This window comes from Mus caroli, unplaced genomic scaffold (genome assembly GCF_978045245.1).
Source record: "Mus caroli unplaced genomic scaffold, Mus_caroli_1 scaffold_8, whole genome shotgun sequence".
Taxonomy (NCBI): Eukaryota; Metazoa; Chordata; class Mammalia; order Rodentia; family Muridae; genus Mus; species Mus caroli.
Window position 1 is genome coordinate 118,138,091 of NW_028227263.1, and position 110,913 is coordinate 118,249,003.

General features: G+C 41.7%; 1 protein-coding gene and 3 pseudogenes across 2 annotated transcripts; 2 read left to right on the forward strand and 2 right to left on the reverse strand.

Moving 5' to 3' along the window:
- Window positions 1–14,835: 14,835 nt before the first annotated feature.
- On the reverse strand, window positions 14,836–43,823 carry LOC147003363 (cytochrome P450 2A5-like; annotated as a pseudogene).
- LOC147003364 (cytochrome P450 2A12-like) lies at window positions 27,214–33,138 on the forward strand (annotated as a pseudogene). The gene is made up of 8 exons (XR_015047987.1): window positions 27,214–27,435; window positions 27,728–27,890; window positions 28,961–29,110; window positions 29,322–29,701; window positions 30,378–30,513; window positions 30,961–31,148; window positions 31,662–31,803; window positions 32,767–33,138. The product of XR_015047987.1 is annotated as a cytochrome P450 2A12-like (transcript).
- LOC147003365 (apoptosis inhibitor 5 pseudogene) lies at window positions 41,587–42,917 on the forward strand (annotated as a pseudogene).
- A 28,190-nt stretch (window positions 43,824–72,013) lies between the features above and the next one.
- On the reverse strand, window positions 72,014–80,074 carry LOC147003366 (cytochrome P450 2A12). The gene is made up of 9 exons (XM_085842005.1): window positions 79,852–80,074; window positions 79,393–79,555; window positions 78,217–78,366; window positions 77,839–77,999; window positions 76,437–76,613; window positions 74,877–75,015; window positions 74,246–74,433; window positions 73,591–73,732; window positions 72,014–72,383 (listed from the first exon to the last, which is right to left on the reverse strand). The coding sequence occupies exons 1-9, from the start codon at window positions 80,026–80,028 to the stop codon at window positions 72,199–72,201; spliced, it is 1,482 nt and encodes a 493-aa protein (XP_085698131.1). The 5' UTR covers window positions 80,029–80,074; the 3' UTR covers window positions 72,014–72,198.
- Window positions 80,075–110,913: the final 30,839 nt, after the last annotated feature.

Sequence of the window (110,913 nt, forward strand, 5' to 3'; positions counted from 1 at the left end):
TGAAGACTGCAACAGTGTACTTACATATAATAAAAGAGTAAATCTTAAAAAAGAAAAAGAGTATTTGCGTTTGGGCTGATGCAAGGATTGAGGTAAACAGCAGAGGAATGTGACTTTTCTTTTTTCTTGGTAATCCTGATAAGTCCCCAGACCCAGTGACTCCGGGAACTTTTTATTTTTTATTTTATTTATTTCTTTTCTTTTTCTTTTTCTTTTTTTTTTTTTTTTTGACTCTGGGAACTTTATTGCTTTGTTTGATTACTACCCGATGAAATATTTATTCCTTATTCCAAACAGCAATTAAATTGATTTTTGCAGAATACTGATATTTGGCCTATTGCATGTGCAAATTTTCCAGGAAAAATAGGTAATCATAATCCAAAAGACAAGTTGTTAAAATTTGTCTCTATGCATGCTTTTTTATTTCCTGTAAATTTACACATGCTGCACATAGAAAATGTGCTTACTGTATTTACAGATGGCTCATCTAATGTGAAAGCAGCATATGTGATTGGATCACATGTTTATTCTCTTGAGTTTCTTCCCACTTCAGCACAGATTATTAAATTATGAGCTGTAGCAACTGTTTTTGAAATGTTGAAAAATCAAGCTTTTAATTTGTATACTGATAGCCAATATATAGCTTATGGTTTAAAATTGCTTGAAACTGTTTCCTTTTTAGATACTGCTAATTCTCAAAATTTGCAATTATTTATGCAAATACAACTTAATTTAAGAGAACACACTGTTCCTTACTTTATAGGACATTTAAAAGCCTTATACTGGATTTCCCGGACTCCTTTTTGAGGGCAGTGCCACAGCAGATTTGCATACCAGGTCGATTATAGGCTTTACACAGGAACAATTATCTAAACATTCTCATTCTTTACATCATCAAAATAGTAATAGCTTGAAACAACAATTTGATATTTTTAGAAAATGTGCATGTCAAATTGGAAAGACTTGCCCTGAATGTCCTCAATTTTTTCCTGTATCACACACTGGTATTAATCTTTGAGAACTTGCACCTAATCAATTATGGTAAATGGATGTTGCTCATATTTCTGATTTTGGAAAATTAAAATATGTACTGTGCTATTACACCTTTTTAGGCATTCTAGTTGTAACTGCTTTAACAGGAGACACAACTAAAAATGTAATTACTCGCACTTCTGGTCCATGCCAGCACCGGGGCACCTTAGGCACGGAGTCTGAAGACACCCCCAAGGTCTCCACAGGACCCTCCATGGGATCTTAAGATCTCTGGTGAGTGGAACACAACTTCTGCTCCAATCCAATCGCGCCAGACCCGAGACTGCATTAATTAGGGAAGCAGAAAACCCGGCCTGACCAGGGTCACAAGTCCCTTCTGGTCCGCACCAGCACCTTGGGCGCGGAGTCTGTGGACACCCCCAAGGTCCCCATAGGACTCTCCACGGGATCTTAGGACCTCTGGTGAGTGGATCACAACTTCTGCCAGGAGGCAGGTTCGAACACCAGATATCTGGGCACCTTCCCTGCAAGAGGAGAGCTTACCTGCAGAGAGTACTCTGAACACTGAAACTCAGGAGAGAGCTAGAATCCCAGCTCTGCTGATAGAGGCTAACAGAATCACCCGAGGAACAAGCTCTAACCAGAGACAACTATAACAACTAACTCCAGAGATTATCAGATGGCAAAAGGCAAATTTAAGAATCTTACTAACAGAAACCAAGACCACTCACCATCATCAGAACGCAGCACTCCCACCCCACCCAGTCCTGGGCACCCCAACACACCCGAAAAGATAGTCCCGGATTTAAAAGCATATCTCATGATGATGGTAGAGGACATCAAGAAGGACTTTAATAACTCACTTAAAGAAATACAGGAGAACATTGCTAAACAGGTAGAAGACCTTAAAGAGGAAGCACAAAAATCCCTTAAAGAATTGCAGGAAACCACAACCAAACAGGTGATGGAGTTGAATAAAACCATCCAAGACCTAAAAAGGGAAGTAGACACAATAAAGAATTCACAAAGTGAGGCAACGCTGGAGATAGAAACACTAGGAAAGAAATCTGTAACCATAGAAGCGAGCATCAGCAACAGAATACAAGAGATGGAAAAGAGAATCTCAGGTGCAGAAGATTCCATAGAGAACATCGGCACAACAATCAAAGAAAATACAAAATGCAAAAAGATCCTCACTCAAAACATCCAGGAAATCCAGGACACAACGAGAAGACCAAACCTATGGATAATAGTAGTAGATGAGAATGAAGATTTTCAACTTAAAGGGCCAGCAAATATCTTCAACAAAATTATAGAAAAAAACTTTCCAAACCTAAAGAAAGAGATGCCCATGAACATACAAGAAGTCTACAGAACTCCAAATAGACTGGACCAGAAAAGAAATTCCTCCTGACACATAATAACCAGAACAACAAATGCACTAAATAAAGATAGAATATTAAAAGCAGTAAGGGAAAAAGGTCAAGTAACATATAAAGGCAGGCCTATCAGAATTCCACCAGACTTTTGACCAGAAACTATGAAAGCCAGAAGATCCTGGACAGAGGTTATACAGACCCTAAGAGAACACAAATTCCAGCCCAGGCTACTATACCCAGCCAAACTCTCAATTATCATAGATGGAGAAACCAAACTATTCCATGACAAAACCAAATTCACACATTATCTTTCCACGAATCCAGCCCTTCAAAGGATAATAACAGAAAAAAAAAAAAAAACCAATACAAGGATGGAAACCACGCCCTAGAAAAAGCAAGAAAGTAATCCCTCAACAAACCACAAAGAAGACAGCCACAAGAACAGAATGCCAACTCTAACAACAAAAATAATAGGAAGCAACAATTACTTTTTCTTAATATCTATTAATATCAATGGCTTCAATTCCCCAATGAAAAGACATAGACTAACAGACTGGCTACACAAACAGGATCCAACATTCTGCTGCTTACAGGAAACCCATCTCAGCGAAAAAGACAAACACTACCTCAGAGTGAAAGGCTGGAAAACAATTTTCCAAGCAAATGGTCCAAAGAAACAAGTTGAAGTAGCCATTCTAATATTGAATAAAATTGACTTCCAACCCAAAGTTATCAAAAAAGACAAGGAGGGACACTTCATACTCATCAAAGGTAAAATCCTCTAAGAGGAACTCTCAATTTTGAATATCTATGCTTCAAATGCAAGGGCAGCCACATTCATTAAAGAAACTTTAGTAAAGCTCAAAGCACACATTGCACCTCACACAATAATAGTGGGAGACTTCAATACCCCACTTTCATCAATGGAAAGATCCTGGAAACAGAAACTAAACAGGGACACAGTGAAACTAACAGAAGTTATGAAACAAATGGACTTAACAGATATCTACAGATCATTTTATCCTAAAACAAAAGGATATATCTTCTGGTACCTTCTCCAAAACTGAGCATATAATTGGTCACAAAACAGGCCTCAACAGATACAAAAATATTGAAATTGTCCCATGCATCCTATCAGACCACTATGGACTAAGGCTGATCTTCAATAACAACATAAATAATGGAAAGCCAACATTCACGTGGAAACTGAACAACACTCTTCTCAATGATACCTGGTCAAGGAAGGAATAAAGAAAGAAATGAAAGACTTTTTAGAATTTAATGAAAATGAAGCCACAACATACCCAAACTTATGGGACACAATGAAAGCATTTCTAAGAGGGAAACTCATAGCTCTGAGTGCCTCTAAAAAGAAACTAGAGAGAGCACACACTAGCAGCTTGACAACACACCTAAAAGCTCTAGAAAAAATGGAAGCAAATTCACCCAAGAGGAGTAGACAACAGGAAATAATCAAACTCATGGGCGAAATCAACCAAGTGGAAACAAGAAGAACTATTGAAAGAATCAACCAAATGAGGAGCTGGTTCTTTGAGAAAGTCAACAATATAGATAAACCCTTAGCTAGACTCACTAGAGGGCACAGGGACAGCATCCTAATTAACAAATTCAGAAATGAAAAGGGAGACATAACAACAGACCCTGAAGAAATCCAAAACACCATCAGATCCTTCTACAAATGGCTATACTCAACAAAATTGGAATACCTGGATGAAATAAACAAATTTCTAGACAGATACCAGGTACCAAAGTTAAATCAGGATCAAGTTAATGATCTAAACAGTCCCATATCCCCTAAAGAAATAGAAGCACTCATTAATAGTCTCTGTACCATAGCCTATTTACATGAAAACTAATAGCTTTTCTGTTGATTCTCAAAGTCACCTCCCCACACTAGGAGGGCAGAACTTGGCTTAATTGTTGCTAATTTGCAACTGAATAGAGTACCCGGACTTCCCCACAGAAAACCTTAATGCTGTTGCTTTTCAACTTTCAGCTTTGTATTTCAAGCAGGTGGGTTACCTTCTGTCCATTCTCACCTTCAGCAAGCACAGATGGCAGAAATTCATCAATATGAAGAGATGCATTGAGTGTATATTGTGGCTTTGGTCTGTTGGGGGGAAAGGTGTGCAATGAGGGCCATCAGCAAAGGACAGGCACTGGGCCAATGACTTATTTCAATCTAAGACTGAGGCATGTGCCAAGAGGCCATGATTTGTTCATAATAACACCATAGAGCCGTGTTTGTGCAAATAAACACAAACAAGCTGCACATGTTCTCCAGGACAGATAAGAATAATTTCATTGAGACTGCAGTCCTAAGATAGGCACAATCACCAGCCACCATAATTCCCAGGCAGGACCATGGAGCATAAGTGAATTTTATGCCCCAATCCAGCTAATTTTTATTATATAATTAGGAAGGAATTGTAGCCTCGCCCAGCCTTGAGCAGGCTGGCTCAGGCTGTTCTGCCACTGTGAACAAGCCCACCTAGGGTGGAGTTTTCTGACCTGGATAGGTCTATTCTTCTGTCACCTCTGGGATTTCCTCCTAGATGCCACTACCTGCTGAGAGGCTGAACCTGTTCTCCTGACACTATCCTGATGAAATGAGATCCTGGCATGGTGGGGGATGGGATTCCCCCCACCCCCATATAAGCTCAGACTCTTCAGTAAACTTTGAACTGTCTGATCAATATCTTTGTCTAGGTCTCATTATTTCTCTTGCCATTTTCTCCCATGCAGCCCCAGCCTCCCTTTCAGGAACCTGGTTTGTGTAGCTGTAGGCGGCTACAGAGTGGTGCCTCATATCTATAGCTATGCATTCTTTTTCATCCCAGGAAAATACAAAACATCAAATTCTATTGTGATCCATAACACCAATCTTTAACATTCCTACTTGTTCTGAGATCTAAGTTCAGGTGATTATCTGTGAAGTTTGTCTGTATTAGTCAACTATAAATAGCCATCACACCATCCAATGTCTTAAATACTGGGGTTGATCTCATAACCAGTTCTTGGATATTTTCTCTTCCAATGCAGCCTTCGATTGGAGCCAGTCTGCTTGTGGATCAACCAATAGGACTCCTCTTCCTATCAACTTCCACAGTGTTGTCACATAGTGCATTAGGGGACAAAACTGTGCAGTGAAGCAATTGCATAATCAGGACCAAAGTCCAGCCCTCCATCCCAGGAAATATAAAGGCAAATATCTAGTTGTCAATATCTTCCTGTCTCTCTCTCTCTGCCACCACAGTGTACACAGAAGTCTCTTTTTCGTGGCTATGTTGGCCTGCCCAAGAATTATGATCTTAATGTCCGTTTGGAAGAAGGAATGATGCCCTCAGGATCCTCTTTGCTCTCAATTGACAATTAGATGCAGCTGGACATGGGAAACCTGTACAACTGCCTTAGAAATGTACTACCAGGCAGGGAGATGGGTGGAGTGAGATAGGTGTGGAAATCTGCTAATTTTAGCTGAAAATTTGTAGGAGAAACTTGATTGGCATGGATCTACAAAGGGTACAGTGGGGACAACAGTATGTGAAGGCACTTGGCCAGGTACATGATGGCCTTTGATTCCAGAATCCCGATTCATTCTTGGCTGATCTTTCTGGTGATGGTGCAGAACACTGTGTCCTGTAATTGTCACGTGCAAGTTAATTGCCTCCTAGTCCCCTCTCTGTCTCTGGCCTGCTTTAGAATTTTTGTGTGCCTGCTTTCTCCATGATCTTTCCATATTAGAGTACATGTCATCTGTTAAGGCCTAGATAACTGCTTCCTTTCTAGCTAGCCATTTTATTCTGCTACTAATGTTACAAAAAAAAAAAAAACCAAAAAAACAAACAAACAAACAAAAAAACCCAAAAACCCCAACCCCTTTATCATAGGCTATTACTACTGTTACTAGGAAACTTTCTCATGCCGGAGTCAACTGCATATTCTGTTATGTTCTGTGCTTTGGTGTTCTTGAACACCAATCACAATAGAGATCAGTTAGAAATACTTTGTTAGTTAGTCACAATAAGGTTGGACAGGAACTAACCACCTGGCAGCACTTCCTGCACCTGTGTATGATAAGCTGCCTCCTGGGGTGGACTCCAACATAAGAGAGACACCTGCATAAATATAAGAAGCTATTTGGAATAAGACTTCCATTTTGAGTAAAGGGTGAATAAAGTTTAAGTTCCCAAGACCTCCCTGGGAATTGACTTCCTACTTGACAACAAGAGACATGTAGGTGGGTAGCTGACATTCTGGTTGGCAAGTTAAGATATGAATATTAGGCAAGGCAAGTCCCCCACCACTTTTGAATACCCCAACCAACAGGAGCAGGATAAATGCACAAAAAAGACATGTTCCTAAGGAAGTCCTCTAACTCTAAATCCTGATTAGTAGAATAACTTAACACAGATGTTTGTGAATTTCAGGCGATTGTGAATTTCAGGCTTAAAATCTCTGTAAGACACTGGCTCAGGTAGCAATCAGCTTCTGCGTCTGGTTTGCAGCACTGATGTACTAGTTCTGCGAAAAATGCTCAATAAACTATCCCTGTCAGATTGGTGTTTGTGTGGGTTGTGGGGACTCCTAGACCCCAGCATCATATTCCACTGGATGTCTCTTCTTCCTGGTGCCTCACCATCTCTCAGAAACTAATTTTAAGAGTTCCACTGTGCCCTTCCATCAGCACCAGCTCTGGGTCAACTTCGGCACGAACTAAGCAGATGGTCCCATGGTCCCCAGAGGACTCTTCACGAGATCTTAGGATCACTGGTGAGTGGAACACAACACCACTTCCAATCCAATCTAGCTGGGCCTGAGCCAGAAGCAGGAAAGTAGAAAACCTGCCTGACCAGGGACTCATGTCCCTTCTAGTCGGCACCAACTCCAGGTCACATGGGCATGAGCTTGATGGACAGTCCCACAGTCTCCAGAGGACTCTCCACACAAACTTAGGATCACTGGTGAGTGGAACACAACATCGGTTCCAAACCAATTGTGACGGACCTGTGACAGCAGGAACAAGGACACAGGAGCCCTGTATGACCAATGGCTTGGGTTCCTTCTGATCGGTGCTGGTATACCTTGGTTTCAAAAGCACCAGACAGCCCCATGGTCCCCAAAGAAGACACCATTTCCAGGCGCTGTAACACACCCAGGATCTTAGGATAACAGGATAAAAGGATAATAGGAGCTTGGTCACCCCAGGATCTCAGAGGAAGCTTAACTGCCAAGAACTATGACACACACAGAATCTCAGGTTCACAGGAGCCCAGAATCCAAGGATCACAGAAAAAGCTAGACTCTGAGGAGTCCTGAATCAACCGGGATTATAGGAAGGACAGGCTCCAATCAGATAGATTGAGGGCAGCAAGCACCTGAGATAATCAGATGGCAGGAGGCAAGCATAAGAACAGAAGCAACAGAAACCAAGGTTACTTGGCATATCAGAACCAAACTCTCCCACCATAGCAAGTCCTGGATGCACCATCACACCAGAAAAGCAAGGTATGGATCTAAAGTCACTTCTCATGATGATGATGGAGGACTTTAAGAAGGCAATAAATAACTGCGTTAAAGAAATACAGGAAAACACAGGTAAACAGCTAGAAGCCCTTAAAGAGGAAGTACAAAAATCCCTCAGAGAGTTACAGGAAAACACTACCAAACAGGTGATGAAATTGAACAAAACCATCCAGGCTCTAAAAATGGAAGTAGAAACAATAAAGTAATCACAAAGGGAGACAACTCTGGAGATAGAAATCCTAGGAAAGAAATCAGGAACCATAGATGCAAGCATCAGTGGAATACACGAGATGGAAGTGAGAATCTCAGGTGCAGAAGACTCCATAGAAAACAAGGACACAACAATCAAAGAAAATGCAAAATGCAAAAAGATCCTAACTCAAAACATCCAGGAAATCCAGGACACAATGAGAAGACCAAACCTAAGGATAATAAGTATAGATAAAAATGAAGACTTTCAACTTAAAGGGCCAGTAAATATTTTCAACAAAATTATGGAAGAAAACTTCCCTAACCTAAAGAAAGAGATGTCCATGAACATAAAAGAAGCCTACAGAACTCCAAATGGACTGGGACAGAAAAGAAATTCCTCCTGACACATAATAATCAGAACAACAAATGTACTAAATAAGGATAGGATACTAAAACCGGCAAGGGAAAAGGTCAAGTAACATATAAAGGCAGACCTATCAGAATTACACTAGACTTCTCACCAGAGACTATAAAAGTCAGTAGATCCTGGACAGAGGTTATAGAGACCCTAAGAGAACACAAATGCCAGCCCAGGCTACTATACCTGGCGAAACTCTCAATTACCATAGATGGAGAAAACAAACTATTCCATGACAAAACCAAATTTACATAATATCTTTCCAAGAATCCAGCCCTTCAGAGGATAATAAGGGGAAAACACCAACACAAGGAGGGAAACTATGCCCTAGAAAAAGCACGAAAGTAATCCTTCAACAAACATAAAAGAAGACAGCCGAAAGAACAGAATCCCAACTCTAACAAGAAAAATAACAGGAAGTAACAATTACTTTCCCTTAAAATCTCTTAATATCAATGGACTCAATTACCCAAATAAAAACACATAGACTAAGAGGCTGACTATATAAACAGGACCCAACATTTTGCTGCTTACCTGAAACCCACCTCAGGGACAAAGACAGACACTACCTCAGAGTAAAGACTGGAAAACAATTTTCCAAGCAAATGGCCCAAAGAAACAAGCTGGAGTAGCCATTCTAATATCGAATAAAATTGACTTCCAACCCAAAGTTATCAAAAAAGAAAAGGAAGGGGACTTCATACTCATCAAAAATAAAATCTACCAAGATGAGTTTCTTAGTTGTGAATATCTATGCTCCAAATGCAAGGGCATCCACATTCATTAAAGAAACCTTAGTAAAGCTCAAAGCACACATTGTACCTCACACAATAATAGTGGGAGACTTCAATACCCTACTTTCATCAATGGACAGATCCTGGAAACAGAAACTAAACAGAGACACAGTGAAACTAACAGAAGTTATGAAACAAACGTATTTAACAGATATCTACAGAACATTTTACCCTAAAACAAAAGGATATACCTTCTTCACAGCACCTCATGGTACCTTCTCCAAAATTGACCATATGATTGGTCACAAAACAGGCCTCAGCAGATACAAAAACACTGAAATTATACCATGTATCCTATCAGATTACCACTATTAATACTGATCTTCAATAACAACATAAATAATAGCCAACATTGACATGGAAGCTGAACAACACTCTACACAATGATACCTTGGTCAAGGTAGAAATAAAGAAAGAAATTAAAGACTTTTTATGAAAACGAGGCCACACAAACCGAAACTTATGAGACACAATAAAAGCAATCCTAAGAGGAAAACTCATAGATCTGAGTGTCTCCAAATAGAAACTAGAGAGAGCACACACTAGCAGCTTGACAGCACACCTAAAAGATCTAGAACAAAAAAGCAGGAAATAATGAAACTTAGAGCTGAAATCAACCAAGTTGAAACAAAAAGAACTATACAAAGAATCAACCAAACCAGGAGCGGTTTTTTGAAAAAAAAAATTAACAAGATAGATAAACCCTTACCAGACTCACTAGAGGGCACATCCTAATTAACAAGATCATAAATGAAAAGGGAGACATAACAACAGAACCTGAGGAAATCCAAAACATCATCAGATCCTACTACAAAAGGCTATACTCAACAAAACTGGAAAACCTGGATGAAATGGACAAATATCAAGACAGATACTAGCTACCAAAGTTAAATCAGGATCAGGTTAATGACCTAAACAGTCCTATATCCCCTAAAGAAATAGAAGCAGTCATTAATAGTCTCCCAACCTAAAAAAGCCCAGGACCAGATGGGTTTAGTGTAGAGTTCTATTAGATCTTCAAAGAAGACCTAATTCCAAGTCTCCACAAACTGTTCCACAAAATAGAAGAAGAAGGTACTCTACCCAATTCATTCTATGAAGCCATAATTACTCTGATACATAACCACATAAAGACCCAACAAAGATAGAAAACTTCAGACCAATTTACCTTATGAATATAGATGGAAAAATACTCAATAAAATCCTCGCGAACCAAATCCAAGAACACATCAAAAAGATCATCCGTCCTGACCAAATAGGTTTCATTCCAGGGATGCAGGGATGGTTTAATATACAGAAATCCATCAATGTAATCCACTATATAAACAAACTCAAAGACAAAAACTACATGATCATCTCATTAGATGCTGAGGAAGCATTTGACAAAATCCAACACCCATTCATGATAAAAGTCTTGGAAAGACCAGGCATTCAAGGCCCATACCTAAACATAATGAAAGCAATCTACAGCAAACCAGTAGCCAACATCAATGTAAATGGAGAGAAGCTGGAAGCAATTCCACTAAAATCAGGCACTAGACAAGGCTGCCCACTTTCTCCCTACCTTTTCAATATAGTACTCGAAGTCCTAGCCAGAGCAATTAGACAACAAAAGGAGATCAAAGGGATACAAATTGGAAAGGAAGAAGTAAAATATCATAATGCAGATGATATGATAGTATATATAAGAGACCCTAAAAATTCCACCAGAGAACTCCTAAACCTGATAAACAGCTTCAGTGCAGTAGGTGGATATAAAATTAACTCAAACCAACCAATGGCCTTTCTCTACACAAAGGATAAACAGGCTGAGAAAGAATTTAGGGAAACAACACCCTTCTCAATAGTCACAAATAACAAAAAATACCTTGGTATGACTCTAACTACGGAAGTGAAAGATATGTATGATAAGAACTTCAAGTCTCTCAAGAAAGAAATCAAAGAAGATCAGAAGATGGAAAGATCTCCCATGCTCATGGATTGGCAGGATCAATATAGTAAAAATGGCTATCTTGCCAAAAGCAATCTACAGATTCAATACTATCCCCATTGATATTCCAACTCAATTCTTCAAGGAATTAGAAAGGGCAATTTGCAAATTCATTGAGAATAACAAAAAAATCTGGGATAGCAAAAACTCTTCTCAAGGATAAAAGAATCTCTGGTGGAATCACCATGCCTGACCTCAAGCTGTACTACAGAGCAATTGTGACTAAAAACTGCATAAGACTGGTACAGTGACAGACAGGTAGATCAATGGAATAGAATTGAAGACCCAGAAATGAACTCACAAACCTATGGTCACTTGATCTTTGACAAGGGAGGTAAAACCATTCTGTGGATAAAGACAGTGTTTTCAACAAATGGTGCTGGCACAACTGGCGGTTATCATGTAGAAGAATGCTAATTGATCCATTCTCATCTCCTTGTACTAATTTCAAGTCTAAATGGATCAAGGAACTCCCCATAGAGCAGAGACTCTGAAACTTATAGAGGAGAAAGTGTGGGAAAGCCTCGAAGATATGGGCACAGGGGAAAAAATTCCTGAACAGAACAGCAATGGCTTGTGCTGCAAGAACGATAAATGTGACCTCATAAAATTCCAAAGTTTCTGTAAGGCAAAAGACATTGTCAATAAGACAAAAAGGCCACCAACAGATTGGGAAAGGATCTTTATCAATCCTAAATCTGATAGGGAACCAATATCCAATATATACAAAGAACTCAAGAAGATGGACTCCAGAAAATCATATAACCCTATTAAAAAAAGGGGTTCAGAGCTAAACAAAGAATTCTCAACTGAGGAATACTGAATGGCTGAGAAGCACCTGAAAAAGTGTTCAACATCCTTAATCATCAGGGAGATGCAAATCAAAATAACCCTGAGATTCCACCTCACACCAGCCAGAATGGCTATGATCAAAAATTCAGGTGACAGCAGATGCTGGCGAGGATGTGGAGAAAGAGGAACACTCCTCCATTGTTGGTTGGGTTGCAAACTGGTACATCCACTCTTGAAATCAGTCTGGAGGTTCCTCAGAAAATTGAACATAGTATTCCTGGAAGATCCAGCAATTCCTTTCCAGGGCATATACCCAGAAGTTGTTCCAACTTGTAATAAGGACACATGCTCCACTATGTTCATAGCAGCCTTATTTTTAATAGCCAGAAGCTGTAAAGAACCCAGATGTCCCTCAACTGAGGAATGGATTCAGAAAATGTGGTACATTTATACAATGGAGTACTACTCAGCAAGTAAAAGCAATGAATTCATGAAATTCTTATCAAATGGATGCATCTGGAGGATATAATCCTGAGTGAGGTAATCCAATCACAAAAGAACACACACATGGTATGCACTCACTGATAAATGAATATTAGCCCAGAAACTTAGAATATCCAAGATACCATTTGCAAAACACATGAAACTCAAGAAAAAGAAGACCAAAGTGTGGATACTTTCTTTCTTTTGAGAATGGGGAACAAAATACCCATGGAAGGAGTTACAGAGACAAAGTTCGGAGCTAAGACAGAAGGAAAGACCACCCAGAGACTGCCCTACGTGGGGATCCATCCCATATACACCAAACCCAGACACTATTGCATATGCCAGAAAGATTTTGCTTACAGGACCCTGACATAGCTCTCTTTTGTGAGTATATGCCAGTGCCTGGCAAATACAGAAGTGGATGCTTTCTGTCATCTATTGGATGGAACACAGGGCCCCTAATGAAGAAGGTAGAGAAAGTACATAAGGACCTAAAGGGGCCTGCAACCCTATAGGTGAAACAATATGAACTAAACAGGACCCCCCCCCCCCCCCAGAGCATATGTAGCATATGTAGCAGAGGATGACCTAGTCAGCCATCAGTGGGGGGAGAGGCCCTTGGTATTGGGAAGATCATATGCCCCAGTACAGGGGAATGCCAGGGCCATGAAGCAGGAGTGGGTAGGTTGGGGAGCAGGGTAGAGGGAGGGTATGGGGGCTTTGGGGATAGCATTTGAAATGTAAATGAAGAAAATATCTAATAAAAATTGTAATTTTCCAACTAAAAAATAAAATGCAGAGATACAATTATGATTATATAAATATGTGTTCATAATTAAGTAAACAGTATTTCTTAGAGATTGCATCCAATATCTTTGGATTTCTCTGTCATGTGCCTGAAGAGTTCTAAAAATGCCATTATAAATAAAATGTTTGATTCCAAAGAAAGAGACATTGTTTTAACTCTTATCTCTTATAAATCCAGTTTCTAGGATAAGAATCACATAAAATGTTATCTCAATTTAGAAGTATCATTTGAGGCCTAGTTTCCTTGGCTGGTTCATGTCATGTGCCATTGTTTAAAATGACTCCAACCCTGAGTTACCAGTTTTAAGCTAATTTTCTTGTTACCAATGTTACACCTTTTTAATCATACCCAATAACTTATAAGCCAATACTCTATAACCAAGGTAGGCAGAGCATATTTATACCTTAAAGACCAGTCAGAAACCAAATGAAGCAGCTACATGAATCTTATACATTTAGGCCAATCAAAGCATTTTATTTTTTTATTTTTATTTTTTTAATTAGGTCTTTTTTTCATTTACATTTCCAGTGCTATCCCAAAAGTCCTCCATACCCTCCTGCTACACCACTCTGCTACCTACCCAATCCCACTTCTTGGCCCTGGCATTCCCCTGTACTGAGGCATGTAAAGTTTGCTCGACCAATGGGCATCTCTTTCCACTGATAGCCGACTAGGCCATCTTCTGATACATATGCAGCTAGAGACAAGAGCTCCGGGGGTGGGGGTGGGGGTACTGGTTAGTTCATAAATGTTGTTCCACCTATAGCTCCTTGGGCACTTTCTCTAGCTCCTCCATTGGGGGCCCTGTGATCCATCCAATACTGTGTATGCTAGGCCCCAGCATAGTCTCACAAGAGACAGATATATCAGGGTCCTTTCAGCAAAATCTTGCTAGTATGTGCAAAGGTGTCAGCATTTGGAGGCTGATTATGGGATGGATCCCTGGATATGGCAGTCTCGAGATGGTCCATCCTTTCATCACAGCTCCAAACTTTGTCTCTGTAACTCCTTCCATGGGTGTTTTGTTACCAATTCTAAGAAGGGGCACAGTGTCCACACTTTGGTCTTTTTTCTTCTTGAATTTCATGCGTTTAGCAAATTGTATCTTATATCTTGGGTATCCTAAGTTTCTGGGCTAATATCCACTTATCAGTAAGTACATATTGTGTGAGTTCCTTTGTGATTGTGTTACCTCACTCAGGATGATGCCCTCCAGGTCCATTCATTGCCTAGGCTGAGAAGAACAGGGATGGGTATAGGTATCCAAGAACTTCATAGTGGAGAAACTAAGACAGGATGGAGGCCAGGGAACATTGTATGGCATTGTAGATCATTTTCACTACATGCAAATCATGCATTGGTGAAGCTCCTTCCTGGGACCTGTATGAATCACACCAGAATTATATGGAAAGGAGATTTAGCTGGTGACCTGGGGAGCAGGAAGTAGCCCCTTTGAAGTGCAGATGAGCAACACACCAGCCCACTGGTACCCACCAGCTGAGGCTTGTCTAGATAAAGCAGGGAGTAGCTAGTTATCTGAGAGTCCAATTTTTTGAGAGAGGTAGGGGATATTGTGGCAGACAGGTTTAGATGCAAGATGCAAGCTTAGAATCTATATCCATGTCACTCTCCCCTTAACCCCTGCTTTCCTGTTCCTTGAAGCCTTCCTTACCCTCAATATCTGGGTGCTTCATGAGCAACAGGAAGCCATAGCGCAGGGTGGTGCTGATGGTCTCTGTGCCAGCAAAGAAGAGATTTAGTGTAGTCAGCACCAAGTTCTTCATGTAGAACTCAGTATTGGGGTTCTTCTTCTCCTGCAGGGAGGGGAATATTCAGGTCAAATCCACTCCTTACACTCTTGGTACCCTTCTAGTTTTTCTCCAGCTTGAACTCACTCTTCTTTGGCTCAGACCTAAGGTGGAGAAGGGGAACCCTGGCTATTCTCTTGGTTTCAGACCTTTGGAAGTGACCCAGTGCCCTAAGTGTTCTTCTGTCATTCATCACTTAGCTGGTGTTTGATTGCTAGTGACCAACTGAGTTGTCAATTTTTAAACGGTAGAAATATTTAGGAAAGTAAGGCTGGAGAGAGACTGAGAAACAATGGTACAGACGTCATGTTGGAGGAAGTCAGAGAAAAGTAGAGATGGTGTTTCTGAGATAGATAACAGAGCTCTTTAAAAATTACTTTTATGTGTACCGAGTGTTCTACCTGCATGGGTGTCAGAGTGGTATCAGTAACCACGGAGGCCAGAATAGGGCATCAGATCTACTGGGACTGTAGTTACATGGTTATGAGCTGCCATGTAGATGCTGGGATTGAATGCCCCCCCTGGAACTCTGGGAGAGCAGCCAGCACTCTTATCCACTGAGCCATCTTTCCAGCCCTTAGACACAATGAGTGTTAGGCAACAAGATCCCATCTCTTCATTATGAACCTTAATATTTTCTAGAGGAATCTCATCCCTCAGTCCTTTTCACTCAGGCTGCATAAAGTTCCATCTCAGCTGGGTACCACATGCTGATAATCCAAGACATCAGAAAGCAGGCCTGAGAGGACCACCACAGAGTTGAGACTTGCCTGGCCTACACAGCAAGTTTCAGGCCAACTAGGGATACATAACAAGGACTTATCACAAAACACCACCGTAACCCTCGCTTCTGTTCTGCACAGGTGAGAGAAGGCCACAGGAAAGCTAGGTCACCTGTTCCACAGATGTGAATGACAAGGACAGGCAATGTTAAGGGGTATGTTACACCCATGCATCAGCCTGAGACAATGAGGTAGGATACTTGGCCCTCCTGCTGTGATGCAAGACAAGTCGCCTATATTCTCAGAGCTGCAGCCTCCTCATTTGTAAGATGGGAGTCATAGCACAACCTCACCCAAGAAGTGTGAGTACTAAATAAGTGGATTTCACTAAACCTTTAATACACTGGCTGAGATCTCAGTCTGTCCATCCTCCTGAGACTGAGCAGTGGACAGAACAGTGGTGCTGAGTGGTAATGTATGAGGTTTATACTGAGGGACTGATCTGAGTGGTCCACTGTTCCCCCCTCCCCCAAGTGTGATTTCATCTTGCTTGCTTGGCTTTGAACCTCCTGCCACGCTCCCTAGCTTCTGGGCTTACCTCCAGCATTTGGATGAGGAAGGAGTCGATGAAGTCCCTTTGGGAATTGGGATCCAGCGTGTGCTGATTGTGTTCCACTTTCTTGGTTATGAAGTCCTCCAGGCCCTGCAGCTCCTTAAAGGCCTGTTGCTGGGGCCCTGGCAGGTGTTTCCTCACAGAAGAGAACATCTCATAGAGCTGAGGGTAGAAAAGGGAGGAAAAACCAAGGAAGCTGTCGGCATAAAATCCAAGAGGTGGCCTCTGTCTTCAGGCAAGGGACTTCTCTGTCATTTGTCCTGGAGTTTAGATAACCAGGTGGTGCAAGGTGGCAACATAGTTTAAGTGTGATGGCTATTATCCAATATTTTAAGTGAGGTGGATTTGGTTGCATATGTGGGTTTGGGGTTCTTGAGTGTGGCTGCATTGGATGACATCAGTTGCTGGGTTGAAGTTACATCTGTAGATCCTTAAGTATTTGGGTGACTTTAGCTGGAGGCAGCTGTTCATATACTAGCAGGATTTGGACTGGTGAAGGTTAACAGGTTTTCCAGTATTAAACCAGTCCTGGATAGTCACATTAGCTGAATTTTACACTCAATCTAGGTGTCCAAAAACAACGTAATAAAGGAGGAAATGTGTGGAAGTTTCCCAGCATCATTCAAAAAAGTGACAGGAAATATCTATCTATCTATCTATCTATCTATCTATCTATCTATCTATCTAAAATCACTGAACTATTTTTCCTCCATTAAAAATAATGTTATGGAATTTCCAGGAAAGTAGGTACAATGGGAGATCATCACATCAAAGAAGTCTAAATCAGCATTAGATATCGTGTGTATGTGTTCCTTCAATCTGTGGTACTGATGTCAAATCACATGTGTACATATGTATGTACATATATGAACATGGATATCACTTGAAAATAAAACAGTCTTATAGACAAACAGGACTAACAGGAGGAGGTGTGAGAAAGGGAAGGTAGGGGTGTGAGGGTGACTATCTATGCTCAATACACAATATACACTCATCCAAATTATTTTTTAATTTCTATTTTAAGCAGTGCTGACATTCATGTGTTCACCTGCTCTGTCATTCAAATGGCTTCACAGATGGCCCTACTTAGGTGTGTGAATGAGCTGTGTTGGAAGACCCTTACTTAGGTATTTGGTGGACACTCTGTGTAGAAATTTTGCTTAGAGCCGCAGATGTTTGGGTAGTTCCATGGCTGAGTAAGGGGTACTCATCTACGTACTCCAGTGGGCTAGCTCGGATATCTTTGCAGATGGCACATGCTATGAGTGAGCTGGGTTCTGCAGCACCAGATGCCCAGAAACTGAAGAGGGGAGGAATATTCAGCGGACCTGTCCCATGGTGATCTTGTGTTAGAAATTAAAATGAATTGTGGTGGTAACATGTACCCAGCTGAAAGAGCTGAGTGGCTCTCTCTCTCTCTCTCTCTCTCTCTCTCTCTCTCTCTCTCTCTCTCTCTGTGTGTGTGTGTGTGTGAGAGAGAGAGAGAGAGAGAGAAAGAGAGAGAGAGAGAGAGAGAGAGAGAGAGAGAGAGAGAGAGAGGTGGGGGGAGAGGGGGAGGGAGAGGGAGAGGGAGAGAGGGAGAGGGAGAGAGGGAGAGGAAGAGAGGGAGGGAGAGGAAGAGAGGGAGAGGGAGGGAGAGAGAGAGAGGGAGGGGGAGGGATAGGGAGGGGGAAGGAATAAGAGGGAGGGGAGGGGGATGGAGAAGGAGAGCGAGAGGGAGAGGGAGAGAGGGAGGGGGAGGGAGAGGGAGACAGACTCAGGGTTTTGGATTCAGGCTCAGCTGTTGAGAGTGTCTGTGTATTGACATTTGTTCTTGAGCAACCTGTAGGGATAGTTTGAAGGTACTTGCTGGAAGCACTTTGGGAGTGAGCTGGCAGCAGAGGTAGGGGGCGTGGTAGGACAAGGTTGAAACAGGTTACCTGCCCCATGGAGGTAGCAGTGAACTGGAAGCTTCCAAGCATCATTCTAAGCAGTGACAGGAACTCTTTGTCCTCATAGTCAAAGCGGTCCCCGAAGACGATTGAGCTAATGACATTGGAGACTGTTCAGCTAAGGTAGAAGGTGGTGTCAATGAAAGCACGTACGGGTGGGGAGAAGGAGGAGAAAGGAGAGGGAGACATTGGAACTAGGCACAAAGCATTGCCTAGGTGTTAGCATCAGATACTTTGAATCAGAGAATTAAAAAAGGGCACTGGCTACAGTGCTGAACCAAAACCCCAGATACTAGATTGCACAGTGGGTACCAGCATGCTCTTCCTTGTTTGTTTCTATCCGGGGACACGGTATGGTGCTGCTTTGGCTGTCTATCCCTTGATAGGTCCTGAGAACTTGTGGTGCTCTGCTTATCGTTCGTCTTCCAAAATGAATCGATGGGAAGGCCCACCTCCTCTTGGATGTGCTCCTTAATGCCACGCTTGCCCACGCTGAAGTTCCCCAGCGTGGCAATAGAGAAGTGTCTTAGCTGTTTGGCTCGCTCCCTGCTGCTGAAGGCTATGCCTGGGAAGGTGAGTGAGAAGCCAGAAGTCAGAGAAAAGGAGCGTGGCTGGCCACTGAACTCTTGCGCTGTTCCCCTAACAGGAGGGCAAGAAGGAGAAAGATGCACACAGATCATTAGAAATGCAAATGCAAAACACAAGAAGGCACCAAGAAAACTACAGATAAAAGAGAGCGAGTAACGGGACAGTAAGAAGAGGAAGTTTACTTCAAATCTTTGCTCTCACCCAATAAGCTTTAAAGTTCTGGGGAGCAGCTGTTGCTCCAGAACATTCAGAGGCACTATCTCTTTAATATTTTGGGTTTTAGTTATGCTATAAAGTTGTGGTACAGAAAATCTAGAACAAAAAATTGATTTGCTTCAAAATTATATTTTCAAAAGCTTCCAGTAGATATTAATTGCCTAAGACCTCACCTTAAGGTCTTAAAGTGACTTAAACCTTTGTTAGATGTTATCTTGAGAGACACTAATTAACCAGTAAAGAACAAAAGGCTTTCCAGGAAATAAAGAAAGCTTTTATAATTGTTATCAATTATAATCAATGGTAATTAAATATTAGCTGCTTATTTTAGTTATGGTTATTAAATGTGCCCACAGCAATTCTTTGGCAAGAGAAACATTATTGTAAAATCATCTTTCTTTACTTCCTGGCTGACTGTTGGCCTACACGGAGGGCCAGTTGGTCAGCTGCTGGCTGCTGTGGGGTGGGGCTGCTTTCCCTGAGCAGTGATGGCGTGGGACGGTGCCAAGAAGTGGGCGCCTTTGTAATGGACTCAGCAGCGGGCCTGAGGAGGCCTTAGCTCCAGTTGCGTGCCATGGCCCCCATGGCACCCGCTGGGGGTGGCCGTATTTTTCCTGCTGGGGCTCAGGGTGCTCTGCTGCCTCTGCTCAGGCTTCCTGGCCGGCCGCTTCAGCCTCTTTGGCCTGGGCGGGCCCGTGGTGGGGAGGCCGAGGTGGTGTTCACCTCAAAGCAAAGTTTTGACATCCTATTAAGGTTGCTGTGGTGCTAATTAAGAATTGTAAGACAAATTCGTATATTTTGGAAAAAAAAATAACAAAAATTGTGTCTTAAAAACCTGACAAAGTGTCTGTTCCTTGTTCCAAACAGCAATTAATTTGGTTATTACAAAATATTGATATTTGGCCTATTGCATACCATCATTTTAAATAAAATTGATAATCACTATTCTAAAGATAAGTTAAAAATTGTTTTTCTGCTTGCTTTTGTACCTTTTATAAATTCATGCATTCATGCATCCCGTTTACTGTGTTTAAAAACAGCCCTTCTATGGGAATAAATGTATATGTGAATTGGATCACACGCTTATTCTTTTGAGTTTCCTCCTCCTTCAGCACAGATAATTAAATTGTGTGCTATAGATGGTGTTTTAAAATGTTGAATAATCAAGCTTTAATTTGTATATTTATCAATATATATCTTAGATTTTACAATTGCTTAAAATTGTTCATCCTTCAGATACTATAAATTCTCAAATTTGCAATTGTTTATGCATATACAACTCATAAGAGAAATTGCTGTTCTTTTTAGAAGACTGTTTTTGCACATTTAAAAATTTGTGCTAGATTGCCTGGACAAGACCTTAAGGCAAGGCCATGCTAGATTTATATCCTAGGCAGATTACAAGCCTTACATAAGAATAATTGGCCATATAATCTCATTCTTTATATAATCAAAACAGTAATGGCTTAAGATAATATTTTGGTATTTTTAGAGAATGTGCATGTCAAATTGTAAAAAAAAAAAAGTTCTTAGTGTCCTCAGTTCCTACCTGTTTCCACATAATGCTATTAATTCTTGAGGACTTAATCAGTTGCTGCAAATGGATGTAACTCATTATGCGGAATTTAGAAAATTAAAATATATACATCTTTGTATTTACACTTGTTCAGGATTTCTTTTTGCTTCTCTACATACGGGAGAGGCCTCTAGAAATGTAATTGATCATTGTTTACAAGCCTTTAATGCTATTTTACTTCATTTTGTAAGGAATTTGGTATCAAGCATAAAACTGGAATTCCTTATAACCCTATGGGACAAGGAATTGTTGAATGTGATCATCGCACTTTGCAAAAATGGCTTTTAAAGACAAAACAGGGGCAGTTATTACCCCCCCCCCCCAAGTCACCAAAAGCACATCTTGCTTTTGTCTTGTTCGTTTTACTTTATTTTGCAAACTGATGTTAAAGGTCAGTCTGCAGCAGATCGCCACTGGCATCCAGTTACTTCCAGTTCTTATGCCATGGTTAAATGGTGGGACTCATTAACTAATACGTGGAATGTTCCAGACACCATCTTAATCTGGGGAAGAGGTTCTGTCTGTGTTTTTTCACAAAAAGAAGACGGAGCACTATGGCTGCCTCAAAGACTGGTTCGTCAAGTGGACACAGATCCTGAATCTTCTAGTAAGTATGATTCTAACCTCATTGATGGCTAAAAATTCTTTTTAGCCAAAAAAGTTAATTTGGGGTACAGCCTCCACTTTCAGAGAACTTTTGGCTTCTCTGCTAATTCTCAAAGCCAGCTCCCCCACACCGGGAGGTCAGAGTCTGATCTTGAACATTGCTAATTTGCAACTGAATAAAGTACCTGGACTTCCACAAAGAAGCTTTTATTCTGTTGCTTTTCAACTATCTCAATTTTGTTTTTCAAGCAGGTCAGTCTCTCCTTTTACAGCCTGATTTCAGCAAGCATGCAGCCTTGCCTCCAGCAAGTGCAGGTGGCAGAAATTCGTCAATATGAAGAAGCATATTAAGTATATATTGTGGCTTTGGTCTGATCTGGGAATAAGGTGTGCTATGAGGGCCAGACAGTCAATGACGGGCAACCAGGTTTTGGGGCCATATCAATCTAAGACAGAGGTACATGCCAAGAGGCCGTGGTTTGTTAATAATACACCACAGAGCCATGTTTGTGTAAAATAAACAAACAAGCTGCACGTATGCTCCTTGATGGATAAGAATGGCTCCGGAAAATCTGAGATTTCCTAAGCCAGGAGCGGGCACCAGCCACCATAACTCCCAGGCAGGACTATGGAGCATAAATAAAGTTTGTGTCTTGGTCCAGCAATTTTTATTATATAATCAGGGGTGGGGGGAAATTGTAGCCTCCCCCAGCCTGAAGCAGGCTGATACAGACCTTATTGCCACTGAGGTGGGGCCACCTGCAGTGCAGCTTTCTGACTTGGCTAGCTTCATTTGAAGTGTCAACTGTCCTGAGATTCTGCTCCCTGAGGAGAGGCTGAACCTGTCTTCTTGAGACATTCCTGAATAAACAACAGCCTGGTGACCAAGTGCTGACAGCGTGGTGGTATGGCAACAAAGCACCAAGGATGGACTGGTTAGGGGGAGGGGGCGGATGGGCCTTCCCCCTTATAAGCACAGTCTCTTAGTATACCCTCGGACCTTGATCAGAGAAAAATTTGCCTTGGCTTCATTATTCTTTTCTCACAGTCTGTCTCTTTGAGCCCCAGTCAGCCTTCTGGAAATACCCGGTTTATGTCGGCCGTGGGCTGGCTTACTACAGCATATATGTTCAGAACTAAGAGTGCATCTTGGTAGATTTTACCTTTGATGAGTATGAAGTGTCCTTCTTTGTCTTTTTTTAATAACTTGAGGTTGAAAGTCAATTTTATTCGATATTAGGATGGCTACTCCAGGTTGTTGCTTGGGACCTTTTGCTTGGAAAATTGTTTTCCAGCCTTTTACTCTGAGGTAGTGTCTGTCTTTGTCCCTGAGGTGAGTTTCCTATATGCAGCAAAATGTTGCATCCTGTTTATGTAGCCAGTCTGTTAGTCTATGTCATTTTATTGGGGAATTGAGTCCATAGATATTAAGAAATATTAAGGAAAAATAATTGTTGTTTCCTGTTCTTGTTAGAGTTGGGATTCTGTTCATGTGACTGTCTTCTTTTAGGTTTGTTGAAGGATTACTTTCTTCCTTTTTCAAGGGTATAATTTTCCTCCTTGTGTTGGAGTCTTCCCTTTATTATCCTTTGAATGGCTAGATTCATGGAAAGATATTGTGTAAATTTGGTTTTGTCCTGAAATAGTTTGGTTTCTCCATCTATGGTAATTGAGAGTTTTGCTGGGTATAGTAGCCTGGACTGGCATTTGTGTTCTCTTAGGGTCTGTATGACATCTGTTCAGGATCTTCTGGGTTTCATAGTCTCTGGTGAGAAGTCTGGTGTAATTCTCATAGGTCTGCCTTTATATGTTACTTAACCTTTTCCCTTGCTGCTTTTAGTATTCTATCTTTATTTAGTGCATTTTTTGTTCTGATTATTATGTGTAAGGAGGAATTTCTTTTCTGGCCCAGTCTACTTGGAGTCCTGTAGGCTTCTTTTATGTTCATGGGTATCTCTTTCTTTAGGTTAGGGAAGTTTTCTCCTATAATTTTGTTGAAGATAATTACTGGTCCTTTAAGTTGAAAATCTTCGTTCTCATCTATACCTATTATCCCTAGGTTTGGTCTTCTCATTGTGTCCTGGATTTCCTGGATGTTTTGAGTTAGAATCTTTTTGTATTATGCATTTTCTTTGAGTGTTGTGTCCATGTTTTTTATGAAATGTTCTGCACCTGAGATTCTCTCATCCATCTCTTGTATTATGTTGGAAATGCTTGCATCTATGGCTCATGATTTCTTTCCTAGGATTTCTATCTCCAAAGTTATCTACCTTTGTGAATTCTTTATTGTTTCTACTTCCGTTTTTAGATCCTGGATGGTTTTGTTCAATTCCATTGAAAGACCCCCGGAGGGCAGACACTCACTCAAGCCTCGGGACAGCCGCGCACCCAAGAAGACACTGAGACCGAACTTAAGATGTAGAGGGTAAGATTTAATACAGCAACGACAAGAAAGCACATAAAAAGCACATATACCAGAGCTCTGGGGTCGAAACTCATACACCCAGCATGGTGTAGAGGAGAATCGAGCCCGGCCCAAATTTTTACAGGCTTTTATAGGAAAAAGCCAGGGGAAAAGTACAAGTTTTACGTCACCAAGTGGTCGTGTCCTATATTTTTGGCAATGTACCCGATCTATTGGAACATTCTGGGGTAGTACCAGGAGGCCCCTATCTCAAAAATGTTCTTGGAACAGTCCTCAGTTAGGAGGGGTAGGACTAGGTTTGTTCCAGGAGACCCTTATCTAAAAATGTTCCTGGAACAGTTTTCAATTGGGAGGGGGTCGGACTCTGGGGTAAAGAGTTCAGGAATGTACTCTGAGGTAAAAAGTTCAGGAGTGTTCCGGGAACAGTCCCTAGATGGGAGGGGTAAGAGGACTCTGAGCTGAAGAGTTCATGGAGAGTTCAGGTGTCCAGTAATTTTCCTCTTTCACCATCACCTGTTTGATTGTGTTTTCCTACAATTCTTTAAGTGTTTTTTGTGTTTTCTCTTTAAGAGCTTCTCCTGTTTAGCTGTGTTCTCCTGTATTTCTTTAAGGGAGTTACTAATGTCCTTCTTAAAATCCTCTACCAGCATCATGAGATATGATTTAAAATCCAAATCTTGCTTTTCCAGTGTGTTAGGGTTTCCAGGACTCGCTGTGGTGGGAGTACTGGGTTCTGATGATGCTAAATAGTCTTGGGTTCTGTTGGTTAGATTCTTGCATTTGCCTTTTGCCATTTGGTAATCTCTGGTGTTAGATATTCTTGCTGTGTCTGCCTGGAGCTTGTTCCTCCTGTGAGTCTGTAAGCCTGTGTCAGCACTCCTCGGAGACTGGCTCTCTCCTAGCAAGACCAGTGCACAGAGGGCTGCAGAAGAGCCCCACCTCCTGGCTGCAGATGTAGGCCCATAAGACCTGTCCCAGCTGCTCTGCTGCTTCTGCAGCCTGTGCACTTCTGAATGGACCCGCCTTAGAGAGACACCAGAGAGAAGATGGAGATCACCCCTGAGTCCTGGGGTCAGAGTACTCCAGTTAGTGCACTTAACCACTGAGCCAAATACGCTTATCTGATCTTACTACCTCCTCTGAGCCCAGTGACAAGTACTTGCCAAATTTCTATAAGAGACACCAAGAGCTCTCCACAGTGGTATAACTCTGAATGGACCACTATCAAAGGTGTCCCAGCAACCCACAGTGAGCCCTTTCTAGGATCAAGTGGAAGTCAATCTCAACTCGTATCTGATGCTTGCATACAAAGCTGCTAGGACCATCCTCAGGAATCACATGGTGCCACATCCTCAGGCCCCACCTGATGCCACCCTTATACTTAATGAAAGCAACTGCCAAGCCCCTTTGGCACCAGAAGTAGAAAGCTAAGTTTTACTCATTCAATACCAACTTCTTTCCTACTATAGTGTCTACCTATGTCGCTGATTTCCTGGGTCTATCTGATATCATAACTGCCAGTAGATCTCTCTGCCCACTTATGATGACGTTCTCAACACTCATCTGCCTCTAGCCTTGGTCCTCATGTATCTCCCAGGGAAGGCAGTGCCAGATAATGGAGTAATCATAATGAAGTCACCATTGAAACAGCCCAGTTGGCACTAAGACCCAAATGACCAAGCACACATTAACTTAACCTTCCCAGAATACAACATGTTCACCACAAGGTTGTTGTCCTTATCAGACCTTAAATAACTGAGTTTGGTGGTACAGTTCAGCAGGTAAGACCCACCAAGCTTGATGTTCACAGTTAAATGCTAAAGTCCACATGATCAAAAAAGAGAATCAAGTCCCTAGAAGTTTTGTTTTGACCTCCACTTATACACAGTGGCACATGCACATGTAATGTATACACACACACACACACACACACACACACACACACACACACACACACACACAAATAAATAAATAAATAAATACATAAATACATAAATAAATGTTGGATTTTTTTGGTTTTGATTTTGAGACAGGATTTCTCTTTGTAACAAGCGCTGGCTATGCTAGACTTGCTTTGTAGACCAGACTGGCCATGAACTCAGAGATCCACCAGCCTCTGCCTCCTGAATGCTTGGATTAAAGGTATGTGACACCACACACAGAAATGTTGAACTTTTTTTTAAAGAAATTCAGTAAAATAAGATCAGCATGGTTATTTGCTCCTCCTCTTCTCATAGCTTCAGTATTCCAGGGTCAGCCTATGCTCTCCATACTGGAGTTGACCTAAATTTCTGTCATAAATCTTTCCTTTGCCTACTAAGAGCAGGCCCTGAAAAACCAAGAAATGCTGCTTTAAAACATCTTATGCACCTTCAAAGGGAACTGTCACTTCACAAGCACCCACTGTGCACAGCTTGTATGGCAATTAAGATACAGGATGCCCACAGACTTGGGTTAGGGAGCTTGACCCAAAGGTCTTTCACCAATGTGCTCCATGCCTGACCTGTGTCCTGTGGGAAACATGGATACTAATTACAGAAGTGACTGGTATCCCAGTGAGCTACCATAAGGGTCTTAATGGGAACTCAGTAGGAGTCTTTGCCAATTAGAAGCCTTCTGACAGCTGGGGATTCCCAATATTGGTAGTTCAAGCTGTTATTTCACAAAAGTTCTATAAGTCCTTCACTAACGTTCTAGGTTATTCTCCTCTAGTCTGTGAAAATATCTGATAAAATATAGCTGTGGTGTTCTACCCTTTTCCAAGCCATGCATAGGCAGGAAAAGGTGCTCACCCTAACCTGAAGTTGAGGCTCCTTTTAGAAATCTGTGCACCCATCAGTGGTGGCACATGCCTTTAATCCCAGTGCTCAGCAGGCAGAGGCAGGGGGATTTCTGTGAGTTCAGGGCCAACCTGGTCTATAGAGTGAGTCCTAGGATAGCCAGAGCTACACAGAGAAACTCTGTCTGTAAGAGAAAGAAAGAAGAAAGGAAGGAAGGGAGGAAGGAAGGAAGGGAGGGAGGGAGGGAGGAAAGGAGGGAGGGAGGGAGGGAGGGAGGAAGGGAGGGATATAGTGGGAAGGGGTGACAAGGAGGGAGGCAATGAGCCTCTTTGACTCTATCATATCCATGGGGCACCACAACCCAGCAAGGCTTTAAGTATTTCAAATTAAGCCTAGCATCCAGAGGTCTTCCTCTTTGCCCATGTTGTGGGTGTTGCAACACAGACAGATTCCATGTAAGGAGATAGGTTTGGAATCCAAAAGACTCAACTAAGTAAATAGAAGCAAAGGCCATCTTCTGCCCCTTCTGTCCCTGGGAGTATAAAGGCAGTATCTCAGCCTCGGCTATCAGCCTGTCACTCCTCACTGGCCACCATGCTGGGCTCAGGGCTGCTCCTGGTAGCCATACTGGCCTTCCTGTGTGTCATGGTCTTGGTGTCTATCTGGCAGCAGAAAATCAGGGGGAAGTTGCCCCCAGGACCCATTCCTTTGCCTTTCATTGGAAATTATCTGCAACTGAATAGAAAAGATGTCTACAGCTCCATCAAACAGGTATCACTGGATGAGGGGATGGATGAGACATAGCACACAGACAAGAGTCTATGTGATTTCAGATGTTTTGTGTCAGAAAATTCACAGAATAATCCAAAGTCTCTCACTAGTGGGGTTTAGAAGGTCCTGGAGCTATTTCAAGTCTTTGGTTTGTTGTTTGTTTGTTTGTTTGTTTGCTTGCTTGTTTGTTTGTTTTCAAGCATTTGTTTGTAGTATATCACATAATCTGACCTCTGTACTGGTCCAGGTAAGTGAATAAGTCCTCTAACAGCCCCCATTTATCCCACATCAGCTCCAAGAGCACTATGGCCCTGTGTTCACCATCCACCTTGGGCCTCGCCGGGTTGTGGTGCTTTATGGATATGATGCAGTCAAAGAGGCTTTGGAGGACCAAGCTGAGGAGTTCAGTGGACGAGGCGAAGTGGCCACCTTTAATACACTCTTCAAAGGCTATGGTGAGGAGGATCTGAAATCTGTGATTGTAGACAGACTTTTGCTAGTTTGTGAGTTCTTCTTTCTTCCACCCTTCACCCTCTTCACCCTTTTAACCTCCTAACACTAGGTAGGAGAGAAAAAGAGAGAGAGGTGAACATGAACAAAATTATTGTTAGACTACTTCCTGCTGATTAGGAGTGATGAGTTCCTTAAGGCAAGTTTAATCTTCACAGTCAGGATATCTAATTTCTTCTTGCTCTTGTTTCTTTGCACAGACTACTTAACGAACCACAACCAGCAGCAACCAACCAACAACCAAAACCCTCCTCTTGGGGCCCTAGCATTTATATAACCTCTGAAGAGTCCCCAGAATTCTAAGTGCTTCCTCCCTTCTGCTTGTTCTTCTTCCATGGCTTCCACCCAGTCTCCTCAGTCCCATTGTCTTTCCTCAAGGTCTCTAGCCCAGTAAATCTAAACCCCACCTATGTCTCTTCCCCTAACTATTGGCTGCTGGCATTTTTATTTACCAATCAGAATTTACTAGGGCAGAGTCCTTCAGGCTAAGTGCAGATTTCAAATCTTAGAGACTAGCACATAGCATTACAATAAACAGTAAAAGACAAAACCTCAACACCCGGGTATGTTTTTATGTAGACAGTTCTTGCTTCAATGGGGATTTGCTGTTTTCAGAAAATGCTAAATATTGGTTGATTTAGCCATTTCAGGGACCCAGAGCAGCTAACCAGCATCTAGAGGAGTGATGGAATTGGTCCAGCTAAAATATTGAGGACTAGTCTCTCTGCCTTCTGAGTCTCTCTGCTTCTTCCAGTTTGTAACTTTCTGTTTCCTTGCCTGTCTGATTTTTTCCAACTTTTTTTTTTTTTTTTTAGTTTAGCAGATTTTCTTTTATTAGGTATTTTCTTCATTTACATTTCCAATGCAGGATCTGTGTTTGTATATTCTGTGTTCTTCCCATCACTATCCATCTTTGTCTCTTTTCTTTTCTCTTAGAAGCCTTTTCCAGTGTGGACCTGGTCCTTCCTCAGCCTCAATCTACTTCTCTCCAACCCTCATGTTCTTATCTTTACAGGTGTGGTATTCAGCAATGGGGAACGAGCCAAACAACTCAGACGCTTCTCCATAGCCACACTGAGAGATTTCGGTGTGGGCAAGCGTGGTGTGGAGGAGCGCATCCAGGAGGAGGCAGGCTGTTTGATCAAGATGTTGCAGGGCACTTGTGGTAAGCAAGAGACCCTTAAGTGTTTGGGCAAGGGAAGGAACATCCCCTGCATCAAGAGGGCTGTGGAGAAGGAGGGTGGGGAAGACCACCTACCAAACCATCCCCAAAATCTGGTGCTGAGAGTTTGGTGCCTCACTCCAATGCCCATACCATCTTCTAACTCTTCTCCCTCATAATTCCAATGTCTTCCCAACAATGTCACTCATCTCAGGAGCCCCCATTGACCCCACCATCTACCTGAGCAAAACAGTCTCCAATGTCATTAGCTCCATTGTCTTCGGGGACCGCTTCAACTATGAGGACAAAGAGTTCCTGTCACTGCTGCAGATGTTGAGTCAAATGAACCAATTTGCTGCTTCACCCACAGGGCAGATAACAGACTCCAGCTCTGCCAATTGCCCTTGCAATATCCCACATTGGCCATACCCACAAAGGGCAAGGACCACCCCAAATCTCATACCCACAAACATAAGCTCCCCTCAAAACCAGCCTTTACCCTCAGACAATTAACATTTACATCAGAACCCATGGGAGCTATCCAGTACTCAGAACATAATGATATCTGGATACCTCAAATAGCCTGAGAACAAAGCCCTCTGCTTGGCTCTCTTCCCTGTGCAGGTTTCCCCAGTTTAGTCTCTAACAAATCTTCTGTATGGTCCTCCAAATACATGTCCAGAAATGGTGCCTGTTGGGTCAATCTCCTCCATGAGGAATTTAATCCACAGTTGATGGCTGTTGAGAGAAGAGGAAATCATATTCCTTAGTGGTGTGGCTACTAGTAAATTAGTCTTTCTCAAGTAAAGAAACCTTCACCCATACTCATGCAGCCAAGCCTAGTTATAAGCAATTGCCCACCCCCCCAAAAAAACAAAAAAAATAAAATGGGAAAATAGGAAGAAGGCTTATTAAGGATAAGAAAGAGTTCCACAAAGTGGAAAAAAGAAGATAACAGAGGGGAATATGGTTAAAGTGCATTTCACATATATGTCTAAAAAATGAGGACTCAAGGTTCAGTGGGTGTGGAAGGGAATTCATCTGGGAGGGGGAGAGGTGTGAATATATTCACAGTAAAATAAATGAAATTCTCAAAGAATTAATAAAAATATTTATAAAAGAATGACTAGAAAGTTTTAGAAAATTAAAATCCTTAATATTCCCCAAGAGGATGACAAACTGATAGATTTGTGTTCTCTCTCTCTCTCTCTCTCTCTCTCTCTCTCTCTCTCTCTCTCTCTCTCTCTCTCTCTCTCTCCCCCTCCAAGAGAAAAATGTTAATTCAGAGTTTCACATGAAGAACCTAGTGATGACATCATTGAACCTCTTCTTTGCTGGGTCTGAGACAGTCTGCTCTTTACTACGCTATGGTTTCCTGCTACTAATGAAGCATCCAGATGTGGAGAGTACGGCTGGCTGTGTGGCAGGGAAGAAATTGGGAAACCCAGATGTTCCAACTTTTTCCAACCTGACCTTGACCCTCACTTTTCCCAAGTCCCTGGATGCTCAGATATGCCCTGCTATGCAGAAACAAGAGCATATTAAATGCATAAACAGAGTTCTCACTAACTGTTAAAATATTAGACATTCCCAAATTGATTTCCCACTGGCTGCCAGATCCTTACTCTCTGGTCCCTAGCCTGACTCCTCCTTCTCCTCCCCACCATGATTCTGTCATGAAAAGGATAAAATGACCCTGCCCAACATTTAGGTATGGAAATATGTTTTCAATGGCCTATATGCATGTCACTTACAGAGACATGTACTACATACAGTGTTACACATGTGAACTATTGCACCTGCTTTGAGGCCCCTGGACTTTAAAAAACACCCCAACTCCCCTTGTCTTCCAGCCAAGGTCCATGAGGAGATTGACTGAGTGATTGGCAGGAACCGACAGCCCCAATATGAGGACCATATGAAGATGCCCTACACCCAGGCTGTGATCAATGAGATCCACAGATCTTCTATCTTTGCTCCTTTGGGCATTCCTCGAAAGATTACCAAGGATACTTCCTTCCGTGGCTTCTTCCTCCCCAAGGTACAGCCATAGCCATCAGGAGGGGCCTTTAGCCCACTTCCTGATGCCTTAGGGCCCCTTTCCATCTACAGTTATCTAACTCCACTCTATTCCCCCAACTACTATGTCAGCCTCACCAGGGTCCTCTGATTAGATAGATTATTGTCACCTCTCCTAGACTTAGTGTCTCTGGAGATTTATCCACATGTCTCCAACTTCTTGTCCCATTGCTTTGAATTCCAAGTTCTATCTGCTCCTCTGTCTTGCTACCTTCCAATATCTCAACTCCTGGGCTGGAGGCAAAGGCCTGGTGTCACTCTAGCAGCCTGTCTCAGAACATGAACCCAATGGAGCTCATATCTCCTACTCCTGGTGGCACACATCACATCTCCTCAAAACTCATACTCCATAATATCCCTTACTCAGGAGACCCCCAACTCTGTGCCTTTCAGATCTCTTCATTTAGAACCTAACACCTTCTGTGGTCCTTTCTCCATTTGTCCATCTTCTTAAACTCCATCTTCCCTCTTCCAGGGCACCGAAGTGTTCCCTATACTGAGTTCTCTGATGACAGATCCAAAGTTCTTCTCTAGCCCCAAAGACTTCAACCCGCAGCACTTCCTGGATGTCAAGGGACAGTTGAAGAAGATCCCTGCTTTACTGCCCTTTTCCATTGGTAAGAAAACACTGGGTTACCAGACCACTGCTCACACCAACAGGGGTAGCTCATGTCAGCTCCCCTCTCTGTGATACAGACTAGCATCAAGCCAACCAGTTGCATCCACTGGACCTCCCAAGGGTCAGACCTCCTGGATGCCTATCAAAGGATCAGTGGGATCAGTGATCTCTTTCAGAGATCAGGGGGGCAGTTTTTAATGCAGTTTTAAATGATTTTTTGTTTCCTTTTTAAAAAAAATAATTTATTTAATGTGCTTTGGTGTAAAGTTGTCGGATACCTTGGAACTGGAGTTACAGACACTCATGAGCTGCCATATGGGTGCTGGGAATTGAACCTGTGTCCTTTGGAAGAGCAGACAGTGCTCTTAACTACTGACCCATCTCTCTAGCCATATATTCAGACTCTTTAAAAGAGGACAACAGCCAAGTGGTGGTGGTACATGCCTTTAATCCCAGCACTGGAAAAGAAGAAGCAGGTAGATCTGTGAGTTCAACACCAACCTGGGTCTGTGTAAGTTAACAGGACAGCAAAGACTACTCAGAGAAAACTCTGACTTAAAAAAACTAAAAATAAATAAATAAATAAATAATAGATAGATGATAGATCGAAAGATAGATAGATGCATATGTACATACATGTGTACTTAGATACATAGATGATAGATAATTAGATGAATAAATGAGTGAGGCCAAAGCAGAGCATTCACATTGGAAATATAATTGGTAATTGGTAGAGGAAACATCTTGACTTCTCATTGTTCCAGCCTCCCATGGGTTACCCCACTTTGTGTGTAGGGATATTGGGGTTCTGAGAGACTTAGGATCCTTTCCTAATGATCCCTCACACTCCAGTGTAGAAACCCCTTCTCCCTAAGAGAACATGGATGCCCACTGGGTACTGAGGCAAGGCATCAGTGAGAGCTGTCTCCATGCCTGTGCTCATTCCCTCTCTCCTCTTCAGGGAAGCGATCCTGTTTGGGATACAGCCTGGGTAAGATGGAGCTGTTCCTGTTCTTCACCATCATCTTGCAGAACTTCCATTTCAAGTTCCCAAGGAAACTAGAAGATATCAACAAGTCTCCCAAACCAGAAGGGTTTACCAGGATCATACCAAAGTACACCATGAGCTTCGTGCCCATCTGATTCTGGGTTGAGCCAAGGTGGGTCAAGAGGGAGGGAGAGACGGAAGTGGTGCCAGAAGAAAGGTGGAGTGAAGAGAGAAGATGAAGACCGCGGGGTTAAGAAGGGGCCACCTGCATGGAAGAAATAGAAAAGACTACTCACCTTGGTAAAATTGTAACAGTAATAATAATAAAAAAAGAAACACACAGTGGGCAGCAGTAATAACAGCTGTCACTCATCCAGCAAGGGTCACTCACCTCTGCAAAACTGTCCCATCCTTCTCTCATTCAGTACTCGAAACAAGAGCAGTGTGTTCCCAAGCCCAGTGTACAGGTGGCAAAGATGAAGCTTACAAATTTGAATCTAAACTGAGGTTTAAAAGACTCAGGTTAGCTAAGTCTGAGGCATGGCACTCTATCCCCAGCATTCAGAGGCAGGAAACATGAAACTCTAGGAGGCCAGCCAGGATTACACAATGAGAACTTATCTCAAAAAAGCAGCAAGAGCACAAAAACAACATCGTTTAAATTGCATTCTCATAGACCATAAGAGTCTAGCACATACTTAAACACAGATTTGTATCCACAGCCATTTGGTCAGGTTTTTCGTTCCTTTTGTTTTGTTTACCGATTGTGTTTTTCTTTTTGTTTTGTACATCACTGTTAGGAATATTTAACTTGCATTTACTTAGTAGTGTGGGTGGTAGAGCATGCCATGGGTCACATGTGGAAACAAAAGGACAATTTTTGGAAGTGTAGTCTCCCCTTCAATACTTGGATCCCAGAACTCAAATTCAGGTGGTCAACATTGACAGCAAGCACTTTTACCCACCGTCTTAGGGTTTCTATTCCTGCACAAACATGATGACCAAGAAGCACGTTGGGGAGGAAAGGGTTTATTCGGCTTACACTTCCATGCTGTTGTTCATCACCAAAGGAAGTCAGGACTGGAACTCAAGCAGGTCAGGAAGCAGGAGCTGAGCAGAGGCCATGGAGGTATGTTCTTTACTGGCTTGCTTCCCCTGGCTTGCTCAGCCTGCTCTCTTATAGAACCCAAGACTACCAGCTCCGAGATGGTCCCATCCACAAGGGGCCTTTCCCCCTTGATCACTAATTGAGAAAATGCCTTACAGTTGGATCTCATGGAAGCATTTCCTCAACTGAAGCTCCTTTCTCTGTGATAACTCCAGCTGTGTCAAGTTGACACAAAACTAGCCATAAAATCCACTGAGACATCTAACTGCCCATTTAGGCAGGTTAAGCAGTTTCTTCCTTCCTTCCTTCCTTCCTTCCTTCCTTCCTTCCTTCCTTCCTTCCTTCCTTCCTTCCTTCCTTCGTTTGTTCCTTCCTTCCTTCCTTCCTTCCTTTGTTTGTTACTTCCTTCCTCTCTTTCAAGATGGTATATATATATATATATATATATATATATATATATATATCTGGGGCATATATATATACATATATACATATATATACATATATACATATATATACATATATATACACATATATACATATATATACGTATATATATATGTGTATATATATATATATATATATATATATATAGTAGCTTCCTACAGACACTCCAGAAGAGAGCATCAGATCTCATATGGTTGTGAGTCACCATGTGGTTGCTGAGAGTTGAACTCAGGACCTCTGGAAGAGCAGAGGTCTTAACTGCTCTTAACTGCTGAGCCATCTTTCCAGCTCTCTTTCTCTCATATATGTATATGTATATGTATATGTATATGTATATGTATATGTATATGTATGTATATATATAGTCTATCTGCAAGAAATCACAAGACCATATTACAGATGGTTGTGAGCCACCATGTGGTTGCTGGGAATTGAACTCAAGACCTCTAGAAGAGCAGCCCGTGCCCTTAAAAGCTGAGCCATCTCTCCAGCCCCCTAGACAGTTTCTTAATGTCACCCTTTCCTCAAATGAAACAACAAGGACTTGGGGTATTATTATATACCCAGAATAACCCTGTCTGACGTGTTTTTCCATAGCCCTGGCAGGCAACTGATCTGGCTCCAACACATACTTTCCAACAGTCTTGGTTTCTCCTATACACCTTAGTCACCTGAACACCTGTTGTGCCTCACCCCCTGTGAAAGGTAAGGCCACTGTGTCTGACTTAGTCTGAGAGATAAAAATCACTTGGACAGAAATCCAGGAGAACATTAAATTATCATAGATCAGCAAGGATGTGTGTGTTCATGCATAGAGTGCACATGGCTGTGTGATTGCCCATATGCCCATGTACTCTGCATGAGTTTCATGGGTCTCTGGGGCACAGTTAAAGGGCACAGATAAAAGTCTTTGAATCTCCTGCCTGCTCCCACATGATTCAGTGTAAAACCTATACATCGGACTGGGATCCTTTTCTTCATAAACTAAATGCTGCATATAGGAATGAAGAGATATCATATTAAAGAGATTGCCACTTGTGATAGCTATTCTTGGCTGTCAACTTGACCATATCAGGAATTAACTAACGCCTAAGGACTGGGCACACCTATGAGGAATTTTTCTTGACTGAATCATTTGAAATGAGAAAACACATTCTAAATTCAGATCTTTGGAGGTGAAAAGGTTTATCTTAAATCTAGGCCATGCCTTCTATGGCTGCCTATATAAACAACATGGAAGAAGGAAGCTCTTGCTCTTTGGCTGTTTGGCAGGTCTCATTCTCACTGGCAGGTCTATTCCTTCACTGGCATTAGAAACTACTTCTCTGGGATTCCAGCACATGTAGAAGACGACCTGAGACATCCAGCCTCATAAACTAAACAACTAGTGTATTTGTGGACCCTTTGATGGAAGACAACCATTGTTGGATTTGCTGAACCACAGCTTCTAATCCAATCATATATTATATATACACACACATATATCATACATATAGAATAGATGTTTGTATTTATATATTATACATCTAATTTATATATTTATGTTACACATATAATATAATATAATATAATATAAGTAACATAATAGAGAGAGTGTGTTGTGTCATTCATTCTATCAGTTCTGTTTCTCTAGAGCAGTGGGTCTCAACCTTCCTAATGCTGGAACCCTTCATACTGTGGTGAAGCCCAACCACAAGATTATTTCATTACTACTTCATAACTGTATTTTTTCTAGTTATGAATCACAATGTGAATATCTGATATACAAGAAATCTAATGTGTGACCCCTATAGGACTTGTGGTCCACAGGTTGAGAACCACTGCCTAGCGAACCCTGAGTAATACATAAATGGTTCTAGAGTAACAGAAGTATAAGGATAGATTTTTAAATATCTGGAACAAGCTTTTAACTTGCCAACACCTATAGTTACCGAAGTCTCTCATAGAAGCTTGGAAAATACAGAGAGCCCAAGATGTGTGCTATTTAACAAACTCTGAAGACAAATGTATTTGATTATCCTAATTCACCTATTGTGAGATGCAAGGAATCTAGTTATTCTGTACATAAAACTTTTGACAATTTGTGGGAAAGTAAGGAAATGATGATGTGGATTGGTTGCTTCTAGGATCTCTGGATAAATTGACAAAGGGGGAAAAAACAAGCTCTGTGATAAAATTTCTAACATCTCGGAACACTGTGAAGGGAAACAACTAAGTTATAATATTGACCAGCTCCAGGTGCACATAACCAGTCTAAAGGATTCTGAGTGCAGTCTGGAAAAGGATCTTCTCACCAGCCAGCCCTCACCAGCCCACCCCAGAGGTCAAGATGCAGGAAACCATATCAAAGCCCTCTTTATAAATTTGGCTGAATGACAATGAAATTTCAAGCCACAGCCTTGAGTGCATAGGCGGTTAAAGAAAAGACATTTATTTAGTAGAGAATGGGATCCTGTAACTTGGGATGGAGCAGGATGGGAGGATCCCCTTGAGGCTGAACCCTCAGATTCTCAAGGGCTTATCTCACTCAAGGAAAGAGTCTTTCTACCCTCAGCATAAGATGCACCCCTATCCACACCCCCTCCTTCTGATTGAAGAAATTAATCCTCCATTGTCTTCATTGACTTTCCCTGAAGGAAATCCCAGGCAAGACACACTGATGGCCTTCAGGACCCACCAATAACTACCTCAAACCCCATAACCAGACTTAAAGCAAATCAGGCTTCTAGATGGGAGGTAGAAAGGTGTGCCACGTGACTAAAGAGAATAATGAATTTGCTAATTCATTCAAGCAGAAGTCTGGGAAATCTATGTAGGAATGAATTTCAAGGGTGTGGAATCAGTATTTAAGGGTGTGGAAGAAAGATAAAACTGGATAAGCTTGATCTATTGATAATGCTATGGCATTCGAATACACTGGGAAAGATGAAAAACTTAGAGTCAATTCAAACTTAGATTAAATGAGTTTGTTTTTACAAACGACAACAGCATTAAAGCCAACAGCATGCTGTGCAGAAGTGGAAATAGGTAGACTTTATAAAGGCACACATCAGAAAGCTGTGTGGCATCCACAGCTGAGCAGGAAACTGTTTTACTTCCTTCAGGTTTTTTTCTTTCCCACTATATAGTAAGAAAAAGACCCTTTTGTCCTTTTCCCATTGCATAAGCATAAGCATATGCAGGGTTTACAGAAGCAAAGACAGTGTTAATAATTCACAGTCCATTGTATCTTATCTCACCTGCAGGCCATTAGGGTCTCCTAGGCACTCCAGAGCAAAAGGTCAATAGGCCTTAAGAGATGCCTGGGTCCACAGTAAGTCTCTTTAGTCTTCACAGGGGACCTGTGTCAGTTATTACCCAGGTCTGAGCACTGATGGCCTGATGACTTGGAAAGTGCAGTTCATTGCTGGGCAGGCAAAAAGAGAGGGCTGTCATGGTTAGGGCTAGCTGTCACATACCCACAATACGGAACCTCTGAGTGGAGCTTCTGGATTTAATCTCAACGGTCACACAGGTGATTTTGGTTTTGCTTTTGTTTTTTTGAGTGCCAAATTTTTGTTTGGGTGGTTGGCCAAAGCATTTGTCAAAAGATGGCCTACTCAAAAGGAGGTGGAGATGTCTGATATTCCTTGGTTTAGTGTTGCTGAAGGGATTTTAAGGCTTAGTAAAATTGCATTTTTTGTGTGGGTAAACTGTTTAAAACTTAATCCTTCACAGTGGAAAGACCCAGAAGACAGGCCCTTCACTAATCCTCTAAGATGCAAAACTGTCAGAGGGGCATCAGCACATTTGAAGAACTTTGTTGTCTCCCTTTTCTTTGTACTGGCCATAGGGTTAGATGTACTGCTCCTCAGTTGGAGGAATGAAATGCTAGGGCTCCAAAGAAGCAGGGGCCAGGTGGTAGCACTAAATCACCAAAGGCAAGGTGATTGTAGTTATCATAGTAGGCAGCTCAGACAAAGTAATGTTCATAATGACTTAGCCAACAATGGTCAGCACAGGCGAAGTGATTTCTATGGAGGTCTGACTCATACAGACTTTTGGTGCTAGCTAGTTAATCATGGTGTTTTCCAGGCGTAAAATAGAGAAAATGCATGCTGTACTTTTTAAAAGCATATAAACAGAAAAGTTCTCTGATCAAATAAAGAAGGCTTCCTGAGCCTCTTTGCTGCCTCACTCTTCGTTTTCACAATTCCTTGTGGGAGGAATGTGACACTGGGTCTTAGTGTGGTGCTGGAGAGCTCAAGAATACAGTGATTGCAACTGTAGTAGTGAGAGGGAGATGCAGGCGATGCTTCAGGTAACTATTTATTCACCAGCCTCTTCTACCAAGATAGTGGACTCTAAAATAAGATCATACATGTGAGTACACACACACATAAAATATGATCATATATGTGAGTCCTCACACATGCATTCACACATATATACATAGATATACTCACACATACACACTCATAAACATATGCACAAACATACATACACTCTTACATCACACATACATGCAGATACACATGCACGCATAGTACAACACACACATACACACACAAACACACACACTCTTACTCTTTCCAGATTATGCCCAAGCAATGGTGGGTTGAATATTTTCTGTGTGCCTGTCACTGACTCCATTCCCATGATTTCGTTCCTTTTCTAGAGTGGAACAAAGAGCACACATGGATGGCTTAAAACTGATGATATGCCAAATCAGTTTTAGGAGCTGCAAGTTCAAAACCAAGGTTCAGCAGATCCATAGCATTTGAAACATATATGTGAGAGTTCTTCCTTTCCTTCCCTCTCCTCTAATGACTGCAATGTCTGCAATTCCTGGGCTTACCCCTGAATCACTCCAGCCTCTGCTTTGTGATCACATGACAGGCTCTGTATTTGTTTGACCTTGTATATGCACTTTATTTTGTCTTTGTTTTGTTATGTGTGCACATATGTGTTCACATGCTAAATCGGGGCACACATATATGCAGGTAGTTATGAATATGTGTATTCATGCATGTGTAAGCCAGAGATTGACATCAAATGCTTCCATAACCCGTCTCTGCTTTGCTTACTGTGGCAGGGTCTCTTGGTGAACCCAAAGCTCACAAATCCATCTAGTCTAGCTAGCTGTATTGTCCAAGGAATCCTGTCTCCACCTCCATGTCAACCTGACTTTTAGGTAGGTTTTGGAAATATGTTTCACTCTTCATGGTTGCACAGCAAATACTTTATCCATTGGGCCAACTCCTTGGACCCCTCAAGGGCACTTTCTCATAAGAACACAAGTCATACTGTATTAGAGACCCACCCCACTCCTGAAAGATCTCATTTTAACTATATCCTGTTTCCAAATAGTTCACACACTAAGGCCCTCAGGCTAGGCCAGTAATACCTAATACTCATTGTCTTAGTTAGGGTTACTATTACTGTGATGAAACAGCATAGCCAAAGCAACTTGGGGAGGAAAGGGTTTTACTTGGCTTACAGTTCCACATCACTGTACACCATAGAAGGAAGTAGGGACAGAAACTCAAGCAAGGCAGGAACCTGGAGGCAGGAACTGATGCCGAGGTCATGAAGAGGTGCTGCTTACTGCCTTGGTCCCAATGACTTGCTCAGCCTGCATTCTTTTTTTTTTTTAAGATTTATTTACTTATTTTATGTATATGAGTACACTGTAGCTGTCTTCAGACACACCAGAAGAGGGCATCAGTTCCCATTACAGATGGTTGTTTGCCACCATGTGGCTGCTGGGAATTGAACTCAAGGCCTCTGGAAGAGCAGTCAGTGCTCTTAACCTCTGAGCCATCTCTCCAGCCTGCATTCTTATAGAACCCAGTACCATCATCCCAGGATAGCACCACCCACAATAGGCTGGGCCCTTCCCCATCAATCACTAATTAAGAAAATGCTCTATAGATCTGCCTATAGACTAATCGTATAGAGGCATTTTCTCAGTCAGGATCTCTCCTCTCCAATGACTCTAGCTTATGTCAAGTTGTCATAAAACTAGCCAGCATACTCATGAATCACTCAACCTTATAAAACTCCAGGCTACTCTATGTGGCCCACAGGAACAGAGAATGCCTTCAAATTCCCCTGAAGTCCAACAACTAGGGAGTGACAAAGGGCATTGTTGTGTAGGAAAGTGGGATTTTAGTGTACATCTCATGACTTTCACTGATGACTTAGATGGAGCCTTTCTGCTTTCACACACACACCCACTTAAGATCTCTAGATCTCTCTCTCCTATATTCATAACCTATATACACCTATGTATGTACATACCCTCAACCACTCAAACAGTTCTTCCTTCTACTCTTGTATCCCATGAACTCTCTTATGTTCTCCAACACCCCCATTTCTTTGCATCTTTCTCCTCTTCCATAGTCCCTTTCCCATTTTCCTGTATGTGCACACACACACACACACACATTTAAATCCTGACTGAACAGATAACAATAAGAGAAAACTTGGTTTTGTGTTACTTAACATGATGATCTATCCATATCCTGTGAATGTCATAATTTTATTCTTGTTTTTCTGGTATAAGATTCTGTGCTGTGTGTGCCTCATTTTCTTTATACTTTCTATATATCTGCTCATGACATCTAGGTTGATCTCATACCTTGGCTATTGAGAAGCATACAATGGCAAATGTAGCTGTGTTGTGTGCTCTTTTTAATCCCATCAGCCAATCATTGTCTTTCTGTTGGTGATTTGAGACCATTTTCCTCCAAGTTCCACTGGAGTGTCCTCTTTGCCTATGAGGCTTCTCTTTTTATTTTTATTAATTATTATAATTTTTCTTCATACTGGTTGGTGGATATTGTAAGGTTGACAGAAGGAAATGGAATGTCACTTAAATTTTGTTATTTTTGCTTTCTTCCTTATTGGCACTATGTAGAACATAATGAATGTTTTGTTCATCTATGTGGTCATGAAATTTATTCTGTTCAAGGCTCTATGATTGGAACTTGCATCCGCATCCATGTGTGATATTGTAGGGTACTGTTTATATGCACTGTGCAAAAGATGTGCCTCTATCCTTCCTTGCCTGCTTAAGGTACCTTTTGATTTGTTAAAATAAAAGACTTATGGCCTATAGCCTAAGGCAGAAGAGTAAGGTGAGACATCTGAACAGAGAGAGGAACTCTGGGAGTCAGACAAGGGAAGATTCACCACCTAGACACAGAGGAAGTTGGACGTTCAAAACTGAGAAGAGGAGGTATTGGGTGACAAGGGTGGGCCCAGAACTTGGTGCTCAGCATACCGATGATGAAGGAGCTGTACTACAACTACAGCATCCTCGCCTAAGCTGCGGAACATGTGAGCCAACATTAAAATGCCTACCAAGTGATACTGGGTGGTGTGAAAGGCAGTACGAAGGAAAAGCAATTAGCAGTTCAGTTTATACCTAAATTCTTCAAGCATTTTCCAGAGCTGGCTGATTCTGCTATCAATGCAAAGTTAGACCTATGTAAGCATGAGGATGTGTCAATACAACACCAAGCAATTAAAGAGCTGCCTCAGTTTGCCACAGGAGAAAACTTTCAGAGAATAGCAGATATACTGACCCAGCTTCTGCAGATAGATGACTCTGCAGAATTTAATTTGGTGAACAATGCTCTGTTAAGTATATTTAAGATGGATGCAAAAGAAACATTAGGTGGCTTGTTTAGCCAGATTCTTCCATGAGAAGACATTGTTAGAAAATGAGCAATTAAATTCCTGTCCACAAAACTCAAGCATCTTAGATCATCCTAGATGAAGTGTTAACTAAGGAAGGAGAGGAGATCACTCTCACTGAATCCAAAATGGTCCAGGAAGATGTGACTGGTGAAGTGTTTGTTTTGTTCATGAACATACTGGCTGGTTTAAAAAGCTTACAGGCAGTGAGTGGAAGACAGCAGCTGGTAGAAGAGGCAGCAGACCAGACAGCAGACCAGGCTGACCTGGAGCAGACCTTTAACCCCTCAGAGCCTGACTGTGTGGACAGCCTACTGCAGTGCACGTGGCAGTCTGTGCCTCTGTTCTCTAAACATGTCCATTCTACAAGATTTGTGACATATTTCTGTGAGCAGGTTCCTTAGGGACCCATCCCATCTACAGACACCAAACCCCAACACTATTGCTGATGCCAAGAAGTGGTTGCTGACAGGAGCCTAATATGGCTGTTCCCTGAGGGGTTCTACCAGCACCTCACCAATATACATGCAGATACTCACAGCCCAAGCCCAGGGACCCCAGTAGAAGAGTAGGGAAAGGACTGAAGGAGCTGAAGGGGATTGCAACCCCATAGGAAGAACAATAACAACTAACTAGACCACCCAGAGCTCCCTTCCAGAGACTAAGCCACCAACCAAAGACTACATATGGAGGAATCCATGGCTCCAGATACATATGTAGCAGAGGATTGCCTTATCTGTTATCAATGAGAGGGAAGGCTCTTGGTCCTGTGGAGGTTTGAGTCCGAGCATAGAGGGATGCTAGAGCAGTGATGTGGGAGTGGGTGGAGGAGCACCCTCATAGAGGCAAAGAAAGGGATGGGAGGGTTGTGAAGACGTAATATTATTTGAAGTGTAAATGAATAAAATTATTTAAAATAATAATAATAACATTTGTAAGATCAGGAAAGGGATACCCAGAAGAAGACTAGGGAGACAGGTAGAGAACCACAGAATTGCAGGAAGAAACAGAATGCTAAAACAATCTAGAAAAGGCCACAGAGCAAATTAACATTGAACAGGCAAGTGGATCAAAAAAAAAGAGAGAGCTTTGAGTGGGCAGGCAAGTCAGGGAAGGCCATAGAACCTGCTACTGCACATCTGTCTGCTTATCTCCCACATGTGCTGTCATCCTCACCATAGCCTTTGAAGAACCAGTCCAAGAAAGCTTGCTCTCCATGGCCACTGAATTGCTCAGCCTGGTCCACCAGAGCCTCCTTTACTACATCATATGCCCATGGCACCACAGCAGAATGAGGCCCCAGGTGGACGGTGAACACAGGACCATACCACTCCCTGATCTTTCAAAGGGAGAAGTTAGAGAAGCCATTCCTGGAACTGCCCGTGTCCTGATGTCAGGCATATAGATGCATTAGGATCTGGTGTCAAGCCTCTAACATATGTCTGCATCCTGACCTAGTCAGCCCTCTGCCTCAGAATCTGAGCCACACCAGGCATGCTCCACACCCCAAATGTACCATCTCTCTGCCCAGTACTACCCTTAAGAAGAAATCATAAAACTTCTTTGTGTCCAGTTCCAGAAAGTTGCCAAGGAAAGGTAACGGGGTAGGTCCTGGAGGCATCTTCCCTAAGAGTTTCCTCTACCTCAACACAGACATTGTGATCATGGCAATGAAGCAGGTCAGCACAGCTACCAGGAGCATCCGAGGTCAGCATGGTGGCAGTGGGATGGACAGGCAGATGGTTATCTCTGGGATATTGTATCTTTATACTCTAGGCTAAAGGGTGGCTCAGGCTCCTGTTTAATAATTATCTCTTTTTTTTCCTCCTAGCTATTGCCATGTCATTCCATTGCCTTGGATATGAAACCAGCAGCAATGAAAGAGGAGGGGGTAATGGATTTTAGGACAGTGTACCAGGCTTGCATAATGGGATGAGAGTGTGGATTAGTACATTTCCAGAATTGAAGATGTAGTAATATCTGCATGTGAAGAAAGCATCCAGATAGAGGTTGAGAGGCTCAACCATAGACATGACATCACAGACACATGGATTAGTGGTTTTAAAAGGAATCCAGAGGTTTGGGACTTTTAGTTTGATAGCATGGAACATGTTGCTGTGGATTCAGGACCCTTTAGTGAGAATGCATCAAAAGTTAATATTTTAGGAAGGGGGATTCCAGAGTTGTAATCTGAAGACATTGGGTTAATAGAGGATCCAAACCTGTGGGTGTGGAGTTCCTGGCAGGTGATGTGTATTGAATGTCCAATAGAACGCTGCAGTCAGCTCCAGAACCCAGGTGTTATCTTCTCTTTGACCTTATGCTGTCTCCCAATACCAAGAGTTCCTAAGGAAACCTCAAACTATGGCCAGAACTGATACAATATAATAATATAACCAATAGTGTCCATTCCCACATGTGACAGGGAAAGGGGAAGGCAGTCAGCTTCTCAGGTCTCTGGAACAATCCCTGGGATGAGGAGAAAGGCAGGGGAAATTCCCGGTGGCAGAGGGCCTGAGCTGTTCTTATGAAGCAATAATACCAACCACCAACACAGAGAGAAATCCTAACTGTCCAAAAACTTCCAAATTAGTTCTCAGTAAAATTAGATTTAAAATTGCTTACACAATGGTCAGGTTGTCACATTGCCTTCAAAGTATTTATGTTTATACCTAGAGTCCTGGCTGCTCTCAGCCTTGGCCAGAGAACCTTCTTTATGCAGCAGATAGAAATCAGAGCAAAGTTCATTGATCCACTTAAACTTGAGCTTTGTTCAAGGAGATAAGAATGAATAAATTCACACTCTTCTACATGCTAACTGCCAGTTGAGCCAGCACCATTTGTTGAAAGTGCTGTCTTTTTTCCACTGGATGGTTTTAGGTCCTTTGTCAAAAATCAAGTGACCATAGGTTTATGGGTTCATTTCTGGATCTTCAATTCTATTCCATTGATCCACCTGCCTGTCACTGTACCAGTACCATGCAGTTTTTATCACAATTGCTCTGTAGTACAGCTTCAGGTCAGGCATAGTGATTCCACCAGAGGTTCTTTTATTATTGAGAATACTTTTTTGCTATCCTAGGATTTTTGTTATTCTAGATGAATTTGAAAATTCCCCTTTCTAACTTGGTGAAGAATTGAGTTGGGATTTTGATACAGATTTCATTGAATCTGTAGATTGCCATGAGCATGGGAGATGTTTCCATCTTCTGAGATCTTCGATTTCTTTCTTCAGAGATTTGAAGTTCTTATCATACATCTCTTTCACTTGCTTAGAGACACACCAAGGTATTTCATATTATTTGAGACTATTGTGAAGGATGTTGTTTCCCTAATTTCTTTCTCAGCCTGTTTATCCTTTGTGTAGAAAAAGGCCACTGATTTGTTTGAGTTAATTTTATATCCATTGCTTCTCGGCCTTTTGTCTAAGATCAAGTGTAATTTTATATGCAGCTACTGCACTGAAGCTGTTCATCAGGTTTAGGAGTTCTCTGGTGGAATTTTTAAAGTCACTTATATATACTATCATATCATTTGCAAATAATGATATTTTGAATTCTTCCTTTCCAATTTGTATCCCCTTGACCTCCTTTTGTTGTCTAATTGCTCTGGTTAGGACTCCAAGTACTATATTGAATAGGTAGGGAGAAAGTGGTCAGCCTTGTCTAGTCCCTGATTTTAGTGAGATTGCTTCAAGTTTCTCTCCATTTAGTTTGATGTGGGCTACTGGTTTTCTGTATATTGTTTTGATTATGGTTATATATGGGCCTTGAATTCCTGATCTTTCCAAGACTTGTATTATGAATGGGTGTTGGATTTTGTCAAATGCGTTCTCAATAAGACCAGAGACACTAAAACTTATAGAGGAGAAAGTGGAGGAAAGCCTCAAAGATATGGGCACAGGGGAAAAATTCATGAATAAAACAACAATGGCTTGTGCTGTAAGATCGAGAATCGACAAATGGGACCTCATAAAATTCCAAAGTTTCTGTAAGGCAAAAGACACTGTCAATAAGACAAAAAGGCCATCAACAGATTTGGAAAGAATAGTTAAAATTCTAAATCAGATAGGGGACTAATATCCAATGTATACAAAGAACTCAGAAGCTGGACTCCAGAAAATGAAATAACCTCATTAAAAATGGTGTACAGAGCTAAACAAAGAATTCTCAACTGAGGAATATCGAATGGATGTGAAGCACCTGAGAAAATGTTCAACATCCTTAATCATCAGGGAAATGCAAATCAAAACAACCCTGAGATTCCACCTCACACCAGTCAGAATGGCTAAGATCAAAAATTCAGGTGACAGCACATGCTGGCGAGGATGTGGAGAAAGAGGAACACTCCTCCATTGTTGGTGGGATTGCAAGCTTGTACAACCACTCTGGAAATCAGTCTGGCGGGTTCTCAGAAAATAGGACATAGTACTACCAGAGTATCCCACAATACCTCTCCTGGGCATATATCCAGAAGATGTTCCAACTGGTAAGAAGGACACATGCTCCACTATGTTCATAGCAGCCTTATTTATAATAGCCAGAAGCTGGAAAGAACCCAGATGTCCCTTAACAGAGGAATGGATACAGAACATGCGGTAGATTTACACAATAGATAATTAATCAGCTATTAAAAAGAATGATTTTTTGAAATTCCTAGGCAAATGGATAGATCTGGAGTGTCACGCACTCTGGTCGAGTCAGCTTGACAGGCTGAGAGGCTTAGAAGCTACTCACGAGGCAGAAGAGTTTCACGGAAACTCACCTCCTGGAGTTTGGCGTTCGCCCTAACCCATACATTAATATTCCATTCCCGCATTAGTCTGGTGTATGGATCCACGTGCTCTCTTTTAGTATTATCTTACTATAAGTGCCATTTAATTCTGACATAGCTAAAGCTTTCGCCAGTGTTCCAATGTCCTAGAATGTCCTTGAGCAGAGCATGGGCTTGGAATTCAGGAAGAATGTTGCTATTTAGTGACATTTAGAATCACACTATCACTTTTAATAAAAGCTAGGTCACTGCCCTACATAGGAATTTACCATCATCTAGGAAGAAGGAAGTTTCAGACCTAAGGAGAAACCAGAGTAGATACTTAGAACTATAGATAGCTGAGTTACACCCATACACATGTATTTACAACGGCCTAGGGGGAAGGTGAACTATACAATAGACTAAAATAGGAACTATGACAAGGGCACGAAGCCCTTGACCCTGGCTTCTAAGATTAAGTGAATCTTAGTTGGAGCCCTTGTTGTTATCAGTTGCTAACAATGAATTCTATCCCAGGTGGTTCCTGTTAGACCTTCTGTGTTTGCATTCCTCTGTTTTATGTAAGTATCCATTAACCTCTTTGTACCTTGCTGGTGTGTCACCCAACTTCCTTATTGTCTTCTGTATAAAAAGTTTGATGCTCGATTTGACAAATTACATTCAGATTCTATACAACCTCTCCTGTGTGCATCTGTCTGTCTATTCATTCGACGCTTTGCCCACACATGACTAGAGACCCGTCCCACGCAGACAAAGGGACCCAGAGGGTCTGTGGCACTGGAGGGCATCATCTTGAGTGAAGTAACCCAATCACAAAAGAACTCCCATGATATGAACTCACTGATAAGTGGATATTAGCCCAGAAACTTAGAATATCCAAGATGCAAGATACAATTTGCAAAACACATGAAACTCAAGAAAAATGAAGACCAAAGTGTAGACACTTTGCCCCTTCTTAGAATTGGGAACAAAACACCCATGGAAGGAGTTACAGAGACAAAGTTTGGAGCTGAAACAAAAGAATGGACCATCTAGAGACTGCCATACCCGGGGATCTATCCCATAATCAGCCTCCAAACACTGACACCATTGCATACACTAGCAAGATTTTGCTGAAAGGACCCAGATATAGCTGTCTCTTGTGAGGCTATGGCGGGACCTAGCAAACACAGAAGTGGATGCTCACAGTCAGCTATTGGATGGATCACAGGGCCCCCAATAGAGGAACTAGAGAAAGTACCCAAGGAGCTAAAGGGGTCTGCAACCCTATTGGTGGAACAACAATATGAACTAACCAGTACTCCCCAGAACTTGTGCCTCTAGCTGCATATGTATCAGAACTTGGTCTAGTCAGCCATCATTGGAAAGAGAGGCCCATTGGTCTTGCAAACTTTATATGCCTCAGTACAGGGGAACGTCAGGGCCAAGAAATGGTAGTGGGTAGATAGGGGGGAGTGTATGGGGAACTTTTGGGATAGCATTGGAAATGTAAATGAAGAAAATACCTAATATTTTTTTTTTTTTAAAATTGGGGCACAGAGCTAAACAAAGAATTTTCAACTGAGGAATACCAAATGGCTGAGAAGCACCTGAAAAAATGTTCAACATCCTTAATCATCAGGGAAATGCAAATCAAAACAACCCTGAGATTCCACCTCACACCAGTCAGAATGGCTAAGATCAAAAATTCAGGTGACAGCAGATGCTGGCTAGGATGTGGTGAAAAAGGAACACTCTTCCATGGCTGGTGGGATTGCAAGCTTGTACAGCCATTCTGGAAATCAGTCTGGCGGTTCCTCAAAAAACTGGACATACTTCTACCAAAGATCCAGCAATACCTCTCCTGGGAATATACCCAGAAGATGTTCCATCTTATAATAAGGATACATGCTTGACTATGTTCATAGCAGCCTTACTTATAATAGCCAGAAGCTGAAAAGAACCCAGATGTTCCTCAACAGAGGAATGGATACAGAAAATGTGGTACATTTTCACAATGGAGTACTACTCAGCAATTAAAAACAATGAATTTATGAAATTTTAGGCTAATGGATGGATCTGGAGGATATCATCCTGAGTGAGGTACCTGTAATATCCAAAATGAATTCAAGACCACCCAGTACCTTCCCCCTCGAAAAGGACTTTCCAAATTGTACTAGCAGGCAAAGTGCAGAGCCAGATAAGGAAGCTGTCTGACTAAACAAATGTAAAAACATAGTTTTACTGGTCAAAATGATTAAGCCTACAGCTACCAAAATAATATTAGCTGTCCTCCGAGCATAACCTTATCAAGATTAGCAATTCTCCTGTCCCCTGCCCCACACTGAATTCTGCCAAAGACCACAAACCACCCTGACCTTGTCACTAGAATCCCCGTGAGGTTGATAGCTGTGACATTAATAGCTCACTCATAAGTTCAAAAATGTACTTTTACTTTGCTGACCAAATCATAATAACCCACCATGGGGGCAAGCAAAGTGAGTCACTAGGCCAAAGGGTAAATTAGCCACTATACAAACCAACCAATGCCTGAAAGGGTTACTTGCTACACTAATGAGAACCCTGTTGCTCAAATCTGCCCCTTACAAAGGTATAAAAAGTGTGTTCTTTCTTTGTTCTTGGTCTCTCCTCTGGCCTGCGTGCTGAGAGGGGAGTCCCCAACATGTTGGATCAATAAAAATCCTCATGCATTTTGCAGTGATGGTGGCGGTCTCTGTGGTCCTTGTGAGTAAGGGTCTTTTGACAAACTCCAACATAACCCAATCACAAAAGAACGCACATGATATGCACTCACTGATAAGTGGATATTAGCCCAGATACTTATAATACCCAAGATACAATTTGCAAAACACTTGAAACTCAAGAAGAAGGAAAACCAAAGTGGAGATACTTCGTTCCTTCTTAGAATGGGGAACAAAATACCCATGGAAGGAGTTACAGAGACAAAGTTCAAAGCTGAGGCATAAGGAAGGACCATTCAGAAGCTGCCCCACCAACGGATCCATCTCATAAAAAAAAAACCAAACCCAGACACTATTGCATATGCCAGCAAGATTTTGCTGCCAGGACCCTGATATAGCTGTCTCTTGTGAGGCTATGCCAGGGCCTTGCAAATACAGAAGTGGATGCTCACAGTCATCTATTGGATGGAATAAAGGGCCCCCAGTGGAGGAGCTAGAGAAAGTACCTCTGATTGTTTATATATTCTTGGATCAGGGAGTGGCACCATTCGAGGGTGTGGCCTTGTTGGAATTGGTGTGACCTGGTTGGAGTAGGTGTGTCACTGTGGGTGTGAGCATAAGATCCTCACCCTAGTTGCCTGGAAGTCAGTCTTACAATAGCAGCCTTTGAATGAAGACATAGAACTCTCAGCTCCTCCTGCACCATGCCTGCCTGGATACTGCCATACTCCCACCTTGATGGTAATGGACTGAACCTCTAAATCTGTAAGCCAGCCCCAATTAAATGTTGTTTTTTAATAAGACTTGCCTTGGTCATGGTGTCTGTTCACAGCAGCAAAACCCTAACTAATATAGAAGTTGGTACCAAGAGTAGGGTATTCCTGTGACAACCTGACCATATTTTGGGGAGGACTGTGGCAGGACTTTGGAACTTTGGGCTAGAAAATCCATTTGGTGTTATGAACAGCAATGTGGAAATGTAAACCCCTTCCTCGCCAACTGCTTCTTGCTCATGATGTTTGTGCAGGAATAGAAACCCTGATTAAGACAGTACCCAAGGAGCTGAAGGGGTCTGCAATCCTATAGGAGGAACAACATATGAACTAACCAGAAGCCCCAGAGCTCACATCTCTAACTGCATATGTAGCCGAAGATGGCATAGTCAGCCATCATTGGGAGGAGATGCCCTTGGTCTTGCAAAGATTATATGCCCCAGTACAGGGAGTAGGAGTGGGTGGGTTTGGGATCAGGACTAGGGGGGTGTATAGGGGACTTTCAGGATAGCATTTGAAATGTAAATGAAGAAAATATCTAATAAAAATTGTTTTTGGAAAAAAATCAAAAATAATAAAAAAATAAATAAATGCAGAAACACTCAATTGGTCACAGTGCTAGAAACAGGAGATGGAGGGTCTGTCCTAAATAATTGGGACATCTTTATCAATGTCCTCCTATCACCACCATGGCTCAGGAAATGTTGCAGAAGAGGCAGGAAGAATGTAGGAGCTGGAGAATGAGAAGGAGTGCTGTGGAGTGCTGTCTTATAGATGTGACATCGTGGTTGCATTCATGAACCCACAACAACTGTGGTTACTCACAGAAGACCTGGACAAGATGAGCTCAGCCAATTCTGGCATAAGTGAGGAAAGTGTACCCCAAACCCTATAATTTAATGAAGAGTTATTGGCAATTGAGAGCTGATGGAGGAGAGCTAAGCATGCTTTGAGAAGGAGTGTTCCCACTGCCACCAGTGGGAAACCGGTAGGGTTTCCCATGCTCCAGTAAATGGCCCCCTTCTCACCCATTCACACACGAGCAGCTTTAATTTAGTGAGTTATCAAAAAAGAAGACATGACTTCAGGATGGGAAAGTTGATGAGATTTGGAAGAAGAAAATGAGTGGGTGTGATCATATTTCATTACACACGTACAAATTGTCTCTCAAGAATAAAGAAGATTGTAACTAAAAACTGAGCATACAAAATAATGAGTTTCATTATGTTACAGCCACACATAGCTTGCTTTCACTGACCCTCGCTCTCCACTCTTCTATCCATCCCCTCCATCTTCCTGCTACATCATTTCCCCACTCCTGGTACAGAACACATATTTTGTTATTCTTTCTCACTCATTGCCAATGTTCTCTCATAATACCTGTTTCTCCTCTTTCTAATTTCAAGATCTACAACCTCATATATGCACACAAGTCGAGGGTTTCTTCTTAGAAGAGGCATAGCTCTAGTCTTTTGAGTCTGGAACACTTTGCTTAAACTTAGTAGTTTCTAGTTTCTTCCATGTTCCTACCATTGCCATGATTTCATTTTCTTTACAGCTGAAGAAGACTCCATTGTGTAGGTATCACAGTCTTCTTCTGAGGGGACTCCTAGGTTGGCTCCCTGAGGATTGTGTACCAATAAAAATGGATGTCTAATTATCTTTATGGTAGGACTTAGCATATTTACAAAATCCAATGGAATGGCACAGTGGAAGAAAGCTTGCACGAAACCTGATGCCAGGAGTTCAGTCCTCAGATATATGGTGGGAGGAAAGAATTGACTTTCACAAGCTTTCCTTTGATTACCACACACACACTAACACACACACACACACACCATATCATTTTAACACATACGAATACACATACACACATATATACATACACATGCATACACTTACACACACATGCACAAGTTCAAAACTGTAATAAAATATTCTTAATCTCAAATTCTGGAACTTCTAGAAGAAAATGTAGGGAAAGGACACCGAAGTATCAATATATACAAGAACTCTCTAAAATATAATTATATATATTAAATTTAATGTAATAAATTCAGAGATAGAGATATAATGTTCAAAATGACAAGATTACATGAAGTTCAGAGAGCTTGTGTCTAACAAGGAACACAGCTGGCAACATGTGTGTGTGTGTGTGTGTGTGTGTGTGTGTATTTGCCAAACAATAAATGGATAAGTGAACCGAACAGACAGTTCTCCAAAAAAAAAAAAAAAAAAAAAAAAAAAAAAAGAAAAACAACTGTCAAATAAGCAGAACATACAGGGGCTGGACCTAGGACTCCCTGCACAAATGTAGGAGATGTGGGTTCTTCATGTGGGTTCTGAACAACTGGACTGGGGGTTATCCCAAAAGCTGTTGCATGTGGGAGATGTTCTTCTAGTTGGGCTGCCTTCTGGCCTCAGTGAAGGCAGAATGCATAGCCTTTCAGAGATTTGAAGTGCCAGGGTAGGAGGATACACAGAGGGACCCCCACCTCCTCAAGGAGGAGAGGAGAGGAAATAGGAGAAGGATTGTTGGAGGGGTGACCAGGAGGGGGCCAGTGAGCAGGATGTAAAGTGAATAAGTAAAAAAATAAAATAATTTAAGAGAGAGAGATTGTGTGTGTGTGTGTGAGAGAGAGAGGGGGGGGGGAAAGCTTGGTATCGTACACCATCAGGGCAATAAAAATTAAAATTAGTTTGAGAGTCACAGACCAGTGGGTTCTAATTTATCAAACCTCACCCCACTCCCACTGCCACAGCTCGGCTATGAAGGCCCTGAACAGAGGCTTTCCCTTCCTCGGGTCATTTCAGTAGCTGTTGTGTTATCAAGACTTCCATTTTCCTACAGGGGCACTACAGACAGGACAGAGAGGGTGACAGGGAGCACATGGCTGAGAGACCCTCGGGCCAAAGGCCTTGAACCTTTGTCTATCCTGTTCATTCTGATTTTTCTGCTTCTGGACTCTCATTTCCCCACCATTGAAAAGGGAACGTCATAGCTAAGGCTGTGGTGCATCTCCTTCTGGAGTGATTACTGGTATCTAGGAAATAATTAGAAAATGGAAGAATGAAATCTGGCATGAGGTTTGAGTAAATGTGTGGGAAGCACAGTGGACTATGGGGAGGAAGCTGGAAAGAATGCAAGGCTACACGGCATCTCATGCAAATTCTTTATATCACCATAATGCTATTATTAGCATACAAAGAAATGCATTTCTCACTGATCTTTTCTTACATATATATTACTACCTATTGCCACGGACCACCCCAGTCGGGCATGGGGGTCCCTGGAATGAGGGTCCTCGAAGCTCGGTGGGTAAGGATTGAGCAGTGACAAACAGAAACAAACACCGAGGCAGTTTGAATCCGAGTGTATTTTGCAACTCTAAAGCATGGGGTTTTGTACATTAAAAGAGCAAATATTGCAACACTTAGAAGATGTGAATAGCGAAGCAATCACAAATACCATCATTATCATTTGGCACAGTAAAGCACCAAAATCAAGTGAGCATCACAACTCTGAAAAGATGTACTCAGTGAATCACAAACAGAACAGGTAACATCATGATTAATAGAAATCATCCAAGTATAACAACTCTGAAAGGATATAATCAATCATCCAAGGCTAGTGACATGTATCCAAGAGCGGGTTAATAAATCTTTATGGACAATTATTGTTTAACATCTAATGCCTGAGTTTTTATAAATCTTCAATGCATAAATTTAAACTATTTTAATTCTTTTTATTTAAGGCTTTCTTTATCATATACCAAAGCCCACCTCTGATGACACACATGAAGTCTTATGAAATTTTATTGTTGGGAAAGTTTTTATCTGTCATAATACTATTATATAACTTTATAAATGATGTATGAAGTAAAAGTGTTGGTTTTCCCAGAAATAAGACCATGTTAGTGACCACCCCCCCCCATCTCTAGGGATGGTTTCTTACCCATTATTCTCGCTGAAGATCCTGGCCTAGGCTACCAGGAACATGTCATTAATAAGAAAAGGAATGAGAGAAAACAAAACAGATAAATTGCCATGAGAACTACGGCTCAATATTTTGCTCCAGCCAAGAGTTCCACAACTGGTTCCAGGAGGCCTCCTTGTTTTGAAGTTTTCACCTTAGTCTGTGGAACTTGTCACACAGATTCTACTGGGGTTGGTGTGGCAACCTATGTTCTCATTCACCTCTCCCCTTCTCTGTCCTCTCCACAAAACTGTTCACTGTTAATTTATTTGCACTTGCCAAATTTTGAGCATGGTGCATTCCAGTAAGATTTAATCTCTGTGGCCATGGTGTTACACAGTTTTGTAACACTGAAGCTTACTCATCATCAACCACACTGATGCCATCAAGTTAAGAAGCAAAGAAAAAATTGGGGTTGGACTGGAGGGTCATGTGGGAACTATGCTTAGTAGGAATGACTGAGGAGATGGGCTTCACCAATGAGAACAGATTATCTTGGAGAATTCTAAAGCCAGAGAGATATAAGACCGTCAAGGCATCAGGTTGAGATAGCAATGGCTACTGTGATATGTAAGAGGTTCTTAGAGATGCCATGCCAAAAGAAGATGAAAGACTCACTATTGGTAGACAATATTCAGCGTGAGCCTAGAAGCTTACATTCAGGACTATGAGAAGGTAGCTATTATAGGATCAAAAATGAGCCTTGATCTTCAAACATGAGCATCAGGTAGAACGTGAAACCAGAGTTTCAGAGTTGGGTTGTTCTCAGCTTACCATGGAGGAGCCCCATTGGGCTTGGCAGGCACTGGTGGCAGTGTCTTGGAGTTATGGGCTGACTCAACCTCCACCTGAGAGGCATGCCATGCTAGCAGACCCAGTATTGACACACACATTGGAAAGTATTCATTAATTCTGGACTCTGAATCCTGGAGGGACAAAGGACAGACATAGGAAAGATGTTTGTTGGTTTGGGATGGAGAAAGATTGAGTGAGTACAACCTGGTGGGTATTAGTCTATCACATGATGCTTTCTGGCCAGTGCCTGGGATGGTATCTGCCCTGGGCTCCTGCTGCCCCCTCTGTTCTCTTGAGTAAGAAGGAGGAGGCAGCTAGGGAAATTGTTTCTCAATTCAGGTGGCAGGAGGAAGGGTCCAGAGGCCTGTCCAAACTGGCTCCCATAATCCGCCAAGGGATCTCACAACATTAGAATGGTACAAGGAGTTGGGAGACAGCTGGAGATTCTCTTGCTCTTGCTGTTTTCCATGTCAGAGGGCAGGCATCTCACTGTCTGATTTCCCACAGGGGATGGTTTGGATGGGCAATGCCCTGGAACATCTTGGGTGAGATAGTGTGAACTCAGGAATCCCATTCTCTTTGCTGGCCTCTGTGTTCTATTGTGTCTGGTTGGACTTTATTAGAAGGATGGTGAAGAGAATGATTGAGGATAGGGTTTGGATCTTAATCATATACAGATGCTTTGGTGTCATTCTGAAAAGCCTCCTGGGAACAGAGACAACATCTGATGAAGGTATGGAGGTTACAACAAATGTGCTCTTGGACACTGGGGCTACTTACTCAGTCCTGATGGAGTCTTGGGAACCTACTTCTCCTTCCTGTTCCCCTGGTGTCAGGGTAGGAGGACAGCCTTGCTTTCCTCACCAAACCCCACCACTTAGTTGCATTTTTAGGGGAGTTCCTTTCACCCATTCCTTTTTTGTAGTGCCAATGTGTCCTGTCCCCTTATCGGGAAGGGATCTTTTAGATAAATTGGGAGCCTCTATTTCTTTTGCTCCCCCCATTCACCTAAACACAACCTCGCCAGCAGACCCGGTCCTCTTCCTCCTCCTCCTCCCCCTCCTCCTCCTGCTCCTCCTCCTTGACATTCAACCTACTAACTCTAATATATTGTTTCCTTTGCCAGCTTCTCAGGTAGACCCTCAAGTCTAGGACATTTAGAACTCCTCTGTTGCTAAGCATCATTCTCCTTTTGTCATCCAATTACTGGACCCTATCAGGTACATCACAAAATCTCAATACCCTCTTTCTCTCCAGAGCCTCAGGGGATTTAAGCCTATCATCTTTGACCTCTTAAGGAAAAAACTCTGTCCTACCTCTTCCACCTTTAGTACCCCTATACTAGCAGTTAAGAAACCTATTGCCTGGTTCAAGATCTCAGGCACATTAATTCTGCAGTGGTTTCTCTCCATCCTGTTGTGGCTAATGCTCATATACTTCTTTCCACTATCCCTTCAGGAATGTCTCATTTCTAGGTCCTAGATCTCAAGGATGCATTCTATATACCTCTAGATGTCCACTCACAGAACATCTTTGACTTTACATAGACTGACACTGACACCCACTTTTCTACTCAACTCACCTGGACTGTTCTACCCCAGGGATTCTGGAAAAGCCCACACCTATTCGGTCAGGCCCTGGCTTCTGACTTACTTTCTCTGCCTTTTTCTAAATGTAAGATTGTCCATTACATAGATGATATTCTTCTCTGTAATCTCTCTCTAAAAATTAGCCAAGCTCACACCACTGCTCTTCTAAATTTCCTGTTCAGTCAAGGCTACAGGGTCTCACCTTCTAAAGTCTAACTGTCTACTCCTCAGGTTACCTATTTGGGATTAACATTTAGCCCAACTCACAAGGTTATATTACCTTAGATAGAAAGAATCTAATTCAGTTTCTAAGAATTCCTTCTACAAAGGAAGAGTTTTATCATTCCTAGGAATATTAATTTTTTTTACATTCCTGGGTTCCTTCCTTTTCCCTTATTTCCTGACCCTTATATGAAGCAGCATCAGGCCCCACCCATGAACCTCTTCTCAAACCTATTATCAAGCCTTTTCAAAAACTCTAAGAGGCTCTCCTTAAGGCCCTGGCCTTACACCTCCCTGACCTGACTAATCCTTTCTCCCTCTATGTAACCAAAATAGGAGGATTTGCCCTTGGAGTCCTGGGTCACCAACTGGGACCCTCTTTTGCACCTTTAGCACACCTGTCAAAAAAAATCTGGGTCCTCAGTGAATATAATTCACATCTAGAGAAAATATGTCTCAATCGTCCAACCTCTGGATATCGGAAAAATGGAAGTAATTAAACACTCCTCTGAGATCCTTACTTCCTTGACATCTCCTCTCATAAATGTCAATAACCTATCATTTTGCTTTCTGATTCAAACCTCAGGCTACTAACTCCTTAATGTCACCTGATCTGGTTGCTTTAACGATTGCTGGCTATGTGTATTCCCTAGAACTAACACAATTGCCACTTACAGTCTCTCCAGTGATTCTGCCATGTAACTTCACCTCACCTTTTATCAGCTGCCCTGACTCTGATGTTGCCATGATCCCATGCCTTTTCTCTATCTCTCTTTTCGGCGTGGAAGACTGTTTAAGACACTGGAACACATTCTGTAGGAATGCTAAGCTTCATAGACTACAATAGAACCATAACCTTTGATACCTCATCTCTATCACAGTGTCCCACAGTCCAAAACACATCGATTCTCTGTGGCATTCAAGTATATCATTGCCTACCTTCCAGCTGGTCAGGAATTTGCATGTTGGTTTTCTTTTGCCCTGAACTAAGAGTAATCCACAGAAAGGTGCCTCTACCAATCCCAGTTGTAGAGACAATACCTACCCAACATAACAAGAGAACAGTTCAGGGCATGCCATTCCTGGTGGCTGCAGGAATAACTATAGGTGCTGGTGCTGGAATAGCAGGACTGACTACTTCCCTAACCCTATACAAAATGTTCTCTTCTCAGCTTGACAACAGTTTTCAAGAAGTGACCCACACTATTCTCACCATCCAAAGACAGATGGATTCTTTGACAAGCAGTGGTGCTTCAAAACTGATGGGAACTAGATGTCCTTACATCTAAACAAGGTAGTCTTTGCCTGTTTCTCCAACAAGAATGCTGTTTCTACATCAACAAATCTGGGATAGTAAGAAATAAAATCCAGCAGCTACAATCAGACATCCAGAAACACAGGGAACAATGTGACACATCTTCCAAAAACCCTATAAGGAAATGGATACTGCCCTTCTTAACACCTCTTTTCCTCATATTTTCCAGCTTTACTATTTGTTCCCTGCCTCATTAACTTCATCTTCACATTCTTTCAACAACAAATTCAAAAAATTTCTAACCAAACAATTAAGTTCCTTTTACAGGATTACCAACCACTGTCCACAGGGGAGCCTTATGTGAATGACTATCAAATGAGTGCCGATGGTAAAAGTCAGCTACTCCCCAAAATTGACAGCACAACTAGATAGCAGGAAGCAGTTTAAGAGATCTGATGCCCTATTCCCCTTTCACCGTCAGCTTCCACCTGCCGCCTTTTTTCCTCTCTTTATGATAAGAAAAAAGGAGGTATGTTAGCATCAGAACCATCCAGAGCCAGAAACTGTTTACAACCAGCCTCTGAACCCAGCGATGACACTAGGCAACAATACCCTCCTGTGTCTGTTGCCTTGGCAACTGTTGTGCACCCTCTGCATATTTATTATCTGTGTTACCTGAATCACCTAAACATCACCACCTGCATTACCTACATCACCGTCCAGATAAAGTCACAGACCCATGACCCATAGCTCACTCTCCCTCCCTCCCTCACTTCATTTCCTTACCTCCCCATTCAGGGGCACCTTTTAATAAAGACCTCCAATGTGAGGACTGTGATGGCTTGCCATGATCAGTCCAGGAATACACCACTTTCCATCTAATAATCACAGAGTCAGAGAAAAGAAGGACCTCGAGAAAGAGTCCTTCAACCCTGAAATTCTGGTCTACCCACTGTGAGCTGCAGTTTTCCCAACTTCTCATCTACCCACTGTTAGTTGCACGTTCCCATCTTCCTATCTTTATCTCTAGTTAGTGCATCTGTCCTCTAAAAGGCAGCCTGAACAGTTATGCAAACAGCATTCTGCCAGAAGCAATGACTCGAGTTCCACCCTAGAGAGCTCTCCTCCTGCATCCTCAGGAGATGTAAAATTATTGCATTTAAATAGTGCTGTTTGGCATTTAGATTTTTTTTTATTATTATTTTTTTTATTTTTCAAGAATTTTATTGCAGTAATGGCAAGCTAACATAGTAGCTGCATCGGAATTAGGATTAATGTGAATTCATATTAAAGTCTTCAATTCTAATCTATTAGCATGTGGATTACTCCAGTTTCTTCCCCATTCTATTTGTTTGTTTGGTTGGTTTTGGTTTTTTTTCAAGACAGGGTTTCTCTGTAGAGCCCTGGCTGTCCTGGAACTCATTCTGTAGACCAGGCTGACCTCAAACTCAGAAATCCGCCTGCCTCTGCCTTCCAAGTGCTGGGATTAAAGGTGTGTGCCACCACGCCCAGCACTTCTTCCCCATTCTTTTTTTTTTTTTGATTTTTAATATTTTTATTACATATTTTCCTCAATTACATTTCCAATGCTATCCCAAAAGTCCCCCATAGCGCCCCCCACTTCCCTACCCACCCATTCCCATTCTTTTGGCCCTGGCATTCCCCTATATTGGGGCATATAAAGTTTGCAAGTCCAATGGGCCTCTCTTTCCATTGATGGCCGACTAGGCCATCTTTCGATATATATGCAGCTAGAGACAAGAGCTCCGGGGTTCTGGTTAGTATATCATGTTGTTCCAACAATAGGGTTGCAGATCCCTTTAGCTCCTTGGGTACTTTCTCTAGCTTCTCCATTGGGAGCCCTGTGATACATCCAATAGCTGACTGTGAACATCCACTCCTGTGTTTGCTAGGCCCCGGCATCGTCTCACAAGAGACAGCTATATTTGGGTCCTTTCAGCAAAATCTTGCTAGTGTATGCAATGGTGTCAGCGTTTAGAAGCTGATTATGGGATGGATCCCTGGATACGGCAGTCTCTAAATGGTCCATCCTTTCATCACAGCTACGAACTTTGTCTCTGTAACTCCTTCCCTGGGTGTTTTGTTCCCAATTCTAAGAAGGTGCACAGTGTCCACACTTTGGTCTTCATTCTTCTTGAGTTTCATGCGTTTAGCAAATTGTATCTTATATCTTGGGTATCCTAAGTTTTGGGCTAATATCCACTTATCAATGAATACATATTGTGTGAGTTCTTTTGTGATTGTGTTACTTCACTCAAGATGATGCCCTCCAGGTCCATCCATTTGGCTAGGAATTTCATAAATTCATTCTTTTTAATAGCTGAGTAGTACTCCATTGTGTAAATGTACCATAATTTCTGTATCCATTCCTCTGTTGAGGGACATCTGGGTTCTTTCCAGCTTCTGGCTATTATAAATAGGGCTGCTATGAACATAGTGGAGCATGTGTCCTTTTTACCAGTTGGGACATCTTCTGGATATATGCCCAGGAGAGGTATTGCTGGATCCTCCGGTAGTACTATGTCCAATTTTCTGAGGAACCGCCAGACTGATTTCCAGAGTGGTTGTACAAGCTTGCAATCCCACCAACAATGGAGGAGTGTTCCTCTTTCTCCACATCCTCGCCAGCATCTGCTGTCACCTGAATTTTTGATCTTAGCCATTCTGACTGGTGTGAGGTGGAATCTCAGGGTTGTTTTGATTTGCATTTCCCTGATGATTAAGGATGTTGAACATTTTTTCAGGTGTTTCTCTGCCATTCGGTATTCCTCAGGTGAGAATTCTTTGTTCAGTTCTGAGCCCCATTTTTTAATGGGGTTATTTGACTTTCTGGAGTCCACCTTCTTGAGTTCTTTATATATATTGGATATTAGTCCCTTATCTGATTTAGGATAGGTGAAGATCCTTTCCCAATCTGTTGGTAGTTTTTTTGTCTTATTGATGGTGTCTTTAGCCTTGCAGAAGCTTTGTAGTTTCATGAGGTCCCACTTGTCAATTCTCGATCTTACAGCACAAGCCATTACTGTTCTATTCAGGAATTTTTCCCCTGTGCCCATATCTTCAAGGCTTTTCCCCACTTTCTCCTCTATAAGTTTCAGTGTCTCTGGTTTTATGTGAAGTTCCTTGATCCACTTAGACTTGACCTTAGTACAAGGAGATAGGAATGGATCGATTCGCATTCTTCTACATGTTAACAACCAGTTGTGCCAGCACCATTTGTTGAAAATGCTGTCTTTCTTCCACTGGATGTTTTTAGCTCCCTTGTCGAAGATCAAGTGACCGTAGGTGTGTGGGTTCATTTCTGGGTCTTCAATTCTATTCCATTGGTCTATTTGTCTGTCACTATACCAGTACCATGCAGTTTTTATCACAATTGCTCTGTAGTAGAGCTTTAGGTCCGACATGGTGATTCCACCAGAGGTTCTTTTATCCTTGAGAAGAGTTTTTGCTATCCTAGGTTTTTTGTTATTCCAGATGAAATTGCAGATTGCACTTTCTAATTCGTTGAAGAATTGAGTTGGAATTTTGATGGGGATTGCATTGAATCTGTAGATGGCTTTTGGCAAGATAGCCATTTTTACAATGTTGATCCTGCCAATCCATGAGCATGGGAGATCTTTCCATCTTCTGAGATCTTCTATAATTTCTTTCTTCAGAGACTTGAAGTTTTTATTATACAGATCTTTCACTTCCTTAGTTAGAGTCACGCCAAGATATTTTATATTATTTGTGACTATTGAGAAGGGTGTTGTTTCCCTAATTTCTTTCTCAGCCTGTTTATTCTTTGTGTAGAGAAAGGCCATTGATTTGTTTGAGTTAATTTTATATCCAGCTACTTCACCGAAGCTGTTTATCAGGCTTAGGAGTTCTCTGGTGGAATTTTTAGGGTCACTTATATATACTATCATATCATCTGCAAAAAGTGATATTTTGACTTCATCTTTTCCAATTTGTATCCCTTTGATCTCCTTTTGTTGTCGAATTGCTCTGGCTAGGACTTCAAGTACAATGTTGAATAGGTATGGAGAAAGTGGACAGCCTTGTCTAGTCCCTGATTTTAGAGGGATTGCTTCAAGCTTCTCACCATTTACTTTGATGTTGGCTACTGGTTTGCTGTAGATTGCTTTTATCATGTTTAGGTATGGGCCTTGAATTCCTGATCTTTCCAAGACTTTTATCATGAATGGGTGTTGGATCTTGTCAAATGCTTTTTTCGCATCTAACGAGATGACCATGTGGTTTTTGTCTTTGAGTTTGTTTATATACTGGATTACGTTGATGGATTTCCGTATATTGAACCATCCCTGCATCCCTGGGATGAAACCTACTTGGTCAGGATGGATGATTGATTTGATGTGTTCTTGGATTCGGTTAGCAAGAACTTTATTGAGGATTTTTGCATCAATATTCATAAGGGATATTGGTCTGAAGTTTTCTATCTTTGTTGGGTCTTTTTGTGGTTTAGGTATCAGAGTAATTGTGGCTTCATAGAATGAGTTGGGTAGAGTACCTTCTGTTTCTATTTTGTGGAATAGTTTGTGAAGAACTGGGATTAGATCTTCTTTGAAGGTCTGATAGAACTCTGCACTAAACCCATCTGGTCCTGGGCTTTTTTTAGTTGGGAGACTATTAATGACTGCTTCTATTTCTTTGGGGGATATAGGGCTGTTTAGATCATTAACCTGATCTTGATTCAACTTTGGTATCTGGTGTCTGTCTAGGAACTTCTCCATTTCATCCAGGTTCTCCAGTTTTGTTGAGTATAGCCTTTGGTAGAAGGATCTGATGGTGTTTTGGATGTCTTCAGGATCTGTTGTTATGTCTCCTTTTTCATTTCTGATTTTGTTAATTAGGATGCTTTCCCTCTGCCCTCTAGTGAGTCTGGCTAAGGGTTTATCTATCTTGTTGATTTTCTCAAAGAACCAGCTCCTTGATTGGTTGATTCTTTGAATAGTTTTTCTTGTTTCCACTTGGTTGATTTCACCCTGAGTTTGATTATTTCCTGCCGTTTACTCCTCTTGGGTGAATTTGCTTCCTTTTGTTCTAGTGCTTTTAGGTCTGTTGTCAAGCTGCTAATGTGTGCTCTCTCTAGTTTCCTTTTGGAGGCACTCAGAGCTATGAGTTTTCCTCTTAGAAATGCTTTCATTGCGTCACATAAGTTTGGGTATGTTGTGGCTTCATTTTCATTGAACTCTAAAAAGTCCTTAATTTCTTTCTTTATTCCTTCCTTGACCAAGGTATCATTGAGAAGAGTGTTGTTCAGTTTCCACGTGAAGGTTGGCTTTCTATTATTTATTTTGTTATTGAAGATCAGCCTTAGTCCATGGTGATCTGATAGGATGCATGGGACAATTTCAATATTTTTGTATCTGTTGAGGCCTGTTTTGTGACCAATTATGTGGTCAATTTTGGAGAAGGTACCATGAGGTGCTGAGAAGAAGGTATATCCTTTTGTTTTAGGATAGAATGTTCTGTAGATATCTGCCAGATCCATTTGATTCATAATTTCTCTTAGTTTCTCTGTGTCCCTGTTTAGTTTCTGTTTCCATGATCTGTCCATTGGTGAAAGTGGTGTGTTGAAGTCTCCCACTACTATTGTATGAGGTGCAATGTGTGCTTTGAGATTTACTAAAGTTTCTTTAATGAATGTGGCTGCCTTTGTATTTGGAGCATAGATATTCAGGATTGATAGTTCCTCTTGGAGGATTTTACCTTTGATGAGTATGAAGTGTCCCTCCCTGTCTTTTTTAATGACTTTGGGTTGGAAGTCAATCTTATCAGATATTAGAATGGCTACTCCAGCTTGTTTCTTCATACCATTTGCTTGGAAAATTGTTTTCCAGCCTTTCATTCTGAGGTAGTGTCTATCTTTTTCTCTGAGATGAGTTTCCTGTTAAGCAGCAAAATGTTGGGTCTTGTTTGTGTAGCCAGTTTGTTAGTCTATGTCTTTTTATCGGGGAGTTGAGTCCATTGATATTAAGAGATATTAAGGAAAAGTAAATGTTGTTTCCTGTTATTTTTGTTGTTAAAGTTGGCATTTTGTTCTTGTGGCTGTCTTCTTTTAGGTTTGTTGAGGGATTACCTTCTTGTTGTTTCTAGGGCGTGGTTCCTGTCCTTGTATTGGTTTTTTTCTGTTATTATCCTTTGAAGGGCTGGATTCGTGGAGAGATAATGTGTGAATTTGGTTTTGTCGTGGAATACTTTGGTTTTGTCGTGGAATTTGGTTTGAAAATCTTCATTCTCATCCACTCCTATTATCCGTAGGTTTGGTCTTCTCATTGTGTCATGTATTTCTTGGATGTTTTGAGTTAGGATCTTTTTGCATTTTACATTTTCCTTGATTGTTGTGCCGATGTTCTCTATGGAATCTTCTGCACCTGAGATTCTCTCTTCCATCTCTTGTATTCTGTTGCTGATGCTCGTATCTATGGTTCCAGATTTCTTTCCTAGGGTTTCTATCTCCAGTGTTGCCTCATTTTGGGTTTTCTTTATTGTGTCTACTTCCCTTTTTAGGTCTAGTATGGTTTTGTTCATTTCCATCATCTGTTTGGATGTGTTTTCCTGTTTTTCTGTAAGGACTTCTACCTGTTTGATTATGTTATCCTGTTTTTCTTTAAGGATTTGTAACTCTTTAGCAGTGTTCTCCTGCAATTCTTTAAGGGATTTTTGTGCTTCCTCTTTAGTGTCTTCTGCCTGTTTAGCATTGTTCTCCTGTATTTCTTTAAGTGTGTTATTAAGTCCTTCTTGAACTCCTCTACCATCATCAGGAGATATGCTTTTAGATCCGTGTCTAGCTTTTCCGGTGTGTTGGGGTGCCCTGGACTGGGCGAAGTGGGGGTGCTGGGTTCTGATGATGGTGAGTGGTCTTGGTTTCTGTTAGTAAGATTATTACGTTTACCTTTCGCCATCTGGTAATCTCTGGGGTTAGTTGTTACCGTTGTCACTGTTTAAAGATTGGAGCAGAAGCTGTGTTCCACTCACCAGCAGTCCCAAAATCCTGCGGCGGGGGTTGTGGGTAGCTGGCGGGTGTCAGGCAACCCTGCGCTCCAGCTACCCCGGCGCTGATCCGGCCGGATGAGGCCTGTGGCCCTACTCAGGCCGGTTTCTGCTTCCCTAACTAATGCAGTCTCAGGTCCCGCGCGCAATTGGATTGGAGCAGAAGCTGTGCTCCACTCACCAGAAGTCTTAAGATCCTGTGGCGGGTGTTGTGGGTAGCTGGCGAGTGTCAGCCGACCCTGCGCCCCAGCTGCCCCTGTGCTTTTCTAGAGCATTTTCTTAATTAGTGATTGATGGGGAAGGGCCCAGCCTATTTTGGGTGGTGCTATCCTGGGATGATGGTACTGGGTTCTATAAGAATGCAGGCTGGAGAGATGGCTCAGAAGTTAAGAGCACTGACTGCTCTTCCAGAGGCCTTGAGTTCAATTCCCAGCCGCCACATGGTGGCAAACAACCATCTGTAATGGGAACTAATGCCCTCTTCTGGTGTGTCTGAAGACAGCTACAGTGTACTCATATACATAAAATAAGTAAATAAATCTTTCAAAAAAAAAGAATGCCGGCTGAGCAAGTCATGGGGACCAAGGCAGCAAGCAGCACCTCTTCATGACCTCGGCATCAGTTCCTGCCTCCAGGTTCCTGCCTTGCTTGAGTTTCTGTCCCTACTTCCTTCTATGGTGTACAGTGATGTGGAAGTGTAAGCCAAGTAAAACCCTTTCCTCCCCAAGTTGCTTTGGCTATGCTGTTTCATCACAGTAATAGTAACCCTAACTAAGACAATGAGTATTAGGTATTACTGGCCTAGCCTGAGGGCCTCAGTGTGTGAACTATTTGGAAACAGGATATAGTTAAAATGAGATCAGTCAGGAGTAGGGTGGGTCTCTAATACAGTATGACTTGTGTTCTTATGAGAAAGTGCCCTTGAGGGGTCCAAGGAGTTGGCCCAATGGATAAAGTATTTGCTGTGCAACCATGAAGAGTGGTTTCCAACACCTACCTAAAAGTCAGGTTGACATGGAGGTGGAGACAGGATTCCTTGGACAATACAGCTAGCTAGACTAGATGGATTTGTGAGCTTTGGGTTCAGCAAGAGACCCTGCCACAGTAAACAAAGCAGAGACTGGTTATGGAAGCATTTGATGTCAACATCTGGCTTACACATGCATGAATACACATGTTCATAACTACCTGCATATATGTGTGCCCAGATTTAGCATGTGAACACATATGTGCACACATAACAAAACAAAGACAAAATAAAGTGCATATACAAGGTCAAACAAATACAGAGCCTGTCATGTGATCACAAAGCAGAGGCTGGAGTGATTCAGGGGTGAGCCCAGGAATTGCAGACATTGAAGTCATTAGAGGAGAGGGAAGGAAAGGAAGAACTCTCACATATATGTTTCAAATGCTATGGATCTGCTGAACCTTGGTTTTGAACTTGCAGCTTCTAAAACTGATTTGGCATATCATCAGTTTTAAGCCATCCATGTGTGCTCTTTGTTCCACTCTAGAAAAGGAACGAAATCATGGGAATGGAGTCAGTGACAGGCACACAGAAAATATTCAACCCACAATTGCTTGGGCTTAATCTGGAAAGAGTAAGAGTGTGTGTGTGTGTGTGTGTGTGTTGTACTATGCGTGCATGTGTATCTGCATGTATGTGTGATGTAAGAGTGTATGTATATTTGTGTATATGTTTATGAGTGTGCATGTGTGAGTATATCTATGTATATATGTGTGAATGCATGTGTGTGTACTCACATATATGATCATATTTTATGTGTGTGTGTACTCACATGTATGATCTTATTTTAGAGTCCACTATCTTGGTAGAAGAGGCTGGTGAATAAATAGTTACCTGAAGCATCGCCTGCATCTCCCTCTCCCTACTACAGTTGCAATCACTGTATTCTAGGGCTCTCCAGCACCACACTAAGATCCAGGGTCACATTCCTCCCACAAGGAATTGTGAAAATGAGGAGTGAGGCAGGAAAGAGGCTCAGGAAGCCTTCTTTCTTTGATCAGAGAACTTTTCTGTTTATATGCTTAAAAAAAGTACAGCATGCATTTTCTCTATTTTATGCCTGGAAAACACCATGATTAACTAGCTAGCACCAAAAGTCTGTATGAGTCAGACCTCCATAGAAATCACTTCGCCTGTGCTGACCATTGTTGGCTAAGTCATTATGAACATTACTTTGTCTGAGCTGCCTACTATGATAACTACAATCACCTTGCCTTTGGTGATTTAGTGCTACCACCTGGCCCCTGCTACTTTGGGGCCCTGGCATTTCATTCCTCCAACTGAGGAGCAGTACATCTAACCCTATGGCCAGTACAAAGAAAAGGAAGACAACAAAGTTCTTCAAATGTGCTGATGCCCCTCTGACAGTTTTTCATCTTAGAGGATTAGTGAAGGGCCTGTCTTCTGGGTCTTTCCACTGTGAAGGATTAAGTTTTACACAGTTTACCCACACAACAAATGCAATTTTACTAAGCCTTAAATCTCTTCAGCTAACACTAAGCCAAGGAATATCAGACATCTCCAGCTCCTTTTGAGTAGGCCATCTTTTGACAAATGCTTTGGCCAACCATCCAAATAAAAATTTGGCACTCAACCCCTCCCCCCGAAAAAAAAAAAACAAAAAAAACCAAAAAACAAAAACAAAACCAAAAGCAAAACCAAAAGCAAAACAAAAACACCTGTGTGACCGTTGAGATTAAATCCAGAATCTCCACCCAGAGATTCCATATTGTGGGTATGTGACAGCTAGCCCTAACCATGACAGCCCTCTCTTTTTGCCTGCCCAGCAATGAACTGCACTTTCTCAATCATCAGGCCATCAGTGCTCAGACCTGGGTAATAACTGACACAGGTCCCCTGTGAAGACTAAAGAGACTTACTACGGACCCAGACATCTCTTAAGGCCTATTGACCTTTTGCTCTGGAGTGCCTAGGAGACCCTAGTGGCCTGCAGGTGAGATAAGATACAATGGACTGTGAATTATTAACACTGTCTTTGCTTCTGTAAACCCTGCATATGCTTATGCTTATGCAATGGGAAAAGGACAAAAGATTCTTTTTCTTACTATATAGTGGGAAAGAAAAAAACCTGAAGGAAGTAAAACAGTTTCCTGCCCAGTTGTGGATTCCACACAGCTTTCTGATGTGTGCCTTTATAAAGTCTACCTATTTCCACTTCTGCACAGCATGCTGTTGGCTTTAATGCTGCTGTCCTTTTTAAGAACAAACTCATTTAATCTAAGTTTGAATCGACTCTAAGTTTTTCATCTTTCCCAGTGTATTCGAATGCCATAGCATTATCAATAGATCAAGCTGATCCAGTTTTATCTTTCTTCCACACCCTTAAATAATGATTCCACACCCTTGAAATTCATTCCTACATAGATTTCCCAGACTTCTGCTTGAATGAATTAGCAAATTCATTATTCTCTTTAGTCACATGGCACACCTTTTTACCTCCCATCTAGGAGCCTGATTTGCTTTAAGTCTGGTTATGGGGCTAGAGGTAATTATTGGTGGGTCTTGAAGGCCATTAGTGTGTCTTGCCTGGGATTTCCTTCAGGGAAAGTCACTGAAGACAATGGAGGATTAATTTCTTCAGTCAGAGGCAGGGGGTGTGGACAGGGGTGCATCTTATGCTGAGGGAGAAAGACTCTTTCCTTGAGTGAGATAAGCCCTTGAGAATCTGAGGGTTCAGCCTCAAGGGGATCCTCCCATACAGCTCCATCCCAAGTTACAGGGTCCCATTTTCTACTAAATCAATGTCTTGTCTTTAACCGCCTATGCACTCAAGGCTTGAATTTTAATTGTAGTTCAGCCAACGTTATAAAGAGGACTTTGATTTGGTTTTCTGCAACTTGACCTCTGGGGTGGGCTGGTGAGGGCTGGCTGGTGAAAGATCCTTTTCCAGACTGCACTCAGAATCCTCTAGACTGGTTATGTGCACCTGGAGCTGGTCAATATTATAACTTAGTTGTTTTCCTTCACAGTGTTCTGAGATGCTAGAAATTGGTTAATTTTATCATAGAGCTTTTTTTTTCCCCTTTGTCAATTTATCCAGAGATCCTAGAAGCAACCAATCCACATCATCATTTCCTTACTTTCCCACAAATTGTCAAAAGTTTTATGTACAGAATAACTAGATTCCTTGCATCTCACAATAGGTGAATTAGGATAATCAAATACATTTGTCTTCAGAGTTTGTTAAATAGCACACATCTTGGGCTCTCTGTATTTTCCAAGCTTCTATGAGAGACTTCGGTAACTATAGGTGTTGGAAAGTTAAAAGCTTGTTCCAGATATTTAAAAATCTGTCCTTATACTTCTGTTACTCTAGAACCATTTATGTATTACTCAGGGTTCGCTAGGCAGTGGTTCTCAACCTGTGGACCACAAGTCCTATAGGGGTCACACATTAGATTTCTTGTATATCAGATATTCACATTGTGATTCATAACTAGAAAAAATACAGTTATGAGGTAGTAATGAAATAATTTTGTGGTTGGGCGTCACCACAGCATGAAGAACTGTATTAAAGGGTTCCATCATTAGGAAAGTTGAGACCCACTGCTCTAGAGAAACAGAACTGATAGAATCAATCACACAACACTCTCTCTCTATTATGTTACTTATATTATATTATATTATATGATATGTGCAAATATATAAATTAGATGTATAATATATAAATACAAACATCTATTTTATATGTATGATATATATGTGTATGTATAATATATAATTGGATTAGAAGCTGTGGTTCAGCAAATCCAGCAATGGTTGTCTTCCATCAAAGGGTCCACAAATACACTAGTTGTTTAGTTTATGAGGCTGGATGTCTCAGGTAGTCTTCTACATGTGCTGGAATCCCAGAGAAGTAGTTTCTAATGCCAGTGAAGGAATAGACCTGCCAGTGAGAATGAGACCTGCCAAACAGCCAATGAGCAAGAGCTTCCTTCTTCCATGTTGTTTATATAGGCAGCCATAGAAGGCATGGCCTAGATTTAAGGTAAACCTTTTCACCTCCAAAGATCTGAATTTAGAATGTGTTTTCTCATTTCAAATGATTTAGTCAAGAAAAATTCCTCATAGGTGTGCCCAGTCCTTGGGCTTTAGTTAATTCCTGATATGGTCAAGTTGACAGCCAAGAATAACTATCACAAGTGGCAATCTCTTTAACATGATAAGATATCTCTTCATTCCTATATGCAGCATTTAGTTTATGAAGAAAAGGATCCCAGTCCGATGTATAGGTTTTACACTGAATCATGTGGGAGCAGGCAGGAGATTCAAAGACTTTTATCTGTGCCCTTTAGCTGAGCCCCAGAGACCCATGAAACTCATGCAGAGTACATGGGCATATGGGCAATCACACAGCCATGTGCACTCTATGCATGAACACACACATCCTTGCTGACCTATGATAATTTAATGTTCTCCTGGATTTCTGTCCAAGTGATTTTTATCTCTCAGACTAAGTCAGACACAGTGGCCTTACCTTTCACAGGGGGTGAGGCACAGCAGGTGTTCAGGTGATTAAGGTGTATAGGAGAAAGCAAGACTGTTGGAAAGTATGTGTTGGAGCCAGATCAGTTGCCTGCCAGGGCTATGGAAAAACACGTCAGACAGGGTTATTCTGGGTATATAATAATGCCCCAAGTCCTTGTTGTTTTATTTGAGGAAAGGGTGACATTAAGAAACTGTCTAGGGGGCTGGAGAGATGGCTCAGCTTTTAAGGGCACGGGCTCCTCTTCTAGAGGTCTTGAGTTCAATTCCCAGCAACCACATGGTGGCTCACAACATCTGTAATATGATCTTGTGATTTCCCTGGCATGCAGGTGAACATGCAGATGTATCTATATCTATATCTATATCTACATCTATATCTATATCTACATCTATATCTATATCTACATCTATATCTATATCTATATCTATATCTATATCTATATCTATATCTATATCTATATCTGCATACACACATACATGTATATATATATACATACACACATACATATACATATATATATGCATATACACACATTATATATATAATGTGTGTGTATGCGCATATATGTATATATATTATCTTGAAAGAAAGAAAGAAAGGAGGGAGGGAGGGAGGGAGGGAGGAAGGAAGGAAGGAAGGAAGGAAGGAAGGAAGGAAGGAAGGAAGGAAGAAACTGCTTTAACTGCCTAAATGGGCAGTTAGATGTCTCAGTGGGTAAAAGTGCTTGATGTCAAGGTTGACCACCTGAATTTGAGTTCTGGGATCCAAGTATTGTAAGGAGAGATGACAATTCCAAAAACCGTCCTTTTGTTTCCACATGTGACCCATGGCATGCTCTACCATCCACACTAATAGGTAAATGCAAATTAAATATTCCTAACAGTGATGTACAAAACAAAACAAAATAAACAAACAAACAAACAAAACCACAATCGGTAAACAAAACAAAAAGAACGAAAAACCTGACCAAATGGCTGTGGATACAAATCTGTGTTTAAGTACGTGCTAGACTCTTATGGTCTATGAGAATGCAATTTAAACGATGTTGTTTTTGTTGCTCTTGCTGCTTTTTTGAGATAAGTTCTCATTGTGTAATCCTGGCTGGCCTCCTAGAGTTTCATGTTTCCTGCCTCTGAATGCTGGGGATAGAGTGCCATGCCTCAGACTTAGCTAACCTGAGTCTTTTAAACCTCAGTTTAGATTCAAATTTGTAAGCTTCATCTTTGCCACCTGTACACTGGGCTTGGGAACACACTGCTCTTGTTTCGAGTACTGAATGAGAGAAGGATGGGACAGTTTTGCAGAGGTGAGTGACCCTTGCTGGATGAGTGACAGCTTTTGTTACTGCTGCTTACTGTGTGTTTCTTTTTTTTTTTTTTATTATTACTGTTACAATTTTACCAAGGTGAGTAGTCTTTTCTATTTCTTCCATGCAGGTGGCCCCTTCTTAACCCAGCGGTCTTCATCTTCTCTCTTCACTCCACCTTCCTTCTGGCACCACTTCTGTCTCTCCCTCCTTCTTGATCCACCTTGGCTCAACCCAGAATCAGATGGGCACGAAGCTCATGGTGTATTTTGGTATGATCCTGGTAAACCCTTCTGGTGTGGGGGACTCATTGATATCTTCTTTCAAGTTCCTTGCGAACTTGAAACGGAAGTTCTGCAAGATGGTGGTGAAGAACAGGAACAGCTCCATCTTAGCCAGGCCGTCTCCAAAGCAGAATCGCTTCCCTGAAGAGGAGAGAGGGAAGGAGCACAGGCGTGGAGTCAGCTCTCACTGATGCCTTGCCTCAGTACCCAGTGTGCAGCCGTGTTCTCTTAGGGAGAAGGGGTTTCTACACTGGAGTGTGAGGGATCATTAGGAAAGGCTCCCAAGTCTCTCAGAACCCCAATGTTCCTACACACAAAGTGGGGTAACCCATGGTAGGCTGGAGCAATGAGAAGTCAGATGTTTCCTCTACCAATTACCAATTATATTTCCAATGTGAATGCTCTGCTGTGGCCTCACTCATTTATTCATCTAATTATCTATCATCTATGTATCTAAGTACACATGTATGTACATATGCGTCTATCTATCTATCTATCTATCTATCTATCTATCTATCTATCTATCTATCTATCACCCATATGGCAGCTCATGAGTGTCTGTAACTCCAGTTCCAAGGTATCCGACAACTTTACACTATCTATCTATCTATCTATCTATCTATCTATCTATCTATCTATCTATCTATCTATCTATCTATCTAATCTATCTATCTATCTATCTATCTATCTATCTATCTATCTATCTATCTATCTATCTATCTATCTATCTAATCTATCTATCTATCTATCATCTATCATCTATCACTTATTTATTTATTTTTAGTTTTTTTAAGTCAGGGTTTTCTCTGTGTAATCTTTGCTGTCCTGTAACTTACACAGACCCAGGTTGGTGTTGAACTCACAGATCTACCTGCTTCTGCTTTTCCGGTGCTGGGATTAAAGACAGGTACCACCACCACTTGGCTGTTGTCCTCTTTTAAAGAGTCTGAATATATGGCTGGAGAGATGGTTCAGTGGTTAAGAGCACTGTCTGCTCTTCCAAAGGACCCAGGTTCAATTCCCAGCACCCATATGGCAGCTCATGAGTGTCTGTAACTCGAGTTCCAAGGTATCCGACAACTTTACACCAGTGCATATTAAATAAATTATTTTAAAAAATAAAGGAAACAAAAAATCATTTAAAACTGCATTAAAACTGCCCCCTGCTCTCTGAAAGAGATCACTGATCCCACTGATCCTTTCATAGGCATCCAGGATGTCTGAGGCTTGGGAGGTCCAGGGGCTGCAACTGGTTGGCTTGATGTTAGGTTGCATCACAGAGAGGGGAGCTGGCATGAGCTACCCCTGTTGGTGTGAGCAGTGGTCTGGTAACCCAGTGTTTTCTTACCAATGGAAAAGGGCAGAAAAGCAGGGATCTTCTTCAACTGACCCTTGTCATCCAGGAAGTGCTGTGGGTTGAAGTCTTTTGGGCTAGAGAAGAACTTTGGATCTGTCATCAGAGAACCCAGTATAGGGAACACTTCGGTGCCCTGGAAGAGGGAAGATGGAGTTTAAGAAGATGGATAAATGGAGAAAGGACAACAGAAGGTGTTAGGTTCTAAATGAAGAGATCTGAAAGGCACAGAGTTGGGGGTCTCCTGAGTAAGGGATATTATGGAGTATGAGTTTTGAGGAGATGTGATGTGTGCCACCAGGAGTAGGAGATATGAGCTCCATTGGGTTCATGTTCTGAGACAGGCTGCTAGAGTGACACCAGGCCTTTGCCTCCAGCCCAGGAGTTGAGATATTGGAAGGTAGCAAGACAGAGGAGCAGATAGAACTTGGAATTCAAAGCAATGGGACAAGAAGTTGGAGACATGTGGATAAATCTCCAGAGACACTAAGTCTAGGAGAGGTGACAATAATCTATCTAATCAGAGGACCCTGGTGAGGCTGACATAGTAGTTGGGGGAATAGAGTGGAGTTAGATAACTGTAGATGGAAAGGGGCCCTAAGGCATCAGGAAGTGGGCTAAAGGCCCCTCCTGATGGCTATGGCTGTACCTTGGGGAGGAAGAAGCCACGGAAGGAAGTATCCTTGGTAATCTTTCGAGGAATGCCCAAAGGAACAAAGTTAGAAAATCTCTGGATCTCATTGATCACAGCCTGGGTGTAGGGCATCTTCACATGGTCCTCATATTGGGGCTGTCGGTTCCTGCCAATCACTCGGTCAATCTCCTCATGGACCTTGGCTGGAAGACAAGGGGAGTTGGGGTGTTTTTTAAAGTCCAGGAGCCTCAAAGCAGGTGCAATAGTTCACATGTGTAACACTGTATGTAGTACATGTCTCTGTAAGTGACATGCATATAGGCCATTGAAAGCATATTTCCATACCTAAATGTTGGGCAGGGTCATTTTATCCTTTTCATGACAGAATCATGGTGGGGAGAAGAAGGAGGAGTCAGGGCAGGGACCAGAGAGTAAGGATCTGGCAGCCAGTGGGAAATCAATTTGGGAATGTCTAATATTTTAACAGTGAGAACTCTGTTTATGCATTTAATATGCTCTTGTTTCTGCATAGCAGGGCATGTCTGAGCATCCAGGGACCTGGGAAAGGTGAGGGTCATTGTCAGGTTGGAAAAAGTTGGAGCATCTGGGGTTCCCAACTTCTTCCCTGCCACACAGCCATCCTTACCCTCTACATCTGGATGCTTCATTAGTAGCAGGAAGCCATAGCGTAGTGTGGAGCTGACTGTCTCAGACCCAGCAAAGAAGAGGTTCAATGATGTCATCACTAGGTTCTTCATGTGGAACTCTGAATTAGCATTTTTCTCCTGGAGAGAGAGAGAGAGAGAGAGAGAGAGAGAGAGAGAGAGAGAGAGAGAGAGAGAGAGAGAGAGAGAGAGAACCCAAATCTATCAGTTTGTCATCCTCTTGGAGAACATTAAGGATTTTAATTTTCTAAAACTTTCTAGTCATTCTTTTATAAATATTTTTATTAATTCTTTGAGAATTTCATTTATTTTACTGTGAATATATTCACACCTCTCCCCCTCCCAGATGAATTCCCTTCCACACCCACTGAACCTTGAGTCCTCATTTTTTAGACATATATGTGAAATGCACTTTAACCATATTCCCCTCTGTTATCTTCTTTTTTCCACTTTGTGGAATTCTTTCTTATCCTTAATAAGCCTCCTTCCTATTTTCCTGTTATGTATTTTTTGGGGGGGATGGACAACTGGTTATAAATAGGCTTGGCTGCATGAGTATGGGTTAGGGGTTCTTCACTTGAGAAAGGATAATTTACTGGTAGCCACACCACTAAGGAATATGATTTCCTCTTTTCTCAACAGCCATCAACTGTGGCTTAAGTTCCTCATGGAGGAGATTGACCCAACAGGCACCATTTCTGGACATTTCTTTGGATCTTATTCTCAAAGGGTCCAGACAACTACGGGAAAGGTAATCTCCAGGTTGTGTGGAGCCTTGGGTTTGCAGGAGAAGCTTTGCTCTTTTCTCTGTCTACTGACTGTCTGCCACTCATTTTATGGTTGGGATATTTAGACAGTGAGGGGTAAGGACTGTGAGAAAGAACCCAGATGCCATGATGGGGTGTGTTATTAGAGATAGGTCTGAGACACAGATCAGAATTTAAACTTCATTCTCTCCTCCCTCAAACAACTCATAGAAGAGCCCCTAAACAGACCCTTGACCTTCATGTGCAATAGAATTCTATGTCCTTTCTTCTCAGTTGTGAAAGAAGTCCTTAGATATCACATAAAACACTTAAGTTGCCTAGGCCACTGATATGTATTGATGTGTATATCCTAATGGTGATATGAAATGCTGGAGAGCACGTGGCCAAGAGCAAAAGCCTGAGAGCCACAGAGAGGCAAGAGTGCACAGTTTTCTGGGTGCATGAAGTCAGTATGCAACCCTGGGCACACTGTGTGAAATTTAAGCTTTACAGGCTCTTCAACAGTAGCTTCAATGCATGCTAAGTAGGCAAATAGCAGGATGCACTGAGAACAGTGTCTCGTAGGGGAACACTGGAATATTGGTTAGCATGCTAATTTGCTTGCCCATACCCTGGCTTGCATAAGGAAGGCTCAACAGATGGAAAAGTGATGTTTAATTATGATTGCGTCTGTGAGGAACATCATAGGGACTTAATGGGCCTCTGTTCCTCCTTTTCTAGGGTGATTTCATGCTGCCCTGGTTTAGATGTCCCATCCCCAGATGCTGGGATCACCTTTTGCATGTGGATGAGAAAGGAGTCAATGAAGTCTCGTGGGGAATTGGGGTCCAGGGTACTGTGGTTCTGCTTCACTTTCTGTATCATGAAGTCTTCCAGTTTATGAGAATCCTTGATGATCCGTTGCTGTGGTCCGGGCAGGTACTTCATCACTGAATGGAACATGTCATAGAGCTGGGGTGGGAGGAGAAAAGACGGGAATGAGGCTTGTCAGTGGCAACACTCAGTGGGAGTGGGACTTGTCTCAAGGCATCCATCCATGTACTAATGTATGTATGTGAGGCTGGATTGCAATAAACCGCAACTCTAGTCTTTAAAGAACTCTTTACATTCATTTTGTGGTTGTTGTTATTTATTATTATTATTATTATTATTTTACTTTTAATTATGTGTGTGTGCATGAATACAGGTGTCTGAAGTCACATCTCCTAGAGGTGGGAAACGTCATAGGTGCTGGGAACTGAACTCAGGATGAGACGTGCATGCTCTTAAACCACTGATCTGTCGCTGAAGCGATTTAAAGAAGGAAGGTCATTGTCTTTCAATCCAGACGAGGTGGCTCCAAAGGGGACACTGGTAGACATTCAACTATTTAACTAATTTTTGGATCAGACCATGACTCCAGGCTTCTAGCATTCAGGACAGAGTGTCACAGTGACTCATGAATCTAGATGTTTAGGCATCCGGGAGGGCTGAGTTTAGTTGTCTTGATACTTGTTTGAGATTAGCATCTGTTTTCTACATAGTCAGGACTTCAGTGTGGGATGGTTCAGGGTATAAGGTGTGGACACACCTGTCAGACATTGTTTTGATGAAGGCTGTGTGTGGCTGGGAGACACTCATATCATTGTTTAGGAAAACAGTCTGTCCTGAGGTCTGTGTTCAGTTTCCTTGGTTGAGGTGCCTGTCTACTCCTTCCTGAATTGACCTGGGACAAGCAGATGACTTTTGTGCCATTGGGCCAGTGGGATATTTTGGGAGAGCAGCGTGGATGGGCTGAATAACTTTACTGGCCTTGATTTTGCAGAACCAGGTAGGTGTTCAGGAATGGAGGAGGGGACCTGAGGTGGTCAGTTGTTTCCCTTGGGCAGGTGTCTCAACTTTCAGGAGGACCATACAGAAGATTTGTTAGAGACTAAGCTGGGGAAACCTGCACAGGGAAGAGAGCCAAGCAGAGGGCTTTGTTCTCAGGCTATTTGAGGTATCCAGATGTCATTAGGTTCTGAGTACTCGATAGCTCCCATGGGTTCTGATGTAAATGTTAATTGTCTGAGGGTAAAGGCTGGTTTTGAGGGGAGCTTATGTTTGTGGGTATGAGATTTGGGGTGGTCCTTGCCCTTTGTGGGTATGGCCAATGTGGGATATTGCAAGGGCAATTGGCAGAGCTGGAGTCTGTTACCTGCCCTGTGGGTGAAGCAGCAAATTGGTTCATTTGACTCAACATCTGCAGCAGTGACAGGAACTCTTTGTCCTCATAGTTGAAGCGGTCCCCGAAGACAATGGAGCTAATGACATTGGAGACTGTTTTGCTCAGGTAGATGGTGGGGTCAATGGGGGCTCCTGAGATGAGTGACATTGTTGGGAAGACATTGGAATTATGAGGAAGAAGAGTTAGAAGATGGTATGGGCATTGGAGTGAGGCACCAAACTCTCAGCACCAGATTTTGGGGATGGTTTGGTAGGTGGTCTTCCCCACCCTCCTTCTCCACAGCTCATAGGCTCTTGGTACAGGGGATGTTCCTTCTCTTGCCCAAACACTTAAGGGTCTCTTGCTTACCACAAGTGCCCTGCAACATCTTGATCAAACAGCCTGCCTCCTCCTGGATGCGCTCCTCCACACCACGCTTGCCCACACCGAAATCTCTCAGTGTGGCTATGGAGAAGCGTCTGAGTTGTTTGGCTCGTTCCCCATTGCTGAATACCACACCTGTAAAGATAAGAACATGAGGGTTGGAGAGAAGTAGATTGAGGCTGAGGAAGGACCAGGTCCACACTGGAAAAGGCTTCTAAGAGAAAAGAAGAGAGACAAAGATGGATAGAGATGGGAAGAACACAGAATATACAAACACAGATCCTGCATTAGACACACTCAGAATAAGAAAGTTGGAACTAATCAGCCAGGCAAGGAAACAGAAAGTTACAAACAGGCAGAAGCAGAGAGACTCAGAAGGCAGGGAAACTAGTCCTCAATATTTTAGCTGGACCAATTCTATCATGCCTCTTGATGCTGGTTAGCTGCTCTGGGTCCCTGAAATGGCTAAATCAACCAATATTTAGCATTTTCTGATAACAGCAAATCCCCACTAAAGTAAGGACTTCTTATATAAAAACATACCCTGGTGTTGAGGTTTTGTCTTTCACTGTTTATCATAATGCTAAGTGCTACTCTCTAAGATTTGGAGTCTACACTTAGCCTGAGGGACTCTGCCCTAGTTAATTCTGATTGGTAAATAAAGATCCCATCAGCCAATAGTTAGGGGTAGAGACATAGGCAGGGTTTAGGTTTACTGGGCTAGAGACCTTGAGGAAGGAGAAGGGACTGAGGAGCCTCGGTGGAAGCCATGGAAGAAGAACAAAAAGAAGGGAGGAAGTACTTAGAATTCTGGGGACTCCTCAGAGGTTATATAAATGCTAGGGCCCCAAGAGGATGGTTTTGGTTGTTGGTTGGTTACTGTTGGTTGTGGTTTGTTAAGTAGTCGTGTGCAAAGAAACAAGAGCAAGAAGAAATTAGATATCCTGACTGTGAAGATTAAACTTGCCCTAAGGAACTCATCACTCCTAATGAGCAGGAAGTAGTCTAACAATAATTTTGTTCCCATTCGACTCTCTCTATTTTTCTCTTCTACCTAGTGTTAGGAGGTTAAATGGGTGAAGAGGGTGAAGGGTGGAAGAAAGAAGAACCCACAAAGTAGCAAAAGTCTGTCTACAATCACAGATTTCAGATTCTCCTCACCATAGGCTTTGAAGAGTGTATTAAAGGTGGCCACTTCGCCTCGTCCACTGAACTCCTCAGCTTGGTCCACCAAAGCCTCTTTGACTGCATCATATCCATAAAGCACCACAACCCGGCGAGGCCCAAGGTGGATGGTGAACACAGGGCCATAGTGCTCTTGGAGCTGATGTGGAATAAATGGGGGCTGTTAGAGGACTTATTCACTTAACTGGACCAGTACACAGAGGTCAGATTATGTGATATCCTACAAAAAAAGCTTGAAAACAAACAAGCAAGCAAGCAAGCAAGCAAACAAACAAACAAACAACAAACCAAAGACTTGAAATAGCTCCAGAGCCTTCTAAATCCCACTAGTAAGAGACGTTGGATTATTCTGTGAATTTTCTGACAAAAACATCTGAAATCACACAAACTCTTGTATGTGTCCCATGTCCCATCCATCCCTTCATCCAGTGATACCTGTGTTATGGAGCTGTAGACATCTTTTCTATTCAGTTGCAGATAATTTCCAATGAAAGGCAAAGGGATGGGTCCTGGGGGCAACTTCCCCCTGATTTTCTGCTGCCAGATAGACACCAAGACCATGACACTCAGGAAGGCCAGTATGGCTACCAGGAGCAGCCCTGAGCCCAGCATGGTGGCCAGTGAGGAGTGACAGGCTGATAGCTGAGGCTGAGATACTGCCTTTATACTCCCAGGGACAGAAGGGGCAGAAGATGGCCTTTGCTTCTATTTACTTAGTTGAGTCTTTTGGATTCCAAACCTATCTCCTTACATGGAATCTGTCTGTGTTGCAACACCCACAACATGGGCAAAGAGGAAGACCTCTGGATGCTAGGCTTAATTTGAAATACTTAAAGCCTTGCTGGGTTGTGGTGCCCCATGGATATGATAGAGTCAAAGAGGCTCATTGCCTCCCTCCTTGTCACCCCTTCCCACTATATCCCTCCCTTCCTCCCTCCCTCCCTCCCTCCCTCCCTCCTTTCCTCCCTCCCTCCCTCTCTCCCTCCCTTTCTTCTTTCTTTCTCTTACAGACAGAGTTTCTCTGTGTAGCTCTGGCTATCCTAGAACTCACTCTGTAGACCAGGTTGGCCTTGAACTCACAGCGATCCCCCTGCCTCTGCCTGCTGAGCACTGGGATTAAAGACATGTGCCACCACTGATGGGTGCACAGAGTTCTAAAAGGAGCCTCAACTTCAGGTTAGGGTGAGCAACCTTTCCTGCCTATGTATGGCTTGGAAAAGGATAGAAAACCACAGCTATATTTTATCAGATCTTTTCACAGACTAGAGGAGAATAACCTAGAACTTTAGTGAAGGACTTATAAAAGTTTTGTGAAATAACAGCTTGAACTACCAATATTGGGAAACCCCAGCTGTCAGAAGGCTTCTAATTGGCAAAGACTCCTACTGAGTTCCCATTAAGACCCTTATGGTAGCTCACTGTGATACTGGTCACTTCTGTAATTAGTATCCATGTTTCCCACAGGACACAGGGCAAGCATGGAGCACATTGGTGAAAGACCTTGGGTCAAGCTCCCTAATCCAAGTCTGTGGACATCCTGTATATTAATTGCCATACAAGCTGTGCACAGTGGGTGCTTGTGAAGTGACAGTTCCCTTTGAAGGTGCATAAGATGTTTTAAAGCAATATTTCTTGGTTTTTCAGGGACTGCTCTTAGTAGGCAGAGGGAAGATTTATGACAGAAATTTAGGTCAACTCCAGTGTGGAAAGCATAGGCTGACCCTGGAATACTGACGCTATAAGAAGAGGAGGAGCAAATAACCACGCTGATCTTATTTTACGGAATTTCTTTAAAAAAAAAGTTCAACATTTCTGTGTGGTGTCACACACTTTTAATCCCAGCATTCAGGAGGCAGAGGCAGGTTGATCTCTGAGTTCACAGCCAGTCTGGTCTATCCCGAGCTTTTGTCCCTGCCGGCAAGAACACACTCAGGACAACCGGAATCTTCTGCAGCAAAGCTTTATTGCATACTTCTCAGGAAGACCCCGACCCCAGAAAATGGAGTCGCTTATATAGCGCTCAGCCATGGCGTTTCAGCACCTGATGTGGCGTGTCAGCTCCTGATTTGTTGCTCGCCCAGCGCCATCTTATAATGGTGATTGCTCGCAGCATGCACGGCTCTCCACACTGGTCTACAAAGCAAGTCTAGAATAGCCAGCGCTTGTTACAAAGAGAAATCCTGTCTCAAAACCCAAACCAAAAAAAAATCCATTTATTTATTTATTTATTTATTTATTTATTTATTTATTTATTTATGTGTGTGTGTGCGTTATTTAAGGTCTGATAAGGACAACAACCTTTTGGTGAACATGTTGTATTCTGGGAAGGTTAAGTTAATGTGTGCTTGGTCATTTGGGTCTTAGTGCCAACTGGGCTGTTTCAATGGTGACTTCATTATGGTTACTCCATTATCTGGCACTGCCTTCCCTGGGAGATACATGAGGACCAAGTCTAGAGGCAGATGAATGTTAAGAACATCATCATAAGTAGGCAGAGAGATCCACTGGCAGTTATGATATCAGATAGACCCAGGAAATCAGCGACATAGGTAGACACTATAGTAGGAAAGAAGTTGGTATTGAATGAGTAAAACTTAGCTTTCTACTTCTGGTGCCAAAGGGGCTTGGCAGTTGCTTTCATTAAGTATAAGGGTGGCATCAGGTGGGGCCTGAGGATGTGGCACCATGTGATTCCTGAGGGTGGTCCTAGCAGCTTTGTATGCAAGCATCAGATACGAGTTGAGATTGACTTCCACTTGATCCTAGAAAGGGCTCACTGTGGGTTGCTGGGACACCTTTGATAGTGGTCCATTCAGAGTTATACCACTGTGGAGAGCTCTTGGTGTCTCTTATAGAAATTTGGCAAGTACTTGTCACTGGGCTCAGAGGAGGTAGTAAGATCAGATAAGCGTATTTGGCTCAGTGGTTAAGTGCACTAACTGGAGTACTCTGACCCCAGGACTCAGGGGAGATCTCCATTTTCTCTCTGGTGCCTCTCTAAGGCAGGTCCATTCAGAAGTGCACAGGCTGCAGAAGCAGCAGAGCAGCTGGGACAGGTCTTATGGGCCTACATCTGCAGCCAGGAGGTGGGGCTCTTCTGCAGCCCTCTGTGCACTGGTCTTGCTAGGAGAGAGCCAGTCTCCCAGAAGTGCTGACACAGGCTTACAGACTCACAGGAGGAACAAGCTCCAGGCAGACACAGCAAGAATATCTAACACCAGAGATTACCAAATGGCAAAAGGCAAATGCAAGAATCTAACCAACAGAACCCAAGACTATTTAGCATCATCAGAACCCAGTACTCCCACCACAGCGAGTCCTGGAAACCCTAACACACTGGAAAAGCAAGATTTGGATTTTAAATCATATCTCATGATGCTGGTAGAGGATTTTTAGAAGGACATTAATAACTCTCTTAAAGAAATACAGGCGAACACAGCTAAACAGGTAGAAGCCCTTAAAGAGGAAACACAAAAAACACTTAAAGAATTACAGGAAAATACAACCAAAGAGGTGATGGAATTGAACAAAACCATCCAGGATCTAAAATCAGAAGTAGAAACAATAAAGAATTCACAAAGGGAGATAACTGTGGAGATAGAAATCCTAGGAAAGAAATCATGAGCCATAGATGCAAGCATTACCAACAGAATACAAGAGATGGATGAGAGAATCTCAGGTGCAGAATATTTCATAAAAAACATGGGCATAACAGTCAAAGAAAATGCAAAATTCAAAAAATCCTAACTCAAAACATCCAGGAAATCCAGGACACAATGAGAAGACCAAACCTAGGGATAATAGGTATAGATGAGAACGAAGATTTTCAACTTAAAGGACCAGTAATTATCTTCAACAAAATTATAGGAGAAAACTTCCCTAACCTAAAGAAAGAGATACCCATGAACATAAAAGAAGCCTACAGGACTCCAAGTAGACTGGGCCAGAAAAGAAATTCCTCCTTACACATAATAATCAGAACAACAAATGCACTAAATAAAGGTAGAATACTAAAAGCAGCAAGGGAAAAGGTTAAGTAACATATAAAGGCAGACCTATCAGAATCACACCAGACTTCTCATCAGGGACTATGAAAACCAGAAGATTCTGGACAGATGTCATACAGACCCTAAGAGAACACAAATGCCATCCCAGGCAACTATACCCAACAAAACTCTTAATGACCATAGATGAAGAAACCAAACTATTCCATGACAAAACCAAATTTACACAATATCTTTCCAGGAATCTAGTCATTCAAAGGATAATAAAGGGAAGACTCCAACATAAGGAGGAAAATTATACCATAGAAAGTGGAAGAAAGTAATCCTTCAACAAACATAAAAGAAGACAGCCACATGAACAGAATCCCAACTCTAACAAGAAAAATAACAGGAAGCAACAATTACTTTTCCTTAATATCTCTGGACTCAATTCTTCAATAAAAAGACATAGACCAACAGACTGGCTACATAAATAGGACGCAGCATTTTGCTGCATACAGGAAACTCACCTCAGGGACAAAGACAGATGCTACCTCAGAGTAAAAGGCTGGAAAACAATTTTCCAAGCAAAAGGTCCCAAGCAACAACCTGGAGTAGCCATCCTAATATCGAATAAAATCGACTTTCAACCTCAAGTTATTAAAAAAAGACAAAGAAGGACACTTCATACTCATCAAAGGTAAAATCTACCAAGATGCACTCTCAATTCTGAACATATATGCTCCAAATGCAAGGGCATCCACATTCATTAAAGAAACTTTAGTAAAACTCAAAGCACATATTGCACTACACACAATAATAGTGGGAGACTTCAACACCCCATTCTCATCAATGAAAAGATCCTGGAAACAGAAACTAAACAGAGACACAGTGAAACTAACTTAAGTTATGAAACAAATGGATTTAACAGATCTATAGAACATTTTATCCTAAAACAAAAGACTATACCTTCTTCGCAGCACCTCATGGTACCTTCTCCAAAATTGACCATATAATTGGTAACAAAACAGGCCTCTACAGATACACAAAGACTGAAATAAATCCCATGCATCCTTTGAGATCACCATGGACTAAGGCTGATCTTCAATAACAACATAAATAATAGAAAGCCCGCATTCACATGGAAGCTGAACAACACACTATTCAATGATAACTTGGCCAGGAAGAAATAAAGAAATTAAAGACTTTTTAGAATTTAATGGAAATGAGACACATCATACCCAAACTTATGGAACACAATGAAAGGAGTCCTGAGAGGAAAACTCAAAGCTCTTAGTGCCTCTAAAAAGAAACTAGAGAAAGCATACACTAGCAGCTTGACAGCACATAAAAAGCTCTAGAACAAAAGGAAGCAAATTCACTCAAGAGGAGTAGACAGCAGGAAATAATCAAACTCATGGCTGAAAACAACCAAGTATAAACAAAAAGAAGTATACAAAGAGTCAATCAAACCAGGAGCTGGTTCTTTGAGAAAATCAACAAGATAGATAAATCCTTAGCCAGACTCACTAGAGGGCACAGGGACAGCATCCTAATTAACAAAATCATAAACTAAAAGGAAGACAGAACAACAGACCCTGAAGAAATCCAAAGCACCATCAGATCCTTCTACAAAAGGCTATACTCAACAAAACTGGAAAACCTGGATGAAATGGACAATTTTCTAGACAGATACAAGGTACCAAATTTAAATCAGGATCAGATGAATGATCTAAACAGTCCCATATCCCTAAAGAAATAGAAACATTCATTAATTGTCTCCCAACCAAAAAAAGCCCAGGACCAGATGGGTTTAGTGCAGAGTTCTATCAGACCTTCAAAGAAGACCTAATTCTAATTCTTCTCAAACTTTCCCCCAAAATAGAAATAGAAGGTACTCTAACCATTCTATGATTCATTCTATGAAGCCATAATTACTCTGATACCTAAACCACATAAAGACCCAACAAAGAAAGGGAACTTCAGACCAATATCCCTTATGAATATTAATGCAAAGATCCTCAATAAAATTTTTGCAAGCTGAAACCAAGAACATGTCAAAACAATCATCCATCATGATTAAGTAGGCTTTATATCAGGGATGCAGGGATGGCCAAAAAGTGGGAGTGGGTGGGTAGGGGAGTGGTGGGGAGGGTATGGGGGACTTTTGGGATAGCATTGGAAATGTAAATGAGGAAAATACCTAATAAAAATATTAAAAAAGAAAGAAATCAAAGATCTCAGAAAATGAAAAGATCTCCCATGCTCATGGATTGGCATGATTAATATAGTAAAAATTGCCGAAAGCAATCTACAGATTTGATGCAATCCCCATCAAAATTCCAACTCAATTCTTCACAGAATTAGAAAGGGCAATTTACAAATTCATCTGGAATAACAAAAAAATCTTGAATAGCAAAAGCTATTTTCAACAATAAAAGAACTTCTGGTGGAATCACCATGCCTGACCTCAAGCTGTACAACAGAGCAATTGTGATAAAAACTGCATGGTACTTGTTAAGTGACAGACAGGTAAGTCAACAGAATAGAATTGAAGACCCAGAAATGAACCCACACACCTATGGTCACTTGATCTTTGACAAGGGAGCTAAAATCATCCAGTGGGAAAAAGACAGCATTTTCAACAAATTTTGCTAGCTCAACTGGTGATTAGCATGTAGAAGATTGTGAATGGTTCCTTTCTTATCTCCTTGTACAAAGCTCAAGTCTAAGTGGATCAAGGAACTCCACACAAAACCAGAGACACTGAAACTTATAGAGGAGAAAGTGGGGAAGAGCCTCGAAGATATGGCCACAAGGGAAAATTTCCTGAATAGAATACCAACAGCTTATGTGCTTAGATCAAGAATTGACAATTGGGACCTCATAAAATTGCAAAGCTTCTTTAAGGCAAAGGACACTGTCAAGAAGGCAAAAAGGTAACCAACAGATTGGGAAAAGATATTTACCAATCCTAAATAAGATAGGGGACTAATATCCAATATATACAAAGAAGTCAAGAAGATGGAATCCAGAAATCCAAATAGCCCTATTAAAAATGAGGTTCAGAGCTAAACAAAGAATTCTCAACTGAGGAATATCGAATGGCTGAGAAGCACTTGAAAAAATGTTCAACCTTTTTAATCATCAGGGAAATGCAAATCAAAATAACCCTGAGATTCTACCTCACACCAGTCATAATGGCTTAGATCAAAAACTCAGGTGACAGCAGATGCTGGGGAGGATGTGGAGAAAGAGGAACACTCCTCTTTTGCTTTTGGGATAGCAAGCCGGTACACCCACTCCAGAAATCAGTTTGATGGATCCTCAGAAAATTGGACATAGTACTACCAGAAGATCCAGCAATACCTCTCTTTGGCATAAGATGCTCCCACTTGTAATAAGGACATACATGCTGCACTCTGTTCATAACAGCCTTATTTATAATAGCCAGAAACTGGAAAGAACCCAGATGTTCCCTCAACAGAGTAATGGATATAGAAAATGTGGTACATTTACACAATGGAGTATTATGCAGCTATTAAAAACAATAAATTCATGAAATTCTTAGACATATGGATGGATCTGGAGGATATCATCCTAAGTGAGGTAACCCAATCACAAAATCACATGATATGCATTCACTGGTAAGTGGATATTAGCCCAGAAGGTCAGAATACCCAAGATACAATTTACAAAACACATGAAACTCAAGAAGAATGCAGACCAAAGTGTGGGTAGTATGACCCTTCTTAGAAGGGTGAACAAAATACCCATGGAAGGAGTTACAGAGGCAAAGTTCAGAGCAGAGACTGAAGGAATGAACATCCAGAGACTGCCCCTCCTGGGGATCCACCCCATAAACAACCACCAAAACCCAGTCGCTATTAGGGATGTCAACAAGAACTTTCTGACAGGAGCCTAATAAAGTTGTCTCCTGAGAGGCTCTGCCAGTGCCTGAGAAATATAGAAATGGATGTTCACAGCCATCTATTGGACTTAGCCCAGGGTCCCCAATGAAGGAGTTAGAGAAAGTACCCAAGTATCTGAAGGGGTTTGCAGCCCCATAGGAGGACTAACAATATGAACTAATCATTACTCCCAGAGCTCCCTGCGACTAAACCACAATCAACGACAACACACATGTTGGGACTGATGGCTTTAGCTGCATATGTAGCAGAGGATGGCCTAGTCTGTCATCAATGGGAGGAGTGGCCTTTGGTCCTGTGAAGGCTCTATGCCCCATTATAGGGGAATGCCACGGCCAGGAGGCTGGAGTGGGTAGGTTGGAGAGCATGAGGAGGGGGACTGGGATCCAGGATTTTTGGAGGGGAAACTAGGAAAGGGGATAACATTTGAAATGTAAATAAAGATAGTATCTAATTAAAAAAAAAAAAACCAAACCAAACCAAAGCAAACCAAACAAAAACCAACCAACCAATCAAACAAAACAAACACCAAGGGCACTGACTGCTCTTCCGGAGGTCCTGAGTTCAAATCCCAGCAACCACATGGTGGCTCGCAGCCATCTGTAATTAGATCGGATGCCCTCTTCTGGTGTGTCTGAAGACTGCAACAGTGTACTTACATATAATAAAAGAGTAAATCTTAAAAAAGAAAAAGAGTATTTGCGTTTGGGCTGATGCAAGGATTGAGGTAAACAGCAGAGGAATGTGACTTTTCTTTTTTCTTGGTAATCCTGATAAGTCCCCAGACCCAGTGACTCCGGGAACTTTTTATTTTTTATTTTATTTATTTCTTTTCTTTTTCTTTTTCTTTTTTTTTTTTTTTTTGACTCTGGGAACTTTATTGCTTTGTTTGATTACTACCCGATGAAATATTTATTCCTTATTCCAAACAGCAATTAAATTGATTTTTGCAGAATACTGATATTTGGCCTATTGCATGTGCAAATTTTCCAGGAAAAATAGGTAATCATAATCCAAAAGACAAGTTGTTAAAATTTGTCTCTATGCATGCTTTTTTATTTCCTGTAAATTTACACATGCTGCACATAGAAAATGTGCTTACTGTATTTACAGATGGCTCATCTAATGTGAAAGCAGCATATGTGATTGGATCACATGTTTATTCTCTTGAGTTTCTTCCCACTTCAGCACAGATTATTAAATTATGAGCTGTAGCAACTGTTTTTGAAATGTTGAAAAATCAAGCTTTTAATTTGTATACTGATAGCCAATATATAGCTTATGGTTTAAAATTGCTTGAAACTGTTTCCTTTTTAGATACTGCTAATTCTCAAAATTTGCAATTATTTATGCAAATACAACTTAATTTAAGAGAACACACTGTTCCTTACTTTATAGGACATTTAAAAGCCTTATACTGGATTTCCCGGACTCCTTTTTGAGGGCAGTGCCACAGCAGATTTGCATACCAGGTCGATTATAGGCTTTACACAGGAACAATTATCTAAACATTCTCATTCTTTACATCATCAAAATAGTAATAGCTTGAAACAACAATTTGATATTTTTAGAAAATGTGCATGTCAAATTGGAAAGACTTGCCCTGAATGTCCTCAATTTTTTCCTGTATCACACACTGGTATTAATCTTTGAGAACTTGCACCTAATCAATTATGGTAAATGGATGTTGCTCATATTTCTGATTTTGGAAAATTAAAATATGTACTGTGCTATTACACCTTTTTAGGCATTCTAGTTGTAACTGCTTTAACAGGAGACACAACTAAAAATGTAATTACTCGCACTTCTGGTCCATGCCAGCACCGGGGCACCTTAGGCACGGAGTCTGAAGACACCCCCAAGGTCTCCACAGGACCCTCCATGGGATCTTAAGATCTCTGGTGAGTGGAACACAACTTCTGCTCCAATCCAATCGCGCCAGACCCGAGACTGCATTAATTAGGGAAGCAGAAAACCCGGCCTGACCAGGGTCACAAGTCCCTTCTGGTCCGCACCAGCACCTTGGGCGCGGAGTCTGTGGACACCCCCAAGGTCCCCATAGGACTCTCCACGGGATCTTAGGACCTCTGGTGAGTGGATCACAACTTCTGCCAGGAGGCAGGTTCGAACACCAGATATCTGGGCACCTTCCCTGCAAGAGGAGAGCTTACCTGCAGAGAGTACTCTGAACACTGAAACTCAGGAGAGAGCTAGAATCCCAGCTCTGCTGATAGAGGCTAACAGAATCACCCGAGGAACAAGCTCTAACCAGAGACAACTATAACAACTAACTCCAGAGATTATCAGATGGCAAAAGGCAAATTTAAGAATCTTACTAACAGAAACCAAGACCACTCACCATCATCAGAACGCAGCACTCCCACCCCACCCAGTCCTGGGCACCCCAACACACCCGAAAAGATAGTCCCGGATTTAAAAGCATATCTCATGATGATGGTAGAGGACATCAAGAAGGACTTTAATAACTCACTTAAAGAAATACAGGAGAACATTGCTAAACAGGTAGAAGACCTTAAAGAGGAAGCACAAAAATCCCTTAAAGAATTGCAGGAAACCACAACCAAACAGGTGATGGAGTTGAATAAAACCATCCAAGACCTAAAAAGGGAAGTAGACACAATAAAGAATTCACAAAGTGAGGCAACGCTGGAGATAGAAACACTAGGAAAGAAATCTGTAACCATAGAAGCGAGCATCAGCAACAGAATACAAGAGATGGAAAAGAGAATCTCAGGTGCAGAAGATTCCATAGAGAACATCGGCACAACAATCAAAGAAAATACAAAATGCAAAAAGATCCTCACTCAAAACATCCAGGAAATCCAGGACACAACGAGAAGACCAAACCTATGGATAATAGTAGTAGATGAGAATGAAGATTTTCAACTTAAAGGGCCAGCAAATATCTTCAACAAAATTATAGAAAAAAACTTTCCAAACCTAAAGAAAGAGATGCCCATGAACATACAAGAAGTCTACAGAACTCCAAATAGACTGGACCAGAAAAGAAATTCCTCCTGACACATAATAACCAGAACAACAAATGCACTAAATAAAGATAGAATATTAAAAGCAGTAAGGGAAAAAGGTCAAGTAACATATAAAGGCAGGCCTATCAGAATTCCACCAGACTTTTGACCAGAAACTATGAAAGCCAGAAGATCCTGGACAGAGGTTATACAGACCCTAAGAGAACACAAATTCCAGCCCAGGCTACTATACCCAGCCAAACTCTCAATTATCATAGATGGAGAAACCAAACTATTCCATGACAAAACCAAATTCACACATTATCTTTCCACGAATCCAGCCCTTCAAAGGATAATAACAGAAAAAAAAAAAAAAACCAATACAAGGATGGAAACCACGCCCTAGAAAAAGCAAGAAAGTAATCCCTCAACAAACCACAAAGAAGACAGCCACAAGAACAGAATGCCAACTCTAACAACAAAAATAATAGGAAGCAACAATTACTTTTTCTTAATATCTATTAATATCAATGGCTTCAATTCCCCAATGAAAAGACATAGACTAACAGACTGGCTACACAAACAGGATCCAACATTCTGCTGCTTACAGGAAACCCATCTCAGCGAAAAAGACAAACACTACCTCAGAGTGAAAGGCTGGAAAACAATTTTCCAAGCAAATGGTCCAAAGAAACAAGTTGAAGTAGCCATTCTAATATTGAATAAAATTGACTTCCAACCCAAAGTTATCAAAAAAGACAAGGAGGGACACTTCATACTCATCAAAGGTAAAATCCTCTAAGAGGAACTCTCAATTTTGAATATCTATGCTTCAAATGCAAGGGCAGCCACATTCATTAAAGAAACTTTAGTAAAGCTCAAAGCACACATTGCACCTCACACAATAATAGTGGGAGACTTCAATACCCCACTTTCATCAATGGAAAGATCCTGGAAACAGAAACTAAACAGGGACACAGTGAAACTAACAGAAGTTATGAAACAAATGGACTTAACAGATATCTACAGATCATTTTATCCTAAAACAAAAGGATATATCTTCTGGTACCTTCTCCAAAACTGAGCATATAATTGGTCACAAAACAGGCCTCAACAGATACAAAAATATTGAAATTGTCCCATGCATCCTATCAGACCACCATGGACTAAGGCTGATCTTCAATAACAACATAAATAATGGAAAGCCAACATTCACGTGGAAACTGAACAACACTCTTCTCAATGATACCTGGTCAAGGAAGGAATAAAGAAAGAAATGAAAGACTTTTTAGAATTTAATGAAAATGAAGCCACAACATACCCAAACTTATGGGACACAATGAAAGCATTTCTAAGAGGGAAACTCATAGCTCTGAGTGCCTCTAAAAAGAAACTAGAGAGAGCACACACTAGCAGCTTGACAACACACCTAAAAGCTCTAGAAAAAATGGAAGCAAATTCACCCAAGAGGAGTAGACAACAGGAAATAATCAAACTCATGGGCGAAATCAACCAAGTGGAAACAAGAAGAACTATTGAAAGAATCAACCAAATGAGGAGCTGGTTCTTTGAGAAAGTCAACAATATAGATAAACCCTTAGCTAGACTCACTAGAGGGCACAGGGACAGCATCCTAATTAACAAATTCAGAAATGAAAAGGGAGACATAACAACAGACCCTGAAGAAATCCAAAACACCATCAGATCCTTCTACAAATGGCTATACTCAACAAAATTGGAATACCTGGATGAAATAAACAAATTTCTAGACAGATACCAGGTACCAAAGTTAAATCAGGATCAAGTTAATGATCTAAACAGTCCCATATCCCCTAAAGAAATAGAAGCACTCATTAATAGTCTCTGTACCATAGCCTATTTACATGAAAACTAATAGCTTTTCTGTTGATTCTCAAAGTCACCTCCCCACACTAGGAGGGCAGAACTTGGCTTAATTGTTGCTAATTTGCAACTGAATAGAGTACCCGGACTTCCCCACAGAAAACCTTAATGCTGTTGCTTTTCAACTTTCAGCTTTGTATTTCAAGCAGGTGGGTTACCTTCTGTCCATTCTCACCTTCAGCAAGCACAGATGGCAGAAATTCATCAATATGAAGAGATGCATTGAGTGTATATTGTGGCTTTGGTCTGTTGGGGGGAAAGGTGTGCAATGAGGGCCATCAGCAAAGGACAGGCACTGGGCCAATGACTTATTTCAATCTAAGACTGAGGCATGTGCCAAGAGGCCATGATTTGTTCATAATAACACCATAGAGCCGTGTTTGTGCAAATAAACACAAACAAGCTGCACATGTTCTCCAGGACAGATAAGAATAATTTCATTGAGACTGCAGTCCTAAGATAGGCACAATCACCAGCCACCATAATTCCCAGGCAGGACCATGGAGCATAAGTGAATTTTATGCCCCAATCCAGCTAATTTTTATTATATAATTAGGAAGGAATTGTAGCCTCGCCCAGCCTTGAGCAGGCTGGCTCAGGCTGTTCTGCCACTGTGAACAAGCCCACCTAGGGTGGAGTTTTCTGACCTGGATAGGTCTATTCTTCTGTCACCTCTGGGATTTCCTCCTAGATGCCACTACCTGCTGAGAGGCTGAACCTGTTCTCCTGACACTATCCTGATGAAATGAGATCCTGGCATGGTGGGGGATGGGATTCCCCCCACCCCCATATAAGCTCAGACTCTTCAGTAAACTTTGAACTGTCTGATCAATATCTTTGTCTAGGTCTCATTATTTCTCTTGCCATTTTCTCCCATGCAGCCCCAGCCTCCCTTTCAGGAACCTGGTTTGTGTAGCTGTAGGCGGCTACAGAGTGGTGCCTCATATCTATAGCTATGCATTCTTTTTCATCCCAGGAAAATACAAAACATCAAATTCTATTGTGATCCATAACACCAATCTTTAACATTCCTACTTGTTCTGAGATCTAAGTTCAGGTGATTATCTGTGAAGTTTGTCTGTATTAGTCAACTATAAATAGCCATCACACCATCCAATGTCTTAAATACTGGGGTTGATCTCATAACCAGTTCTTGGATATTTTCTCTTCCAATGCAGCCTTCGATTGGAGCCAGTCTGCTTGTGGATCAACCAATAGGACTCCTCTTCCTATCAACTTCCACAGTGTTGTCACATAGTGCATTAGGGGACAAAACTGTGCAGTGAAGCAATTGCATAATCAGGACCAAAGTCCAGCCCTCCATCCCAGGAAATATAAAGGCAAATATCTAGTTGTCAATATCTTCCTGTCTCTCTCTCTCTGCCACCACAGTGTACACAGAAGTCTCTTTTTCGTGGCTATGTTGGCCTGCCCAAGAATTATGATCTTAATGTCCGTTTGGAAGAAGGAATGATGCCCTCAGGATCCTCTTTGCTCTCAATTGACAATTAGATGCAGCTGGACATGGGAAACCTGTACAACTGCCTTAGAAATGTACTACCAGGCAGGGAGATGGGTGGAGTGAGATAGGTGTGGAAATCTGCTAATTTTAGCTGAAAATTTGTAGGAGAAACTTGATTGGCATGGATCTACAAAGGGTACAGTGGGGACAACAGTATGTGAAGGCACTTGGCCAGGTACATGATGGCCTTTGATTCCAGAATCCCGATTCATTCTTGGCTGATCTTTCTGGTGATGGTGCAGAACACTGTGTCCTGTAATTGTCACGTGCAAGTTAATTGCCTCCTAGTCCCCTCTCTGTCTCTGGCCTGCTTTAGAATTTTTGTGTGCCTGCTTTCTCCATGATCTTTCCATATTAGAGTACATGTCATCTGTTAAGGCCTAGATAACTGCTTCCTTTCTAGCTAGCCATTTTATTCTGCTACTAATGTTACAAAAAAAAAAAAACCAAAAAAACAAACAAACAAACAAAAAAACCCAAAAACCCCAACCCCTTTATCATAGGCTATTACTACTGTTACTAGGAAACTTTCTCATGCCGGAGTCAACTGCATATTCTGTTATGTTCTGTGCTTTGGTGTTCTTGAACACCAATCACAATAGAGATCAGTTAGAAATACTTTGTTAGTTAGTCACAATAAGGTTGGACAGGAACTAACCACCTGGCAGCACTTCCTGCACCTGTGTATGATAAGCTGCCTCCTGGGGTGGACTCCAACATAAGAGAGACACCTGCATAAATATAAGAAGCTATTTGGAATAAGACTTCCATTTTGAGTAAAGGGTGAATAAAGTTTAAGTTCCCAAGACCTCCCTGGGAATTGACTTCCTACTTGACAACAAGAGACATGTAGGTGGGTAGCTGACATTCTGGTTGGCAAGTTAAGATATGAATATTAGGCAAGGCAAGTCCCCCACCACTTTTGAATACCCCAACCAACAGGAGCAGGATAAATGCACAAAAAAGACATGTTCCTAAGGAAGTCCTCTAACTCTAAATCCTGATTAGAAGAATAACTTAACACAGATGTTTGTGAATTTCAGGCGATTGTGAATTTCAGGCTTAAAATCTCTGTAAGACACTGGCTCAGGTAGCAATCAGCTTCTGCGTCTGGTTTGCAGCACTGATGTACTAGTTCTGTGAAAAATGCTCAATAAACTATCCCTGTCAGATTGGTGTTTGTGTGGGTTGTGGTGACTCCTAGACCCCAGCATCATATTCCACTGGATGTCTCTTCTTCCTGGTGCCTCACCATCTCTCAGAAACTAATTTTAAGAGTTCCACTGTGCCCTTCCATCAGCACCAGCTCTGGGTCAACTTCGGCACGAACTAAGCAGATGGTCCCATGGTCCCCAGAGGACTCTTCACGAGATCTTAGGATCACTGGTGAGTGGAACACAACACCACTTCCAATCCAATCTAGCTGGGCCTGAGCCAGAAGCAGGAAAGTAGAAAACCTGCCTGACCAGGGACTCATGTCCCTTCTAGTCGGCACCAACTCCAGGTCACATGGGCATGAGCTTGATGGACAGTCCCACAGTCTCCAGAGGACTCTCCACACAAACTTAGGATCACTGGTGAGTGGAACACAACATCGGTTCCAAACCAATTGTGACGGACCTGTGACAGCAGGAACAAGGACACAGGAGCCCTGTATGACCAATGGCTTGGGTTCCTTCTGATCGGTGCTGGTATACCTTGGTTTCAAAAGCACCAGACAGCCCCATGGTCCCCAAAGAAGACACCATTTCCAGGCGCTGTAACACACCCAGGATCTTAGGATAACAGGATAAAAGGATAATAGGAGCTTGGTCACCCCAGGATCTCAGAGGAAGCTTAACTGCCAAGAACTATGACACACACAGAATCTCAGGTTCACAGGAGCCCAGAATCCAAGGATCACAGAAAAAGCTAGACTCTGAGGAGTCCTGAATCAACCGGGATTATAGGAAGGACAGGCTCCAATCAGATAGATTGAGGGCAGCAAGCACCTGAGATAATCAGATGGCAGGAGGCAAGCATAAGAACAGAAGCAACAGAAACCAAGGTTACTTGGCATATCAGAACCAAACTCTCCCATCATAGCAAGTCCTGGATGCACCATCACACCAGAAAAGCAAGGTATGGATCTAAAGTCACTTCTCATGATGATGATGGAGGACTTTAAGAAGGCAATAAATAACTGCGTTAAAGAAATACAGGAAAACACAGGTAAACAGCTAGAAGCCCTTAAAGAGGAAGTACAAAAATCCCTCAGAGAGTTACAGGAAAACACTACCAAACAGGTGATGAAATTGAACAAAACCATCCAGGCTCTAAAAATGGAAGTAGAAACAATAAAGAAATCACAAAGGGAGACAACTCTGGAGATAGAAATCCTAGGAAAGAAATCAGGAACCATAGATGCAAGCATCAGTGGAATACACGAGATGGAAGTGAGAATCTCAGGTGCAGAAGACTCCATAGAAAACAAGGACACAACAATCAAAGAAAATGCAAAATGCAAAAAGATCCTAACTCAAAACATCCAGGAAATCCAGGACACAATGAGAAGACCAAACCTAAGGATAATAAGTATAGATAAAAATGAAGACTTTCAACTTAAAGGGCCAGTAAATATTTTCAACAAAATTATGGAAGAAAACTTCCCTAACCTAAAGAAAGAGATGTCCATGAACATAAAAGAAGCCTACAGAACTCCAAATGGACTGGGACAGAAAAGAAATTCCTCCTGACACATAATAATCAGAACAACAAATGTACTAAATAAGGATAGGATACTAAAACCGGCAAGGGAAAAGGTCAAGTAACATATAAAGGCAGACCTATCAGAATTACACTAGACTTCTCACCAGAGACTATAAAAGTCAGAAGATCCTGGACAGAGGTTATAGAGACCCTAAGAGAACACAAATGCCAGCCCAGGCTACTATACCTGGCGAAACTCTCAATTACCATAGATGGAGAAAACAAACTATTCCATGACAAAACCAAATTTACATAATATCTTTCCAAGAATCCAGCCCTTCAGAGGATAATAAGGGGAAAACACCAACACAAGGAGGGAAACTATGCCCTAGAAAAAGCACGAAAGTAATCCTTCAACAAACATAAAAGAAGACAGCCGAAAGAACAGAATCCCAACTCTAACAAGAAAAATAACAGGAAGTAACAATTACTTTCCCTTAAAATCTCTTAATATCAATGGACTCAATTACCCAAATAAAAACACATAGACTAAGAGGCTGACTATATAAACAGGACCCAACATTTTGCTGCTTACCTGAAACCCACCTCAGGGACAAAGACAGACACTACCTCAGAGTAAAGACTGGAAAACAATTTTCCAAGCAAATGGCCCAAAGAAACAAGCTGGAGTAGCCATTCTAATATCGAATAAAATTGACTTCCAACCCAAAGTTATCAAAAAAGAAAAGGAAGGGGACTTCATACTCGTCAAAAATAAAATCTACCAAGATGAGTTTCTTAGTTGTGAATATCTATGCTCCAAATGCAAGGGCATCCACATTCATTAAAGAAACCTTAGTAAAGCTCAAAGCACACATTGTACCTCACACAATAATAGTGGGAGACTTCAATACCCTACTTTCATCAATGGACAGATCCTGGAAACAGAAACTAAACAGAGACACAGTGAAACTAACAGAAGTTATGAAACAAACGTATTTAACAGATATCTACAGAACATTTTACCCTAAAACAAAAGGATATACCTTCTTCACAGCACCTCATGGTACCTTCTCCAAAATTGACCATATGATTGGTCACAAAACAGGCCTCAGCAGATACAAAAACACTGAAATTATACCATGTATCCTATCAGATTACCACTACTAATACTGATCTTCAATAACAACATAAATAATAGCCAACATTGACATGGAAGCTGAACAACACTCTACACAATGATACCTTGGTCAAGGTAGAAATAAAGAAAGAAATTAAAGACTTTTTATGAAAACGAGGCCACACAAACCGAAACTTATGAGACACAATGAAAGCAATCCTAAGAGGAAAACTCATAGATCTGAGTGTCTCCAAATAGAAACTAGAGAGAGCACACACTAGCAGCTTGACAGCACACCTAAAAGATCTAGAACAAAAAAGCAGGAAATAATGAAACTTAGAGCTGAAATCAACCAAGTTGAAACAAAAAGAACTATACAAAGAATCAACCAAACCAGGAGCGGTTTTTTGAAAAAAAAAATTAACAAGATAGATAAACCCTTACCAGACTCACTAGAGGGCACATCCTAATTAACAAGATCATAAATGAAAAGGGAGACATAACAACAGAACCTGAGGAAATCCAAAACATCATCAGATCCTACTACAAAAGGCTATACTCAACAAAACTGGAAAACCTGGATGAAATGGACAAATATCAAGACAGATACTAGCTACCAAAGTTAAATCAGGATCAGGTTAATGACCTAAACAGTCCTATATCCCCTAAAGAAATAGAAGCAGTCATTAATAGTCTCCCAACCAAAAAAAGCCTAGGACCAGATGGGTTTAGTGTAGAGTTCTATTAGATCTTCAAAGAAGACCTAATTCCAAGTCTCCACAAACTGTTCCACAAAATAGAAGAAGAAGGTACTCTACCCAATTCATTCTATGAAGCCATAATTACTCTGATACATAACCACATAAAGACCCAACAAAGATAGAAAACTTCAGACCAATTTACCTTATGAATATAGATGGAAAAATACTCAATAAAATCCTCGAGAACCAAATCCAAGAACACATCAAAAAGATCATCCGTCCTGACCAAATAGGTTTCATTCCAGGGATGCAGGGATGGTTTAATATACAGAAATCCATCAATGTAATCCACTATATAAACAAACTCAAAGACAAAAACTACATGATCATCTCATTAGATGCTGAGGAAGCATTTGACAAAATCCAACACCCATTCATGATAAAAGTCTTGGAAAGACCAGGCATTCAAGGCCCATACCTAAACATAATGAAAGCAATCTACAGCAAACCAGTAGCCAACATCAATGTAAATGGAGAGAAGCTGGAAGCAATTCCACTAAAATCAGGCACTAGACAAGGCTGCCCACTTTCTCCCTACCTTTTCAATATAGTACTCGAAGTCCTAGCCAGAGCAATTAGACAACAAAAGGAGATCAAAGGGATACAAATTGGAAAGGAAGAAGTAAAATATCATAATGCAGATGATATGATAGTATATATAAGAGACCCTAAAAATTCCACCAGAGAACTCCTAAACCTGATAAACAGCTTCAGTGCAGTAGGTGGATATAAAATTAACTCAAACCAACCAATGGCCTTTCTCTACACAAAGGATAAACAGGCTGAGAAAGAATTTAGGGAAACAACACCCTTCTCAATAGTCACAAATAACAAAAAATACCTTGGTATGACTCTAACTACGGAAGTGAAAGATATGTATGATAAGAACTTCAAGTCTCTCAAGAAAGAAATCAAAGAAGATCAGAAGATGGAAAGATCTCCCATGCTCATGGATTGGCAGGATCAATATAGTAAAAATGGCTATCTTGCCAAAAGCAATCTACAGATTCAATACTATCCCCATTGATATTCCAACTCAATTCTTCAAGGAATTAGAAAGGGCAATTTGCAAATTCATTGAGAATAACAAAAAAATCTGGGATAGCAAAAACTCTTCTCAAGGATAAAAAGAATCTCTGGTGGAATCACCATGCCTGACCTCAAGCTGTACTACAGAGCAATTGTGACTAAAAACTGCATAAGACTGGTACAGTGACAGACAGGTAGATCAATGGAATAGAATTGAAGACCCAGAAATGAACTCACAAACCTATGGTCACTTGATCTTTGACAAGGGAGGTAAAACCATTCTGTGGATAAAGACAGTGTTTTCAACAAATGGTGCTGGCACAACTGGCGGTTATCATGTAGAAGAATGCTAATTGATCCATTCTCATCTCCTTGTACTAATTTCAAGTCTAAATGGATCAAGGAACTCCCCATAGAGCAGAGACTCTGAAACTTATAGAGGAGAAAGTGTGGGAAAGCCTCGAAGATATGGGCACAGGGGAAAAAATTCCTGAACAGAACAGCAATGGCTTGTGCTGCAAGAACGATAAATGTGACCTCATAAAATTCCAAAGTTTCTGTAAGGCAAAAGACATTGTCAATAAGACAAAAAGGCCACCAACAGATTGGGAAAGGATCTTTATCAATCCTAAATCTGATAGGGAACCAATATCCAATATATACAAAGAACTCAAGAAGATGGACTCCAGAAAATCATATAACCCTATTAAAAAAAGGGGTTCAGAGCTAAACAAAGAATTCTCAACTGAGGAATACTGAATGGCTGAGAAGCACCTGAAAAAGTGTTCAACATCCTTAATCATCAGGGAGATGCAAATCAAAATAACCCTGAGATTCCACCTCACACCAGCCAGAATGGCTATGATCAAAAATTCAGGTGACAGCAGATGCTGGCGAGGATGTGGAGAAAGAGGAACACTCCTCCATTGTTGGTTGGGTTGCAAACTGGTACATCCACTCTTGAAATCAGTCTGGAGGTTCCTCAGAAAATTGAACATAGTATTCCTGGAAGATCCAGCAATTCCTTTCCAGGGCATATACCCAGAAGTTGTTCCAACTTGTAATAAGGACACATGCTCCACTATGTTCATAGCAGCCTTATTTTTAATAGCCAGAAGCTGTAAAGAACCCAGATGTCCCTCAACTGAGGAATGGATTCAGAAAATGTGGTACATTTATACAATGGAGTACTACTCAGCAAGTAAAAGCAATGAATTCATGAAATTCTTATCAAATGGATGCATCTGGAGGATATAATCCTGAGTGAGGTAATCCAATCACAAAAGAACACACACATGGTATGCACTCACTGATAAATGAATATTAGCCCAGAAACTTAGAATATCCAAGATACCATTTGCAAAACACATGAAACTCAAGAAAAAGAAGACCAAAGTGTGGATACTTTCTTTCTTTTGAGAATGGGGAACAAAATACCCATGGAAGGAGTTACAGAGACAAAGTTCGGAGCTAAGACAGAAGGAAAGACCACCCAGAGACTGCCCTAGGTGGGGATCCATCCCATATACACCAAACCCAGACACTATTGCATATGCCAGAAAGATTTTGCTTACAGGACCCTGACATAGCTCTCTTTTGTGAGTATATGCCAGTGCCTGGCAAATACAGAAGTGGATGCTTTCTGTCATCTATTGGATGGAACACAGGGCCCCTAATGAAGAAGGTAGAGAAAGTACCTAAGGACCTAAAGGGGCCTGCAACCCTATAGGTGAAACAATATGAACTAAACAGGACCCCCCCCCCCCCCAGAGCATATGTAGCATATGTAGCAGAGGATGACCTAGTCAGCCATCAGTGGGGGGAGAGGCCCTTGGTATTGGGAAGATCATATGCCCCAGTACAGGGGAATGCCAGGGCCATGAAGCAGGAGTGGGTAGGTTGGGGAGCAGGGTAGAGGGAGGGTATGGGGGCTTTGGGGATAGCATTTGAAATGTAAATGAAGAAAATATCTAATAAAAATTGTAATTTTCCAACTAAAAAATAAAATGCAGAGATACAATTATGATTATATAAATATGTGTTCATAATTAAGTAAACAGTATTTCTTAGAGATTGCATCCAATATCTTTGGATTTCTCTGTCATGTGCCTGAAGAGTTCTAAAAATGCCATTATAAATAAAATGTTTGATTCCAAAGAAAGAGACATTGTTTTAACTCTTATCTCTTATAAATCCAGTTTCTAGGATAAGAATCACATAAAATGTTATCTCAATTTAGAAGTATCATTTGAGGCCTAGTTTCCTTGGCTGGTTCATGTCATGTGCCATTGTTTAAAATGACTCCAACCCTGAGTTACCAGTTTTAAGCTAATTTTCTTGTTACCAATGTTACACCTTTTTAATCATACCCAATAACTTATAAGCCAATACTCTATAACCAAGGTAGGCAGAGCATATTTATACCTTAAAGACCAGTCAGAAACCAAATGAAGCAGCTACATGAATCTTATATATTTAGACCAATCAAAGCATTTTATTTTTTTATTTTTATTTTTTTAATTAGGTCTTTTTTTCATTTACATTTCCAGTGCTATCCCAAAAGTCCTCCATACGCTCCTGCTACACCACTCTGCTACCTACCCAATCCCACTTCTTGGCCCTGGCATTCCCCTGTACTGAGGCATGTAAAGTTTGCTCGACCAATGGGCATCTCTTTCCACTGATAGCCGACTAGGCCATCTTCTGATACATATGCAGCTAGAGACAAGAGCTCCGGGGGTGGGGGTGGGGGTACTGGTTAGTTCATAAATGTTGTTCCACCTATAGCTCCTTGGGCACTTTCTCTAGCTCCTCCATTGGGGGCCCTGTGATCCATCCAATACTGTGTATGCTAGGCCCCAGCATAGTCTCACAAGAGACAGATATATCAGGGTCCTTTCAGCAAAATCTTGCTAGTATGTGCAAAGGTGTCAGCATTTGGAGGCTGATTATGGGATGGATCCCTGGATATGGCAGTCTCGAGATGGTCCATCCTTTCATCACAGCTCCAAACTTTGTCTCTGTAACTCCTTCCATGGGTGTTTTGTTACCAATTCTAAGAAGGGGCACAGTGTCCACACTTTGGTCTTTTTTCTTCTTGAATTTCATGCGTTTAGCAAATTGTATCTTATATCTTGGGTATCCTAAGTTTCTGGGCTAATATCCACTTATCAGTAAGTACATATTGTGTGAGTTCCTTTGTGATTGTGTTACCTCACTCAGGATGATGCCCTCCAGGTCCATTCATTGCCTAGGCTGAGAAGAACAGGGATGGGTATAGGTATCCAAGAACTTCATAGTGGAGAAACTAAGACAGGATGGAGGCCAGGGAACATTGTATGGCATTGTAGATCATTTTCACTACATGCAAATCATGCATTGGTGAAGCTCCTTCCTGGGACCTGTATGAATCACACCAGAATTATATGGAAAGGAGATTTAGCTGGTGACCTGGGGAGCAGGAAGTAGCCCCTTTGAAGTGCAGATGAGCAACACACCAGCCCACTGGTACCCACCAGCTGAGGCTTGTCTAGATAAAGCAGGGAGTAGCTAGTTATCTGAGAGTCCAATTTTTTGAGAGAGGTAGGGGATATTGTGGCAGACAGGTTTAGATGCAAGATGCAAGCTTCGAATCTATATCCATGTCACTCTCCCCTTAACCCCTGCTTTCCTGTTCCCTGAAGCCTTCCTTACCCTCAATATCTGGGTGCTTCATGAGCAACAGGAAGCCATAGCGCAGGGTGGTGCTGACGGTCTCTGTGCCAGCAAAGAAGAGATTTAGTGTAGTCAGCACCAAGTTCTTCATGTAGAACTCAGTATTGGGGTTCTTCTTCTCCTGCAGGGAGGGGAATATTCAGGTCAAATCCACTCCTTACACTCTTGGTACCCTTCTAGTTTTTCTCCAGCTTGAACTCACTCTTCTTTGGCTCAGACCTAAGATGGAGAAGGGGAACCCTGGCTATTCTCTTGGTTTCAGACCTTTGGAAGTGACCCAGTGCCCTAAGTGTTCTTCTGTCATTCATCACTTAGCAGGTTGATTGCTAGTGACTAACTGAGTTGTCAATTTTTAAACGGTAGAAATATTTAGGAAAGTAAGGCTGGAGAGAGACTGAGAAACAATGGTACAGACGTCATGTTGGAGGAAGTCAGAGAAAAGTAGAGATGGTGTTTCTGAGATAGATAACAGAGCTCTTTAAAAATTACTTTTATGTGTACCGAGTGTTCTACCTGCATGGGTGTCAGAGTGGTATCAGTAACCACAGAGGCCAGAATAGGGCATCAGATCTACTGGGACTGTAGTTACATGGTTATGAGCTGCCATGTAGATGCTGGGATTGAATGCCCCCCCTGGAACTCTGGGAGAGCAGCCAGCACTCTTATCCACTGAGCCATCTTTCCAGCCCTTAGACACAATGAGTGTTAGGCAACAAGATCCCATCTCTTCATTATGAACCTTAATATTTTCTAGAGGAATCTCATCCCTCAGTCCTTTTCACTCAGGCTGCATAAAGTTCCATCTCAGCTGGGTACCACATGCTGATAATCCAAGACATCAGAAAGCAGGCCTGAGAGGACCACCACAGAGTTGAGACTTGCCTGGCCTACACAGCAAGTTTCAGGCCAACTAGGGCTACATCACAAGGACTTATCACAAAACACCACCGTAACCCTCGCTTCTGTTCTGCACAGGTGAGAGAAGGCCACAGGAAGCTAGGTCACCTGTTCCACAGATGTGAATGACAAGGACAGGCAATGTTAAGGGGTATGTTACACCCATGCATCAGCCTGAGACAGTGAGGTAGGATACTTGGCCCTCCTGCTGTGATGCAAGACAAGTCGCCTATATTCTCAGAGCTGCAGCCTCCTCTTTTGTAAGATGGGAGTCATAGCACAACCTCACCCAAGAAGTGTGAGTACTAAATAAGTGGATTTCACTAAACCTTTAATACACTGGCTGCGATCTCAGTCTGTCCATCCTCCTGAGACTGAGCAGTGGACAGAACAGTGGTGCTGAGTGGTAATGTATGAGGTTTATACTGAGGGACTGATCTGAGTGGTCCACTGTTCCCCCCTCCCCCAAGTGTGGTTTCATCTTGCTTGCTTGGCTTTGAACCTCCTGCCACGCTCCCTAGCTTCTGGGCTTACCTCCAGCATTTGGATGAGGAAGGAGTCGATGAAGTCCCTTTGGGAATTGGGATCCAGCGTGCGCTGATTGTGTTCCACTTTCTTGGTTATGAAGTCCTCCAGGCCCTGCAGCTCCTTAAAGGCCTGTTGCTGGGGCCCTGGCAGGTGTTTCCTCACAGAAGAGAACATCTCATAGAGCTGAGGGTAGAAAAGGGAGGAAAAATCAAGGAAGCTGTCGGCATAAAATCCAAGAGGTGGCCTCTGTCTTCAGGCAAGGGACTTCTCTGTCATTTGTCCTGGAGTTTAGATAACCAGGTGGTGCAAGGTGGCAACATAGTTTAAGTGTGATGGCTATTATCCAATATTTTAAGTGAGGTGGATTTGGTTGCATATGTGGGTTTGGGGTTCTTGAGTGTGGCTGCATTGGATGACATCAGTTGCTGGGTTGAAGTTACATCTGTAGATCCTTAAGTATTTGGGTGACTTTAGCTGGAGGCAGCTGTTCATATACTAGCAGGATTTGGACTGGTGAAGGTTAACAGGTTTTCCAGTATTAAACCAGTCCTGGATAGTCACATTAGCTGAATTTTACACTCAATCTAGGTGTCCAAAAACAACGTAATAAAGGAGGAAATGTGTGGAAGTTTCCCAGCATCATTCAAAAAAGTGACAGGAAATATATATATATCTAGATATCTATCTATCTATCTATCTATCTATCTATCTATCTATCTATCTATCTATCTATATAAAATCACTGAACTATTTTTCCTCCATTAAAAATAATGTTATGGAATTTCCAGGAAAGCAGGTACAATGGGAGATCATCACATCAAACAAGTCTAAATCAGCATTAGATATCGTGTGTATGTGTTCCTTCAATCTGTGGTACTGATGTCAAATCACATGTGTACATATGTATGCACATATATGAACATGGATATCACTTGAAAATAAAACAGTCTTATAGACAAACAGGACTAACAGGAGGAGGTGTGAGAAAGGGAAGGTAGGGGTGTGAGGGTGACTATGCTCAATACACAATATACACTCATCCAAATTATTTTTTAATTTCTATTTTAAGCAGTGCTGACATTCATGTGTTCACCTGCTCTGTCATTCAAATGGCTTCACAGATGGCCCTACTTAGGTGTGTGAATGAGCTGTGTTGGAAGACCCTTACTTAGGTATTTGGTGGACACTCTGTGTAGAAATTTTGCTTAGAGCCGCAGATGTTTGGGTAGTTCCATGGCTGAGTAAGGGGTACTCATCTACGTACTCCAGTGGGCTAGCTCGGATATCTTTGCAGATGGCACATGCTATGAGTGAGCTGGGTTCTGCAGCACCAGATGCCCAGAAACTGAAGAGGGGAGGAATATTCAGCGGACCTGTCCCATGGTGATCTTGTGTTAGAGATTAAAATGAATTGTGGTGGTAACATGTACCCAGCTGAAAGAGCTGAGTGGCTCTCTCTCTCTCTGTGTGTGTGTGTGTGAGAGAGAGAGAGAGAGAAAGAGAGAGAGAGAGAGAGAGAGAGAGAGAGAGAGAGAGAGAGAGAGAAAGAGAGAGAGAGAGGTGGGGGGGAGAGGGGGAGGGAGAGAGAGAGGGAGAGGGAGAGAGGGAGAGGAAGAGAGGGAGGGAGAGGAAGAGAGGGAGAGGGAGGGAGAGAGAGAGAGGGAGGGGGAGGGATAGGGAGGGGGAAGGAATAAGAGGGAGGGGGAGGGGGATGGAGAAGGAGAGCGAGAGGGAGAGGGAGAGAGGGAGGGGGAGGGAGAGGGAGACAGACTCAGGGTTTTGGATTCAGGCTCAGCTGTTGAGAGTGTCTGTGTATTGACATTTGTTCTTGAGCAACCTGTAGGGATAGTTTGAAGGTACTTGCTGGAAGCACTTTGGGAGTGAGCTGGCAGCAGAGGTAGGGGGCATAGTAGGACAAGGTTGAAACAGGTTACCTGCCCCATGGAGGTAGCAGTGAACTGGAAGCTTCCAAGCATCATTCTAAGCAGTGACAGGAACTCTTTGTCCTCATAGTCAAAGCGGTCCCCGAAGACGATTGAGCTAATGACATTGGAGACTGTTCAGCTAAGGTAGAAGGTGGTGTCAATGAAAGCACGTACGGGTGGGGAGAAGGAGGAGAAAGGAGAGGGAGACATTGGAACTAGGCACAAAGCATTGCCTAGGTGTTAGCATCAGATACTTTGAATCAGAGAATTAAAAAAGGGCACTGGCTACAGTGCTGAGCCAAAACCCCAGACACTAGATTGCACAGTGGGTACCAGCATGCTCTTCCTTGTTTGTTTCTATCCGGGGACACGGTATGGTGCTGCTTTGGCTGTCTATCCCTTGATAGGTCCTGAGAACTTGTGGTGCTCTGCTTATCGTTCGTCTTCCAAAATGAATCGATGGGAAGGCCCACCTCCTCTTGGATGTGCTCCTTAATGCCATGCTTGCCCACGCTGAAGTTCCCCAGCGTAGCAATAGAGAAGTGTCTTAGCTGTTTGGCTCGCTCCCTGCTGCTGAAGGCTATGCCTGGGAAGGTGAGTGAGAAGCCAGAAGTCAGAGAAAAGGAGCGTGGCTGGCCACTGAACTCTTGCGCTGTTCCCCTAACAGGAGGGCAAGAAGGAGAAAGATGCACACAGATCATTAGAAATGCAAATGCAAAACACAAGAAGGCACCAAGAAAACTACAGATAAAAGAGAGCGAGTAATGGGACAGTAAGAAGAGGAAGTTTACTTTAAATCTTTGCTCTCACCCAATAAGCTTTAAAGTTCTGAGGAGCAGCTGTTGCTCCAGAACATTCAGAGGCACTATCTCTTTAATATTTTGGGTTTTAGTTATGCTATAAAGTTGTGGTACAGAAAATCTAGAACAAAAAATTGATTTGCTTCAAAATTATATTTTCAAAAGCTTCCAGTAGATATTAATTGCCTAAGACCTCACCTTAAGGTCTTAAAGTGACTTAAACCTTTGTTAGATGTTATCTTGAGAGACACTAATTAACCAGTAAAGAACAAAAGGCTTTCCAGGAAATAAAGAAAGCTTTTATAATTGTTATCAATTATAATCAATGGTAATTAAATATTAGCTGCTTATTTTAGTTATGGTTATTAAATGTGCCCACAGCAATTCTTTGGCAAGAGAAACATTATTGTAAAATCATCTTTCTTTACTTCCTGGCTGACTGTTGGCCTACACGGAGGGCCAGTTGGTCAGCTGCTGGCTGCTGTGGGGTGGGGCTGCTTTCCCTGAGCAGTGATGGCGTGGGACGGTGCCAAGAAGTGGGCGCCTTTGTAATGGACTCAGCAGCGGGCCTGAGGAGGCCTTAGCTCCAGTTGCGTGCCATGGCCCCCATGGCACCCGCTGGGGGTGGCCGTATTTTTCCTGCTGGGGCTCAGGGTGCTCTGCTGCCTCTGCTCAGGCTTCCTGGCCGGCCGCTTCAGCCTCTTTGGCCTGGGCGGGCCCGTGGTGGGGAGGCCGAGGTGGTGTTCACCTCAAAGCAAAGTTTTGACATCCTATTAAGGTTGCTGTGGTGCTAATTAAGAATTGTAAGACAAATTCGTATATTTTGGAAAAAAAAATAACAAAAATTGTGTCTTAAAAACCTGACAAAGTGTCTGTTCCTTGTTCCAAACAGCAATTAATTTGGTTATTACAAAATATTGATATTTGGCCTATTGCATACCATCATTTTAAATAAAATTGATAATCACTATTCTAAAGATAAGTTAAAAATTGTTTTTCTGCTTGCTTTTGTACCTTTTATAAATTCATGCATTCATGCATCCCGTTTACTGTGTTTAAAAACAGCCCTTCTATGGGAATAAATGTATATGTGAATTGGATCACACGCTTATTCTTTTGAGTTTCCTCCTCCTTCAGCACAGATAATTAAATTGTGTGCTATAGATGGTGTTTTAAAATGTTGAATAATCAAGCTTTAATTTGTATATTTATCAATATATATCTTAGATTTTACAATTGCTTAAAATTGTTCATCCTTCAGATACTATAAATTCTCAAATTTGCAATTGTTTATGCATATACAACTCATAAGAGAAATTGCTGTTCTTTTTAGAAGACTGTTTTTGCACATTTAAAAATTTGTGCTAGATTGCCTGGACAAGACCTTAAGGCAAGGCCATGCTAGATTTATATCCTAGGCAGATTACAAGCCTTACATAAGAATAATTGGCCATATAATCTCATTCTTTATATAATCAAAACAGTAATGGCTTAAGATAATATTTTGGTATTTTTAGAGAATGTGCATGTCAAATTGTAAAAAAAAAAAAGTTCTTAGTGTCCTCAGTTCCTACCTGTTTCCACATAATGCTATTAATTCTTGAGGACTTAATCAGTTGCTGCAAATGGATGTAACTCATTATGCGGAATTTAGAAAATTAAAATATATACATCTTTGTATTTACACTTGTTCAGGATTTCTTTTTGCTTCTCTACATACGGGAGAGGCCTCTAGAAATGTAATTGATCATTGTTTACAAGCCTTTAATGCTATTTTACTTCATTTTGTAAGGAATTTGGTATCAAGCATAAAACTGGAATTCCTTATAACCCTATGGGACAAGGAATTGTTGAATGTGATCATCGCACTTTGCAAAAATGGCTTTTAAAGACAAAACAGGGGCAGTTATTACCCCCCCCCCCCAAGTCACCAAAAGCACATCTTGCTTTTGTCTTGTTCGTTTTACTTTATTTTGCAAACTGATGTTAAAGGTCAGTCTGCAGCAGATCGCCACTGGCATCCAGTTACTTCCAGTTCTTATGCCATGGTTAAATGGTGGGACTCATTAACTAATACGTGGAATGTTCCAGACACCATCTTAATCTGGGGAAGAGGTTCTGTCTGTGTTTTTTCACAAAAAGAAGACGGAGCACTATGGCTGCCTCAAAGACTGGTTCGTCAAGTGGACACAGATCCTGAATCTTCTAGTAAGTATGATTCTAACCTCATTGATGGCTAAAAATTCTTTTTAGCCAAAAAAGTTAATTTGGGGTACAGCCTCCACTTTCAGAGAACTTTTGGCTTCTCTGCTAATTCTCAAAGCCAGCTCCCCCACACCGGGAGGTCAGAGTCTGATCTTGAACATTGCTAATTTGCAACTGAATAAAGTACCTGGACTTCCACAAAGAAGCTTTTATTCTGTTGCTTTTCAACTATCTCAATTTTGTTTTTCAAGCAGGTCAGTCTCTCCTTTTACAGCCTGATTTCAGCAAGCATGCAGCCTTGCCTCCAGCAAGTGCAGGTGGCAGAAATTCGTCAATATGAAGAAGCATATTAAGTATATATTGTGGCTTTGGTCTGATCTGGGAATAAGGTGTGCTATGAGGGCCAGACAGTCAATGACGGGCAACCAGGTTTTGGGGCCATATCAATCTAAGACAGAGGTACATGCCAAGAGGCCGTGGTTTGTTAATAATACACCACAGAGCCATGTTTGTGTAAAATAAACAAACAAGCTGCACGTATGCTCCTTGATGGATAAGAATGGCTCCGGAAAATCTGAGATTTCCTAAGCCAGGAGCGGGCACCAGCCACCATAACTCCCAGGCAGGACTATGGAGCATAAATAAAGTTTGTGTCTTGGTCCAGCAATTTTTATTATATAATCAGGGGTGGGGGGAAATTGTAGCCTCCCCCAGCCTGAAGCAGGCTGGTACAGACCTTATTGCCACTGAGGTGGGGCCACCTGCGGTGCAGCTTTCTGACTTGGCTAGCTTCATTTGAAGTGTCAACTGTCCTGAGATTCTGCTCCCTGAGGAGAGGCTGAACCTGTCTTCTTGAGACATTCCTGAATAAACAACAGCCTGGTGACCAAGTGCTGACAGCGTGGTGGTATGGCAACAAAGCACCAAGGATGGACTGGTTAGGGGGAGGGGGCGGATGGGCCTTCCCCCTTATAAGCACAGTCTCTTAGTATACCCTTGGACCTTGATCAGAGAAAAATTTGCCTTGGCTTCATTATTCTTTTCTCACAGTCTGTCTCTTTGAGCCCCAGTCAGCCTTCTGGAAATACCCGGTTTATGTCGGCCGTGGGCTGGCTTACTACAGCATATATGTTCAGAACTAAGAGTGCATCTTGGTAGATTTTACCTTTGATGAGTATGAAGTGTCCTTCTTTGTCTTTTTTTAATAACTTGAGGTTGAAAGTCAATTTTATTCGATATTAGGATGGCTACTCCAGGTTGTTGCTTGGGACCTTTTGCTTGGAAAATTGTTTTCCAGCCTTTTACTCTGAGGTAGTGTCTGTCTTTGTCCCTGAGGTGAGTTTCCTATATGCAGCAAAATGTTGCATCCTGTTTATGTAGCCAGTCTGTTAGTCTATGTCATTTTATTGGGGAATTGAGTCCATAGATATTAAGAAATATTAAGGAAAAATAATTGTTGTTTCCTGTTCTTGTTAGAGTTGGGATTCTGTTCATGTGACTGTCT

Coding starts and splice junctions, on each gene's coding strand:
- LOC147003366 (XM_085842005.1), bottom strand. CDS start 80,028: ATGCTGGGCTCAGGGCTGCTCCTGGTAGCCATACTGGCCTTCCTGAGT. Junction 79,556..79,851: donor TCTACAGCTCCATAACACAG/GTATCACTGGAT, acceptor ATTCCACATCAG/CTCCAAGAGCACTATGGCCC. Junction 78,367..79,392: donor TACACTCTTCAAAGCCTATG/GTGAGGAGAATC, acceptor TTATCTTTACAG/GTGTGGTATTCAGCAATGGG.